General features: G+C 41.4%; 7 protein-coding genes and 2 pseudogenes across 12 annotated transcripts in view; 4 read left to right on the top strand and 5 right to left on the bottom strand.

Moving 5' to 3' along the window:
* Window positions 1-3,880, bottom strand: part of LOC113163578 (leucine-rich repeat-containing protein 30-like) — a 4,878-nt gene extending 998 nt beyond the window's left edge. Inside the window, exons 1-9 of the mRNA XM_026362331.1 lie at window positions 3,739-3,880; window positions 3,398-3,607; window positions 3,036-3,213; window positions 2,763-2,894; window positions 1,056-1,169; window positions 594-728; window positions 382-515; window positions 231-279; window positions 1-147 (exon numbers count right to left, since the gene is read on the bottom strand). The exon at window positions 1-147 is cut by the window's left edge and continues 998 nt beyond it. Of these exons, the coding sequence (XP_026218116.1) occupies window positions 1-147; window positions 231-279; window positions 382-515; window positions 594-728; window positions 1,056-1,169; window positions 2,763-2,894; window positions 3,036-3,185 (861 nt within the window). The 5' untranslated portion in view covers window positions 3,186-3,213; window positions 3,398-3,607; window positions 3,739-3,880. The remainder of the gene's footprint in view (window positions 148-230; window positions 280-381; window positions 516-593; window positions 729-1,055; window positions 1,170-2,762; window positions 2,895-3,035; window positions 3,214-3,397; window positions 3,608-3,738) is intronic.
* A 2,376-nt stretch (window positions 3,881-6,256) lies between these two features.
* Window positions 6,257-7,606, bottom strand: LOC113163572 (annotated as a pseudogene).
* A 24,235-nt stretch (window positions 7,607-31,841) lies between these two features.
* On the top strand, window positions 31,842-50,618 carry LOC113164380 (zinc finger protein 2 homolog). The gene is made up of 5 exons (XM_033326855.1): window positions 31,842-31,845; window positions 34,247-34,589; window positions 42,929-43,205; window positions 45,266-45,326; window positions 50,257-50,618. The coding sequence occupies exons 1-5, from the start codon at window positions 31,842-31,844 to the stop codon at window positions 50,616-50,618; spliced, it is 1,047 nt and encodes a 348-aa protein (XP_033182746.1).
* A 6,158-nt stretch (window positions 50,619-56,776) lies between these two features.
* LOC113163567 (tripartite motif-containing protein 16-like) lies at window positions 56,777-62,972 on the bottom strand. Of its 5 annotated transcripts, none has more exons than XM_026362317.1 (3): window positions 62,637-62,972; window positions 59,630-59,692; window positions 56,777-59,522 (listed from the first exon to the last, which is right to left on the bottom strand). In XM_026362317.1, the coding sequence occupies exon 3, from the start codon at window positions 58,594-58,596 to the stop codon at window positions 57,538-57,540; it is 1,059 nt and encodes a 352-aa protein (XP_026218102.1). In that variant the 5' UTR covers window positions 58,597-59,522; window positions 59,630-59,692; window positions 62,637-62,972; the 3' UTR covers window positions 56,777-57,537. The 5 variants fall into 5 exon arrangements, with proteins under 5 accessions (XP_026218102.1, XP_026218103.1, XP_026218101.1 ...); XM_026362318.1 differs by lacking the exon at window positions 62,637-62,972 and adding an exon at window positions 60,398-60,830 and having other exon boundaries at window positions 56,777-59,461; XM_026362316.1 differs by lacking the exon at window positions 62,637-62,972 and having other exon boundaries at window positions 56,777-58,678; window positions 59,312-60,290.
* Window positions 60,850-73,191, top strand: LOC113164375 (NACHT, LRR and PYD domains-containing protein 12-like). Its single transcript, XM_026363653.2, is given in 13 exon segments — window positions 60,850-61,000; window positions 61,932-62,059; window positions 62,338-62,442; window positions 63,010-63,194; window positions 63,288-65,148; window positions 65,536-65,709; window positions 66,026-66,199; window positions 66,373-66,546; window positions 66,922-67,095; window positions 67,200-67,370; window positions 67,445-67,575; window positions 67,578-67,617; window positions 71,318-73,191. Coding segments are annotated over 12 exon segments (5,025 nt in total). The 5' UTR covers window positions 60,850-61,000; window positions 61,932-61,946; the 3' UTR covers window positions 73,041-73,191.
* On the top strand, window positions 69,391-76,980 carry LOC113163539 (annotated as a pseudogene).
* Window positions 76,981-79,671: 2,691 nt separating this feature from the next.
* LOC113163495 (piezo-type mechanosensitive ion channel component 2-like) lies at window positions 79,672-110,512 on the top strand. Of its 2 annotated transcripts, XM_026362187.1 has the most exons (55): window positions 79,672-80,331; window positions 82,314-82,403; window positions 84,575-84,682; window positions 84,760-84,802; window positions 87,652-87,772; window positions 88,187-88,388; window positions 88,525-88,738; window positions 91,335-91,482; window positions 91,579-91,743; window positions 91,881-91,995; window positions 92,181-92,563; window positions 92,827-92,944; window positions 93,101-93,354; window positions 93,498-93,646; window positions 93,728-93,806; window positions 93,914-94,008; window positions 94,231-94,415; window positions 94,489-94,646; window positions 95,059-95,235; window positions 95,330-95,443; window positions 95,868-96,068; window positions 96,145-96,349; window positions 96,543-96,644; window positions 97,250-97,427; window positions 97,513-97,599; window positions 97,812-97,968; window positions 98,076-98,172; window positions 98,867-99,032; window positions 99,124-99,213; window positions 99,583-99,671; window positions 99,764-99,829; window positions 99,915-100,030; window positions 100,305-100,425; window positions 100,718-100,786; window positions 100,966-101,132; window positions 101,227-101,894; window positions 102,119-102,412; window positions 102,486-102,587; window positions 102,836-102,992; window positions 103,076-103,258; window positions 103,333-103,513; window positions 103,700-103,799; window positions 103,874-104,021; window positions 104,110-104,197; window positions 104,278-104,404; window positions 104,618-104,776; window positions 105,025-105,172; window positions 105,307-105,495; window positions 105,696-105,788; window positions 105,877-106,043; window positions 107,005-107,121; window positions 107,694-107,773; window positions 107,944-108,157; window positions 109,127-109,268; window positions 109,423-110,512. In XM_026362187.1, the coding sequence occupies exons 1-55, from the start codon at window positions 80,268-80,270 to the stop codon at window positions 109,522-109,524; spliced, it is 8,352 nt and encodes a 2,783-aa protein (XP_026217972.1). In that variant the 5' UTR covers window positions 79,672-80,267; the 3' UTR covers window positions 109,525-110,512. The 2 variants fall into 2 exon arrangements, with proteins under 2 accessions (XP_026217972.1, XP_026217973.1); XM_026362188.1 differs by lacking the exons at window positions 79,672-80,331; window positions 82,314-82,403 and having other exon boundaries at window positions 84,589-84,648.
* Window positions 110,513-113,195: 2,683 nt separating this feature from the next.
* On the bottom strand, window positions 113,196-117,584 carry tmem200ca (transmembrane protein 200C, genome duplicate a). Its single transcript, XM_026362283.1, has 5 exons — window positions 117,563-117,584; window positions 116,675-116,857; window positions 116,244-116,463; window positions 116,000-116,163; window positions 113,196-114,446 (listed from the first exon to the last, which is right to left on the bottom strand). Exons 2-5 carry the CDS (start codon window positions 116,779-116,781, stop codon window positions 113,468-113,470), a joined length of 1,470 nt encoding a protein of 489 aa, XP_026218068.1. The 5' UTR covers window positions 116,782-116,857; window positions 117,563-117,584; the 3' UTR covers window positions 113,196-113,467.
* A 643-nt stretch (window positions 117,585-118,227) lies between these two features.
* LOC113163530 (lethal(3)malignant brain tumor-like protein 4) lies at window positions 118,228-130,577 on the bottom strand. Its single transcript, XM_026362265.1, has 18 exons — window positions 130,427-130,577; window positions 128,284-128,338; window positions 127,272-127,357; window positions 126,756-126,860; window positions 126,543-126,678; window positions 126,374-126,465; window positions 126,068-126,210; window positions 125,734-125,810; window positions 125,570-125,655; window positions 125,335-125,445; window positions 125,144-125,258; window positions 124,853-124,952; window positions 124,432-124,560; window positions 124,260-124,340; window positions 123,394-123,467; window positions 120,677-120,846; window positions 120,468-120,530; window positions 118,228-120,380 (listed from the first exon to the last, which is right to left on the bottom strand). Exons 2-18 carry the CDS (start codon window positions 128,309-128,311, stop codon window positions 120,030-120,032), a joined length of 1,947 nt encoding a protein of 648 aa, XP_026218050.1. The 5' UTR covers window positions 128,312-128,338; window positions 130,427-130,577; the 3' UTR covers window positions 118,228-120,029.
* Between the last annotated feature and the right edge of the window lie 6,897 nt (window positions 130,578-137,474).

The following is a 137,474-nucleotide window of genomic DNA, read 5'->3' as shown; positions in this document are numbered from 1 at the left end:
CCCAGCTTTCAGGTAGTTGAAGAGGGCAGTGAGCCCCCCCTCCAGCACCTCCTTCAAGGGCTTCAGCAGAGGGTTGTGGGTAATGTGGAGTCCTTTATCCAGAGGATGGCAGGCCAGCTTCTCCAGCCGAAACAACTTGTGCATGTCCTGAACACAGCATCATCACAATCATCATCATCCTCATCATCATCATCATCATCATCCACATCATCATCATCAGTGGACCTTACCTGTGGTACGTCCTTAATGTCGTTAAAATCTAGGTTCAGCAGCTCCAACCTGAAAGATATCACATCAAATCAAACACATCAGATTTTACTGGGGAGCTGGTTTTACAGCTTTGAGTAACTCACACACATCTGTCTGGCAAAGTGCAGTCACCTTGTGAGGCAGCAGAGGGCCTTGGGCAGAGAGTGGAGGCTGTTTCCCTCCACAATGAGGATCTTCAGCTCCACCAGAGTCTGGATGTTCTCTGCCAGGTTCTCCAGGTGGTTACAGGCCAGGTGCAGGAACACCTAGAGGTGCAGAGGAGGTGAATGAGAAACATCAGTGACGCGGCTGAGACAGACCGGTGACCTGTGCAGTCTTCATACCAGGGTCTTCATGTTGTAGACGCAGCCTGGGATGTGAACGATGTGGTTGTGGCTGAGGTTGAGTTTCCTGAGTCTGGTCAGATTGGAAAGAGAAGCCGGCAGAGAGGACAGCTGGTTGTTTGCCAAACTCAGGACCTGACAGACAGAAACACTGTTAGAGGAGGACGTCAGGCTGTGTTTTATTGTACAGATGCTTCATTTAGGCTTCACATTTAAGAAATACATGTTACAGCAGCATGCTGACAAGACTCAGCTGAAACCTGGTGATAACTGACCTCTCTTGACCCCTTTTCACTGTACCTACAGTACAGCAGTATGTATTCAGCTTATTTCAAAGCTCCAGTCAACATTGTTTGGATGTTTAAATGCACTGTACATTTAAAGTTCAGTACTGCCTTAAACCCAACAATCTAGTGATATTTATAGCACTATTAGAAGGTCAACCTGCAGTATTTGCAGTACCTCCAGCTGTGTGCATGCTCCCAGCTCTTCAGGAACTTCAGTCAGTCTGTTTCTGTAAGCGAATAAAACTCTGAGTCTCCTCAGCTGCCCGATCTCTGCTGGAAGGGTGCTCAGCTGCACACAGCAAACACAAAACATCCAGCGGTCATATCAGTGCTGACGTCACAGCTCCAGTTCCAGGTCTTTATGGCAAACCAGTAACAATGCAGACTGTGAGTGCCACAATTAAAACCACATGACATGCTGTGCAAATGTAGAACGAAACAACAAGAAAACAACTTCAGTGTTGTCATAGTAATCACAGTGAAGGAGAAAGAGGACTGTGGCTGCTATGAACACAGGCTCCTATATGGGGCGCTAAATGTTAGTCCAGTTAAAGGAGGTGGAGGAAGGTGAAGAGAGGAAGGAAAACAGAAACTGGATCTCAGAGGATTAAATAAGGGTTTATAACCTTCATTTATCGAGGAAAGTGAGCAGCTGTTCCTGGAGGAGGCGGGGCCTCTGCCTTGCTCATGGGCACACGGACAGACGGACTCATATCTTAGCCTATAAAGACTGGTTTCAGTTTCAGGGTGATAATGAGACATAAAAAGGGCCATTCCACTAAATGCAGATCAGTTTACTTGCTACATTTAGTCCTTCTAAAAACAGGTGCATGGAGCCCCCTGTGGCTCTGGAGGAACTTTGTCTGAAAAAAAATAACCCTGACAGTAATTAGAGCTGCTCTGCAGGCGTGGAGGCTCTGATGAACGTTGTGAATGTGGGCTCCAAATCAACAAAAAGACAGGATTTCACAGCCTCTGCTGGAGAAGGCGGGAACAAATGACTGGTTCAGCTGCCACATTAGTCTTGGAGTTCTACTTTGAACCTCAAATGCAGATTTTTCGTAACATACAGAACCAGTCTTCTTCTCTGCACACACAGTGTCAGATTCAGCTCGCCGCAAACTCAGGTGACCTGCAGAACTGCAGATCTGCCCGACTTCTCAGCTTAAAGGCCCCAACGGAGAGAAACTGAGGTCCGACCCAAACCAGACCTTCCACTGCTTCCAACGTCCACTGTCGTCATTCCTCAGCATTTGCTTGACACAGAGTGACACAGGTTTTACTTTTAGTTTTAAAGACAATGGTGAATATAAAAAACACCAAGCACACAGATTTAGAGGTGATTAGTGGAAAATATGAAAGCCAGCCCCCAAGTATACAAATATACATATAAAGCTGTATCATCTGCATAAAATGGATGAAATTGAAGGAATAATATTATTCAATACATTTTAAAATAATTTCTAACCAATAATAGATGATGGTGGTGCCTAATTATTGATGATAATGAGGATTTGACAGTATTTAATGCAACGTTATGTAGACCTACATATTCCTGTTGGTTGTTTAGAAGTGACAGTATTAAAACGGTGTGTTGCATAAATGTGTTCCCAATATACAAGAAACAAATAAACAAGATATTAAATATTTGTATAATATTTTCAAGTTGTTTTTGTGAGAAAGTCCGATTTTGTATATTGTCACTTCTCTTCTTCATTTCTATGTGTTCTGGTGAAAACCGCAACACAACATAATGCTATCTAATAATATCTGGACTTCTGGGAGGAATTGTACAACATAGAAACTGTTACAATCTGTGTCTGAATTTGCAGATACACTGGAAAAGGAATGAGAACAAAAACGAACCCAGCACCGTGTTTACCTGGTTGCCCCACAGGTTGAGTACCACCAGGTTGGAGAGCAGAGCGAGCTGAGGAGGAAGAACCTTCAGACTGTTGAGAGATAAATTCAGCTTCTCCAACTCCAACAGCTCCCACAGTTCATCTGGGACCTCCTGGAAAACAGGAGCACCAAAAGGAAGAAGACAACAATCACCCAGACTCTGAAAGCGTTTCCAGAATCATCAGCTGTTGTAATTCTCCAGATAAATTTCTCAGCTCACTCAGTTTTGGTCAACAATCAAGCGCTGAGGTACCTTGAGTCCTCGGCGAGCCAGACTCAGCACGTTGTATCCAAACTGTTTGACAGTGAATCGTCTGATTCTGTCCGCTGACGTCAGACTGTCATCCCTCCCCATGCTCCTCTTCTCCTCCTTCACCTGTTCCTTACACACTGCTCCCCCCATTCTTGTCTCCACACCTATGTTGTTCACTCTTTGTCACCATACAGATGTTTAAACAGAGGACCGTTACATTCAGATTCTACTCTCTAGAAGAAAACTAACAATAATGAAATAAACGGTCTAGATACAATTCTATCATCCAGATGAAGAAGAAGACATTTACAGCAGAATAACTTCAAAGCAGGGGTTCCTTTACTGTCTAAATATTATTGTACCTTGTAAGTGCGTCTTTGCTGTTCAGGATGAGATTCAATTCCTCTCTCCAGATGTGAGATTCTACTGTGCAGATGCTGTTCTATCGTCGCGATGTTGTTGCACGGGAGCGTTAAGGATGTGGACTTTGTTCAATTCAGTTTTGCTCCACAAGAACATTTCCTGCAGGTGAAAAAAACTTCCTGTCGTCCATCTGATGAATTCACCTGCAGCTGTTTTATGTTTTATTTACAGCCAACACAGAGGCCAATTAAAAACGCATTTTAAAACATTTCATTTCAACTAAGGTATTATATTGTCATTTCAAATTATGAGCCGCTGCAGGACAAATGTTAAAGCCTACCTCATACTTTATAAAACATCTGCCACACGTGTTGAGTAGGAGACTGGAAGTGACAAGCAGTGAAGGTGGGCACAAGGTGAACCGCCTGATCTGACGACCTAATTATTGATCAGCTCATTGATGAATCCACTGTGTGAGCGACTGACTGAGCGACAGCGTGTCTGAAGGAGAGAGGAGTTTAGAGTGTGTTTAGAGAGAGAGAAGCACCACACACTAATTAGGACGCGTGTTGACAGACAACTTGATATCACCTCCACACACAGTTGCTGTTGTCAGTCAACTGGTCACTTTGTTGCTTTGAGTTGCCATCTGCATCAGGCACCAAACTGACCAATCAGGTTGTTTCTTTCACTGACGTAATACATGTAACTTTATAGATATTCACCACTTCGGAGATCAAAATATTATATTTGCCTTCAGGAAATGTGACTCCTGCAAATCCTGCTCCCACTTCAAAGGAAGAAAAGAAGATGAATCACTTAAAAGGCCTCTCTCAAAACAAAGTCCAACAAGATCTCCAGATAATATCCACTCAAAGCTGCACTGACAGATTGTGAATGTGTCGGTCTGAAGATCCACACAGCAGATGTGTGTTTAACATGCAATAATAAATAGAGCAGTAACTCAGTTCTTCTGTCTCCTGTAACAGAGACGTTACAGCCAGTAGTAATAAGCTGTGTGTGTGTGTGTGTGTGTGTAATGTTACACGTCCTGTAGAGGTGAATATAGCACCCTCTAATTTCTGTCTAATAATAACCATCATCACATTATTATTAGATGTCTCACAATTGATGTCTCTATTAACCTATTCATTTTAATTTGTGAGCATTTCTACGTTTATATCAATATGTTTTTGGACAAATTATTTATTTTATTCAACAAAAGAAAGTAAATTTGATATTTCCATGACTGAACTGATACCATATCAGTTGCTATTAATCAAAATGAATAATCAAGATCATCTTTTATGTGAGTGTACAATCCTAATTGTAATATGTTTTATTAATTAAGAATGAGTTTCCTAAACACTTCAGCTGTGCTGGGAAACCTTGTCAGACAACTTGTTTTGTTATTATTACTCAGTATTTTCATTTGCATCCTCTCCTGAAATAAGGTTAATAAATGACTGGAGTGCTTACATTTTTAATTTATTTTGGTTTGTGCTCAAATTGTGGGTTTGTGGCTTCATACTCTGCTGCCCACAAATTAGAACTGCTGAGCAGAAACTATGGGGTTTGGGTGTTGTTGAGCTTGATCTTGAAGTGATCCAGTGGAAGTCTGATGCAGCAGCACCACCTACTGTTTTTATTCTCTCAGGTTAGACAAACAAATCTTAATGTTAAATGTTAAATTACCAGGAGTTTAGATCTGAAAAGAACTTAAAAGAACTGTCTGAATGACAGGTCTGCTCTGACTCTCAACTACCTTAAATTAAGAGGTTTTGCTTAGACCTACAACACATCCACAACTGGGAATTTTACAGTGAAGATCAAACACTGGGTTCAATCTTTAATTTTTCTCATCAATATTTTTTAAGTGTGTAAAGATAAAATCAGCAGGTTTGTTTTCAAAACATCACATAGAGAAATTATACAATAACATATATAAACTTAATAGCAGCTGTGTTCGACACTACCTGTGTCCAACAGTGGTTCAGCCTTGATCTAGTTCACCAGAGCTTTTTATTGGCTAAAATTTGCTGCCTGCGACACAACGACAACTCAAATAGCTTCTACAGAGACTCCAAACTGCACCACCGCACGGTTCAACAGGAATTACACACACACAGAAGATTTAAAAGTACAATTTAAAGAAGAATAAAAGTTGTTTGTGATTCCATACAGTTGTTTTCCACATAATTCTGTGAGGTTTTAAACTGAACAAACAAGGATGAGCACTTAAATGTTGCTGCTTTCTACTGAAACTCAGTCAACTCAGCGCTGGATCCATAGCTAACCCAGAATCCAACATGTAAGGGCTGAGTGAATGTGGTCTGGACTCTGTGGAGGGGAGTCATAGTTTCAGAGATGCTGTAGAAGGACAGAACACCTGCACTATGATCCAGATACACTCCTACTCTGGAGGACTGAGGGACTGATAGAGACGTGGTGATATTGTTATGTCTAAACTCATATCTATCAGTGTAACATCGTAAAGTCCAAGACTTGTCATTGTCTCCGAAGTGACTTTCACTTCCTGTTCTGCTGATATTCTTGTAGGCAGCTGCTATTGAAACAAATTTGTTCCAATCTACCTCCAAGTAACAGCATCCAGACAGACTCTCTCTGCTCAGAACCTGAAGTCTTTCAGTAAATCTGTCTGGATGATCAGTATAGAGCTGATTTTGCTCCATAAATTTCACTTTTCTGTTCCCCTCAGTTAACAGCAGCCTGTTGTTCGCTGTGTTCGGATCCAGTGTGATTCGACATGAATACTTTAAAAACTCCGCTCTGCTCTTGGGCTCTGCTGGTCTCAGTAAAACCTCCACATCACTCTCTGTCAGTGAGGTCTTTGTCCAGGTCTCACTCAGAACGTCCTGTAGTTTGTCTCTGATCCCTGACACAGCTGCTGTCACATCCTCAAAGTACCTCAGAGGACAGATGTTGATGCTGGATGAGTCTGTGGGTCCACGGAGTCGTGGCACTGAGGGGTAGCTCTGTAGAAACTCATTGTGGTCCTCTGTAAGTGAGAGCTGCTCCAGCTCAGCGTCTTCCTTCCTCAGCTCAGTGATCTCCTGCTGCAGCTTTTCCTGAAGCTTCCTGACTCGACTCACTTCAGTTTCCTGCTGAGCTCTGATCTGCTGCTTCACATCAGACCTTCTTTTCTCCACCAGTTGGACCAGCTGGGTGAAGATCTTCTCACTGTTCTCAACTGTTTTATCAGCAGAGTGGTTGATGGTTTCCACCTCCTGCTGAAGACGCTTCACGTCTTTCTCTCTGCCCTGGATTCTCTGATGGAGTTTTTGTGGAGTCACTTTGAGTTCTCTCAGCTTCTCAGTCCTCTCTGCTGCAGCTGAGACTGTGTCGTGGCCTTTATGTTCCTCCACAGAGCAGAGATAACAGATACACTGCTGATCAGTGCGGCAGAACATCTCCTTCACTTTACCGTGACGAGAGCAGATGTTCTCCTGGAGCTTTGCTGAGGCTTGGACCAGCTCATGTTTTTGAAAGGTGGTGGATTCATAGTGAGGCTGCAGGTGGAGCTCACAGTAAGAGGCCAGACACTGCAGACAGGACATGGTGGCTTTCAGCTTCATCCCAGTGCAGAAATCACAGGCCACATCTTCAGGTCCAGCAAAGCACTGAGGACGAGGAACAGGATGGAGTCCAGTCTTCTTCAGATCCTCCACCAGCTCTGCTAACATGGTGTTTCTCCCTAGGTCAGGTCTTGGTGTGAAGATCTTTCTGCACTGAGGACAACTGTGGGTTTCTTCTCGATCCCAGTGTTTGTTAATACAGTTCATGCAGTAGCTGTGTCCACAGGGAATAGTCACTGGATCCTCCAGTAGATCCAGACAGATCGAACAGCAGAACTTCTCTTGATCCAGTTCAACTCCTCTTTGAGCCATGTTCAGTTTCAGATTCTGTGTTTCACTTCCTCACAACAAATTAGATCCAAACCTAAACTATGTCTCTTGTGTTCAGGCTGATCTGCAGTGAATGCAGCGCTTCAGCTCCTGTTCACAGACAAACATCAACTGACAGATCTGTGGGAGACGACAGAACTAATGAGTCAGCTAAAGGTGGAGATCTTATCAGACTTTATCACTTCCTGTAAGAGCACTGGCTTCTATTAAACTGGTTAATGTTTGACATTTGGGTTTATCAAAGAAAACCATTAGATAAGAAGGTCAGACAGTGACAATATTTCACTTTTCAGCTGATAAAATAATTTTATGTATCTTCAAAATTTATTGTTTTTGTTTGTTACTGGTCCCACCACTGTTGCTCGCTGTTCTTTTCTCTCTCCTCTTTCCACTCCCCTTAACCTGTTGAGGCAGATGGCCGCCCACCCTGAGCCTGGTTCTGCTGGAGGTTTCTTCCATTAAAGGGAGTTTTTTCTTTTCACTGTCGTCTAGTGCTACTCAAGTGGGGTTGATGGGTTTTCTATATAATTCTGTGCACAGTTATACTTTGTAAGGTCTTAAACCTTGAACACTATAAATTGCCTTGAGATGTCATGTGTTGTGATTTGGCACTATACAAATAAAACTGAATTTAATTGTTTTATTGGAGACAAAAGTTCAAAATTTCAGCATTTTACATGTTAAGTTCACCTTGAGACGTTAAACAACACAGAAGATAGAATCCTTTATTTCAGATGTTAACGATCACAACGTTGCTGAACCTAGCAGCAACCCCAGATCATAGCACTACCCCCACAAGTGCATCACTTCACCCACCTCTCTTCTTACCCTGATACTCCCATCACGCTGGAGCAGGGTAAATCTGGACTCATCAGACCACATGACCTCCTTCCATTGAACAGTTCTTAACCCAGTTTTAGTAGTTTCATCAGTCTCCTTGGATGTTTTCTAAGGACAGGAGTGAGTCCAGTCTGGATGATGATCATCAACTCCTGTTGAAAAACAGACAAAAATCAAGACAGATTTGGGAGAGACAATGGAATTAATAAGTAAGCAGATCTAAGCAGGTCAGACTTTATTTCCTACTGCTGCTACTTTGACAGTTACTGTTTAACTTTAACTGACTGAACTGAGAAATAACTGTTCTTACATAAAAACCCTTTTTGAGAATATTTTATATTTTATGAAAACATCCTTTAGTTCAAGACAACAACTAAAAATAGTTTGTAGTTTGTTAATTGAATGAAATTCTGTAATACTAAGAATTTGAAATAAAGGTATTTGATGAACAAACACATTGAACTTAAACAGTGTTTAATGAAACACTGTTTACAGTTCAGTACGATTTGTATCAAATGTTTAGATCTCAAGTGTAAAAAAGAGATGTCTGAAGATGTTTTGTTGTGTAAGAATCAGAAATTGTTTAAAAATGATCTCAGCAGCAGGATGTACTATGAAATGCTGATGAAATAAAAACCCTCATGTTTGTAGTGACAGATGAAAGCTAAACTGTGACAATGTGGCTCTGATCGTTTGCATGTAGTGACTGGAAGGGACGAGGCAGGTATGACCGGAAAACTAGATTTATTTACAGAAAACCACACAAAACAGGGAACTAAAGGGGGGTGTCAACGGACACTACTTGAGGAGGATGGCTTGGAGCAGGTTGATAACAGGCTGTGGAAGCAGGTTGACAGCAGGAAGGTAGCAGGCAGGGGAATGAAGACAATCTGACAGAGGGGAGAGGGGAACACAGGTGGAGCCAATGTGCAATTAATTACTGGGAGCAGAGGGAGAGAGGAGGAAAACCCACAGTTGGGCAGGTGCCAGGCTGAAACTGTGACATATTAGTGCAGTTTATGTCCTGCAGGTGAGAGTTGAAGCAGTAGAGGGAGACAACCTGCCCCGGATAAAAAGCAGCAGACACCAACTGGAACAAGTCTTTTACTCTTTTGATGAGAAGCTTTGATGACTTTTGTTTTATCATTAAGAGTTTACAGTTCTCATATCGCTGGAGTTGACACCTGTCTACACATTAGAGAGGAAAGATTCAGATACATCAGTCAGTGGTGTTTGTAGAAAACTATAAAATCTGATCAGTCCGTGTGTGACTGTGGCTCGATTGTTCTGTTCTGCCGTCTCATTTATGGATCCACAAGTTTGTACAAAGACAGGTTTGCATGCTTATGAAAAAGGAAGATTATGACGGTATATTCAATAACTGAATGCACAAATCTGCAAACAAAGTTTCAGGCAGAATAATAAATGTGTTTATTTACAATAAAATAATATTGCTGCCATAAAGCAACTCTAGTGTATAGAGAACTGAACCAGTCAGCTGAAAATACATGTGTGCTGATAAATTATGTAAATGATGTTGTTTTAGGGATGGTGGACATAGTCCCACCCCGGCCTGTGAGCCTCTTTCCCTGGACTCAACCTAAAGCACAGGAACTAGCTGGAGCTTCATAATTTAGTACTGTTTTCTCTGGCAGCACCAGCATAATGACTTTGAGTTTGTCCAAATGATAAATGACAAACGTGAAACAAACAGAATATGTATAGAAAGAACACAACAACTTTTTATTCCTCACAGAGGAGCAGCTTCAACTCTGACCCAGTAGAAACCAGCTTTTAAAAACTCTAATCCTCTAATCCTTAGAGGATCCTTATGTTATAAACCTTTCAACCTAAAGTATATACAACCCTGTAATTGTGTGTTTAAGGTATTGGTGCTGTGCTCACTCCTCCGCTGCCACTCCTCTTACCTCAAAGCTAATTTTACAGTTACAGTTACATCTTCATAGCAATCAGAGCCAATGGCAATTGAAATATGAATAAAAATAGATACATTTCACTTCTTGGGTCTTCAGTCATCTCTAATATGCAAAACAGTTCATTTCAACTTTAAAGCACCAGTGTTTGGAAATTTAATTTGGAGTAAAATGTAATGAAGAAACACAAGATCACCTTTAAAGAACCTATTAGTCATAGTGATGGTTTTATTTTACCCTGTGTGTAAACTACACTGACCAAACTGCAGTAGACATGTGGAATCTGTTGTATCGCAAACAACACAAAGTTCGTGAACTGGCAGGAAGCCAAAGAGTCTTTGGTAGTGAGGGGCATTTCTGATTTGCTGAGACTGAAGCTTCTATATGTACTTATGTTGGAGGTTTAACAACAGCTAAAGAGAAAAGATCATGATGGTCATGTTGAACTCTTTCCTTTCCTATATCAGTGTCCTCCAAGATGGGGGTCTAGTTCACCTACAGAGTTAGTCCCACTTCAGTATTATTATTTCCCACAGAAGGACCGTCTCAGCTGGGGTACAGTAGAGGAGGGAGCAGCACTGACTTTATGTCTATTTACATTTATTGTCCCATGACATCAAACATTCCCTCCATGTTGTTTGTTCATTTCTGCATTTTCATGCATCTGCTTCAATTCCTGAAGCTCATGCTCAAGTTTTTCTTGAGACACTGTGTGATGAATTTAGCAGAAGTGCAGCGACAAAAGGAAGAAACATGTTTACTGCATCATTTATTCAGCAGGCTTTGCAAGTCATCAACCTGCTAACTGACAAGAGTTGGGCTGTTCCTGACGTATTCCTGATGTTGGACCTTTTTAATATCAAAGGTCAAACAATACAAATATCTGACCCTTTTGCAGATTCAGTGTCCAGTTCAAGCATGAAGCTTGAAGGAGGCTGAAATTCAGAAAGAGAAATTCTTTATTTCACTAGACGTAATAAACTTGTGTTTTAACATTTTATGTGTATCTTTGTTATGTTTACTTAATAAAAATAGGTTTTAAATGATTTTTAAACCGTTGATTTGCTTTTATTCACATTTTATGCATCTTTCAAAACAAGGTTGTATCTTAAAATCAACAATTTCTCAACAATCAACTGCTCTCTTAATTTCTTCAGTCGTTTCAAAAGAATAATAATCATTTATTGACAATGTGTTACCATGTGAAAGTTGGCAGATCCCCCACCAGTTAAGGAAAGGGAAACTTAAAGGGGAATTATTAGATTTGTACTAATAAATCTTCAAAATTGTGCAAACAATGTAGTAGTTGCTATTTGGCATCTTAGTAAATTGTAAACATAGTTATTGTACTCACATGATTTGTCTCTGGGAGCTTTAATCACAATTTGTGACACCTGTAGAAACAACATAAAAACAAAGGGTTAGGGAAAATGATCATCATCAATGAAACAAACTACTGTTGACTTGAAAGTGTGAAAACAGTATTTTGTTTTTCCACAGAGGTGATTGGTTATTTCTAAAGTCTGAACTGCCTGCTGCCTAACACATAGTATGTAATCACACATATCAGGATGGGTTCCCTGTTGAGTCTTGCCACCGTCGCCCTCGGCATGCTCATTAGGGGCAATCTGATTATTCATACACAATCACTGTTCCTGTAAACTTTCATAGTTTCTTTGCTTGTGTAAAGCTGCTTTGTGACAATGTTAATTGTAAAAAACACTGTACAAATAAAATTGAATTGAATCTCCTTTTACTGCCTGTGCACTAACACTTCTCTATTATTATCAACCTATAATTATAGTTCAGTAGACAACCTTATAAATTACAGTACAGTATCGTGTGCACAGTCATTGTTCTTATAGCACCGTTCTCTTCTGCCAACTTTACTGAAGATAGCAGCCACTAAGGAGGTTGCAGGAAATACTGGATGTTTGCTTTGATATCAATTGTTTAGTTGAAAACTGCTGAACATTTTTTTTACAGGGTAGTGAAGATCCATGCAGGTGAAATGAATGAATTTGATAAAAGCTCTTACCAGGACAGAGAAATCTGTAACAACTGAAACACCAACCCTTTACTGACCTCAGAGTCTCCAGTCTACAGCAGCTTCACTCCTGAATCTTCTACTTTGTTGTTTCCACTCACGTCCAGTTCTCTCAGGTGGGAGGGGTTGGACTTCAGAGGTGAGACCAGAGAATCACAGCTGATTTCTGACAACTTGTGACTTAATCTCAGTAAAGAATAAAACAGGTAACATTAGAAAATGTTCTTGCTTAAATCTCTAAATGTTCCATCATTTGTTCATTAAGTTTATAAAATAGAACAGCGGAACCAACAAGATGCAGATTAAAACATGTCAAATACAAAAAGTAAAAAAACCTGCTCTCATTGGTGTCACTGTAACCATCACATCATATTCATCTCATCACAGAACTAAAAATGTGTGTCTGACCTCAGAGTCTCCAGTCTACATTGTGGACTCTCCAGAAAACCACACAGCTGCTTCACTCCTGAATCCTGCAGGTTGTTGTAACTCAGGCTCAGTTTTCTCAAATGGAAAGGTTTGGACTTCAGAGTTATAAAAAGGCCAGAGAATAAAAACCAGCCTCTGACAATGCAACCTCCTCTAATCTGAATAAAGAGCAAAATATGCAGCTTTAGAAGATGATATGAATGCTTCAAACGATCTGTTCTGTTGACAGAAAAACAGTGGCTCTCTGCCAGATCTGGAAGAGGAGCAGTGGAAGCTTGGCAGCAGATACGTATCAATCTTGATGTGCTAAAACCCCGCTATTAGCATATGGACTGTTAGTGCTTAAGCAGAGAAGGAGCTGGTGCTTTTGCAGGAGGTGGACAGGTGCTGATGAGGGGAAGATACTACCCTATAATAATATTCTTAATTATTAATAAAGAGTTTCTTTGGTTGTGTAAAGCTGCTTTGCGACAATGGCAATTGTTAAAAGCAATATGCAAATAAAATTAATTTGAATTGAATTAATCTCAGTTACAAAACTAAATGAAATGGTGTCTGACCTCAGAGTCTCCAGTCTACATTGTGGATTCTCCAGGTAACCACACAGCAGCTTCACTGCAGAATCATTAATGTCAGGATTTTTACTCAGGTCCAGTTCCCTCAGGTGGGAGGGGTTGGACTTCAGAGCTGACACCAGATAAGCACACCCAGTCTCTGTCAATGAACAGAGGCTCAATCTGTATAAAGAATAAAACATGTCATGATGTTTCTGCTTCCAATATGTCATAATCTTCTCATAAAGTTTAGAAAATGGAAATCCTAAACACCTGAACAAAGAGCTGCAATAGTTTAGACTATGAAATGATAGATGATGATGAAACCTTTGATTTTGACTGTGAATACAACTAACTGCAATCTCTCCTCTTCTCTCTCTGTCCCTCTCCCTCTCTCTTTTCCCTCTTCCTGTCTCTCTGTCGAGCTACACGTCATTCCACCCTTTGCCCTCTGGACCTGTCTGACTCGTCCTGATGCCCAACTTCTGGCTGGAGATCTTATCGCCTGCATCTACCGTTTGCCCTATGGGATGCGTTTGGAGACTGGATTGGTCACAAGCTACGTTGATGTCGGTCCCGGCCTCAGCGGACGTTGGAAGCTGTTTCCAGGAGGTCTCGACTCGATAGTCAAGGAATGGAACAAGTCTGCCTGCAGTAACTAACTGGACTCCACATTAACTTAAAGACATTAACTGTTATACTGGACTGCCTGCTGCCTACACAGCATGTAATCACCCATATGAGGATGGGTTCCCGGTTGAGTCTGGTTCCTCTCAAGGTTTCTTCCTGTTGCCTTCTCAGGGAGTTTTTCTTGCCACTGTCGCCCTCGGCTTGCTCATCAGGGACAATCTGATTATTATGATTCTTACACATTCACTGTTCATGTACTGTTCTTTGGTTGTGTAAAGCTGCTTTGTGACAATGTCAATTGTAAAAAGCGCTCTACAAATAAAATTGAATTGAATTGAATTTTAAAATCTTTAATACAACATGTATTTAATACTCGTTAAGTCTTATAGTAACTGACCAATGATTAAATTCATTACTCAATGAAAAACACCAAGTCAATTTATAGGATTACGTCTGAACCTTAGTGTCAGCACAACTTTCACATCATATTAATCTCAGGACAGAACTAAAAAATGGTGTCTGACCTCAGAGACGCCAGTCTACAGTCTGGACTCTCCAGAAAACAGCACAGCTGCTTCTCGTCTGAATCTTCTAACATGTAGTTGTCACTCAGGTCCAGTTGTGTCAGATGGGAGGGGTTGGACTTCAGAGCTGAGACCAGAGAATCACAGCTGATCTCTGACAAACTGCTGTTATTCAGTCTGAACCAAACATATGTTACATAAACTAAATAATTATTAATCTGTAATCAGTACCACAGACACAAGTTGCATTTAGTTTTTTTTTAGTAGTGCAGGCTCTGTAAACAACCAATTGCATTTAAATGCGTGTGAGGAAAGAGAAATTACAATAAATACATTATTATCGGAACCTTTTTGAGATATGTTGTTGATTTTGAAAATTACCATATTTTTTTCTTTAGATTTTACATTTTCACAGTTTAAACATTTATGTTTTCTTTGTTTTGTTGTGAATCAAATATGGATTTGTAATATTTGTAAATCACTGTATTCTGACAAAACAAAACGAAGATAGGTTATCAGTTTTCAATCCTGACAGAGGGGACAGAGCTTCAACTCTGTCACAGTACAGACAGAAGCCAGAAGAAACCAGCTTTAAAAACTCTTGTCTTTAAAATCCAGTTGGTCAAATCTTCTTTCAGCATGATACAAACTTTTTAACCTACAGCATGTACACACTAGATATAAAATATCAGATCAAATATCAGATCATTATTATCATTGGTAACAGTGAACTGACCTCAGACTCCCCAATCTACAGTCCGGACTCTTCAGAAAACCACTCAGCAGCTTTAGTCCTGAATGCATGCTGTTTCCACTCTGGTCCAGTTCTCTCAGGTAAGAGGGGTTAGACTTCAGGGCTGAGACCAGACACTTGATCTCTAATAAATTGCATTCGATCAATCTGAATAAAGAATAGAGCATGTTTAAAGTTATTCATTATCCTCCAGTCACGTTTGCTTTTCATAAATTCCAATTTCATCTCGTCTACAGTGAAATAATTCCTTCCTCTCTGAAACTTTCAGATAATTGGAACCGAATTTGTGTTAAAATGTGTTATCAGTATTTCAGCAGGTATTTCCTGACTCAGTTTATTTATAACTATCAGGGGTCTAGACTGGAGACTTCTGCTTTGTACCAGCAGGCCCCCAGACCCCCCCTACCACCCCGAGTGACTGGAGACAGAAGTTTGTTAATCATTTCAAATTGTTCAGTGTTGTAACTTCAGTCAGGGTTCTGGAAGCTGAGTCATGAACTTGGACTTCCTTCTTGTCAGGTTAAGACATTTTACTTTCAGTCAAGTTGCTTTTTCAGACTGAAGAAGCTACTTGAATGAGTCTTCATCCAAGTGCCTGTTAAACTGAGAGTCAGTGAACTGACCTCAAAGTCTCCAGTCTACATTGTGGATTCTTCAGAAAACCACACAGCAGCTTTAGTCCTGAATCCTCCAGGCAGTTTTCACTTAGGTCCAGTTCTCTCAGGTATGAGGGGTTAGACTTCAGAGCTGAGCCTGGAGAAGCACAGCTGTCCTCAGTAAAACTGCAGTCAGCCAACATGAATTAAAAAATGCATTACATAGATAATATAAATTGATTTCAAAGAGTAAAGTAGCTGAGAAGAATGGTGTAAGTATAAAACTGTGTGTACATGTGGTTGATAAATGAAGACTATTCTATGGACTACGCAGTAAAGTACTTCCATATCCTGTGGTAACTATTTGAATGAAAATTCTTAGAAATGCTTATACGTTAAAAGCACTTTTAATTTATTCCTGAATCTTCCTATTGCTGTTTGTAGCTCCTGTATTTTTATGTCCATATCTGACACTACAGTAGATCACAGAAGTGTCCATTACTTTTTTATTTCTTTAAGAACTACAGGTGGAACAAAAACCAAAGGTGAACAATAGAAATAATCTCAGTGTTTGGAATGACTTAGTTAACAATTCATCACAAACGCAGACGACATAAAGAAAAATTTAACTTATTTACAGTAAACTGGATCAGCTGACAGTCGAAGTTCAGCAAACTGACCTCAGAGTCTCCAGTTTGCAGTTTGGACTCTGCAGTCCAGCAGACAGCAGCTCCACTCCTGAATCCTCAAGGTCGTTGTTACTCAGGTCCAGTTGTCTCACATGACAGGGGTTTGACTTTAGAACCGAGGCCACGACTTCACAGTGAGATTCTGAGAGTTTACGTTTAGTAAATCTGTGATCACACTTTTAAAATCAGTTGCTATGAAAGCAACAATTTATTTAAATAGAAACTTAAATCAACTATGAAACAGACCAATGTCTTATTAGAAATAAAGTTTAAGGCCAAAATCCAACTTTTTCTGGGGCTGTCAACATACAACATATACAAAAATATGGAAATTTTAATTTGTTAATACATATTTTAACGCAAACTAATCATGAAGTATCAACACAGTACTGTATGACCAAGATTGAATCTAACTTCTATCCGTTATCATATCATATCCTAGATTTTAAATATCAAATTATTACATCTGAGGGTTTATATACTTTTTCCACTATAACTATAAGCTTTTGATGAATCTAGCCACAGGGGTTGCAAGCTAGTGACTTCTGTGCCGGTCCCAAGCCTGGATAAATTGAGAGGGTTGCGTCCGATGAGGTCAGACAGGAATCTCCCTGGACAATGATGTTTGCGGATGACATTGTGATTTGCAGTGAGAGTAGAGAGCAGGTAGAGGAACAGTTGGAGAGGTGGAGGTTTGCTCTGGAAAGAAGAGGCATGAAGGTCAGTCGTAGTAAGACAGAATACATGTGTCTGAACGAGAGGGATCAAGGTAGAAAGGTTAGGTTACAGGGGGCTGAGGTGAAGAAGGTGCAGGAGTAGAACCAAACCTCTTTGTTGCTACAGAACCTGAATCTAACAAAAAACCCTAGTTGGACAGAATAAGGAACGAGTACATCAGAGGGACGGCTCACATTGCCTGCATTAGCAACAAAGTCAGAGAGGCCAGACTGAGGTGGTTTGGACATGTTCAGAGGAGGGATATTTTATGACTAATTACAAAGGTATTTTGCAAAGAACCATGGAATACCTTTTTCGTGCCACTGTATTGCACATGGGACTTGCTTCACATTAATTCAAATACGTAAAGCATTTCACATTTTTGTGAATGTGTAATATTTAGGTTGTCTGTGTTAATTTACTCAATAATGATTATTTGTTTTTTGTTTTTTTTCGTGTAGGTTTATTGAGTAACGTGATCGTACTGTTATTATTTATATTATTTCTGTGCTGGTTTAGTGGACCCCTGAAAACAAATCTAATAAAGAGTAAAGAAATATTATTATTCCATCCACACATCACGTCTCTATCCCCCGTGTTCAACTCCTATAGTCAACAGTGATGTATAATGTAACCTTCTCGGTGTTCAGGTCAAACTTGTTTAAAACCACTTCTAACACCTGCAACATAAAGTCAGAGGTGAGCAGTGGATGTGGTCTGACTCATTATTATATAGAGTCCATGAGTAAAAAGAAGATCTGCACAGAAATGAGGTCATACTGGTTGTGCTCAATAATCAATATGTAGCTCAAACACTGCTCGCTGCTCAGATACTTTTCATTTAAACTTCTTGTAGCATCTTCCATATTCTTTCAGACACAGAGACAGGGACAGTCTACTATCTGCTCCCACTGCAGACCCCAGTCCCTTCTTCCTGTCCCGACCTACCTGATAGCTCACCTGTCTCTTACCTTATTGTGACCCACCTGAATACTAAACTGACTAAAGAAACAAAAACAAAACACCATATTACTGTCTCAGTGCTCAGAGTTGGCAAAAAAAATACTTCAATTAATCAATTATTGAAAATGATCTCTATTTTTGTACCTTTTTGTTTGTTTGTTTTTTTACACACTGCAATAATAATAATAATAATAATAATAATAATAATAATAATAATAATAATAATAATAATAATAATAATAATAATAATAGTTTTATACCTACTGGTATAATCACATTTACTTTAATCCGAACAAAGTTGGATTTGGTAACAAACAGTGTGATCTTTAGTGTGATGTTTTGTGGAGAACAGAACTTTTAGAGGGAAATAAATGAAATAAATAAAAATTTTGAGAGAATACACTCAAACTGAAGATACCTCACAGGTGTGACAGAGAGATGAATTGTTCCCTCATAACTGTTTTTCCTCTTGAGGATTGTTAAAGTACTGGAGCTTGTCCTGGCTGACACATGTTTTCTGAAACAACAGCTTCACCTGCTGTTCAGACCAACCAACACCAGCTAAAGTCCACGTTGAATGCTGTGTCTGATGGTTTGAAACTTTAAAAGTCTAATCCTAAATAAAGTGTCTTTTGTACTTCTTAACATCCCCACTGATCTGTTTTTAAAGTAAGAGCCTCCAACAAACAGCACAGAGAGGCATTAAGAGGAAGAGCATCTGTAGCACATAACATCCATCAGGCATTTATAAATGAGGGACGAAGACCAGGTTCAATTCAACTCAGTTCACTCCCATAGTTCCAACTCTCAAGAGAAGTCATCTCAAGGCACTTTACAGTGTTTAAGGTTGAAGACCTTACAAAATATTGTTTTTTTTTTGTAATTTTTTATATATATTTCAACTCTATTCTGAATTTTACATGGAGCCAATAGAGAGAAGCTAATGTAGGAGAAATATGATCTCTCTTGTTAATTCTAGTCTGAACTCTGACTGCAGCATTTTGGATTAACTGGAGACTTTTGGGACAAACTATTAATAATGAATTACAATAGTCCAGTCTGGAAGTCACAAATGCATGGACTAGTTTTTCAGCATCACTTTGGGACAGGATGCTTCTAATTTTAACAATGTTTCTCAGGTGAAAAAAGGCAGTTCTAGAGATTTCTTTGATGTATGAAGTGAAGGAGATATCCTGGTCAAAGATAAGTCCGAGATTTCTTACAGTGTTACTTGAGACAACGCATAAACTAATTCATACTGAAGCAAAACCGTACATCTGTGGGCAGTGTGGGAAAGCCTTCAACAAACGCGGTACTCTAAACATCCATCAGCGATTTCATACAGGAGTAAGACCGTACAGCTGCGAACAGTGTGGGAAAGCTTTCACCACATCCACTCATCTAAAAGTCCATCTTCATTTACACAGTGGAGAGAAACCGTACTTTGAACAGGGTCACACCAGCTGTTTTCTCCTGCCTTCAGCTTTTAAACTAAATCAATTTTGAATGAGATATTAATTACTGTTAGAAACTATGTAAATTAATGTGTCTTATGTATTGTGGTGTAACTTTTAAAATATAAACATAGATATTAATTAGTTTCCCATAAAAACATGACTCTCAACTCAAAGTCACACTGAGTTCCTGTCGTTGTTTCATATCGCTGGTGACACCATGAAACAAACATCTGTAAAATAAATGTGTCTACTTTAAAGTTAAATGTTTTTAAAAACCTAAGTTGTTTACAGCTTTTAAGGTTAAGTTACAGTTCTCTCTATCAAGATGATGGCGACTCATATTTAAATGTCCCAACACCACATCAGAGGACAGCAACAGCAAATGACTCATCCTCGTAGTTCCAGCACTTTCCGAGGCGACTGTAATCGGAAATATATGAAATACAAACACAAATTAATTCTGTCCTATAAAACTATAATGACTATTAATGAATATTCCCATGTCCAAGTTTTATTTTAATGGAAACATGCGTTTATATGTTTAAACTTAAAAGCTGTTGGTCCATGTGGTTTTTTCCTTAACATTGGGGCAAAAGGTATTATGTCTCAATCAAACTAATTATTTTGAATATAAGGAATTCGTCACTGTACAAAGGACCGGTCCTGTTGTTGTAATATGTATGGATGTCATGAGAACCAGTATTTTGATACCAACTTCATACCAATATTCTGAAAACGTGATGTTACTCGTTTTCTATGATACCAAAAGCACCTTAGTAGTTTTTATTGAGTGTTACTTCTCTGACCCAAAGTGTTTTGGACTACTGATCATGACGTTACCATTAACACTGTGGTTAAATTATACCTGATTACTGAGGTGTCCTTTCAGGCTCATCATAGAGCTATTTATTGTTTGAAAATTGTTTTGCCATGATATCAACATTGGTATTGAGTATTATGAATGGATTTCAGTGGAATAGGTATCAACTACCACATTTCAGTTATCGTGACATCCCTATTTATAAACAATAACTTTACTGTTATTGTGCAACAGCTCTTTGTCCTCATCATTGAAAACTAATTGGTGTGTCCCTTCAGCATTGGCCTTTACCAGTTTGATTATGCTTCATGTAGAGTTTATGTCGTCTTCTTCATTCAAATTCTTTGAAGGTGTAACTTGGAGTCGCTTTGCTTTCCATCACTTCAAGACATCAATGACAGAACTTAACTGAGGACCAGGTTAAATGAAAATGAGAACTAGGAAGTAAAACCAGCTGACACATCAATATATCAGTGCTGCCTATGTTTTATTTACTGAGTAAATTACTCGGGTCAGGTTGTGGATCAGCTTCCAGCTTCCAGCTTTTCTCACTCTGGGGAACATATGTTTGATTTGTGCTTTTTTTGTAACATCATGCCTTCTGTACTCAGTCTCAGAGAGACTGAGTACTTTAACTTACTTTATTCTGTACATGTGTGTAGTTCATGAGAAACTGAAAATAGAACCTAAGACTAAGTTGTATTTTTTATTTTTTTTATTTTTATTTTTTTAAGTCCTAATGAAAATTTAGAGTGGCCAATTGTAAGAGTCCCTAAGAGCTCATGTCCTGCCGCGGATCCCCAGCAAGGGACCCGGGGCAGGATGTGAACTCTACGTTACGCTCATCTTGAAGGAAAGAAAACAGACAAACTCTGTTTTATTTCCTTGGAGATGAGTGCAGAGAACATTTCACCTAAACATCTCTGCTCCTCTGTCTGAAGGCAGACGAGATGTCTTTGCCTACAGAAGAGAAGAACCAGTAGATGGGGCAAGGTTTTTTGCCCTTTAGAGCTCATGTCCTGCCCCAGATCGCCAGAAGGAGACCTGGAGCAGGACACGAGCTCTACGTTACACTCATCTAGAAGGAAAGAAAAACAAACACAGTTTTGTTTCCTTCAAGATGAGTGTAACGTTTCACCTAAACACCCCCTCCGCTTCTCCGTCTGAAGGCAGACGAGATGGCGTTGCCTACAGAGGAGAAGAGGGGAAAGGCTTTTTCGGCTGTGTCAGGTGATGTTTCAACTACTGGTGTTGGTGGTTCTTCAGACAGGACCTCTGAATTCTCTTGCTGCCGTAACTCCTGACATATTGGAAATAATGTCTTGATCTTGTCTCTTGCTTGGTTCACATACTGTTTGCACTTGTTTTTGGCTTTTGAGATTCCACTTACATTGTCCATCTCTTTCGGGCTCTCGACCACTTGAAAACTGCAGTGGGCAACGTCATCTTCAACAATCCTAAACTCCAGAGAAGACTCCGATTCCAGCAGTTCAGGGTCAGAGTCTGACCTGTCATGCAAAGGAGGTGTTGTAATCTTAGTCAACTCTGTGCTGGTGGTGGTGGTGGTTAACTCCTGGACTGTTTCACTAAATGCAACTACTGGTGTTGGTGGTTCTGCAGGCAGGGTGTCTGTCTCCTCTTCCTGATCAGACTCCTCGGGCTCCTTCTCCTCCCGTTTTGGATGAAACTGTTGCATCCTGGCTCCAAGTGCTTTGAGCATTTCGCAGGCATGTGCGACCATAGGGGCCAGTCTGCAGGTGGGAATGACTCGACTCATTTCAGGCTCCTCGTGGCCGTTGTGACTGGCGAGGGCAGAGTTGACGTTTTCCATGATCTCTCTCACAGTCAGGTTTATCAGTTCTTCTAAGCTGCTACATTGCACCCTAACGTTCAGAAATTCTGCAAAGGCCTGAGGGAGTGTTGTGTTCAGATTGGACATGACCTGTTCCTCAGACACTTCTTTCAGGTTCTCCAGGTACGTTAGGAAAGCTGCTGAAACGCATTTGATGAATTCCAAAAGCAGCTCTGCTATCCTAGCCTTTGTGTCTTCGTCGGGCAGTCCCAACTCTATCAATCTCCATTGTTCTAGTGTCACCTCATTTATAAACGATGTATACAGGGGATAAAAAGTTTCTGTTACCTCTTGTATCACCTCGAATATGGATGGTTGTGTTCTGTCCATGTTCATTTTTTCTTGATCCACCGATGTCTTGTGAAGTCTCGAGTTAATGTTCACGCGCTGGTCTCTCACTTGAGTGTGTTTTTGTCTCAGCTAATGTGGGTCTCTTAAGTACTCTGGAATGGCTTTGATCTGTCATGATCATAGCAGGTCAAAGCCATTCTAGAAGTGATGTCACACATCAAAGCCACAGCCCCAAACTGTAACTGTAACCTAGCAACCGTTATATTGCACAAAGAATCAGCTGTTTTCAAATCAAAACATGTTGTGGAAACTTTTCCTCTCAGCTTCAAAGGTTAATGTGCCAGAAAAAACTATGTTATTAAAATAAACTGCCACAAAACTGTTGTTACATATCTGTCAGATATAAAAGTTTATAAAGTATATAGATGAAGTATTTTCAGTAGTGATATCAACTTTAACTGGATTAAATATGCTAGGCTGCAGACATTGGTCCTGATAATAAAACCACGATTTACTGTAATTTACTGTTTTTTACCACAGAGACGAGAATTTCACTGTTTTCATGACTGAAAACAATCCTCTCCCACTGGTAGTTTATTTGGCCACTGACCAGGAGGGTAAGACGGGCACAATGCACATCCCCATGTAACTCCATATGAGACCAACTTCTGTCAAAGTTTTGTGCCCTACTGTCCAGCTTGTTAGAGAAATCTAAACATCAACAATATAAATAGGAGATTCATGAGGAGAGTTTTGTTTTTGTTTGGAACTGAATATAAAATGAACCTATTATTTACTGATACTTTGAAAAATCATGTCTGGGTCAAGATGCTTCTATGTTGGGGGCGGGAATGCGCCGCAATTCACTGTATTTGTTCTAAATGTGCATAAACACTGAAAAGCAATATTATATTTTATTAAAAATACAATAAAATCCTTTAATATTTTTAATATATTCTTATCAACATACTGTAACTGGCAAATATTAGTAGGAGCATGAAGGGAGGGTAGAAAGCTACTTAACTTGATATGGGATGTTCTGGTTTGATGGGACCATCACAGCCAGCGTAGCATGGGTATAATAATGTCTATATAAACACTGGCTGAGTTCTCCATCACAACCAGTATGATAAGTTGAGTGAGTCTCACACACTGCTATACAGTTTTAAGGTTTCAAGACCCAACCACAGTGGAATCAGGTAATCAGGTGGAGGCCAGCTAAGTTATTTTTGCAGTGCACTAACAACAAGTCTGTAGCATGTAAGTTGTTTAACTTTAGTAAGTTTACACTTTGTGCAGGTTGAGTAACAGGCAGGTTTACAGCAGACAGGGAACTGGTGAGATGGCACAGCCTCGATCTGGTGCACAGAGGAGAAGCCTTCTGCCTCATGGAGGAAACTCACAGACACAGAAAAAAAAACAGCTCCCTAAATTCAAATATCTAAATTCACCATCCTAATTCCTCTTCACACATTGCACATGTAAAAACCAAAATCCTAGAACCACAGACACAGGAAGCAGAAATAACGTCCAAATAACGGTCAGATGGTAATCTACCATGGAAAACCAAGGTTTCTGGCAGCATTCATGCCCCTCTGTGGGGTCAGTGCTTCCACAGGACTGTTCACTAGTAGATAAAGTCCTTCAGGTAAATGCAGCTAAACATGAGTGAAGATTCTCAATCATCCAGGTCATGGTTATGCACAGGTTCAACTGACACATAGACTCTGTCTAATACCACTACACATGACTGTACTGTAGTTAGATTAATGTCTACTATAAATATATATGAATATATGAATATATATTTCCTTGAACAGAATTCTAAAATAGTGGAATGAGATAAAGAAGAACCTGTGACAAAAAAAAGTCAGTCACATGTTATGTAATCTTCACTTAAGTGTTACTGTACTTAAGATACTAACATCACTGAAACTGTAAGTGATCAGTTGAATCTAGTAATAACTAATAAACTTAATCAAGTGTTTGTACCTGTATATAGTTTATAACCAATTACAGTAGAAACCAGTTTACAGCAAAGGCTTCACTGACTTCTTAATACCACCTTACTACTACTACTACTACTACTACTAATACTAATAATAATAATAATAATAATAATAATAATAATAATAATAATAATAATAATAATGAAATACTTTATACCTACTAGTATAATCAAATTTACTTTAACCTGAACAAAGTTGGATTTGAAAATGAACAGTGTGATCTTTAGTGTGATGTTTTGTAGAGAACAGAAGTTTTAGAGGGAAAATTTAAAGAGAATACACTCAAACTGAAAATACCTCACAGGTGTGACATGTTTTACCATCAGAGAGATGGACTGTTCCCTCATAACTGTTTGTCCTCTTGAGGATTGTTAAAGTGCTGGAGCCTGTCCCAGCTGACATTAGGGGAGACCCCACATCTTTTCTGAAGCAACAGCTTCACCTGCTGTTCAGACCAACAAACCACCAGCTAAAGTCAGCGTTGACAGCCGTGTCTGATGGTTTGAAACTTTAAAAGTCTAATCCTGAAAAAAGTGCTTTTGTACTTTTTTTGTTCTTCTTAACATCTCCACTGATCTGTTTTTAAAGTAAGAGCCTCCAACAAACAGCACAGAGAGGCATTAAGAGAAAGAGCATCTGTGAAATATAACATGCATCAGGCATTTATAAATGAGGGACGAAGACCAGGTTCAATTCAACTCAGTTCACTCCCATAGCTCCAACTCTCAAGAAAAGTCATCTCAAGGCACTTTACAGTGTTTAAGGTTGAAGACCTTACAAAATATAACAAAATTATTTGTTTTCAACTCTATTCTGGATTTTACATGGAGTCAATAGAGAGAAGCTAACGTAGGAGAAATATGATCTCTCTTGTTAATTCTAGTCTGAACTCTGACAGCAGCATTTTGGATTAACTGGAGACTTTTTTGACAAACTATTAATAATGAATTACAATAGTCCAGTCTGGAAGTCACAAATGCATGGACTAGTTTTTCAGCATCACTTTGGGACAGGATGCTTCTAATTTTAACAATGTTTCTCAGGTGAAAAAAGGCAGTTCTAGAGATTTCTTCTACGTATGAAGTGAAGGAGATATCCTGGTCAAAGATAAGTCCGAGATTTCTTACAGTGTTACTTGAGACAACGCATAAACTAATTCATACTGAAGCAAAACCGTACATCTGTGGGCAGTGTGGGAAAGCCTTCAACAAACGCGGTACTCTAAACATCCATCAGCGATTTCATACAGGAGTAAGACCGTACAGCTGCGAACAGTGTGGGAAAGCTTTCACCACATCCACTCATCTAAAAGTCCATCTTCATTTACACAGTGGAGAGAAACCGTACAGCTGCAACCAGTGTAAGGGAGCTTTCACCATACCAGGCGCTCTGAGTATACACAAGCATGTTCACACTGGAGAGAAGCGCTACAGGTGTGATCAGTGTCAAAAGAATTTTTCTCAAAGCGCTCACTTAAAAAAAAGCTCCAGCGTTCTTGTGGGGCAGCTTTCACCACATGAGATTCTCTGAAGCTCCACTAACACATTCACACTGTAAAGACAGTATAAATTAAATTAAATAAATGAAAACCCACCAACACTTTACACTGAATGTTTTAGAGCTCTGAACAGGCTCACACCAGCTGTTTTCTCCTGCCTTCAGCTTTTAAACTAAATCAATTTTGAATGAGATACTAATTACTGTTAGAAACTATGTAAATTAATGTGTCTTATGTATTGTGGTGTAACTTTTAAAATATAAACACAGATATTAATTAGTTTCCCATAAAAACATGACTCTCAACTCAAAGTCACACTGAGTTCCTGTCCTTGTTTCATATCGCTGGTGACACCATGAAACAAACATCTGTAAAATAAATGTGTCTACTTTAAAGTTAAATGTTTTTAAAAACCTAAGTTGTTTACAGCTTTTAAGGTTAAGTTACAGTTCTCTCTATCAAGATGATGGCGACTCATATTTAAATGTCCCAACACCACATCAGAGGACAGCAACAGCAAATGACTCATCCTCGTAGTTCCAGCACTTTCCGAGGCGACTGTAATCGGAAATATATGAAATACAAACACAAATTAATTCTGTCCTATAAAACTATAATGACTATTAATGAATATGCCCATCTCAAAGTTTTTTTTTAATGGAAACATGCGTTTATATGTTTAAACTTAAAAGCTGTTGGTCCATGTGGTTTTTTCCTTAACATTGGGGCAAAAGGTATTATGTCTCAATCAAACTAATTATTTTTCATATAAGAAACTCGTCACTGTACAAAGGACAGGTCCTGTTATGTATGGATGTCATGAGAACCAGTATTTTGACACCAACTTCATACCAATATTCTGAAAACGTGATGTTACTCGTTTTCTATGATACCAAAAGCACCTTAGTAGTTTTTATTGAGTGTTACTTCTCTGACCCAAAGTGTTTTGGACTACTGATCATGACGTTACCATTAACACTGTGGTTAAATTATACCTGATTACTGAGGTGTCCTTTCAGGCTCATCATAGAGCTATTTATTGTTTGAAAATTGTTTTGCCATGATATCAACATTGGTATTGAGTATTATGAATGGATTTCAGTGGAATTGGTATCAACTACCACATTTCAGTTATCGTGACATCCCTATTTATAAACAATAACTTCACTGTTATTGTGCAACAGCTCTTTGTCCTCATCATTGAAAACTAATTGGTGTGTCCCTTCAGCATTGGCCTTTACCAGTTTGATTATGCTTCATGTAGAGTTTATGTCGTCTTCTTCATTCAAATTCTTTGAAGGTGTAACTTGGAGTCGCTTTGCTTTCCATCACTTCAAGACATCAATGACAGAACTTAACTGAGGACCAGGTTAAATGAAAATGAGAACTAGGAAGTAAAACCAGCTGACACATCAATATATCAGTGCTGCCTATGTTTTATTTACTGAGTAAATTACTCGGGTCAGGTTGTGGATCAGCTTCCAGCTTCCAGCTTTTCTCACTCTGGGGAACATATGTTTGATTTGTGCTTTTTTTGTAACATCATGCCTTCTGTACTCAGTCTCAGAGAGGTTGACTTAAAGATGCCTTTCTCTCACACAGACATGTCAGAGACACGTGCAGAGATGCTTAGTGAGAGAGTGGAGTCATCAGGAGGAAAGAACAGGAAGAAATGTGTGTCGTCAGCATAACAATGACAGGAAAAGCCATGTGAGTGGATGATAAAGCTTAGGGATGCAGTAGAGATGGAGACGAGAAGAGGAACAAGAGCTGAGCCCTGCAGCATGCCAAGATACCTTGAAGGTTCTACCAGACAAGTAAGACTTAAGCCAGGTCTGTAATTGTGAAGGAGGTGTTATTGTGTAATGGCTCGGATTAGTGTGGGTGTAGTTGTTTGAAGGAGAGTGGTTAGTAATTAAAATAGCTCCCTCGTGATGAATGGACATTTAGCTAGTTGTTTTAAAATGATATTTAGAAAATCTAACAGAAACATCTCTTTCTGGTGTCATTGTTCATTTGGACAGCTTTGATATTCACTGTTTTCAGTAGATCTACTGTTTTCTGAAGAAATAGTCCCTGTGGAATACACAGTGTGGTCTTTATAAGGTGTAAAGAGAAATCAATGGCTGATGAAAACTGGGCAAAATAAAACTCAAATATAAAATCACAAACACAATAAATAAGTAAAAATACATAAAAACAAAGCAAAACAATCACCTAGAAAGAGAAAAGGTAATGTGATAAATATGTGATTTGGAAGACAACAACTCGGCCTCATTTTCTTGGGCAGCTCATTTCTTTTTTACTATATTTTAGACTGATTCTACTCTAGTTGTGTTGGTTTTAAATATATAAATATAGTTTATATAAAACTGTGTATACAAGGTTAAAGTGTGTTTGTACCTCAGAGTAAACCCATGTCATCACAGGGGCCAAAACTGGGACAGTAACTGTAACCTAGCAACTGTTACTACTCACATTACACCTGGTGAGAAATCAGCTGTTTTCAAATCAAAACATGTTGTGGAAACTTTTCTTCTCAGCTGCAAAGCTCAAAAAAATGAGATGTTTCAGGATTAACATGCAAGAAAGAAAATCTTCTATGTATGGTCTATGGTCTATACTGCAATTTCTTTACTCTAAGAAACACATTATTCTGTACATGTGTGTAGTTCATGAGAAACTGAAAATAGAACCTAAGACTAAGTTGTATTTTTTATTTTTTTTATTTTTATTTTTTTTAGTCCTAATGAAAATTTAGAGTGGCCAATTGTAAGAGTCCCTAAGAGCTCACGTCCTGCCCCGGATCCCCAACAAGGGACCCGGGGCAGGACGTGAACTCTACGTTACGCTCATCTTGAAGGAAAGAAAACAGACAAACTCTGTTTTATTTCCTTGAAGATGAGTGTAACATTTCACCTAAACATCTCTGCTCCTCTGTCTGAAGGCAGACGAGATGTCTTTGCCTACAGAAGAGAAGAACCAGTAGATGGGGCAAGGTTTTTTGCCCTTTAGAGTTCATGTCCTGCCCCAGATCGCCAGGAGGAGACCTGGAGCAGGACACGAGCTCTACGTTACACTCATCTAGAAGGAAAGAAAAACAGACAAACTCTGCTTTATTTCCTCGAAGATAAGTGTAACGTTTCACCTTACCTTAGCCTACCGAAGACACATCTGTGTCTGGTAACATTCCAGAGAGGAGACGATGTACTTGGCGATTTCTGGGTTTTGTAATTTCAGATTAACCCACAACAGCTCTGCACAGCCGTACTTCTTCTGCAGTTCCGTGTAAGCTGTCTCCGTGATGTTGTATAAATTGTCTTTGCCAAAGTCAAAAACGATGCCCCGAACTTTGGCCCATGTGTCTTTGAACAGATGCTTGGCGACTGCCCTAGCCTTTGCCGTCATTGGGAGTCCTGCCTTACTCAGCGTCTTGTATACGAGGCCTTCTGTGATGGTCTTGATGCATTCTTTCTGCATCTTAGTTGAATCCATTATATCTTCAACAGGTCCAACTACTGGTGTTGGTGGTTCTTCAGACAGGACCTCTGAATTCTCTTGCTGCCGTAACTCCTGACATATTGGAAATAATGTCTTGATCTTGTCTCTTGCTTGGTTCGCATACTGTTTGCACTTGTTTTTGGCTTTTAAGATTGCGCTTACATTGTCCATCTCTTCTGGGCTCTCGACCACTTGAAAACTGCAGTGGGCAACGTCATCTTCAACAATCCTAAACTCCAGAGAAGACTCAGATTCCAGCAGTTCAGGGTCAGAGTCTGACCTGTCATGCAAAGGAGGTGTTGTAATCTTAGTCAACTCTGTGCTGGTGGTGGTGGTGGTTAACTCCTGGACTGTTTCACTAAATGCAACTACTGGTGTTGGTGGTTCTGCAGGCAGGGTGTCTGTCTCCTCTTCCTGATCAGACTCCTCAGGCTCCTTCTCCTCCCGTTTTGGATCAAACTGTTGCATCCTGGCTCCAAATGCTTTGAGCATTTCGCAGCCATGTGCGACCATAGGGGCCAGTCTGCAGGTGGGAATGACTCGACTCATTTCAGGCTCCTCGTGGCCGTTGTGACTGGCGAGGGCAGAGTTGCTGTTTTCTGTCTCCTTCACAATCAGGTTTGTCAGTTCTTCTGAGCTGCTACACTGAACCCTGACGTTCATAACTTCTGCAGAGGTCTGAGGGAATGTTGCATTCAGAGCAGATACAATCTGTTCCTCAGGCACTTCTTTCGTGTTCTTCAGGAGCACTACTGTAACGCATTTGGTAAATTCGAAAAGCAGCTCTGCTAACCTAGCATCTGTGTCTTTGCCGGGCCCTGCCAAGTGTAACAATCTCGATTGTTCTGGTGTCACCTTATCTGCAAAGGATTTAACCGGGGGATGAATAGTTTCTAATGCCTCTGCCCCCTTGGATGAGGTTGGTTGTGTTCTGTCCATGTTCATTTTTTCTTGATCAACCGATGTCTTGTGAAGTCTCGAGTTAATGTTCACGCGCTGGTCTCTCACTTGAGTGTGTTTTTGTCTCAGCTAATGTGGGTCTCTTAAGTACTCTGGAATGGCTTTGATCTGTCATGATCATAGCAGGTCAAAGCCATTTTAGAAGTGATGTCACACATCAAAGCCACAGCCCCAAACTGTAACTGTAACCTAGCAACCGTTATATTGCACAAGGAATCAGCTGTTTTCAAATCAAAACATGTTGTGGAAACTTTTCCTCTCAGCTTCAAAGGCTGAAGGAGAAAAATGAGATGTTTCTGGATTAATGTGCCAGAAAAAAATATGTTATTAAAATAAATTGCCACAAAACTGTTGTTACATATCTGTCAGATATAAAAATTTATAAATATATAGATGAAGTATTTCGGGGCGGCAGTAGCTCAGGTGGTAGAGCAATCACCTACGAAACCCTGGGTTCGTGGTTCAATTCCCAGTTCCTCCTGGCTGCTTGCTGAGGTGTCACTGGACAAGACACCCAAACCCTGTAGTAGCACCGACTCAGTCTGGCAGCTGTCCGAAATGAATTTCCCCAAGGGGATCAATAAAGTATACATTATTATTATTTTCAGAAGTGATATTAACTTTAACTGGATTAAATATGCTAGGCTGCAAACATTGGTCCTAATAATAAAACCACTATTTACTGTAATTTACTGGGACGATAATAACTTTTGTCTCAGAGAGGTTGACTTAAAGATGCCTTTCTCTCAGGCAGACATGTCAGAGACACGTGCAGAGATGCTTGGAAAAGCCATGTGAGTGGATGATAAAGCTTAAGGATGCAGTAGAGATGGAAATGAGAAGAGGAACAGAGACAGGAATTTCACAGTTTCATGACTGAAAACAATCCTCTCCCACTGGTAGTTTATTTGGCCACTGACCAGCAGGGTAAGACGGGCACAATGCACATCCCCATGTAACTCCATATGAGACCAACTTCTGTCAAAGTTTTGTGCCCTACTGTCCAGCTTGTTGGCTTCTTTGCAGAGTTCTGCTTGAGCAGAACTTATTTGTCTTTGGTCATCATTCAAGATTTAACAAGTCAGAGAAATCTAAACATCAAGAATGTAAATAGGAGATTCATGAGGAGAGTTTTGTTTTTGTTTGGAACTGAATATAAAATGAACCTATTATTTACTGATACTTTGAAAAATCATGTCTGGGTCAAGATGCTTCTATGTTGGGGGCGGGAATGCGCCGCAATTCACTGTATTTGTTCTAAATGTGCATAAACACTGAAAAGCAATATTATATTTTATTGAAAATACAATAAAATGCTTTAATATTTTTAATATATTTTTATCAACATACTGTAACTGGCAAATATTAGTAGGAGCATGAAGGGAGGGTAGAAAGCTACTTAACTTGATATGGGATGTTCTGGTTTGATGGGACCATCACAGCCAGCGTAGCATGGGTATAATAATGTCTATATAAACACTGGCTGAGTTCTCCATCACAACCAGTATGATAAGTTGAGTGAGTCTCACACACTGCTATACAGTTTTAAGGTTTCAAGACCCAACCACAGTGGAATCAGGTAATCAGGTGGAGGCCAGCTAAGTTATTTTTGCAGTGCACTAACAACAAGTCTGTAGCATGTAAGTTGTTTAACTTTAGTAAGTTTACACTTTGTGCAGTTTGAGTAACAGGCAGGTTTACAGCAGACAGGGAACTGGTGAGATGGCACAGCCTCGATCTGGTGCACAGAGGAGAAGCCTTCTGCCTCATGGAGGAAACTCACAGACACAGAAAAAAACACAGCTCCCTAAATTCAAATATCTAAATCCACAATCCTAATTCCTCTTCACACATTGCACATGAAAAAACCAAAATCCTAGAACCACAGACACAGGAAGCAGAAATAACGTCCAAATAACGGTCAGATGGTAATCTACCATGGAAAACCAAGGTTTCTGGCAGCATTCATGCCCCTCTGTGGGGTCAGTGCTTCCACAGGACTGTTCACTAGTAGATAAAGTCCTTCAGGCAAATGCACACATAGACTCTGTCTAATACCACTACACATGACTGTACTGTAGTTAGATTAATGTCTACTATAAATATATATGTACGTGTTCATTGTCATCCCCCGACACCAGACACCAGGCCTCATGAATAGATCACTAATTCTGGATCATTGTGCTTTCCTGACTGAATTAAAATGATCCATTAACATTAAACAACAAACAGCAGCAGTTTAACCTGAAATACGGGACAGACCTGATGTGATGGCAGACGTGGCTTTACTGACTTCAGCAGCAGAGGAGCTCAGTGTTGACACATTCAATCCAGAAAAGGTCAGAGCCTCGAACTGCCCAGGCATCATCACAGTACTAATCAGGTACACAAGGGTCTTTGCTCAGATAAATCCTGCTGTTGCCAAATAAAACATCTAGTAAAAAGAACATTAGATAATTAGGAATGAGCTGCAAATTTAAAGCTGCATAATTTCCTTGAACAGAATTCTAAAATAGTGGAATGAGATAAAGAAGAACCCGTGACAAATAAAAGTCAGTCACATGTTATGTAATCTTCACTTAAGTGTTACTGTACTTACTAACACACAATTATAGTCTTTAATGTCTTTATTGAACACATCACTGAAACTGTAAGTGATCGCTTAAACTAGTAATAACTAATAAACTTAATCAAGTGTTTGTACCTGTATACAGTTTATAACCAATTACAGTAGAAACCAGTTTACAGCAAAGGCTTCACTGACTTCTTATTGCCACCTTACTACTACTACTACTACTACTACTACTACTACTAATAATAATAATAATAATAATAATAATAATAATAATAATAATAATAATAATAATAATAATAATAATGAAATACTTTATACCTACTAGTATAATCAAATTTACTTTAATCTGAACAAAGTTGGATTTGAAAATGAACAGTGTGATCTTTAGTGTGATGTTTTGTAGAGAACAGAACTTTTAGAGGGAAAATTTAAAGAGAATACACTCAAACTGAAAATACCTCACAGGTGTGACATGTTTTACCATCAGAGAGATGGACTGTTCCCTCATAACTGTTTGTCCTCTTGAGGATTGTTAAAGTGCTGGAGCCTGTCCCAGCTGACATGAGGGGAGACCCCACATGTTTTCTGAAACAACAGCTTCACCTGCTGTTCAGACCAACAAACCACCAGCTAAAGTCAGCGTTGACAGCCGTGTCTGATGGTTTGAAACTTTAAAAGTCTAATCCTGAATAAAGTGCTTTTGTACTTTTCTTCTTAACATCCACTGATCTGTTTTTAAAGTAAGAGCCTCCAACAAACAGCACAGAGAGGCATTAAGAGAAAGAGCATCTGTGAAATATAACATCCATCAGGCATTTATAAATGAGGGACGAAGACCAGGTTCAATTCAACTCAGTTCACTCACATAGCTCCAACACTCAACAGAAGTCATCTCAAGGCACTTTACAGTGTTTAAGGTTGAAGACCTTACAAAATATAACAAAATTATTTGTTTTCAACTCTATTCTGGATTTTACATGGAGTCAATAGAGAGAAGCTAACGTAGGAGAAATATGATCTCTCTTGTTAATTCTAGTCTGAACTCTGACTGCAGCATTTTGGATTAACTGGAGACTTTTTTGACAAACTATTAATAATGAATTACAATAGTCCAGTCTGGAAGTCACAAATGCATGGACTAGTTTTTCAGCATCACTTTGGGACAGGATGCTTCTAATTTTAACAATGTTTCTCAGGTGAAAAAAGGCAGTTCTAGAGATTTCTTTGATGTATGAAGTGAAGTAGATATCCTGGTCAAAGATAAGTCCGGGATTTCTTACAGTGTTACTTGAGACAACGCATAAACTAATTCATACTGGAGCAAAACCGTACATCTGTGGGCAGTGTGGGAAAGCCTTCAACAAACGCGGTACTCTAAACATCCATCAGCGAATTCATACAGGAGTAAGACCGTACAGCTGCGAACAGTGTGGGAAAGCTTTCACCACATCCACTCATCTAAAAGTCCATCTTCATTTACACAGTGGAGAGAAACCGTACAGCTGCAACCAGTGTAAGGGAGCTTTCACCATACCAGGCGCTCTGAGTATACACAAGCATGTTCACACTGGAGAGAAGCGCTACAGGTGTGATCAGTGTCAAAAGAATTTTTCTCAAAGCGCTCACTTAAAAAAAAGCTCCAGCGTTCTTGTGGGGCAGCTTTCACCACATGAGATTCTCTGAAGCTCCACTAACACATTCACACTGTAAAGACAGTATAAATTTAATTAAAATTAAAATGAAAACCCACCAACACTTTACACTGAATGTTTTAGAGCTCTGAACAGGCTCACACCAGCTGTTTTCTCCTGCCTTCAGCTTTTAAACTAAATCAATTTTGAATGAGATACTAATTACTGTTAGAAACTATGTAAATTAATGTGTCTTATGTATTGTGGTGTAACTTTTAAAATATAAACATAGATATTAATTAGTTTCCCATAAAAACATGACTCTCAACTCAAAGTCACACTGAGTTCCTGTCGTTGTTTCATATCGCTGGTGACACCATGAAACAAACATCTGTAAAATAAATGTGTCTACTTTAAAGTTAAATGTTTTTAAAAACCTAAGTTGTTTACAGCTTTTAAGGTTAAGTTACAGTTCTCTCTATCAAGATGATGGCGACTCATATTTAAATGTCCCAACACCACATCAGAGGACAGCAACAGCAAATGACTCATCCTCGTAGTTCCAGCACTTTCCGAGGCGACTGTAATCGGAAATATATGAAATACAAACACAAATTAATTCTGTCCTATAAAACTATAATGACTATTAATGAATATGCCCATCTCAAAGTTTTATTTTAATGGAAACATGCGTTTATATGTTTAAACTTAAAAGCTGTTGGTCCATGTGGTTTTTTCCTTAACATTGGGGCAAAAGGTATTATGTCTCAATCAAACTAATTATTTTTCATATAAGAAACTCGTCACTGTACAAAGGACAGGTCCTGTTATGTATGGATGTCATGAGAACCAGTATTTTGATACCAACTTCATACCAATATTCTGAAAACGTGATGTTACTCGTTTTCTATGATACCAAAAGCACCTTAGTAGTTTTTATTGAGTGTTACTTCTCTGACCCAAAGTGTTTTGGACTACTGATCATGACGTTACCATTAACACTGTGGTTAAATTATACCTGATTACTGAGGTGTCCTTTCAGGCTCATCATAGAGCTATTTATTGTTTGAAAATTGTTTTGCCATGATATCAACATTGGTATTGAGTATTATGAATGGATTTCAGTGGAATTGGTATCAACTACCACATTTCAGTTATCGTGACATCCCTATTTATAAACAATAACTTCACTGTTATTGTGCAACAGCTCTTTGTCCTCATCATTGAAAACTAATTGGTGTGTCCCTTCAGCATTGGCCTTTACCAGTTTGATTATGCTTCATGTAGAGTTTATGTCGTCTTCTTCATTCAAATTCTTTGAAGGTGTAACTTGGAGTCGCTTTGCTTTCCATCACTTCAAGACATCAATGACAGAACTTAACTGAGGACCAGGTTAAATGAAAATGAGAACTAGGAAGTAAAACCAGCTGACACATCAATATATCAGTGCTGCCTATGTTTTATTTACTGAGTAAATTATTCGGGTCAGGATCAGCTTCCAGCTTCCAGCTTTTCTCACTCTGGGGAACATATGTTTGATTTGTGCTTTTTTTGTAACATCATGCCTTCTGTACTCAGTCTCAGAGAGGTTGACTTAAAGATGCCTTTCTCTCACACAGACATGTCAGAGACACGTGCAGAGATGCTTAGTGAGAGAGTGGAGTCATCAGGAGGAAAGAACAGGAAGAAATGTGTGTCGTCAGCATAACAATGACAGGAAAAGCCATGTGAGTGGATGATAAAGCTTAGGGATGCAGTAGAGATGGAGACGAGAAGAGGAACAAGAGCTGAGCCCTGCAGCACGCCAAGATACCTTGAAGGTTCTACCAGACAAGTAAGACTTAAGCCAGGTCTGTAATTGTGAAGGAGGTGTTATTGTGTAATGGCTCGGATTAGTGTGGGTGTAGTTGTTTGAAGGAGAGTGGTTAGTAATTAAAATAGCTCCCTCGTGATGAATGGACATTTAGCTAGTTGTTTTAAAATGATATTTAGAAAATCTAACAGAAACATCTCTTTCTGGTGATGTCTGGTTAATTTGGACAGCTTTGATATTCACTGTTTTCAGTAGATCTACTGTTTTCTGAAGAAATAGTCCCTGTGAAATATACAGTGTGGTCTTTATAAGGTGTAAAGAGAAATCAATGGCTGATGAAAACTGGGCAAAATAAAACTCAAATATAAAATCACAAACACAATAAATAAGTAAAAATACATAAAAACAAACCAAAACAATCACCTAGAAAGAGAAAAGGTAATGTGATAAATATGTGATTTGGAAGACAATGACTCGGTCTCATTTTCTTGGGCAGCTCATTTCTTTTTTACTATATTTTAGACTGATTCTACGTCAGTTCTGTTGTTTTTAAATATATAAATATAGTTTATATATAATGTGTATACAAGGTTAAAGTGTGTTTGTACCTCAGAGTAAACCCATGTCATCACAGGGGCCAAAACTGGGACAGTAACTGTAACCTAGCAACTGTTACTACTCACATTACACCTGGTGAGAAATCAGCTGTTTTCAAATCAAAACATGTTGTGGAAACTTTTCTTCTCAGCTGCAAAGCTCAAAAAAATGAGACGTTTCAGGATTAACGTGCCAGAAGAAAATCTTCTATGTATGGTCTATGGTCTATACTGCAATTTCTTTACTCTAAGAAACACATTATTCTGTACATGTGTGTAGTTCATGAGAAACTGAAAATAGAACCTAAGACTAAGTTGTATTTTTTATTTTTTTTATTTTTATTTTTTTTAGTCCTAATGAAAATTTAAAGTGGCCAATTGTAAGAGCCCCTAAGAGCTCACGTCCTGCCCCGGATCCCCAACAAGGGACCCGGGGCAGGATGTGAACTCTACGTTACGCTCATCTTGAAGGAAAGAAAACAGACAAACTCTGCTTTATTTCCTTGGAGATGAGTGTAACATTTCACCTAAACATCTCTGCTCCTCTGTCTGAAGGCAGACGAGATGTCTTTGCCTACAGAAGAGAAGAACCAGTAGATGGGGCAAGGTTTTTTGCCCTTTAGAGTTCATGTCCTGCCCCAGATCGCCAGGAGGAGACCTGGAGCAGGACACGAGCTCTACGTTACACTTATCTAGAAGGAAAGAAAAACAGACAAACTCTGCTTTATTTCCTTGAAGATAAGTGTAACGTTTCACCTTACCTTAGCCTACCGAAGACACATCTGTGTCTGGTAACATTCCAGAGAGGAGACGATGTACTTGGCGATTTCTGGGTTTTGTAATTTCAGATTAACCCACATCAGCTCTGCACAGCCGTACTTCTTCTGCAGTTCCGTGTAAGCTGTCTCCGTGATGTTGTATAAATTGTCTTTGCCAAAGTCAAAAACGATGCCCCGAACTTTGGCCCATGTGTCGTTGAACAGATGCTTGGCGACTGCCCCAGCCTTTGCCGTCATTGGGAGTCCTGCCTTACTCAGCGTCTTGTATACGAGGCCTTCTGTGATGGTTTTGATGCATTCTTTCTGCATCTTAGTTGAATCCATTATATGTTCAACAGGTCCAACTACTGGTGTTGGTGGTTCTTCAGACAGGACCTCTGAATTCTCTTGCTGCCGTAACTCCTGACATATAGGTAATAAAGTCTTGATCTTGTCTCTTGCTTGGTTCACATACTGTTTGCACTTGTTTTTGGCTTTTGAGATTCCACTTACATTGTCCATCTCTTTCGGGCTCTCGACCACTTGAAAACTGCAGTGGGCAACGTCATCTTCAACAATCCTAAACTCCAGAGAAGACTCCGATTCCAGCAGTTCAGGGTCAGAGTCTGACCTGTCATGCAAAGGAGGTGTTGTAATCTTAGTCAACTCTGTGCTGGTGGTGGTGGTGGTTAACTCCTGGACTGTTTCACTAAATGCAACTACTGGTGTTGGTGGTTCTGCAGGCAGGGTGTCTGTCTCCTCTTCCTGATCAGACTCCTCGGGCTCCTTCTCCTCCCGTTTTGGATCAAACTGTTGCATCCTGGCTCCAAATGCTTTGAGCATTTCGCAGCCATGTGCGACCATAGGGGCCAGTCTGCAGGTGGGAATGACTCGACTCATTTCAGGCTCCTCGTGGCCGTTGTGACTGGCGAGGGCAGAGTTGACGTTTTCTGTCTCCTTCACAATCAGGTTTGTCAGTTCTTCTGAGCTGCTACACTGAACCCTAACGTTCATAACTTCTGCAGAGGTCTGAGGGAATGTTGCATTCAGAGCAGATACAATCTGTTCCTCAGGCACTTCTTTAAGGTTCTTCAGGAGCACTACTGTAACGCATTTGGTAAATTCGAAAAGCAGCTCTGCTAACCTAGCATCTGTGTCTTTGCCGGGCCCTGCCAAGTGTAACAATCTCGATTGTTCTGGTGTCACCTTATCTGCAAAGGATTTAACCGGGGGATGAATAGTTTCTAATGCCTCTGCCCCCTTGGATGAGGTTGGTTGTGTTCTGTCCATGTTCATTTTTTCTTGATCCACTGATGTCTTGTGAAGTCTCGAGTTAATGTTCACGCGCTGGTCTCTCACTTGAGTGTGTTTTTGTCTCAGCTAATGTGGGTCTCTTAAGTACTCTGGAATGGCTTTGATCTGTCATGATCATAGCAGGTCAAAGCCATTCTAGAAGTGATGTCACACATCAAAGCCACAGCCCCAAACTGTAACTGTAACCTAGCAACCGTTATATTGCACAAGGAATCAGCTGTTTTCAAATCAAAACATGTTGTGGAAACTTTTCCTCTCAGCTTCAAAGGCTGAAGGAGAAAAATGAGATGTTTCTGGATTAATGTGCCAGAAAAAAATATGTTATTAAAATAAATTGCCACAAAACTGTTGTTACATATCTGTCAAATATAAAAATTTATAAATATATAGATGAAGTATTTCGGGGCGGCAGTAGCTTAGGTGGTACAGCAATCACCTACGAAACCCTGGGTTCGTGGTTCAATTCCCAGTTCCTCCTGGCTGCTTGCTGAGGTGTCCTTGGACAAGACACCCAAACCCTGTAGTAGCACCGACTCAGTCTGGCAGCTGTCCAAAATGAATTTCCCCAAGGGGATCAATAAAGTATACATTATTATTATTTTCAGTAGTGATATTAACTTTAACTGGATTAAATATGCTAGGCTGCAAACATTGGTCCTAATAATAAAACCACTATTTACTGTAATTTACTGGGACGATAATAACTTTTGTCTCAAAGAGGTTGACTTAAAGATGCCTTTCTCTCAGGCAGACATGTCAGAGACACGTGCAGAGATGCTTGGAAAAGCCATGTGAGTGGATGATAAAGCTTAAGGATGCAGTAGAGATGGAAACGAGAAGAGGAACAGAGACAGGAATTTCACAGTTTCATGACTGAAAACAATCCTCTCCCACTGGTAGTTTATTTGGCCACTGACCAGCAGGGTAAGACGGGCACAATGCACATCCCCATGTAACTCCATATGAGACCAACTTCTGTCAAAGTTTTGTGCCCTAATGTCCAGCTTGTTGGCTTCTTTGCAGAGTTCTGCTTGAGCAGAACTTATTTGTCTTTGGTCATCATTCAAGATTTAACAAGTCAGAGAAATCTAAACATCAAAAATGTAAATAGGAGATTCATGAGGAGAGTTTTGTTTTTGTTTGGAACTGAATATAAAATGAACCTATTATTTACTGATACTTTGAAAAATCATGTCTGGGTCAAGATGCTTCTATGTTGGGGGCGGGAATGCGCCGCAATTCACTGTATTTGTTCTAAATGTGCATAAACACTGAAAAGCAATATTATATTTTATTAAAAATACAATAAAATGCTTTAATATTTTTAATATATTCTTATCAACATACTGTAACTGGCAAATATTAGTAGGAGCATGAAGGGAGGGTAGAAAGCTACTTAACTTGATATGGGATGTTCTGGTTTGATGGGACCATCACAGCCAGCGTAGCATGGGTATAATAATGTCTATATAAACACTGGCTGAGTTCTCCATCACAACCAGTATGATAAGTTGAGTGAGTCTCACACACTGCTATACAGTTTTAAGGTTTCAAGACCCAACCACAGTGGAATCAGGTAATCAGGTGGAGGCCAGCTAAGTTATTTTTGCAGTGCACTAACAACAAGTCTGTAGCATGTAAGTTGTTTAACTTTAGTAAGTTTACACTTTGTGCAGTTTGAGTAACAGGCAGGTTTACAGCAGACAGGGAACTAGTGAGATGGCACAGCCTCGATCTGGTGCACAGAGGAGAAGCCTTCTGCCTCATGGAGGAAACTCACAGACACAGAAAAACACAGCTCCCTAAATTCAAATATCTAAATCCACAATCCTAATTCCTCTTCACACATTGCACATGAAAAAACCAAAATCCTAGAACCACAGACACAGGAAGCAGAAATAACGTCCAAATAACGGTCAGATGGTAATCTACCATGGAAAACCAAGGTTTCTGGCAGCATTCATGCCCCTCTGTGGGGTCAGTGCTTCCACAGGACTGTTCACTAGTAGATAAAGTCCTTCAGGCAAATGCACACATAGACTCTGTCTAATACCACTACACATGACTGTACTGTAGTTAGATTAATGTCTACTATAAATATATATGTACGTGTTCATTGTCAGCCCCCGACACCAGACACCAGGCCTCATGAATAGATCACTAATTCTGGATCATTGTGCTTTCCTGACTGAATTAAAATGATCCATTAACATTAAACAACAAACAGCAGCAGTTTAACCTGAAATACGGGACAGACCTGATGTGATGGCAGACGTGGCTTTACTGACTTCAGCAGCAGAGGAGCTCAGTGTTGACACATTCAATCCAGAAAAGGTCAGAGCCTCGAACTGCCCAGGCATCATCACAGTACTGAGGCACAGGTACACAAGGGTCTTTGCTCAGATAAATCCTGCTGTTGCCAAATAAAACATCTAGTAAATAGAACATTAGATAATTAGGAATGAGCTGCAAATTTAAAGCTGCATAATTTCCTTGAACAGAATTCTAAAATAGTGCAATGAGATAAAGAAGAACCCGTGATAAATAAAAGTCAGTCACTCGTTATGTAATCTTCACTTAAGTGTTACTGTACTTACTAACACACAATTATAGTCTTTAATGTCTTTATTGAACACATCACTGAAACTGTAAGTGATCGCTTAAACTAATAAAGGCTTCACTGACTTCTTATTACCACCTTACTACTACTACTACTACTACTACTACTACTACTACTACTACTACTACTACTACTACTACTAATAATAATAATAATAATAATAATAATAATAATAATAATAATAATAATAATAATAATGAAATACTTTATACCTACTGGTATAATCAAATTTACTTTAATCTGAACAAAGTTGGATTTGAAAATGAACAGTGTGATCTTTAGTGTGATGTTTTGTAGAGAACAGAAGTTTTAGAGGGAAAATTTAAAGAGAATACACTCAAACTGAAAATACCTCACAGGTGTGACATGTTTTACCATCAGAGAGATGGACTGTTCCCTCATAACTGTTTGTCCTCTTGAGGATTGTTAAAGTGCTGGAGCCTGTCCCAGCTGACATTAGGGGAGACCCCACATCTTTTCTGAAACAACAGCTTCACCTGCTGTTCAGACCAACAAACCACCAGCTAAAGTCAGCATTGACAGCCGTGTCTGATTACAAACTTTAAAAGTCTAATCCTGAATAAAGTGCTTTTGTACTTTTCTTCTTAACATCTCCACTGATGTGTTTTTAAAGTAAGAGCCTCCAACAAACAGCACAGAGAGGCATTAAGAGGAAGAGCATCTGTGAAATATAACATGCATCAGGCATTTATAAATGAGGGACGAAGACCAGGTTCAATTCAACTCAGTTCACTCACATAGCTCCAACTCTCAACAGAAGTCATCTCAAGGCACTTTACAGTGTTTAAGGTTGAAGACCTTACAAAATATAACAAAATTATTTGTTTTCAACTCTATTCTGGATTTTACATGGAGTCAATAGAGAGAAGCTAACGTAGGACAAATATGATCTCTCTTGTTAATTCTAGTCTGAACTCTGACAGCAGCATTTTGGATTAACTGGAGACTTTTTTGACAAACTATTAATAATGAATTACAATAGTCCAGTCTGGAAGTCACAAATGCATGGACTAGTTTTTCAGCATCACTTTGGGACAGGATGCTCCTAATTTTAACAATGTTTCTCAGGTGAAAAACGGCAGTTCTAGAGATTTCTTCTACGTATGAAGTGAAGGAGATATCCTGGTCAAAGATAAGTCCGAGATTTCTTACAGTGTTACTTGAGACAACGCATAAACTAATTCAACAAAAGCCTTCAACAAACGCGGTACTCTAAACATCCATCAGCGATTTCATACAGGAGTAAGACCGTACAGCTGCGAACAGTGTGGGAAAGCTTTCACCACATCCACTCATCTAAAAGTCCATCTTCATTTACACAGTGGAGAGAAACCGTACAGCTGCAACCAGTGTAAGGGAGCTTTCACCATACCAGGCGCTCTGAGTATACACAAGCATGTTCACACTGGAGAGAAGCGCTACAGGTGTGATCAGTGTCAAAAGAATTTTTCTCAAAGCGCTCACTTAAAAAAAAGCTCCAGCGTTCTTGTGGGGCAGCTTTCACCACATGAGATTCTCTGAAGCTCCACTAACACATTCACACTGTAAAGACAGTATAAATTTAATTAAAATGAAAACCCACCAACACTTTACACTGAATGTTTTAGAGCTCTGAACAGGCTCACACCAGCTGTTTTCTCCTGCCTTCAGCTTTTAAACTAAATCAATTTTGAATGAGATATTAATTACTGTTAGAAACTATGTAAATTAATGTGTCTTATGTATTGTGGTGTAACTTTTAAAATATAAACACAGATATTAATTAGTTTCCCATAAAAACATGACTCTCAACTCAAAGTCACACTGAGTTCCTGTCGTTGTTTCATATCGCTGGTGACACCATGAAACAAACATCTGTAAAATAAATGTGTCTACTTTAAAGTTAAATGTTTTTAAAAACCTAAGTTGTTTACAGCTTTTAAGGTTAAGTTACAGTTCTCTCTATCAAGATGATGGCGACTCATATTTAAATGTCCCAACACCACATCAGAGGACAGCAACAGCAAATGAAAATATATGGAAATATAAGAAATACAAACACAAATTAATTCTGTCCTATAAAACTATAATGACTATTAATGAATATTCCCATCTCCAAGTTTTATTTTAATGGAAACATGCGTTTATATGTTTAAACTTAAAAGCTGTTGGTCCATGTGGTTTTTTCCTTGACATTGGGGCAAAAGGTATTATGTCTCAATCAAACTAATTATTTTTCATATAAGAAACTCATCACTGTACAAAGGACAGGTCCTGTTATGTATGGATGTCATGAGAACCAGTATTTTGATACCAACTTCATACCAATATTCTGAAAACGTGATGTTACTCGTTTTCTATGATACCAAAAGCACCTTAGTAGTTTTTATTGAGTGTTACTTCTCTGACCCAAAGTGTTTTGGACTACTGATCATGACGTTGCCATTAACACTGTGGTTAAATTATACCTGATTACTGAGGTCTCCTTTCAGGCTCATTATAGAGCTATTTATTGTTTGAAAATTGTTTTGCCATGATATCAACATTGGTATTGAGTATTATGAATGGATTTCAGTGGAATTGGTATCAACTACCACATTTCAGTTATCGTGACATCCCTATTTATAAACAATAACTTCACTGTTATTGTGCAACAGCTCTTTGTCCTCATCATTGAAAACTAATTGGTGTGTCCCTTCAGCATTGGCCTTTACCAGTTTGATTATGCTTCATGTAGAGTTTATGTCGTCTTCTTCATTAAAATTCTTTGAAGGTGTAACTTGGAGTCGCTTTGCTTTCCATCACTTCAAGACATCAATGACAGAACTTAACTGAGGACCAGGTTAAATGAAAATGAGAACTTGGAAGTAAAACCAGCTGACACATCAATATATCAGTGCTGCCTATGTTTTATTTACTGAGTAAATTATTCGGGTCAGGTTGTGGATCAGCTTCCAGCTTCCAGCTTTTCTCACTCTGGGGAACATATGTTTGATTCATGCCTTCTGTACTCAGTCTCAGAGAGACTGAGTACTTTAACTTACTTTATTCTGTACATGTGTGTAGTTCATGAGAAACTGAAAATAGAACCTAAGACTAAGTTGTATTTTTTATTTTTTTTATTTTTATTTTTTTAAGTCCTAATGAAAATTTAGAGTGGCCAATTGTAAGAGTCCCTAAGAGCTCACGTCCTGCCCCGGATCCCCAGCAAGGGACCCGGGGCAGGATGTGAACTCTACGTTACGCTCATCTTGAAGGAAAGAAAACAGACAAACTCTGTTTTATTTCCTTGGAGATGAGTGTAACATTTCACCTAAACATCTCTGCTCCTCTGTCTGAAGGCAGACGAGATGTCTTTGCCTACAGAAGAGAAGAACCAGTAGATGGGGCAAGGTTTTTTGCCCTTTAGAGCTCATGTCCTGCCCCAGATCGCCAGAAGGAGACCTGGAGCAGGACACGAGCTCTACGTTACACTCATCTAGAAGGAAAGAAAAACAAACACAGTTTTGTTTCCTTCAAGATGAGTGTAACGTTTCACCTAAACACCCCCTCCGCTTCTCCGTCTGAAGGCAGACGAGATGGCGTTGCCTACAGAGGAGAAGAGGGGAAAGGCTTTTTCGGCTGTGTCAGGTGATGTTTCAGGGAGGAGGCGATGTGCTTTGCAATTTCTGGGTCTTGCAATTGCAGATGAGCCCACAGCATCTCTGCACAGCCAAACTTTTCCTTCAGCTCCCTGTAAATGGTCTTGTCGATCTTCCTAGAGGTGTCTTCGAAGATGTCAAAATAGATGTCCTGAACCTCAGCCCATGTTCTGTCAAACAGATGCTCGGTGACGGCCCCAGCTTTCGTGTTCATCGGGTTTATTTTTATTTTCTTTAGTGTCCTGTATACGATTTTGTCTATGATGATCCCGACACAGGCTTTTTGCACTTTAGTTGGATCCATTATATGTTCAACAGCTGCTACCTCATATACTGCAGCTGACTCTGCACCACTTTCCTCAAAAGTGTCGACCTTTGGAATCAGTGCCGGTCGTCTGAGTCTGTGGGCCCATTGTACAGACTCTGCGCCACATGTTGGATTAAATGCAACTACTGGTGTTGGTGGTTCTTCAGACAGGACCTCTGAATTCTCTTGCTGCCGTAACTCCTGACATATTGGAAATAATGTCTTGATCTTGTCTCTTGCTTGGTTCACATACTGTTTGCACTTGTTTTTGGCTTTTGAGATTCCACTTACATTGTCCATCTCTTTCGGGCTCTCGACCACTTGAAAACTGCAGTGGGCAACGTCATCTTCAACAATCCTAAACTCCAGAGAAGACTCCGATTCCAGCAGTTCAGGGTCAGAGTCTGACCTGTCATGCAAAGGAGGTGTTGTAATCTTAGTCAACTCTGTGCTGGTGATGGTGGTGGTTAACTCCTGGACTGTTTCACTAAATGCAACTACTGGTGTTGGTGGTTCTGCAGGCAGGGTGTCTGTCTCCTCTTCCTGATCAGACTCCTCGGGCTCCTTCTCCTCCCGTTTTGGATGAAACTGTTGCATCCTGGCTCCAAGTGCTTTGAGCATTTCGCAGGCATGTGCGACCATAGGGGCCAGTCTGCAGGTGGGAATGACTCGACTCATTTCAGGCTCCTCGTGGCCGTTGTGACTGGCGAGGGCAGAGTTGACGTTTTCCATGATCTCTCTCACAGTCAGGTTTATCAGTTCTTCTAAGCTGCTACATTGCACCCTAACGTTCAGAAATTCTGCAAAGGCCTGAGGGAGTGTTGTGTTCAGATTGGACATGACCTGTTCCTCAGACACTTCTTTCAGGTTCTCCAGGTACGTTAGGAAAGCTACTGAAACGCATTTGATGAATTTCAAAAGCAGCTCTGCTATCCTAGCCTTTGTGTCTTCGTCGGGCAGTCCCAACTCTATCAATCTCCATTGTTCTAGTGTCACCTCATTTATAAACGATGTATACAGGGGATAAAAAGTTTCTGTTACCTCTTGTATCACCTCGAATATGGATGGTTGTGTTCTGTCCATGTTCATTTTTTCTTGATCCACCGATGTCTTGTGAAGTCTCGAGTTAATGTTCACGCGCTGGTCTCTCACTTGAGTGTGTTTTTGTCTCAGCTAATGTGGGTCTCTTATGTACTCTGGAATGGCTTTGATCTGTCATGATCATAGCAGGTCAAAGCCATTCTAGAAGTGATGTCACACATCAAAGCCACAGCCCCAAACTGTAACTGTAACCTAGCAACCGTTATATTGCACAAGGAATCAGCTGTTTTCAAATCAAAACATGTTGTGGAAACTTTTCCTCTCAGCTTCAAAGGTTAATGTGCCAGAAAAAACTATGTTATTAAAATAAACTGCCACAAAACTGTTGTTACATATCTGTCAGATATAAAAGTTTATAAAGTATATAGATGAAGTCTTTTCAGTAGTGATATTAACTTTAACTGGATTAAATATGCTAGGCTGCAGACATTGGTCCTGATAATAAAACCACGATTTACTGTAATTTACTGTTTTTTACCACAGAGACGAGAATTTCACAGTTTCATGACTGAAAACAATCCTCTCCCACTGGTAGTTTATTTGGCCACTGACCAGCAGGGTAAGACGGGCACAATGCACATCCCCATGTAACTCCATATGAGACCAACTTCTGTCAAAGTTTTGTGCCCTACTGTCCAGCTTGTTAGAGAAATCTAAACATCAACAATATAAATAGGAGATTGATGAGGAGAGTTTTGTTTTTGTTTGGAACTGAATATAAAATGAATCTATTATTTACTGATACTTCAGTCATGTCTGGGTCAAGATGCTTCTATGTGGGGGGCGGGAATGCGCCGCAATTCACTGTATTTGTTCTAAATGTGCATAAACACTGAAAAGCAATATTATATTTTATTGAAAATACAATAAAATGCTTTAATATTTTTAATATATTCTTATCAACATACTGTAACTGGCAAATATTAGTAGGAGCATGAAGGGAGGGTAGAAAGCTACTTAACTTGATATGGGATGTTCTGGTTTGATGGGACCATCACAGCCAGCGTAGCATGGGTATAATAATGTCTATATAAACACTGGCTGAGTTCTCCATCACAACCAGTATGATAAGTTGAGTGAGTCTCACACACTGCTATACAGTTTTAAGGTTTCAAGACCCAACCACAGTGGAATCAGGTAATCAGGTGGAGGCCAGCTAAGTTATTTTTGCAGTGCACTAACAACAAGTCTGTAGCATGTAAGTTGTTTAACTTTAGTAAGTTTACACTTTGTGCAGTTTGAGTAACAGGCAGGTTTACAGCAGGAGCTGACAGGGAACTGGTGAGAGGGCACAGCCTCGATCTGGTGCACAGAGGAGAAGCCTTCTGCCTCATGGAGGAAACTCACAGACACAGAAAAAAACACAGCTCCCTAAATTCAAATATCTAAATCCACAATCCTAATTCCTCTTCACACATTGCACATGAAAAAACCAAAATCCTAGAACCACAGACACAGGAAGCAGAAATAACATTCAAAATAACGGTCAGATGGTAATCTACCATGGAAAACCAAGGTTTCTGGCAGCATTCATGCCCCTCTGTGGGGTCAGTGCTTCCACAGGACTGTTCACTAGTAGATAAAGTCCTTCAGGTAAATGCAGCTAAATATGAGTGAAGATTCTCAGTCATCCAGGTCATGGTTATGCACAGGTTCAACTGACACATAGACTCTGTCTAATACCACTACACATGACTGTACTGTAGTTAGATTAATGTCTACTATAAATATATATGTACGTGTTCATTGTCAGCCCCCGACACCAGACACCAGGCCTCATGAATAGATCACTAATTCTGGATCATTGTGCTTTCCTGACTGAATTAAAATGATCCATTAACATTAAACAACAAACAGCAGCAGTTTAACCTGAAATACGGGACAGACCTGATGTGATGGCAGACGTGGCTTTACTGACTTCAGCAGCAGAGGAGCTCAGTGTTGACACATTCAATCCAGAAAAGGTCAGAGCCTCGAACTGCCCAGGCATCATCACAGTACTGAGGCACAGGTACACAAGGGTCTTTGCTCAGATAAATCCTGCTGTTGCCAAATAAAACATCTAGTAAATAGAACATTAGATAATTAGGAATGAGCTGCAAATTTAAAGCTGCATAATTTCCTTGAACAGAATTCTAAAATAGTGGAATGAGATAAAGAAGAACCCGTGACAAATAAAAGTCAGTCACATGTTATGTAATCTTCACTTAAGTGTTACTGTACTTACTAACACACAATTATAGTCTTTAATGTCTTTATTGAACACATCACTGAAACTGTAAGTGATCGCTTAAACTAGTAATAACTAATAAACTTAATCAAGTGTTTGTACCTGTATACAGTTTATAACCAATTACAGTAGAAACCAGTTTACAGCAAAGGCTTCACTGACTTCTTATTGCCACCTTACTACTACTACTACTACTACTACTACTAATAATAATAATAATAATAATAATAATAATAATAATAATAATAATAATAATAATAATGAAATACTTTATACATACTAGTATAATCAAATTTACTTTAATCTGAACAAAGTTGGATTTGAAAATGAACAGTGTGATCTTTAGTGTGATGTTTTGTAGAGAACAGAACTTTTAGAGGGAAAATTTAAAGAGAATACACTCAAACTGAAAATACCTCACAGGTGTGACATGTTTTACCATCAGAGAGATGGACTGTTCCCTCATAACTGTTTGTCCTCTTGAGGATTGTTAAAGTGCTGGAGCCTGTCCCAGCTGACATTAGGGGAGACCCCACATGTTTTCTGAAACAACAGCTTCACCTGCTGTTCAGACCAACAAACCACCAGCTAAAGTCAGCGTTGACAGCCGTGTCTGATGGTTTGAAACTTTAAAAGTCTAATCCTGAATAAAGTGCTTTTGTACTTTTCTTCTTAACATCTCCACTGATCTGTTTTTAAAGTAAGAGCCTCCAACAAACAGCACAGAGAGGCATTAAGAGAAAGAGCATCTGTGAAATATAACATGCATCAGGCATTTATAAATGAGGGACGAAGACCAGGTTCAATTCAACTCAGTTCACTCACATAGCTCCAACACTCAAGAAAAGTCATCTCAAGGCACTTTACAGTGTTTAAGGTTGAAGACCTTACAAAATATAACAAAATTATTTGTTTTCAACTCTATTCTGGATTTTACATGGAGTCAATAGAGAGAAACTAATGTAGGAGAAATATGATCTCTCTTGTTAATTCCAGTCTGAACTCTGACTGCAGCATTTTGGATTAACTGGAGACTTTTTTGACAAACTATTAATAATGAATTACAATAGTCCAGTCTGGAAGTCACAAATGCATGGACTAGTTTTTCAGCATCACTTTGGGACAGGATGCTCCTAATTTTAACAATGTTTCTCAGGTGAAAAAAGGCAGTTCTAGAGATTTCTTCTACGTATGAAGTGAAGGAGATATCCTGGTCAAAGATAAGTCCGAGATTTCTTACAGTGTTACTTGAGACAACGCATAAACTAATTCATACTGGAGCAAAACCGTACATCTGTGGGCAGTGTGGGAAAGCCTTCAACAAACGCGGTACTCTAAACATCCATCAGCGATTTCATACAGGAGTAAGACCGTACAGCTGCGAACAGTGTGGGAAAGCTTTCACCACATCCACTCATCTAAAAGTCCATCTTCATTTACACAGTGGAGAGAAACCGTACAGCTGCAACCAGTGTAAGGGAGCTTTCACCATATCAGGCGCTCTGAGTATACACAAGCATGTTCACACTGGAGAGAAGCGCTACAGGTGTGATCAGTGTCAAAAGAATTTTTCTCAAAGCGCTCACTTAAAAAAAAGCTCCAGCGTTCTTGTGGGGCAGCTTTCACCACATGAGATTCTCTGAAGCTCCACTAACACATTCACACTGTAAAGACAGTATAAATTAAATTAAAATTAAAACCCACCAACACTTTACACTGAATGTTTTAGAGCTCTGAACAGGCTCACACCAGCTGTTTTCTCCTGCCTTCAGCTTTTAAACTACATCAATTTTGAATGAGATATTAATTACTGTTAGAAACTATGTAAATTAATGAGTCTTATGTATTGTGGTGTAACTTTTAAAATATAAACATAGATATTAATTAGTTTCCCATAAAAACATGACTCTCAACTCAAAGTCACACTGAGTTCCTGTCGTTGTTTCATATCGCTGGTGACACCATGAAACAAACATCTGTAAAATAAATGTGTCTACTTTAAAGTTAAATGTTTTTAAAAACCTAAGTTGTTTACAGCTTTTAAGGTTAAGTTACAGTTCTCTCTATCAAGATGATGGCGACTCATATTTAAATGTCCCAACACCACATCAGAGGACAGCAACAGCAAATGACTCATCCTCGTAGTTCCAGCACTTTCCGAGGCGACTGTAATCGGAAATATATGAAATACAAACACAAATTAATTCTGTCCTATAAAACTATAATGACTATTCATGAATATTCCCATCTCCAAGTTTTATTTTAATGGAAACATGCGTTTATATGTTACTTAAAAGCTGTTGGTCCATGTGGTTTTTTCCTTGACATTGGGGCAAAAGGTATTATGTCTCAATCAAACTAATTATTTTTAATATAAGGAATTCGTCACTGTACAAAGGACCGGTCCTGTTGTTGTAATATGTATGGATGTCATGAGAACCAGTACTTTGATACCAACTTCATACCAATATTCTGAAAACGTGATGTTACTCGTTTTCTATGATACCAAAAGCACCTTAGTAGTTTTTATTGAGTGTTACTTCTCTGACCCAAAGTGTTTTGGACTACTGATCATGACGTTACCATTTAGGTGTAACACTGTGGTTAAATTATACCTGATTACTGAGGTGTCCTTTCAGGCTCATCATAGAGCTATTTATTGTTTGAAAATTGTTTTGCCATGATATCAACATTGGTATTGAGTATTATGAATGGATTTCAGTGGAATTGGTATCAACTACCACATTTCAGTTATCGTGACATCCCTATTTATAAACAATAACTTCACTGTTATTGTGCAACAGCTCTTTGTCCTCATCATTGAAACTAATTGGTGTGTCCCTTCAGCATTGGCCTTTACCAGTTTGATTATGCTTCATGTAGAGTTTATGTCGTCTTCTTCATTCAAATTCTTTGAAGGTGTAACTCGGAGTCGCTTTGCTTTCCGTCACTTCAAGACATCAATGACAGAACTTAACTGAGGACCAGGTTAAATGAAAATGAGAACTTGGAAGTAAAACCAGCTGACACATCAATATATCAGTGCTGCCTATGTTTTATTTACTGAGTAAATTATTCGGGTCAGGTTGTGGATCAGCTTCCAGCTTCCAGCTTTTCTCACTCTGGGGAACATATGTTTGATTCATGCCTTCTGTACTCAGTCTCAGAGAGACTGAGTACTTTAACTTACTTTATTCTGTACATGTGTGTAGTTCATGAGAAACTGAAAATAGAACCTAAGACTAAGTTGTATTTTTTATTTATTTTTATTTTTATTTTTTTAAGTCCTAATGAAAATTTAGAGTGGCCAATTGTAAGAGTCCCTAAGAGCTCATGTCCTGCCGTGGATCCCCAGCAAGGGACCCGGGGCAGGATGTGAACTCTACGTTACGCTCATCTTGAAGGAAAGAAAACAGACAAACTCTGCTTTATTTCCTTGGAGATGAGTGTAACATTTCACCTAAACATCTCTGCTCCTCTGTCTGAAGGCAGACGAGATGTCTTTGCCTACAGAAGAGAAGAACCAGTAGATGGGGCAAGGTTTTTTGCCCTTTAGAGCTCATGCCCTGCCCCAGATCGCCAGAAGGAGACCTGGAGCAGGACACGAGCTCTACGTTACACTCATCTAGAAGGAAAGAAAAACAAACACAGTTTTGTTTCCTTCAAGATGAGTGTAACGTTTCACCTAAACACCCCCTCCGCTTCTCCGTCTGAAGGCAGACGAGATGGCGTTGCCTACAGAGGAGAAGAGGGGAAAGGCTTTTTCGGCTGTGTCAGGTGATGTTTCAGGGAGGAGGCGATGTGCTTTGCAATTTCTGGGTCTTGCAATTGCAGATGAGCCCACAGCATCTCTGCACAGCCAAACTTTTCCTTCAGCTCCCTGTAAATGGTCTTGTCGATCTTCCTAGAGGTGTCTTCGAAGATGTCAAAATAGATGTCCTGAACCTCAGCCCATGTTCTGTCAAACAGATGCTCGGTGACGGCCCCAGCTTTCGTGTTCATCGGGTTTATTTTTATTTTCTTTAGTGTCCTGTATACGATTTTGTCTATGATGATCCCGACACAGGCTTTTTGCACTTTAGTTGGATCCATTATATGTTCAACAGCTGCTACCTCATATACTGCAGCTGACTCTGCACCACTTTCCTCAAAAGTGTCGACCTTTGGAATCAGTGCCGGTCGTCTGAGTCTGTGGGCCCATTGTACAGACTCTGCGCCACATGTTGGATTAAATGCAACTACTGGTGTTGGTGGTTCTTCAGACAGGACCTCTGAATTCTCTTGCTGCCGTAACTCCTGACATATTGGAAATAATGTCTTGATCTTGTCTCTTGCTTGGTTCACATACTGTTTGCACTTGTTTTTGGCTTTTGAGATTCCACTTACATTGTCCATCTCTTTCGGGCTCTCGACCACTTGAAAACTGCAGTGGGCAACGTCATCTTCAACAATCCTAAACTCCAGAGAAGACTCAGATTCCAGCAGTTCAGGGTCAGAGTCTGACCTGTCATGCAAAGGAGGTGTTGTAATCTTAGTCAACTCTGTGCTGGTGGTGGTGGTGGTTAACTCCTGGACTGTTTCACTAAATGCAACTACTGGTGTTGGTGGTTCTGCAGGCAGGGTGTCTGTCTCCTCTTCCTGATCAGACTCCTCGGGCTCCTTCTCCTCCCGTTTTGGATGAAACTGTTGCATCCTGGCTCCAAGTGCTTTGAGCATTTCGCAGGCATGTGCGACCATAGGGGCCAGTCTGCAGGTGGGAATGACTCGACTCATTTCAGGCTCCTCGTGGCCGTTGTGACTGGCGAGGGCAGAGTTGACGTTTTCCATGATCTCTCTCACAGTCAGGTTTATCAGTTCTTCTAAGCTGCTACATTGCACCCTAACGTTCAGAAATTCTGCAAAGGCCTGAGGGAGTGTTGTGTTCAGATTGGACATGACCTGTTCCTCAGACACTTCTTTCAGGTTCTCCAGGTACGTTAGGAAAGCTGCTGAAACGCATTTGATGAATTCCAAAAGCAGCCCTGCTATCTTAGCCTTTGTGTCTTCGTCGGGCAGTCCCAACTCTATCAATCTCCATTGTTCTAGTGTCACCTCATTTATAAACGATGTATACAGGGGATAAAAAGTTTCTGTTACCTCTTGTATCACCTCGAATATGGATGGTTGTGTTCTGTCCATGTTCATTTTTTCTTGATCCACCGATGTCTTGTGAAGTCTCGAGTTAATGTTCACGCGCTGGTCTCTCACTTGAGTGTGTTTTTGTCTCAGCTAATGTGGGTCTCTTAAGTACTCTGGAATGGCTTTGATCTGTCATGATCATAGCAGGTCAAAGCCATTCTAGAAGTGATGTCACACATCAAAGCCACAGCCCCAAACTGTAACTGTAACCTAACAACCGTTATATTGCACAAGGAATCAGCTGTTTTCAAATCAAAACATGTTGTGGAAACTTTTCCTCTCAGCTTCAAAGGTTAATGTGCCAGAAAAAACTATGTTATTAAAATAAACTGCCACAAAACTGTTGTTACATATCTGTCAGATATAAAAGTTTATAAAGTATATAGATGAAGTCTTTTCAGTAGTGATATTAACTTTAACTGGATTAAATATGCTAGGCTGCAGACATTGGTCCTAATAATAAAACCACTATTTACTGTAATTTACTGTTTTTTACCACAGAGACGAGAATTTCACTGTTTCATGACTGAAAACAATCCTCTCCCACTGGTAGTTTATTTGGCCACTGACCAGGAGGGTAAGACGGGCACAATGCACATCCCCATGTAACATATGAGACCAACTTCTGTCAAAGTTTTGTGCCCTACTGTCCAGCTTGTTAGAGAAATCTAAACATCAACAATATAAATAGGAGATTCATGAGGAGAGTTTTGTTTTTGTTTGGAACTGAATATAAAATGAACCTATTATTTACTGATACTTTGAAAAATCATGTCTGGGTCAAGATGCTTCTATGTGGGGGGTGGGAATGCGCCGCAATTCACTGTATTTGTTCTAAATGTGCATAAACACTGAAAAGCAATATTATACTTTATTGAAAATACAATAAAATGCTTTAATATTTTTAATATATTCTTATCAACATACTGTAACTGGCAAATATTAGTAGGAGCATGAAGGGAGGGTAGAAAGCTATTTAACTTGATATGGGATGTTCTGGTTTGATGGGACCATCACAGCCAGCGTAGCATGGGTATAATAATGTCTATATAAACACTGGCTGAGTTCTCCATCACAACCAGTATGATAAGTTGAGTGAGTCTCACACACTGCTATACAGTTTTAAGGTTTCAAGACCCAACCACAGTGGAATCAGGTAATCAGGTGGAGGCCAGCTAAGTTATTTTTGCAGTGCACTAACAACAAGTCTGTAGCATGTAAGTTGTTTAACTTTAGTAAGTTTACACTTTGTGCAGGTTGAGTAACAGGCAGGTTTACAGCAGGAGCTGACAGGGAACTGGTGAGAGGGCACAGCCTCGATCTGGTGCACAGAGGAGAAGCCTTCTGCCTCATGGAGGAAACTCACAGACACAGAAAAAAACACAGCTCCCTAAATTCAAATATCTAAATCCACCATCCTAATTCCTCTTCACACATTGCACATGTAAAATCCAAAATCCTAGAACCACAGACACAGGAAGCAGAAATAACATTCAAAATAACGGTCAGATGGTAATCTACCATGGAAAACCAAGGTTTCTGGCAGCATTCATGCCCCTCTGTGGGGTCAGTGCTTCCACAGGACTGTTCACTAGTAGATAAAGTCCTTCAGGTAAATGCAGCTAAATATGAGTGAAGATTCTCAGTCATCCAGGTCATGGTTATGCACAGGTTCAACTGACACATAGACTCTGTCTAATACCACTACACATGACTGTACTGTAGCTAGATTAATGTCTACTATAAATATATATGTACGTGTTCATTGTCATCCCCCGACACCAGACACCAGGCCTCATGAATAGATCACTAATTCTGGATCATTGTGCTTTCCTGACTGAATTAAAATGATCCATTAACATTAAACAACAAACAGCAGCAGTTTAACCTGAAATACGGGACAGACCTGATGTGATGGCAGACGTGGCTTTACTGACTTCAGCAGCAGAGGAGCTCAGTGTTGACACATTCAATCCAGAAAAGGTCAGAGCCTCGAACTGCCCAGGCATCATCACAGTACTGAGGCACAGGTACACAAGGGTCTTTGCTCAGATAAATCCTGCTGTTGCCAAATAAAACATCTAGTAAATAGAACATTAGATAATTAGGAATGAGCTGCAAATTTAAAGCTGCATAATTTCCTTGAACAGAATTCTAAAATAGTGGAATGAGATAAAGAAGAACCTGTGACAAATAAAAGTCAGTCACATGTTATGTAATCTTCACTTAAGTGTTACTGTACTTACTAACACACAATTATAGTCTTTAATGTCTTTATTGAACACATCACTGAAACTGTAAGTGATCGCTTAAACTAGTAAAGGCTTCACTGACTTCTTATTACCACCTTATTACCACCTTACTACTACTACTACTACTACTACTACTACTACTACTACTACTACTAATAATAATAATAATAATAATAATAATAATAATAATAATAATAATAATAATAATAATAATAATAATTAAATACTTTATACCTACTGGTATAATCACATTTACTTTAATCTGAACAAAGTTGGATTTGAAAATGAACAGTGTGATATTTAGTGTGATTTCCTCCTTTTGTGGCGAACAGAACTTTTAAAGGGAAATAAATAAAAATATAGAGGGAATACACTCAAACTGAAAATACCTCACAGGTATGTTTTACCATCAAACAGATGAACTGTTCCCTCATAACTGTTTGTCCTCTTGAGGATTGTTAAAGTGCTGGAGCCTGTCCCAGCTGACATTAGGGGAGACCCCACATGTTTTCTGAAACAACAGCTCCACCTGCTGTTCAGACCAACAAACCACCAGCTAAAGTCAGCGTTGACAGCCGTGTCTGATGGTTTGAAACTTTAAAAGTCTAATCCTGAATAAAGTGTTTCACCTTGAGAGATCTGTTTTTAAGTAGTACATGCATTTCTCTTTTTTTAGACTAGATATAGTTATGGAGCTAAATAATATCTGATAATAAAACACTAACATATTAACATAAATCTAATCAGCAAAACTGCACTTGGGTGTTTATAGACATCATTTCGGACTGATTATCTGTGTCTTCTACATACACACTTTGTGTGAACTGACCACAAAATAAAGAAAAACATAATACAAGGAAAACTTAAAATCAAATGATCAAAATGAGACTCAAGAGAGCAAAAGATGCAAAGATGCAAATCCACGAGATAGAGACTCAAAATGTGACCCCAAAAAGAGTTTACACACAACCTGTTTAGAGACCCAAAAAAAAGAAGAAGAAGAGAAAAGACACAGAACGACACAATCAGAAAAACACAAAGAGGTATAAAAGAACCACAAACTGTAACAACACAATTATTATTAGAATGAGGACCTGACTGAGCTGAATCCACCCCCTGACTTCTCACATCATTACTGCAAATCACACAACTCAGCAAATCCATTATAAACAAAAAATCCAGCATAAAGGGGCCAAGTGAAAGTGGTCTGGACTCTGTGGAGGAGACTCATGACCTCAGAGACGCTGTAGAAAGACAGATTACCTGCGCCGTGATCCAGGTATACTCCTAATCTGTGAGATTTAGGGACTGAGAGGGAAGTGATGACATTATTGTGCCTGAATTCATTACCATCACAAAACAAGGCCCAAGAGTTGTCATCAAATCCAAATAGAGTTCCCGTTCTGCCGATATTCTCGTAAGCAACTGACACAGAAACCATCCCGCTCCACTCCACCTCCCAGTAACAACGTCCAGTCAGACTCTCTCTGCTCACAACCTGAAAGGTATCAGTGAATCTGTCTGGATGATGAGAATATGACTGTTTATAACTGGTATATCTCACTTTTCTGTTCCCCTCACTTAACAGCAGCCTGTTGTTTGCTGTGTTTGGATCCAGTGTGATTCGACATGAATACTTTAAAAACTCAGCTCTGCTCTTGGGCTCTGCTGGTCTCAGTAAAACCTCCACATCACTCTCTGTCAGTGAGGTCTTTGTCCAGGTCTCTCTCAGAACGTCCTGTAGTTTGTCTCTGATCCCTGACACAGCTGCTGTCACATCCTCAAAGTACCTCAGAGGACAGATGTTGATGCTGGATGAGTCTGTGGGTCCACGGAGTCGTGACACTGAGGGGTAGCTCTGTAGAAACTCATTGTGGTCCTCTGTAAGTGAGAGCTGCTCCAGCTCAGCGTCTTCCTTCCTCAGCTCAGTGATTTCCTGCTGCAGCTTTTCCTGAAGCTCTCTGACTCGACTCACTTCAGTTTCCTGCTGAGCTCTGATCTGCTGCTTCACATCAGACCTTCTTTTCTCCACCAGTTGGACCAGCTGGGTGAAGATCTTCTCACTGTCCTCAACTGTTTTATCAGCAGAGTGGTTGATGGTTTCCACCTCCTGCTGAAGACGCTTCACGTCTTTCTCTCTGCCCTGGATTCTCTGATGGAGTTTTTGTCGGCTCATCTCTAACAGCCACATGAAAAAGCCGTGCTGATTCAAAGTGGACCTGCAGGGGGCTCATCAGCTGCTGCCGTTTCCAAACAAACATCAACTGATAGATCTGCAAAATAGACAGAAACTATGTAGACAGAGATGAGGTCACTGTATTTTCTATGACCTCTGTCCTTTATTTTCCATTTCTTTGTCGTCTATCTTCTCGACTTTCCCATGTTAATAAAACACAGATAATTAAACATTTTATATCTCCCATATTTTTTTGGCTGTAATTTTATCGCACTCCCACACAGATACTGTTTATCATTTAAAATTGCACATAACACTAAAAGCCAAGTGTGTTATTTCCACCGGGCATAAGACTCTAGGCTTTTATTCCACAGTCCAAATCAGAGAAGCTCTGAGATCATTAAAATGCTGTCTTTAAGTGGAAAAACACTTTAACCATGGAAAATAAGTCCAGCTCTCTTTACTGTTACTCTGTGCACGATTCTACCTGAATTAGTCAGTTTGAACACATTAAACTGAAATACAGTGAGACACAAGGGCATGACTTTGGTGACTTTCCTCTGCTGTTATGAGAAAACAACACACGACACAACATAGCACCAATAAGGTTTGCGAGCATATTAGCAGAGAGCACAGGTACAATATAAAGGACATTAAAGCTGAAGCAGAAATGAATTCGTCACAAGAGAATGAGCAGTGGGAATCCAGAAATGACTAAATAAAAACCTACCTGCTTTTGAAAATGATGGAACTATTTTAACACAGCGATGTTTCATATTTACTGGTGGAGATGATGTCTCCTGTTGATGAGTTACTGGTCCTCTTTGCCCTTTTCTCTTCTCTCCTTGCTTCACAGCTGTAGACCCACCCCTGCGGCACCCTGGGGAACGGTGGTGCAATAATTTCTGCTGTTGATCTATTTCACAATTACCCCTAAACTACTGAGCAACACAGGGACACAGAGACCAACAACAAAAAGAAAGAATGGACATGTACATACAGTTGATCCTCTATAAAGTTTAGTACTGATGGACTGTACACATCATACCTTCTTTTGTCTCCATCCTGGATTCTCATCCTGGAGTTTTGTTGAGTCACTTTAATGAATCTGCTAAGAAACATATGTGATCACGTGGCAAAATGAAAACCTGAGTTTCCTTTAAAATCTTTTGAGGTCTCTCAAAGGGGCAATGACAAAAAAAGCAAAGCTGAAAGCGAGACAACAAACTACATGCGAGAGTATAAATCCTCCAGAAGAGCAAGAGCAGTATGAATCAGCCACATGATCACTAGGAAAGATGGAGGCCCCAGCGAGGTCCAAACACTGTAGGATCTGAAGGGGGAAATATGCAAAAACAAGAAGGCAACAGGGGTTAAATGCAGGAGGAGTGGTGAGTTGTTGCAGATGTTAATGTCAGTGGCACCAAAACAGACAAAGCAGGCGGGCAATCAGTGACGAGGGGGCAGTAACAAATTACAACACAGCAGAGAGAATAAAATGGTAGACAGGAAGTGGTAACAAAAAATAAAAGCAACAGCATTAAAGACGCCGTTTGTGGTGAGAACAGAAAATACTGAGATGATGACAGAAACAGAATGAGTAAAATTTTCCAGTAACTTCTGTTTGTTGTTAAAACACTTTACAAGAGATGGTGTGTTTATGGTTATAACTTAAATATTTCACATGACATAGTTTAAAATTATAACACTAATTCTAACTACATTATAGTTTATATTTAAACTATAAATGTAAGACATGAATTAGTCAATAAAAACCCAACATATACATTTAATTAGTGCTGTGTCAGATATTTACCGGGTCAAGGTTGAAACATGAGCTGATTTAAGTCATATTAAGAAATGTGTCACTTAATCGTCCAGTTTGAGACTAAAATCAGCTTCTCTGATTATTCTGTAAAAGAATCAATGATCACAGTTTCAGTTCTGTGAGATCAAAACAGTTCAAAGTAAATCAAAGAGGAAACGTGTCTATAAAGCGTCCTGTTGTTGATCACAACACCTATCAACCAATCAGATCTTAGATCAGGTGAGCGCCAGGCGGTTCCCATCATGCCCCGGGGCTCTGCGGTCGGTGAGAGCAGCTGCAGCACCTGGCTCCAAAATCATTATGACGTATGTATCACGTCAGAGCAGGTCGCGATCAAGTCGCAAATAAAACTAACCGGCATGCACTGCGCGACGATCACCGGTGATCGAGCCTGCGCGAAACTGACTGAACACATGGTTAAGATGAGATCGACTGAACACACACACACACACACACACACGATTCATGTGCTCCGATTCACCTCTCCTCTCTGTGATCTACACTCGTTTAATTTCACTTTCCTGGTTCCGGTTCTTCCAGAGAAACTACACAACAAGATTTCCAGGAAATAGAAAGTAGGAGCAGCAGCAGGTCAGTGTTCATTCAGTGTTTCTAAAAGAGGTGATGCTTCAGTCTTCAGACATGTTTCCTGTTTTCATCTTATCATCGTGCTGCAGCAGCTCTGCCTCCATGATGTGTTCAAGGAAATACAGCAGTACAAGTATGCTGTTCAGCGGGAACTCCTCTAATCTGAAACTTCATGTGGGTCAGTCCCTGACTCCAAAAGCTGCACGTACAAGACAGATCTGGACGGATAAAGTTAATATGAAGCAGAGATGTGTGGCTCAAAGGATCCAGCCTCCAGTAAACGCAGTGTATCATGAAGATAACATGTTTTTTATCTTACATGCAATTAATTCATTCATTTGTCCTAAAATGTGATCTGATCTTCATCAAGTTAAGAGTATTAACAAATGTACTGTGACTAAAATAATAAGACAAAAAAAAGTCTGCTCTTTTGTTTTTATTGACAAGAACCATATAAACCTCATATTGCAAGTGGAAAAGGTATGTGACATAGCACAGAGAGAAAGCCAAAGACATGAAAGACCAGATTTGTTTTGTATTATTATTATTATTATTTTTTTAGGTGCATTATATTTGTTAATACTCTTGACTTAGATGAAGATCAGATCACATTTTATGACAAATTAATGCAGAAAACCATGAAATTCCAAAAGGTTCATATGCTCTTTGCCACTCTATATTAAACTTGCTGACCTATATGCTTAATAAGTTGCTTGGATTGTAAGTGCTACCCTTTTCTGTCTCCTAACGCTGCTCAAAAAGGGATTTAAATATATTATATATTTTTCATATGAGTTCTTAACCTGACTATGTGAAGTCTGAGGAGATGTGACATTTGTCTCACTTGTTAACAAGGAGTTTCTCATTAATATTTATATCTGAAAAGTTTACAATAAGGTTTTTAAAGATAAATGTTTCTTTCTCACTTTCTCAGACTGAATTCCTGAAGATGAGTGACCGTGTTGAAGAACACGAGAACAGACCTGCAGTGCCCTGGTCTGTCAAAAGTGACATGTCCAAACATGAACCTCTCGCCTTCAGTAACGGACCCTCAAAATTACAGTAAGATGCTGTTTGTTGAGTAAACTGATAGAATATGACTAAGTTAATTTAAATGGGTATCCCCACAGAAAGCACATGGATCATACAATACAACAAGGGTGCATAGCTCTCAAATAAACTAACTGTAAATTCTGTAGTACACAGTTCAACTAAGTATCAGTAGCAGTTCTTTAATCTGGACTCTACAGCAGTTTTCCCACAGTTACAGTTCAACTGACGTGTGTTGACTGGTCACAGATGTTGTTCATGAGAAAAAAACTGTTTTGACATTTGTCCAGGGACGAGATCCAGAAGACCAGCTCAGACTTCAGCTGCAGGTCTGTGAAGAGTGACTGGTCCAAAAATAGTCCTCCGTTCTTCAGTGATGGACCCTCAGACACAAAGTAGGCTTTAATGACTGGGTGACGTATTGAGTTTTACTGCTTGTTACGCTTGTGATGGAACTGCTCCTTGACAGGAACCAAATGATCTGAATATCATTTGAGAGCCTTTCCTCTTTAACACTTTTACTTCACTCTTACCCGCTCCAAATTCACTCGTCTCCTCTTTACTTTAAAAGTGAGATTTAGCCACTCACCAGAGAAGGAAGTTGCAGGGTGCTCCCACCATTGACCACATCTCCCTGGTTCAACAAGAGCAAACTGAACAGTGAATGAAAAGAGGGAGTGATGTTAGCAGGAACAAAGGATTAAATCAGAAATTAAGAAATCAGCTTTCAACAGATCCAGTTTGACTAAAGCTGCCAGCTTATAATTATAAATTGTCACATTTCCTTCACCTATGTTCTAAACGTTTAAGCAGTGACATAATTTTACAGATATACAACTTTTACCTTCTTAACATCAGGTTGTTGAAGTATAATTCTAAATTCAAAACGTTGCCATTACGATTATAAATTTACTTCCAATCTTTTACTTTGTTATGTCCATTGACGTCTGCAACATGCTAAGCAATGTGGAGGAGCAGCTGTCCTGTTGTACATTGTGTGAGGACATCCTGAAGGATCCAGTCTCTACCGGCTGTGGACACTGGTTCTGCAGACAGTGCAACACCTCATTCTGGGACCAGTCTGGTTCATCAGGAGACTCCTCCTGTCCCCAGTGTGGAAAAAGATCCAGAACCAGCACTGTACAAAGTAAGACTGGGAATACATCTATTTATTTTTTGACAGTTTATAAAACTATAATAATGTATTTGCTGGTATTATTGAGAATCTCTTGTCTTTCAGCAGATGTTGGTCTACAGAATGTTTTAGCTCAACATAAGTTCAGTCTGAGGAGGAGATGTGAATGTGTGACTGAAGGAAGTGATGAAACAGGAAGTGGAACCCTCCTCAACAGGATCTACACTGAGCTCTACATCACAGAGGGACAGAGTGAAGAGGTTAATACCCAACATGAGGTGAGACAGCTGGAGACAGTTTCCAAGATGAAGACCCTCCATGACACTGCAATCAAGGTCCACGACATCTTTAAAGCCTTACCTGACCAACAGACACACATCAGAGTGGTTCTGACGAACGGTGTCGCTGGTGTTGGAAAAACCTTCTCAGTGCAGAAGTTCACTCTGGACTGGGCAGAGGACTTGGAAAACCAAGATGTCAGTCTGCTGGTTCTGCTTTCATTCAGGGAGCTGAACCTGATCAAAGATGAGCAGTACAGTCTTCTCACCCTGCTCCATGTTTTCCATCCAACATTACAGAAGGTCACAGCAGAGCAGCTGGCTGTCTGTAAACCTTTGTTCATCTTTGACGGCCTGGATGAAAGCAGACTTTCACTGGATTTCAACAACAGGGAGGTTGTGTCTGATGTCACACAGGAGTCATCAGTCAACGTGCTGCTGACAAACCTCATCAAGGGGAATCTGCTTCCCTCAGCTCTGGTCTGGATAACTTCCCGACCTGCAGCAGCCAATCAGATCCCTCCTACATGTGTTGATAGGGTAACAGAAGTACGAGGCTTCACTGACGTCCAGAAGGAGGAGTACTTCAGGAGGAGATTCAGTGATGAAGAGCTGTCCAGCAGAATCATCTCACATATCAAGACATCCAGGAGCCTCCACATCATGTGTCACATCCCAGTCTTCTGCTGGATCACTGCTACAGTTGTGGAGCACATGTTGACTACAGAGCAGAGAGGAGAGCTGCCCAAGACCCTGACTGACCTGTACTCACACTTCCTGCTGGTTCAGACAAAGAGGAAGAAGAACAAGTACGATGAGGGACATGAGACGAGTCTACAGGAGCTGACAGAGGCTGACAGAGAAGTTCTTGTGAAGCTGGGGAGGCTGGCGTTTGAACATCTGGAGAAAGGAAACATCATGTTCTACCAAGAAGACCTGGAGCAGTGTGGTCTTGATGTCACAGAGGCCTTGGTGTACTCAGGAGTTTGTACAGAGATCTTCAAAAGAGAGAGTGTGATCTTCCAGAAAACAGTCTACTGCTTTGTTCATCTGAGCATTCAGGAGTTTCTGGCTGCAGTCTACATGTTCCACTGTTACACTAACAGGAAGACAGAGGTACTGGGGGACTTCCTGGATGATGATAATGATGATGATGGTGGTGATGATGATGATGATGGTGATGATGATGATGATGACAGTTACATGGACTATAACCACTACCCATTGCTAACAGGATTCCTTTACAGAGCCATGAAGAAATCCTTGGACAGTAAAACTGGTCACCTGGACCTGTTTATTCGCTTCCTTTATGGCCTCACCTTGAATTCAAACCAGAGACTCTTAGGAAACCTGCTGGGTCAGACAGAGAACAGTCCAGAAATCATCCAGAGAGCCACTGACAACCTAAAGGAGATGGAGGCAAAGTTTATCTCTCCTGACAGAAGCATCAACATCTTCCTCTGTCTGATGGAGATGAACAACCACTCAGTTCATCAGGAGATCCAAGAGTTCCTGAAGTCAGAGAACAGATCAGAGAAGGAACTCTCTGAGATCCACTGTTCAGCCCTGGCCTACATGCTGCAGATGTCAGAGGAGGTTCTAGATGAGTTTGACCTGGACAAGTACAACACATCATGGATGGGTCGATTGAGACTGATCCCAGCTGTGAGGAACTGCAGAAAAGCTCAGTAAGTCCAGATTGTTACATCATTATACAGCACTGTAGAACTAATGTCACTCAGCTGCGGTCTCTGGTAGTAGCTGTCAAGAACAGCAATGCAAAAACTGTCACAGAGACATGACTGTAACAGTTATAATGTAGACACTGTTGTTTCTATTACATAGATATTCGCCTAAATTAAGGTGTCTTTGATCGCAAACTTAGGTTTTTCAACATCTCTTAGACAGTTTGTGTAGGGGGCGAGGCCTTTGACAATCTAATTCACAGTTTAAAAAACTATTCTCGATATTTGTGGCTTATGTATTATGCATTTAGGATCTTTTCCATTTCAGTTTATTATTTGTGTTGTCACTGTTCTTACTAGTGTAAGGGTGCATCAATTTTGTCCTTTCAGACTTCGTGAGTGTTGGCTCTCAGAGACTCACTATGAAGTTGTCGCCTCAGCTTTGAAGTCCAACCCCTCCCATCTGAGAGAGCTGGACCTGAGAGAAAGCAGGCTGCGGGATTCGGGAGTAAAGCTGCTGTCTGAAGGGCTGGAAAGTCCAAACTGCAGACTTGAGTCACTTTCGTTAGTCTACTTACTTCTCTAGACATGTAGATTTTGAACAAGACGAAGATCAGTTTTGGTGTAGAAATGGACATCTATTACTAAACTAATGATTTACTGCTAAAATCTGTAATGCAGATGCCAAATATTTTATGTTTTTCTTTATTTTGTAAAATTATCAATCAATCAATCATCGTCAATCAATCACATGACATGTTAGTATGACTCTAAACTATGTTTTGTACAGAATTTGAAAGATGTTTGTAAAAGGTGTGTTGCCGTGGTATGAATGAAAAACTAAAAATGTCTAATTTAGATATCATCTCTTTAACTACAGACTTGCTAACTGTGGGCTGACTGAGATCAGCTGTAGTTATTTGGTTGCAACTCTGAGAGCCAACCCTTCCCATCTAAGAGAACTTGACCTGAGCACAAACGACCTGCAGGATCCAGGAGTCAACATGCTGTCTGCTGAACTGGACAATCCACAGTGGAGACTGGAAATTCTGAGGTTAGACATTATGTTTGTAGCTCTTCAGTGATCTGCAGAGTGTAATTTTATTTAGGTTTGAGTCAATATAAAGTTGTTTTACTTCAAAGCAGCACAGCAATGTTGATTTAATTCATTTCAAACCTTTACACATTTTACTATGAATTCAGCTTTGTTAAATGTTGTTTATTCAGACTCCAGAACTGTGGGTTGTCAGAGATCAGCTGTGCTTACCTGGCCTCAGCTCTTAAGTCCAACTCCTGTAATCTAAAAGAAATGGAACTGAGTAGAAACTCCCTTCAGGATTCAGGAGTGAAGCTGTTGTCTGCGGGGCTGGAGAGTCCATGCTGTAGACTAGAAACACTAAGGTCAGTTCCATTACTGTCATTATGATGAAGATGATTTTATTTGTACTGTTATGCAGAATTAAACAAAACATGTCTTCACAACAGTATGTGTTAGATATCAAAGTGAAATTAAAGTGGAATTAAGTAAAATTAAAAGTGAACTGTAATCGTGTATATTTTAAAAGAGAGACAACCAGTCTGTGAAGAAAATCAGTATAAAAAATATTAAAATATTTGTGCACATACAAAAAATTAACTCACTTTAATGAGTCTGACCTCATTTAGCGGATATGTATTTGCAAATCCTAAGTCAAGCAGAAGAAAACATTAGGAAGAAGTGAAAATACACAATTGACATATAACATAGAATTCCCACTGTTTACACTGTAATTCCAGACTCTGCTATTGCGAACTACAAGAAAGCAGCTGTTCATCTCTTGCCTCTGTGCTGAGCTCTAACCCCTCCCATTTAAGATGCCTGGACCTTAGCTACAACAACTTGCACGATTCTGGAGTTAAGCTGCTGTCTGATGGACTAAAAAGTCAACACTGTAGAGTGGAGACTCTGGGGTAAATGATGTATTTTGATTGAGTCTGACAAAACAAAAACAAACAAACAAAAAAAACAAAACAACGAAATTAAAGAATGTTTTCAATTTCTCTCCTCTTGGCAGGTTGAAGTGTTGTATGCTCACAGATGGAAGTTGTGGTTTTCTGACCTCAGCTCTAAAGGCAAACTCCTATCTCAGAGAATTGGACCTGAGCATCAACAAGTTGCAGGATTCAGGACTAAAACTTTTGTCTGCTGGATTTGAAAGTTCTTTTTGTACACTAGAGACTCTGAGGTACAGAACAACATTTTCCTTCATGCAGAGTCTGAAAGTTAGTAGTGGTCTCATTAAAACCTTTGTCTCTGCAGGTTGAAGGACTGTCATGTCACAGATGACGGCTGTGCTGCTCTGGTCTCAGTTCTGAGGACAAACCGCTCCCATCTGAAGGAGCTAGACCTGAGCCTCAACAAATTGCAGGATTCAGGAGTGAAACTGTTGTCTGATCTGTGCAAAGCCCAGAATGTAGACTGGAGACAATGAGGTCAGTAGACACTGTCATGATATAGGCTTTGTCATTCCACAGTAAGACTGAACGTTATACGTCACCCTGTGAGATCAGTAATCATCTGAACATGTCTTTTACTACAGATTTTCCTGAACTCGGAAGACAGAAGACAATATGGGCATTTAATCAACAACTGATAATGTCTTTGTTTCTTTTGGGTCCCCTCAGCAACAAGTTCAAATCACACGTTTCTCATCTGAACCAAACACAGAGGTCTTCATGATGAAAAAAGCAGACAGGGGCTCCTTTTCATTAATCTGAAGGCATCTGAACTTTCAACAGGGCACAAATCTGAACTAGATGCAGTCACATTAATAGGCTGGCAAAAGGGTTATTACCTAAAAGGAAACTAACTTATCAACTGAAGCTGTGAGGTCAAGAATATTCTGCAGAAAACATGGAAGCTGTGTTTTCAGTCTGTATTAATGTGGAGACACATGTGAATGTGGCATTTACAGACAACCAAAAAAGCTTTTCAGCTTTAGTTCAGGGAAGGAAGGGAGCGTTTCCCAGATGATGACTGGCTTACATGAACAGACTTACAATAAACAGAATATGACAGAATAGTCAAAATATGTTAATCCAGCATAATTATTCATAATCATAACATAACCATATTCACAGAGGAAAAACACTAGCTAGTAAAGATCATGCTAACATGAGGAGGAAGTTAGAGGTTTGCTGACTGGTAAATTACCTGACCATGGAAACGCTGAGCAGCCAGCTGTCTAAATGATACTATGAATAAAACTGTCGTTTCTGTATAGTTCATCCAATATTTGACCAAACTCACTTAAATTAAATCTGACAGTCTGCAATTTAAACACATCTTGATCATTTTATTTTAAATCCATTCTGAGCCAAAATGATCATAAATGTGACTCTGTTGTGGAACACAGTTTGTACTTAAACTGGGGAAAAATTGCAGAAGAACACATAATTGGTATGTCAGCAAACTTTCTGGGAAAACAGAAACCATGCAAACAAATGAGCAGTGATGAATGAACCTTTGCTGCTCTTTGACTCTGGCATCAGTTTCATGTCTCTTTTTCTGCTTCGGTTTTAAACACACCCACATCCCTCTGCTTAGTCTGTGTCGTCACTGTAGTGTACGCTTGTTTCAGAAATATGAGCTGATACTAGTCAGTTCAGGCTTTTCTGCGACTCCGGGCTGCAGAGGGCAGCAAGACACTGGTAAACTGTAGATTGTTGTCAGCTGTGGGTTTAGTGTTGTTGTTGATTTGTTTGTTTGTTTTTTGTCGCAGAGTTGAAACAGTTTGACATTGATTTGATTTATCAGAAGATCTGATGAATCAAATCAATGTGATTCACTCGTCTCAGTCTCCTTCACTAATAAATGTGAGCACACAGCTAAAAACTTATTTTTCCCTATCTTTTACCTGTCAGGTTTCCCTTGTGTTCTCTGTGGCATAAGACTGTTGTGTTGACTGTATATTCTCAGTAAACTGATAGTTTTGATACTTCAAATGTATGTGTAGGTTTTATTTACTGTAGGTGAACCCAGCATCATACTTGTAGTTACATCATTTCAAATATACCTTTGACTTGAAGTTTACTAATGTTAACATCCAGTCTAATTAAAGTACCAGTGGAGTTTAACATTAAAATTAATGAGACTCAGAATAAAGTGTTTTGTTAAATCAAAGATTTCAAACATTTTTCACATTACAGAATAAAACAAACACAAAGTGGGAGGACAGTCTGTGAGAACTTTAACTTTATTATTAAGACACAAATTCTTCATTAACCCGTATTATACTTCACTGTAAGTGTACTGTAGGCTAAATGCTTGTTTCTACTGTTTTTACATGCTGCCGGCCCTGAGTAGTGTCTACAGGGACGTCAGCCTGAAGTCCCTGCAGACACTGCTCAGGGCTGAACAGCTTGTCGTGCCAACACTGTTTCATTACTGTAGTGAAGAGGTTTAGAGGGAGGTTCTTCTGCTCGGCTATTTCCTGACAACAGCAACAGAATTCAGCAGAGCCGTGTCACCCTGACTCATCTGACCTTTTTCACGATTAATCAAACTACTACTGCTGTTTGTTTGCTTCTGACGAATCGTCTGAGTTCAGGTAGGAGAGCAGAATGAATCAGGTCACAGTTAGTTTCACTGTGGACTGTAACTGTAATGGCAGCAGAAACTGGTTCAGTCTGTTAGTGGTGAAATCAGCTCAGGCCAGTCACACATTTCTAATATTTGCCTTCAGTTAAATCCTGAAACTACACTTTCTTTTTCATCTTTAAAGATTTCTAAAGGTTTTCAAGTAACATGCAAAGTAAATTATTATAATTTCTAGATATTTATAGAAATGTATGTCATTGTGTAAAAAGAATTTAGTAGTGTTACAGTAAAACAAATTAAGTAGAATAAATTCAGTATTCACTTTTACATTTTTTTTACTGTTACCACCACCTACATCTTCGATAATAAAAAAAAAAAGTTGGAGGTCTCATTTCAGCTTCTTCACAAGTTGCATGAGCCCCGACCGCCTGCACCAGGAAGACGAGGCTCAGTGTACGTGTCTTTTAAGAACCAAATATGTGGATCGCGATTGTTACTTATGTGACTTCTAACCCTGAAAAAGTACTCTGATGATGTCTAGTGATCAGACTACTTACTTTTGAGCTTTTTTAGTGAAGGAATCAAGGTGATGAAAATCTCAGCGTGTGTGGGTCAAAGTGATGATGAACGACACAGAAAACTAAACTTTGTCATTTATATTAACTATCACCAGCTGTGACTAATTCTCTGTATTGTTTTACAAACATGGCAGATAATGTTTTCATAGAAATGTGATAGACTGGAATAAGAAGAACAGTGTGTGCAGCGACTGTGAACAAATACAATCTGCTGTGTCATCATTTCTTTCCTGAATTTCAGGAAGCAGATTGCAGTCTCTGGCTGCTGTTTCCTCATTTCTGTTGACATCCTCCTGGCGACACAACCGCAGCTTTCTCTCTTGTTTGATGTGTTTGATCAGTTCAGCTCTCTCTCTCTGTGCCTGTCATCTCCCCTTCAGCCAACAGAGTTCAGGATTCAGGCTTAACCAGTCTCCAATCCACTCCTAGCCAGTCTGCACTTGTAACTAGCATTGAATCGAAGTACTGTTGCTACGTTTGAGTACTTAAATGAGTTGAGTACTGTCTGATACATCCCAGAAGTTGCAGGAAACTCTGCTGGTATCTGGTGCTTCCGTACACATGCAGTCAGAATCAGACCAGTAAAAACATTACATGCTCTTAATCCCCCTCTGAGAACTTCATGGATTATCTGAAGCCACTTACTAGTGTTAATGTTTTCTCTCTGTTAGAAACAAACACTGTTTCACACCAGACTCACACCTTTTTGTTAATGAACCCAGTTGTCTTGCCTCTTCATTTAGGTCTAGACCCTTTCAACTCAATCGTAGATTCAAGACTTTATTAATCTTTATTAATCCCAATGAAATAGTTTTAGAGGTTTTTCAGAACATGTTGATGTACTACCTGACACTCCCATAGACTGAATAGTTTTATTGTGATTGAAGAGATATGCTGTAACACATTCATGATGTTATTGTAACTGATAACCGCCCTTTAGTCACCTGCTTTTAAACACAGTGATCTAATTTGTTCACATCCTGTTTCTGTCTCTTTCACAGATCATCAGCACCTAAACCGAAGAAACAAAGTTTAGGTTTGGATCACAGCTCAGCTTTTATCTGTTGCAAGAAAGTGAAACACAGAATCTGAAACTGAACATGGCTCAAAGAGGAGTTGAACTGGATCAAGAGAAGTTCTGCTGTTCGATCTGTCTGGATCTACTGGAGGATCCAGTGACTATTCCCTGTGGACACAGCTACTGCATGAACTGTATTAACAAACACTGGGATCAAGAAGAAACCCACAGTTGTCCTCAGTGCAGAAAGATCTTCACACCAAGACCTGACCTAGGGAGAAACACCATGTTAGCAGAGCTGGTGGAGGATCTGAAGAAGACTGGACTCCATCCTGTTCCTCGTCCTCAGTGTTTTGCTGGACCTGAAGATGTGGCCTGTGATTTCTGCACTGGGATGAAGCTGAAAGCCACCATGTCCTGTCTGCAGTGTCTGGCCTCTTACTGTGAGCTCCACCTGCAGCCTCACTATGAATCCACCACCTTTCAAAAACACAAGCTGGTCCAAGCCTCAGCAAAGCTCCAGGAGAACATCTGCTCTTGTCACGGTAAAGTGAAGGAGATGTTCTGCCGCTCTGATCAGCAGTGTATCTGTTATCTCTGCTCTGTGGAGGAACATAAAGGCCACGACACAGTCTCAGCTGCAGCAGAGAGGACTGAGAAGCTGAGAGAGCTCAAAGTGACTCAACAAAAACTCCATCAGAGAATCCAGGACAGAGAGAAAGACGTGAAGCGTCTTCAGCAGGAGGTGGAAACCATCAACCACTCTGCTGATAGAACAGTTGAGAACAGTGAGAAGATCTTCACCCAGCTGGTCCAACTGGTGGAGAAAAGAAGGTCTGATGTGAAGCAGCAGATCAGAGCTCAGCAGGAAACTGAAGTGAGTCGAGTCAGAGAGCTTCAGGAAAAGCTGGAGCAGGAGATCACTGAGCTGAGGAAGGAAGACGCTGAGCTGGAGCAGCTCTCACTTACAGAGGACCACAATGAGTTTCTACAGAGCTACCCCTCAGTGTCACGACTCCGTGGACCCACAGACTCATCCAGCATCAACATCTGTCCTCTGAGGTACTTTGAGGATGTGACAGCAGCTGTGTCAGAGATCAGAGACAAACTACAGGACGTTCTGAGTGAGACCTGGACAAAGACCTCACTGACAGAGACTGAAGTGTGTGTTGGACTGTCAGAACCAGAGCCCAAGACCAGACCTGAGTTCTTAAAACATTCGTGTCAAATCACACTGGATCCAAACACAGCACACAGAGACCTGTTTTTATCTGAGGGGAACAGAAAAGTAACATGTGGGGATGAACACCACATATATTCTCACCATCCAGACAGATTCATTGAGTACTCGCAGGTTCTGAGCAGAGAGAGTCTGACCGGACGCCATTACTGGGAGGTGAAGTGGAGTGGAAGTGTTTTGGTAGCAGTCGCTTACAAGGATATCAGCAGAGTAGGGAGGAGAAGTCTGTTTGGGCACAATAACAAGTCGTGGACATTTTGCTGTCGTGGTTATGTATTCACAAATAACGGCAACAGAATTCGCCTCTCAGGCCCTCGATCCTCCCGACTAGGAGTGTACCTGGATCACAGGGCAGGTGTTCTGTCCTTCTACTGTGTCACTAAAACAATGAATCTCCTCCACAGATTCCAGACCACTTTCACTCAGGGGTTACATGTTGGACTTTGGGTTGGTGAAGACTCCACTGCTAGGTTATTTTAGCCTCAGTAGACCGGGATTGTTCAAGCACCAACATGTACCTTTGTGAAGTTATTTCTAAGTGTACTTTTAGTTTTGTTTGACCTATATCTGTTACTCAGGTTAAATAGTTTATAATGAACAAATACTTTCTGAAATAAAGACACTCTCAACATTTATGGTTTACTACTTTAGAACAGGTAACAGTGTTCCCATTAGTACATTTTGACATTAATTACATTTTTATGTTGTAAAATAATGTTAAAATTCTGCAAGTAATGTAAAAGCCTTCACAGTTCTAATATTGCGGAATGGCAATTTAATTATATATGAATGTGTGAACATGACAGTCTGTTCTTTATCGGCGTGCACTCTTTTCATTATCTAGACTCATAATATAGACAATAAAAAAGCAAGGATCAGCCAGTCTTGGTTTAGGCAGTGAAGTGTGTGTCATGTATGGTCACATGAGAGTAAATATCAGGTGGAGATGGATTCCAAAGACCTGACTGACACTGAACTCTTGTGTTGTACCCAAAACAAAAAGCAACCTCTTATATGATGATATTTAGGACTCCAGCTTAGCAACATAGATGATTCTTCAAGAAATTTAGCAGCACCGGACAATGTTTTAAATACAGTACTGAGAGGCCCCTCACTACCCAGTGACTATGACTCTGAAACGTTTCTGAACAATACTGAGCAGGTAATGCCTGAAATTATCCAAAAGATGATGTAGCAGCATGTGTCATTTTAGAATAACCAGAATAGATGTTTGTCACACCACAGTTCATATCTCTGCACTACCTTCTGATATTAATTTAAGATCCTCCAGTGTGGTGAGGGAGATCCAGGGACAGGAACAGGAGGGATGAATCTGGGCAAGATGTTTCAGGGTGTAATTGTGTTGGTGAGGATCGTTTCTGGTTACGGTTCCTTTCTTTCTGTCTGTGTTGGAAACAAATGTGAAAGGGCAAAACAATTCTCCTCTGGGATTAATAAAGTTTTTTGAATCATATATAATGTCTTTGGGAATTAGTGGCAGAAAAGTCAAGAAAAATTGGGCAGTCAGAGGTCAGGCAAGGGATGCTGGGAGATGGAGTCCAGATTGCAGAGGAGAGCGGGATACTGGGGCTTCTGGGCCAAAGCTGTAATACAGTGATGAGGTTTTGGTGCAAGGTACATAGAAGTAGAAGTAGGTGTCCAGAGCAGGTGAGTAGTGAGCCCAAGATCCGGTGCAGGTGATTGTAATGGGGAAAGTCCTTAGTGGAGAATGGGTATCTGAGAGAGCAGGAGAAAGCAGGCAGAGACTGGAGAAAACACTGGAGTGATCTGAAAACAGGTAACAGAACAAGTTATTGTTTGAACAGTCAATCTCACAGGACACACACAAGTCATTTACATGTTCCAATACATTTTCATACCTAAAATTAATATCGTCTGAGATTAAAGGTTTTATCTTCTGTGTTGTTTAACGTCTCAAGGTGAACTTTTGTCTCCAATAAAACAATTAAATTCAGTTTTATTTGTATAGTGCCAAATCACAACACATGACATCTCAAGGCATTTTATAGTGTTCAAGGTTTAAGACCTTACAAAGTATAACTGTGCACAGAATTATATAGAAAACCCTACAACCCCACTTGAGTAGCACTAGGCGACAGTGAAAAGGAAAAACTCCCTTTAATGGAAGAAACCAGGCTCAGGGTGGGCGGCCATCTGCCTCAACAGGTTGAGGTGAGTGGAAAGAGGAGAGAGAAAAGAACAGCGGGCAACAGTGGTGGGACCAGTAACAAACAAAAACAATACATTTTGAAGATACAAAAATTATTTTATCAGCTGAAAAGTGAAATATTGTCACTGTCTGACCTTCTTATCTAATGGTTTTCTTTGATAAACCCAAATGTCAAACATTAACCAGTTTAATAGAAGCCAGTGCTCTTACAGGAAGTGATAAAGTCTGATAAGATCTCCACCTTTAGCTGACTCATTAGTTCTGTCGTCTCCCACAGATCTGTCAGTTGATGTTTGTCTGTGAACAGGAGCTGAAGCGCTGCATTCACTGCAGATCAGCCTGAACACAAGAGACATAGTTTAGGTTTGGATCTAATTTGTTGTGAGGAAGTGAAACACAGAATCTGAAACTGAACATGGCTCAAAGAGGAGTTGAACTGGATCAAGAGAAGTTCTGCTGTTCGATCTGTCTGGATCTACTGGAGGATCCAGTGACTATTCCCTGTGGACACAGCTACTGCATGAACTGTATTAACAAACACTGGGATCAAGAAGAAACCCACAGTTGTCCTCAGTGCAGAAAGATCTTCACACCAAGACCTGACCTAGGGAGAAACACCATGTTAGCAGAGCTGGTGGAGGATCTGAAGAAGACCGGACTCCATCCTGTTCCTCGTCCTCAGTGCTTTGCTGGACCTGAAGATGTGGCCTGTGATTTCTGCACTGGGATGAAGCTGAAAGCCACCATGTCCTGTCTGCAGTGTCTGGCCTCTTACTGTGAGCTCCACCTGCAGCCTCACTATGAATCCACCACATTTCAAAAACACAAGCTGGTCCAAGCCTCAGCAAAGCTCCAGGAGAACATCTGCTCTCGTCACGGTAAAGTGAGGGAGATGTTCTGCTGCACTGATCAGCAGGGTATCTGTTATCTCTGCTCTGTGGAGGAACATAAAGGCCACGACACAGTCTCAGCTGCAGCAGAGAGGACTGAGAAGGTGAGAGAGCTCAAAGTGACTCAACAAAAACTCCATCAGAGAATCCAGGACAGAGAGAAAGACGTGAAGCGTCTTCAGCAGGAGGTGGAAACCATCAACCACTCTGCTGATAAAACAGTTGAGGAGAGTGAGAAGATCTTCACCCAGCTGGTCCAACTGGTGGAGAAAAGAAGGTCTGATTTGAAGCAGCAGATCAGAGCTCAGCAGGAAACTGAAGTGAGTCGAGTCAGAGAGCTTCAGGAAAAGCTGGAGCAGGAGATCACTGAGCTGAGGAAGGAAGACGCTGAGCTGGAGCAGCTCTCACTTACAGAGGACCACAATGAGTTTCTACAGAGCTACCCCTCAGTGTCACGACTCCGTGGACCCACAGACTCATCCAGCATCAACATCTGTCCTCTGAGGTACTTTGAGGATGTGACAGCAGCTGTGTCAGGGATCAGAGGCAAACTACAGGACGTTCTGAGTGAGACCTGGACAAAGACCTCACTGACAGAGACTGAAGTGTGTGTTCGACTGTCAGAACCACAGCCCAAGACCAGACGTGAGTTCCTGAAATATTCACGACAGGTTACACTTGATCCCAACACAGTTAATACACAGCTGGTATTATCTGAGGAGAAGACAAGAGTAAAATCTGTGGAAAAACAATGTTCATATCCCCATCATCCAGAAAGATTCACTACGTTTCCTCAGGTTCTGAGCAGAGAGAGTCTCACTGGACGTTGTTACTTGGAGGTGAAGTGGAGTGGAAGTGTTTCAGTAGGAGTCGCTTACAAGAATATCAGCAGAGTAGGAAATAGAAGTCAATTTGGAAACAATAACAGGTCTTGGGCATTAGATTGCAGACGTTGTCAATTCATTCACAATAAAATGATCAGTAACCTCTTTGTCCACGAGTCCTCCCGAGTAGGAGTGTACCTGGATCACACTGCAGGTGTTCTGTCCTTCTACAGTGTCACAAAAAAATGAATCTCTTCCACAGAGTCCGGACCACTTTCACTCAGCCTCTCTATGTAGGACTTGAGATTAATTATGGCAATGCCAGATTGTGTGTAGAGCAGTAAATATGAAAGACACAACCTGTGATTTTCTGATTTAATCAAGTGCTGTGACCTCTAGCGGTGAATGTGAGTGGTTATCTGTCATTGTGAGGTCATGTGATAGACCTGTCAACTATTCAGGTGAAACAGAAAAATCTGTCTTGTTTATTGTGCTGGTGTTTTATTGCAATGTTCACATATAACACTGTGAAACTGAAAAATTCACATTTATTCATCAAATAAAAATATTACATGCACAAACTAAATTATGGCAGTACATTTATTTATTTATTCTTCATTCAAAAGACTTTTTGAATAGAGGAACTAGTCTCTTTTATTTCAGCTACAGTTTTGTACAGTATTCCATTGATTCCAGTGTTAGTTTACCTGTAGCAGTATTTGACGCTCAGATCAGTTGCTCCACCAAAGTCAAGATGCAGGAAATCTGAACACTTTAATCTTTGACAATATTTGACAGACAAGGTCTGACTCTGATTTTCTGCATCAATAATATATTTACTGGGAGGACCCACCCTCAACTCCACTTTTAAGGTTTTCTTCACTCACCAATATTCCTCTAAAAGAATAAGATGTGTCTCTTCAAGAATTTATCTTGGCAGTGGGTTTATAGATTGGCCATCAGTTTTAATAATGACATCATTATTTCTGAGACTTTGAAGTATAACAAATAAACAATAGGTGCAGGAGAGTAGAGAACAGGTCAGTCCACAGCACCATCTTATTTTCTGAACTACCTAATTTAGCATTTTGGGGGTTAGTATTTCTCATTTCTTGATGGATTTTTGTTTGTCTCTCTTCTGCAGCGATCTTGGAAGAATGCGAATAAATATTATTCATGGTAGAGATCTAATCCAACAACAATTTGATTTGATAAACGAGCAACATATCTATAAAAAATATATCTCTAAATTGCATTGTTTTGGCATAAGAAACGTTTGGAAAGTAATTTCACCTTTTTCGTTAGGCCTCACTCATCCATGAGGTTATTCACCTGCGAAATCTATCCAGGGCAGCATGATCAATGTAGTTTGTAGGTGCTGTAAGCTGTTACCTCACAGCTAGAAGGACCAGGGTTAAACTCTACAAGCTGACTTGGTGCCATTCTGTGCACAAGTTCTCTCTGGGTACTCTGGCTTCCTCCCACTGTTCAAAGACATGCAGCTGCATTTTAAGCACCAAGGGGTCAGGGTTCACTATCTTGTCCAAGGACACATTCCTAGGTGAATGCATTACCAACTGAGCCACTGTTGCCCTATTGATATGAGATGAAATTTCAGCTTTTACTTGCTTTCAGGTGCTATGTTCACCCACAGAATCACAGAGACTCATCTAAAATCTGTTCGGTGGACTGAATTTTGCTTGAATGATGACAGACCACAACAAGTGGAAATCTGGACCATGAGGGGGAGGAGGAGATAGGAATAAGTGTTATTTATTCATTAGCAGCACTGTATGTAGCTCTTGTAGCTCTGGTCTCCTACTGGATCCATAGCAGCACAAACAGCTACATCTACTGACTGATGTGCTGCATCACCAGACACTGGATTTGCAAAGCTGTAGCTTCATCATCATCCAGTGACAACGATCCCAAATGGATTTGCAAAGCTGTAGCTTCATCATCATCCAGTGACAACAATCCCAAATAAAGTCAAAACCACCACGGGGAGTGATTCAGGGTTTAGAGGTGAACAGTCCTTGACTAGCTGAGTCCACTTTTCCGTCTGAGCTGCTGAAGACAATGAGGCTTCAACCACTCACCACTCACTGGTTATTGTCTGCTAACAGCGTTTCTCAGTCAGCTTCAGAAAATACACACTGAAACAAAGACTGGGAAGTTATAATAGCAGCTGAAGAATCTGTTGATTCTTCTGAAGGGTTCATATAAGGAGGCAGCCGGTCCTGAGTGGCTAAAAGGTATGAAAGCATCATAACCAGTAGTTTCAACGAATGCCACCTGGGAGCTTGAACCTCTGTTGTCATGAAGAGTCTACGTCGGGTTTCTTTCTTTGTGGAGTTTGCATGTTCTTCAACAGTTTGAAGACATGCATGTTAGGTCAACTGGTGACTCTGAATCATCCATTAGTGTGAATGCTTGTCTGTCTTTCTGTGTCAGCCCTGTGAGAGACTGGACTCTGAACAGGAAAAGTAGTTAGGGTGATGGATGTTGCACAGTGACTGGGAGCAAACCAGCAGAGGGAGCTACACAAGCCATCTCCCAAATTGACAACACAGGTTTAAAACAGGAAGTGACAAACAATAAAGTTCCATAATTGTGACTTTCTGTGACTGAGTTTCTCTGCTGAATCTGAATAAAACTTTTACTTTACTTTACACTGAGATGTCATGTTTTGATTAAATCAACTTTTACACTAAAACCCTCTTCAGATCATTCAGATGATAAATGAGCTTATTGCTGTATTTTGTAATGTAAATGAAATGTAAGGAACTCTAACGTGATAAGATAAGATAAGATAAGATAAGATAAGATAAGATAAGATAAGATAAGATAAGACTTTATTGATCTCCCTGAGTGGGAAATCCACATGTTACAGCAGCAGAATATGTGTGTTTGTGCGTGGAAGTATGTGTTTAAATCATAGTTTGAATCACTGTTAATGCTTTAATTCACCTGATCATTGTAACACATGGTAATCCTCTAATCTCCATTCAAAGTAAGTGTCTTTGCTGATCGACTTATTTCACATCAGCTATTGTTCAGTATAAATAACCTCCAGCAGTAACTAAAGTAAAGTAAATTAAGTAAGTAAGTAAAATAATCTCCAAGGCCCCATTTAAAATGAGTGGTTCCTCGTTCTGCCAGCTGATTGGCTCAGATACATGTCACTCTGGCGGTGGCCGGGACTAAGAGCAGCTTGGATCGATCCTATTGGTCAGTTCCCGACTGATCCGGAGTCAGTGTCGCTGGTTCGGTGAGTGTTTTTCAGGAGACTGAAGAAAAGAAAAAGGAGTTTCGTCCGGTGGGTTTGATTTTCAGCTGGAAAAGAAAAGAAAAAAGAAGAGGAGCAAGGAAAGTTTGTGCAAAGCAAACAAAGAAGAAGAGCAGAAAAGATCTGTCAAGTTTTCTGGGACATTTGAGGTTTTTTCCTGTAAAAAATTAAACTTCAGCTGGAGACACAGACAGAGAGAAAGATACTTGTTTAAGTCACTATTTATCCTAAACTGACAGCGAGACACCCTGTCTGTCTTTCTGTCTGTCTGTCTGTCTACCTGTCTGTCTGTTTGTCTTCTGCTCCCTGAATCCTGGAGGACGGAGGATGTCACCGGCATGTGTCGCCTCCCTCAGCCGGACCCGCGGCTTCTCCGGCGGGCACACAGAGCTCTGACAGCCGAGGGTGTATCCAGAACCAGAGCCGGGGACTGGATTTAGATCTGGATCTGTAAAGCCGGGTTTTTGTTTTTTTTTTAAAGCGGGGACTGAAGTGGACTGAGCTGGTTTCAGGATGTCCTCGGAGCTGGCTGCAGGTCTGGTCTTCAGGGTTGTGCTACCCCTCAGTCTGACTGCAGGTAAGATTGATTTCTAGGTTTCATCCTGTGTGTTGATTCATTCTGAGAGTAATCTGATTATTATTATTTATATTATTATTATTATTATTATTATTATTATTATTTTATTTTAGCTGATACACTACTGATGATACCTCAGTAAGTATTGTCACTAGAGTATAAAAATACTTTACTGCAGTAACAGAACTGATGATATTTCTGCAAATACTTTCACCAGAGACCAGAAAATAACCATTAGACTCTAAATAAAGTAGAAATATCTCAGTATTACCTACTGGAAGTACCAGAGTACATCTGCTATACATGTACTACTGTGGGCCCTGACCTGATGATTTTGTCCGACACAGCAAACATTTAGTTTTCATTCCACCCTCAGGTAAACTCAGGTAAACTCAGGTAAACTCACAGTGGAACCTGAACCAGTCAGAGCGACACAGGTGAACATCAGCTTTTCAACATTAGTGACACAGCAGCTGGTGTTTTCCTCACGTTTGTTCTTTAAACAGACGTCTGGTCAGAAACGAGAACAGTTCTTCACCTGGTGCCGCCCAGGTACACTACCAGGTGATCTCTGTACCTGTCGTCCATCAAAACACCTTCATCTGTCAGTCTGGGTAAAGAATGCAGAGTGGAGTACTTTTTTTAAACATGCGGACATGTCACCAACATAATGAATAATCAGGAAAACAAGCAGTAGGTAGACTAGTCCTCTAATGTGCTCAGGCAGATTAATGACGTACGTTATTGATCCACTTTGGTAAATTGTGGTTGGACAGACGGTAAATATCAGCGATACTACAGGGGTTTGGTGTCTTGTCCAAGTGCATCTCGACAAGTAGGCAGAATCAAACCACTAGCCGTGGGGTTCGTAGACGACTGCCCCAGTAGCTGTTGAGTTTGGTCCAGGACAGTCGCACTAGGTCACAAACCGACGTTCGTGCCGCTCTACAACATTAGCTGCTGAAAATGTCCTCACAAACATAGTGGTACACGCAGGCACAGCCAGATGTTAGTACCTGAGTAGTGGAACCAGTGTGTGTGTTTGGGGGGAGGGGAGGTTAACCAGGGGGCCACCTCTTCCTGCCCCCCCCTCCTCACACACACACACACACACACACACTGCGCTGTAAACTGTGTTTGTGCAGAGGAAGGCGTTTGTCTTCAGACTGTTTATGAATCTGTCACAACAAGTTTCCCTGTCTCTTACTTTAGCAACAGTTTCATCTAAACCTGGATCACATGCGTATTAAAACTGTTTACCAGCTCTCAGTCTTCAGTCTCCAGCTGAACATCCGTCATATGAAACCTGTGGAAGGAATGTGGATCACAGCTCAGCTCGGGCACCCACATACTGAAAGACCAGAAGGTGTTCCAGGCCAAAACCAGAACAGGGACTTTCTGATCAGTCACTGGTTCCTGTATATCACACAGTCCACCAGTTAGACTGTGTGTGTGTGTGTATTTTTGTCTGCAGGGTTTACACAGTCCAGTTTAATCCACACAGCAAACACACACTGACAGTAAAACATTAAATTACTGGAGTGAATAAACTGTACCTGTCATTTAGATCGAGTTAGGAAGAAAAAGATGTTCAGGTGTAGAAAGACGACAGAGGTGGGTAAGGACTGTCCCTTATGGTACCCAACAAAGGACGAGTAAGAGTCCCTGTCCTCAGGAAAGTATTTCACTGCAGGGATTATTTTGCAAGTTAGATTATTGACTGACTGTCCTGTGTAAAGCTGCAGCGTGTGTTAATGTGTGAGACCTGTATGATTTGGTGACGGTTATTAAACAGATTGACACGTTGAGAACAGTTGACATTAACGAGTCGCTGCGTCATTAACAGTTTATAACCAGTTAATGAGGCTAATGAACTGGCTTAACTTTGTCATTATGAAGGACTGTGATGAGGATATTAATTGTTTTCCAGGTTTTATCTCTTATTGATTGATTAATTGATTGATTGTTCTGTGTGTCCACAGCTTGTGTGCTGCGGTTTAATGGATTCTCTCTGGTCTATGTCGTCCTGCTGCTGCTGCTGCCCCTGGTACCAGACCCCTGCTCCTCCACAGGTACAAAAGTCCTGGTTTAAAGTGCCTGTACCATATTTCATTGAGACCTGTTCACTACCCTGTGTTTAACTATCCTGTCAGCAAGAAAGAGAAAGATGAGAAGAAAGACAACATGAAAAGTCAGTGATAATGACAATAGCGATGTGCGAACCAATCATGCGGCTGTGAGAGCTACAGCCACTTCTGTTTAGGTTGATCTACACACCACAAAGCGTAGTATCCAAGTATCAGTCAGCAAGCACAGGTGATAATGTTTGGGCACGACGTCAGGAGCAGGAGAGAGATAAGAGAATATGACAACAGAAAAATGTTTACAGAAAGTTAACACAAGGACACAGCCCAAAGCTCAAAAGATGATAATATAATGTTGAAAAGAAGAGTGGGAGAGATTTGGTAGTGTATATTATAAATATATATTCTGGCTAATTAAGGTCCGACCGACTCCTGACGATATCTGTACATTTCACTTAGGAGTAAATAAATAGTCATTTGACTTATAAGGCGACAGTGAAATTAGTGGAACCTACGACCTACATGATGAAACACAGTTCACAGTGACCACTCTGCAAACAATTTTTCCTGCATTATTCTGAAAACTGTCTTATCTGTATAAAAGTGACTGGGAGTGTCACAAACCAGCAAATCGGAATTTGATCCAGTCAGTGCAGTGTCATGTGGACATTACTTAATGTCGGGAGCTGACTGGAGAAAGACTGGAGCGCACTCGGACTACTACTGGCTGCAGCGTTCTTTGTGAATAACATCATGTTATAATCCGGTATCCAGTTCTTCATAAGAGAACATGTGTGATTGGGAGAATCCCTAAGAACTGCTGTGACGTCAGTCGGGTCAGGTTCATGTTCATCACATCTCTGGTTGAGCTATGTCACCATAAACTCTCAACCTGTTTGTATGTTGCTGAGGTCTGTACAGAATCTCCCCGTTTCCGTCCCACTGATGACCTCTGTACGTCCTGTTACAACGTCACATGTGAATGTGAGACTGTGATCATCAGCATGTTGAATACAACAGGCTCCACATCGTGTATCACGATGTACACGTGTAAATGAAACAACTCATTAACACATGTTCACACGTGTGTGAAACGTCATGTCAAACATCATCACGCCTCCGCTGCTGGGATCCAGCGGCCATGTAAAAAAATGGGACGGCGTCAAAGTTGTTTTAACAGGAACACACTAGGATGTTCCCCTCATGACATCATGAGGGCAACTTTGTACTGAGTGATGGTGACACTGACACAGGAATGCACTGTGAGGCCATTAACACCAGGAAATAGACCAAACCAAACCTGTCTGTTTCTGAGTATCTGGCCGGGTAATACTGCCCTGAGGGACTCCCAGAGAGAAACACACACCTCGACACACACAATAGCACACACAGTGACTGTGTGTCTGACTATTTCCTGGAGGATGGTCCAGAGGAAGCAGAGAGAATAGAGAGGTCATTTCTGAGGGGCGTCGGGAGGTGAGATGGGGGGGGTTGTTTATACAAAACCAGTGGTGACTCAGTGAGTGACATGACTTCCTGTGGGGGGGGGTTGCGGTTTATAGCAGGTTATATCCTGATACGGTGCCGGTGGGACCAGACTATGGCCTGCTGTGCAAACTGTAATAAAGCTGTGAATAAAGAGAAGAAGAAACAGAATCGGCTTCATTCGTGTTGTTTTATCACAGTAATGTTTCCGGCTGACTGAGCAGCCGTACTGATCCTGAACAGTGATCAGAAACCTGTCAGGTCTGACTCTGAGGGTTCAGACTCGGTGCAGTTTGTGTTTGTACGATTTCTAAATGTTGACGACAAACATCATCACTGTACTGTTTACACCTGTTTATGCAGGTTTTATTAGCTTGTTTATGTGGGAGTCAGTGAGTGGCTGCTGTCGTCTGGAAGCTGTCTCTCTCCCCCACTGTCTCTCCGTCTGTCTGTCAAACACGTTTTCCTACATTCGCTATATTTGAGATCAAGCTGAAAACCACTGTTGGACCACATGCTGATTTTACAGATGTTGCTGCAGGGATGAAGTACTTTACTGTGAGGTATAGTGAAGTATAACAGGGTGAATATCAGTAAGGTACACTGAAATGTGTCAATGTCACTTCCTGTAACTTTCCAGCTTTTCATAATAAAGTAAAGTTTCTGTCTTGTAGGAAATGCGAGTCGCTGTGTGACGGCCGTGTGTGTCTCCAGTTTCCTCTTCCTGTTACTGCAGTCCTTCTTCCAGGTGACGACTGCCACACTGCAGCCAGACTACAACTGTAAGATACGTCTGTCTCTCGGTTTAACTGTCTATGTTTATATCCCTTCTGCATATTTACCACCCGTCTCTCTGCAGGTACATCGTGGCAGAAAGTTCTGAGTCAGCTCGGTCTGGTGAGGTAAGACACTTATCACGTGATGGACAGACAGGTGACAGGCAGACAGGTTAAGAGCCATTTCATACTAATAATGAATATGGATATGTAGACGCAGGTGGATATGCACGTATCCACAGACAACCCTCATCATGTCCTGTCTTAGCAGATGAAAAGAGTCATGTCCGGACTTTACCTGGTGAGGTGCATGTGAGAACGCAACTGTCTGTATTATTCAGCTCGGAAATTACCTGGACTTTATCCTGTGAGCCCCCTAGTACAAAGTCAGCGTAATGTCCAAGTGAGCACCCTCACAGCAGCGTTTTTTTTTTACCTCGATCCAGTCAGCACAACATCAGAAAGTTTAAGAGAAAATCTTCTGTTTTTGCATCTTCTTTCCTTCCTAAACGTAAAGCGTCAGTTCTAATAATGTGAGTTGCTCAAAAGATGAGCTGTAAGCCCGAAATCAAACGGACTATGAACGTATGTTACCTGGACTTTCTCCTGCTGTGTGCTGCATATGTGAATGCACAAGCTCAATGTCCAGACCTGGTTCTCAAGAGATCTGGATAGTCACTGTTTGAAAAAGACGAGCAAAAGATGAGCACAAACTAATTTTTACGTTGTGTTCTCACTGCCTCATGTTTCGCAGTTTGTTCACACCAGAAACAGTTCTTCTATAGACTGTACCTTCAGAGTAGAGTCGCTTGCATATGAGCGAGCACTTACTCTACCTGTCCATTGTCTCAGACATGTCCAGGATGTTCCCTCTCTGTGGTTTTGGTGTAAGTGGTCTTGCTCCAGCTGCAGACCTCCTGGTTTTGGTAAAAAAAATCCAGCTTTTTCTAGCTAACAGTTTTGCTAGACTCCTTTTCTCTTACAGACTCTGAATGTTTGCAGAGCCTTAAACAGCTGCTACACACCACTGTGGTCACGTTCCACATCTCCCTCTATACTCCATACTAGAGTCACTGTAGGACGTTCACTCTGGTAGTTTTGAGCTCCAGACCGAAGCTCACGTCCCGCTGTCTTTGTGGGAACAGCCAATCAACCGTCTCAGCTTGTAAAACTGTTGCATATTCTTCCTCTTCCCTCTGCCTGAGATCTTTCTGTATCTCTACTGTTTGTGCCTCATTTTCCTTTTTTAAACCCTGAGGCTGAACTGACTCACAGCTGATCAGCTACCTCCTTTCCAGCTGTTCCCACTGAACACATCAAAGAGAAACTGTTGCTAAGTTGGCTCCTCTAAAAGTCAGTGAATCAGTTAATTTCATACATTTAGGACAAAGGAGAAATGTTTCTGAAAGAAAGAAGTTACTGAGTCACTGCTCAGTAGTGTTTGGATAGTTCCCCAACCTATCCAACTTTTCCAAACCTCAGTCTTCATTCTTGAATGTTTTGGCCTCCTTAAGTTATTTTGAGGTTTTTATTGTTTAATGTGGCTTCATCGTCTTCCTCTAAGGTTTCTGTTTTTCAAATCCACTCTTTGTCGCTCATTTTAGTTCTGTTCAGAGTCAACTTTCTCTATAAACATCAGCCACTAATTATCTGTCTGCATTGTAGTTACAGGAAGTAAAGACAACACTACCAAAATAAGAGCCATGCTCTGTCAGTCTGTCCCATAAGAGCAGGCAAATGACAAAACACAACAATCTCCCTGACATCTGATCCTATGTTAGCGTGTAAGTGTGTGTGTGTGTGTGTGTGTGTGTGTGTGTGTGTGTGTGTGTGTGTGTGTGTGTGTGTGTGTGTGTGTGTGTGTGTGTGTTTGTGCTCATGTGTGTTTCAGCAGTGGGAGGTTCAGACAGTAGTCTCTCTGTCTGCACCACACGGATCTGCAAACACCTACACACACCAATAAACACACAGTAACACACAGAAACACACACAGAAACAGACATGCTGCGTTGTGTTGAGTGACTCAAACATCTGAAGCTCCAGAGTCTGTGAATCTGACCTGAGATCAGATTTCACATTGCTACATACATACTCATTGAAAAGCCAGATGTGGCCAAACACACCCTCTGAAGATGTGTGTAGAGTTGTTGTGGATTCAACAAATGAGAAAAGTAAATAAGATAAACATCCAAGACCATAAACGACAGCACAAACAAGGTCATGTAGTATCATCCAAGCAGCTATGTGGGAAGTTTCAAGTTATGTGGACTGAAACTTCATCAACCAAAGCCCAAGTACAGTTCTAATTTAAAGTAAACGTCTAAGGACCGAAAGTGTTGCTCTGCCCATTTTATCAAGGATGCTACCAGAGCAGACCTGTGGGTTGATTTTTTGAATATGTTATCTAGTGATGAAAATAGTGCCTGCATTACAATTCATGCTTGTAAGGAGCCACTAATAGAGGACTGTCCAAGCATCATCATCTAGCTTGATGACCAGACTGATATCATTGTCATGACAACAAGAATGACAACAAACTGATAGTTTAAATATAAGATATGTATAAATATATTTTGCCATATTATAAATATACACTGCAGCAAAGACAAGATACCCACTTTAAACAGCTGCATTTGTGGTGTCAGCGAGGACGCTGCTGCCTCCATTGTCATCAAGAGTCAGGACTTGTTAGAACTTGCCCAGTCTGACCTTTCAAGAACGGGGAAATGTACCTCAGATACTCTGACTTGCCAATTGTTATTATCTAGATCTCGGGAGTCTGAAAATGTTCAGAAAACTAACTCCAGTGCACTAATAGTTGAAAATGTCACACATTTTTATTTCTATGTCAAGACAGTATTTTTTTACACCTGTGTATACTGTTCAGTAATGCTGGATACAGTCTGCTAGAGCCACTGAACTCACACTTTGTTGGGCACATGTTGGACTAAACAAATGCAAACTGTCTCTTTCAGTCTGACAGGAAGTGATGCAGGGTCTGCAGTGAGACAGGTGTGTCCAGATATTGGTGTGCTGGTCGTTGGTCTGCTGACCTGGAGGCTACTTGTCACACTGAACGCCGACACACATACACAGGTAACGCACACACAAACTAAAGAAGCAGGTGTAACCTTGTTAGGTCGTCTCCTCTTGTTTCTTAACGAGATTTTCTGTCTATTAGTGTGTAACTCAGTAAGCTATTTATTAACGCTAACCTCATTATCTGACAAGAGACACAAACAGTAACACACACTCACACACACACTGAGGGTATAGTGATTAGGTTTCAGGTTCCATCAGTTTATTGTTGATTTTGTCAGAGTCTGTTTGTTAACTTGAAACCAGACCAGCAGACAGCAGACACACCACCCCTCCTCCTCCTCCTCCTCACTCTTCATCACTGTCACTCTAACAGACCAGTGGGTCCAGCTGGAGGACAGACTGGCGTCTAAACATCGCCAGTAGAATTTGGGTAGAGTAAAATAAAACTGTTACTTGTCCTGTGTCCAGCGTCAGCAGCAGCAGGAGGACGAAGGGATAGTGTTTGATGAGGGCTCTGTGCTCGGACATGAGGATGCAGAAGAAGAAGAAGTCCGCAGAAATAGGGCTCTGGTTGAACTGGAGTCACTGGTTTATAAAACCAGGCAGATGCTGGGAAACATGACGACGACTGGAGGAAAAGTCCTACTGACGGCTCTGCTGGGACTCACAGGTAACGGGTGCAGTCCAGTGGCTAAAGACTAAAAGGCAACTGGTAAAAGATTGCTAAGTTATTGGTAGTAGACTGACGGAGGAGATGCTACTTGTTTAACAAATGGTTATCTTTCTCTCCTGCTCCTCTCCTTCAGGTATCATGTCCCCCTCCCTCCCCTCTCTCCTCTACCTGCTCTGTTTCCAAGTGTTATGTACCTGGTGGGCGTGGTCAGGTCAGGTGCCACCTCTGGTCTTCAGGTGTATGTCTGTGATGTCACTGGTTTACTCCTCCTCCCACTTTCTGCTCTTCTACTGTTACCAGCTGCCCTCGCTGCAGGAGGCGTGGCCTGCCAACTGCACCTCCTCCAGGTAAGACACTTTTAACAAAACCAAGTGCACTCGCCATGGCATTGTTTCGATAAGCTTCTGCAATGTCACCATTAAATTTATTATGAAAAACTGGCAGTGACAGGAAGTGACATTGACACCACATTTATTCCCAGTTGCATTAATTTTTCACCAACATCTTGTATTGATAATGGGAGAGTTGGACCGCTACACAAAGTCTTCTCCAGCACATCCCAAAGATTCTCAGTGGGGTTAAGGTCTGGACTCTGTGGTGACCAATCCATGTGTGAAAATGATGTGTCATCCTACCCGAACCACTCTTTCACAATTTGATGAGTTATTAACCCAGTTTTAGTAGTTTCATCAATCTCCTTAGATGTTTTCTTTGCTTGTTTCATGCCAATAATTTGATCCTTCTGAAACAGATTAACATATTTTCCCCGATCAAAGGATGTGTCTTCTGACATGGTTGTTTAAGAAATAAATAACTTTTGCCAGTTGCCAGTTGACAAAACTTTCCACCATTCACTTGAACTTTAATGTCTCCACTCTGAATATGTCCTATAACAGCAGAGCCATGAAAGAAAGAAAAACTGTACCTAAAGAGGTACACAGGGTGAAGAGAGAGGAAGACAGAACTGTGGAGCACCTGTGCTGCAGACCACAGTGTCAGACAAGCAGTTCATGAGGCTCTTGCTGCCAATCACTTGGCAATCTTCTCTCTCTGGGGACAGTCAGTCCACAAATCAAGAACTCATGGGACCTGCATGGTTTTTAAATTCTCTCCCAGTAGAACAGGCTGATAGTGTTAAATACAGTGGAGGAATCAAAAACACTAAACTGGTAACACATATCCAGCAGTTAGGAGATAAGAAAGGAAAAGAAAAGGAGAGAGGTGAAGAAGGATGTAGACTGAGGAGTGAACAGAGGAGGTGTAGCAGTGAATCAGATGGTTTGTGTTCCTTATAATCACGGCTGATTTAAACTGACCGCAGAGCCACATGTGGCTGTAAACTAATGGTCAGTTCTGGGATCAGATATCAGGTTAATTACTACTATTAAATTATGTCTAAATTAATCTGATGGGTATTGTTTCTGTAAGGACACAAAGCTCAAACCAGGCAAAGAAAAATATTATTTTCAGTCTTGATCAGTTAAAGGAACTTTTTAACTGGAACTTTTAGTTCACTTTGAACTGACATGTTTTACATTTACATTTAGTTATTTGGCAGACGCTTCTTCTATCCAAAGCATTATACAAGTGAGGCACAAAGCACCTGTGCGATCTGTGTGTCATCAGCATAGCAATGATAGGAAAAAATATCTAAGCCAAGGAGACAAAGAAAGATTTAAGTACAAAGAAAGGTTTGAAAGAGTGCTTAAAAATTAAGAGTGAGGCAGATGAGAGTGCAGAGGCGGATAGGTAGGTAGGTACGTAGGTAGGTAGGTAGGTAGGTAGGTAGGTAGGTAGGTAGGCAGGCGAGAGAGATTGTAAACCAGGATGAGGGAGTCCAGGTAAGCTGGTTCTGTTAAGTTGACCATGCTTTGAACCTGATGTGGGGAGCTACAGGAAGCCAGTGGTGAAAAGTGGTGTAACATGTCGCTTTTGGCTGATCAAAAATGGATTAGATCATGTGGAGGGGTTTAATGGTGCATGCTGGTAACCCTGTCAGTAATTAACTTGCACTAGTCAAGTTTATATATGACCAGAACCTGCACAATGAGATGTGTTGTATAGTCCAAAAGGTAGAGTCTGATCTTTCTGATGTTGAAAAGGGCAAATCTTCATGCCCTAGAGACAGAGGAGATTTGGTCGGTAAAGCTCACTTTCAGTGATCACCCCCAGGTTTCTGGCAAACTAAGTGGGAACAATCACAGTGGACACTATGTTGATGCTGATGTTGTATTATTTTCAAGGTCTGGCTGGGAAGACAGACAGGTTGAGCTGAAGATGCCTCTCTCATTTAAGCACCGATGTCACCAAGGCATGCAGAGATGTGTAGTGAGACAGTTGAGTCATCCAGTGGAAATGACAGGACGAGCTGTGTGTCGTCAGCATAGCAATGATAGGAAAAACCATGCAGCTGGATGATGAAAGCTAGGGATATAGTATAGATGGAAACAGAGTAGAGGAACAACAACAGAGCCCTGTGGCACACCAGTGAAAGTTAGCGAGAGTTAGCAACCTGCCCCTGCCAAGATATCCTGAAGGTATGTCCAGACAAGTAGGACTTAAGCCAGGTCAGAGCTGTTCCAGTGATGTCCAAATCAGAAAGTGTAGAAACAAGGATCTGGCAATTAACTGGTGTCAAAGGCTGCAGACAGATCAAGTAGAATTAAGACAGAATATTGAGCTGCAGCTTTTGCTGTCAGCATGTATTCACAGTCTCAATGTATTTATTAGTTTTATTATAAACAGGGCCTTCAACCTCTTTACAGATCCTTTCATATTCTCAAAGCTGATGTTTCCTGTTTAAGGTGTTTGTACAGGTCACATTCAGCTCTGCACAGACCACATGTTCCAGTAAAAGCTTCTGAATAACTGTCTCAATAGAACTGTTACATACATACCTAGACGGATGATGGCTCTGTTCTGTGGTGTCTGATTGGTTTGTAGTGTGTTTGGCCTGGTACCGGTGGTCTCTGTGGACTGTGCTGCCCCCTGGAGGCTGCAGGTGAACCCTGATCTCAGCTGGTTTCACTTCTGCAGTCCTTTAATGCTGCTGCTGCTCTACCACACTGTGGCCAGCCTGTGGAGGAACCGGGTGAGACAATGATGTCACCATTTACCTGTTAGGACGTCACAATGAGTTGTTGTTCCTTAGCTCTGATTGGTTGACAGATATTAAATTTTTTTTCAGCTGATTGACTCTGATGTTGTAGTGAGGGTGGAGTCACCTGTCAGCGGGAGCTGTGGCATCATCACTGCCACTAGCAATCTGAGTGATGATGTCAGTGGCAATCTCACAGCGGAGAGGCGGCGAGAGCTTTGGAAGAGAGCCCACGATCGACCCGAGTGCAGAGAAGTACAGATTGTTTACACCAACACATTTTATTTATTCATCTTCAAATTTATGTCAAGAAATCCTTTCACTTCCTGATTTCACATTCATACTTCAACCACTGAGTGATCAGTAAAACTTTACCTTACTTTATTTGGCAGGTGCTTGGGTCATCAACCAATGACAGCCCCTCTGACTCCTTTGCCCCACCCACTCAGAGCACTGCACTGGCATTGGATGTTTACTCCACGCCTCATTACTCTCTCAGCCAATCGGGTGAGTCTGTGGTTCAGCATCTCAGCAGATCAATCAGTCAATCAGGAGCCAACCCTGTTATAGATAGTTACCCCAACATATCACTGCATAAAAATGATACAGACAAAATACAGTATTAAATGACACATTTTTTCAGGATGTGTGACTTGTGTTAAACTCCTCTTCTCCTATGTTTGATGCTGCAGACACATTGGAGACATGTGTTTGGGAGGAAGAGGAGGGCGACGAAGAGGAAGTGAGGACGAGATGTGAGGAGGACGTGGGGGTTAATGCTGCCTCTATGGCCTTCGGCTTCCTCCTCAAACAGAGCTACATCTGTGCTCTGATCTCCATGATGGCCTGGTCCATCACATATGTGTCCTGGCTCACATGCGTGCTGCTACTGTGGTCATGTGTCCTGTGGATGATGCGAGAGCGTCGCCGCTACACGTTGATGTCATCGCCCTGGCTGGTTGTCTATGGCAACCTGCTGCTCATCCTACAGTATGTGTACAGCTTCCCACCCGTACAGGAAGTTCCTGGATTGTTCCCAAAAAAGGATGATCCTTGCCGGGAGCTCGCCTCAAAGGTACCACTACTATTACTTTTACTGGTTCTACTACTAATGATACTACCACTGTTACTACATGTACACTACACCTGAAAGCATCTCTAGACAGAAAACCACCATGCCGGGAATGTGCAGCAAAGTTTCATTATTACCATTATAACTACTGTTCTGGTTATCGTTATGGTTAATCAGACTGATAGATTAATCTGGTTATTAGTCAGATAAATGTGATTACCATTGTATTTAACCAGTTGAATCTGATTAATTGGTTGTTGTTGCAGTTGCTGTGTCTGTTGACTTTCTGGCTGCTGCTGCGTCAGGCTCTGACTGAGAAGAGAGACAGACAGAAAGAGAGACAGACAGGCACACCCCTGTCCACCATCAGTATCCATACACAAGGTACTCCTATCAGCCCATCTGATGGTAACCTGTCTGTCTGATGATCACCTGTCTGTCTAATGGTCAACTGTCTGTCTGATGGTCAACTGTCTATCTAATGGTCAACTGTCTGTCTGATGGTCACCTGTCTGTCTGGTTCTGTTTTATGTCCTCCAGAAGAACAGAGGGGGGATCAGGAGCCACAGAAGAAGAAGGTGGATGAGGTATCATATGAGGAGGTGCTGCTTCTGGGTGGTGCAGGAGGAGGGGTACAAATGGAGGCTCTGGTTGCCGTGGTAACACGGATGTTTGTTAAATACTGGATCTACGTCTGTGGAACAATGTTTTTCTTTGTCAGCTTCGAGGGGAAAATTGTCCTGTACAAAGTCATCTACATGGTCCTGTTCTTGTGCTGTGTGGCGTTGTACCAGGTAATACTTCTACTACTGCATGTACTAGTCTCTAGTTTGCTGTCACTGGATACTTTTCAATCTCATTAGTACATGTAGTACTGTAGCACATAGCAGGACACTGATGAGCTACCTGTCTCTCTGTCTACTGTCTGTCTCTGTAGTTGAATTATGAACGTTGGCGTGCCTGGCTCAGGGGCTTCTGGGTCGCTGTGGTGGTTTACTCGATGCTGGTTCTGATCCTGGTGTACACCTTTCAGTTCCCCTCATCCCCTCAAACCTGGAGCTCCAAAACTGGAATCAGCACACACAGGTATGAACAGGTACTCAGACCTACTCACATAGATATTTTGCTGATGTTTCTGAAGTCTTTAATTTGTCTTTGTTTTCCCAGGTTGGAGGATGTTGGTTTGGAGAAATTCTCAGTTCCAGTTCTCTTCACCAGGATCTTCATCCCTGCTGCATTCCTACTGGTGCTCTCTCCGACATGTTTCATTAGTACAGCCACAGTAACAGGGTTTTGGGGTAGGGGAGACCAGGTTTTCTCATCATCATGTCATGTTTTTCATATTGTTCACAGATGTGTATTGTCCACCTGCATTACTTCCACGAGCCGTTTCTGCAGCTAACCGACCTTAAGACTGTGGTGGACACACACAACAGCACCATCACCAGGTAGGGCTTATACAGCTACCCACAGGTCATCTGACGTCAGCCGTTCCAAACAGTGTCCACATATGCCTCTGTCCTTCAGATCAGTTCTCAGATAACAGAAATGCTATTTCTCATACTTCTCAAACTAGTTCCCAGACCTCTGCTAATAGTCTCCAGACATGTGCAACTAGACTAGTGCTGGGTCCTTACCTGGACCCATCTCACTGTCCCACCTATCTGCAGGTTGGTCCACTCGGATGGCAGTCTGGTTGATCTGTCAGCAGGCGGGGCTCCTCAGCTCCCTCCAGAGGAGGAGAAGGGGTTACAGAAGGAAAGAGAGGAGGAGACTGAGGAAAAGTGCTTAAAGGAGGAAGATGATGAGTACCCCTGTATGTTTGACCGGGAAACCCTGTCTGACCACATAGCAGGTAAACACTCTTGCTGGCACACCTGAAGCAGAGAGTCTGAACAAGAATGACACTTGTGTTTTCTTGTCTTCAGTGCTGGTCTCCTGGAGGTTAGTAGTGGATCGTCTGTCTGTCCTTTTCCTGCGCCTCCTCCTGTCCCTGCAGCGCCTGCAGTGCCTCCTCTGGTGGCTCCTGGAACTACACATTGTAAAGATTGTGTCCTTTTACATCATCTGGGTCTCAGTCAAGGAGGTCAGTATCTGTACCTGTCTGTTTCTCTCCATTTGTGTTTCTTGCTGATATTAAGCAAATAAAACCATCTGTTGTCTATTTATATGCTTTTATTATGTTTTTCTAAACTGCGTAGAACAAAAGACGATTGTGTGGCTTTAAGAAGAACACATATTTACCAAAATCACACAACACATTCCTGTAGTTTTGCCGCATTCATTTTGTTCTATGTTTTCATATCTATTATAAACTGAGAATAAAGTCTACAGCGTATTAGATGAATGAGACTCACCTACACACCCCACCTGTATGGGCTTAGATAGAAAATAATAGGTGCGGGTGTTTAGATTCATTCTTGGCCACCACCAGTGTATGTTGGCCTTTACCTGCCTAGCTGCAGTTATGTGTATCTCACCTGTCTGTCTCTTTCCAGGTGTGTCTCTTTAACCTGGTCTTCGTCCTGTGTGTGGGCGTGGCTCTGCCCTGCAGATCGTGGCGCCCCCTGCTGTCAAGTGTCTGCACAGTGTGGACCTGTGTAGTGACCGTCTGTAAGATGTTGTACCAGCTCAACGTTGTCCAGCCAATCAAATATTCCTCCAACTGCACCATGGTAACCATCGCGACAGCATCACACCTGTTGGTCTGCAGACCTCTGCCTATCGCTCACTTCTCACTTCGTCTCTCATCTGTCTGTCTCTCCTCAGCCAAGTAACTCCAGCTCTTACCTGTCTAGCTCTGTGTTATATGCTGGTCCAATTGACCCTGCCCAGTGGGTGGGTCTCCACAAGACAGATGGGAAACTGCTCGACTACCTGAGGGTAAATTAATTCAACAGAATGTTAGCTTAGCATCATGCTAACCTGTCTCCACAGTATAAATTACTACCCTATCCGTACAACCTATCTCATTTGTTCTACGCATGTGCAAAGAATCAGTTTCTTTGTGACATGTAACATACCTAAATGTGTATTCATATATTTTTATTTCAGGAAACAATAATGTATGAATATAAGCAATGCAGAGCAAAGTACATCATGATAGCAAACACAGATTGGTTCAATGTACAAGATAACAAAGTTATGTTGTTGACATGTAATGATCTGTGGCAGACAGCAACCGTTAAGGTGGAGGCTAACCAGCTAATGTGGCGACATTGCTATAAACTGCATGGAACAAATCAGGTAGGCTGCACAGGTCATGACAGTACTGTTAGCTTATCATCATGCTAACCTGTCTCCACAGTATAACCTGATGATGTTAGCACTGTTAGCCTTTGAGGTGACCATTTACCGGCACCAGGAGCTCTATCGTCTGCGCCGAAATGAAGTCCCTCCCCCAACCAGGACGCTGTTTCATGACATCACCAGGCACCACCTTGACAACGGAGTGTTAAGCTGTGTTAAATACTTTCTCAATTACTACTTCTACAAGTTTGGAATGGAGGTGAGGCTTTTTTCACATTAGCTCAGCATCATGCTAACCACCTCTTGTTTACAAACATGCTCCTCTTGCTCCTCAGACCTGCTTCCTGTTGGCGGTGAATGTGATTGGTCAGCGGATGGATCTATTTGCTGTGGGCCATGCCTTTGGCCTCATCACCATTTTGTCACGTCGCAGCAGGAAGCGCATCGCCTGCGTGTGGCCGCGGTACTGCTACTTCCTGTCGGGAATGGTGTGTTTCCAGTATGTGCTGTGTATTGGGCTCCCTCCGGCTGCCTGCAAAGGTAAAGACTCAAATAACAACAAGCACAGTGAGATTATTTACCCCACATCATCAATGCTTATATTGACACTGCTAAGCTAAGATAGGCTTACAATTTCCCCTTGCTTCTAGTCTCACATTTACATTACGTTTAGCAGACGCTTATATCAGACAGCAGAAGCTGATCCTTTTATTTCTTTTCTGCATTTTCTCAGATTATCCATGGAGAGCTCCATCTTCCAACATAGATTCGAACGTGGTGAAGTGGCTCTTCCTCCCAGATCACCTGACTCCTCCCAACTCACTATTCCTCCTCTGTAAGACCATTATCACTATCCTATAGAGAGCGGAAGTCCTTACGCCATGTGTTATACTGCCGTCCATAAGCATCAGCATCTTAATCCAGTTCCTCCATTGAGCATTTTTTCAGCATTCATACCACCAACCCCAACAGCTGTTATCTAAAAATGTCTACAGTGTTCAGTTCCCAGCACGCTGCTGTTATTACAGGCATGTTGGAACTCGCTGCAACCCACTGACTCACTCATAGACTCATCAGTACAGCAGCACTTTTGAGCCATGAAATTAAGCCTGGGAATGCCTAGACCAATACAAACAGAGTAGATAAACAACAATATTAGATTCTTTTGTAAATACCTACTGTACTTATCTTAGCAAACCAGGAAAGATTAAAAAAGCTGCATTCCAATGCTGAAGTTTTAGTCATTAGCAGCAGTAGATCTCACACATATGATAGTTTTCTTACTTCTTTAAAACAATCCAGAAGTTGACGTTTCACTTCAGGTCTCTCTCTAATATAGTATACTAAACAGCAAGAAATTCCACAGAGTTTGGTTAGTGATACCCCTCTGTGTGTATTTTAGATTTAGTTTTTACAGTAAGATGTATCCTGGCCTTTCAGATGATTTCTTCCTCCTCCTCGGGGCGTCACTGCAGCTGCAGGTGTTTGAAGAAGAGCTTCGGTCATCGGTTCAGACTCTTGCAGGTGACAACAGTGAGCTGGATGAAGATGAAGAACCGATCTGTGATCCTATTACACAACTCCGTCTCAACATAGTCCCTGATTTCATGTTGTGCAGGTAAACCACACAACTATACACTTATGCTCCTACCTGTCTGTCCTTTTACCTGTCTCACCTGTTTGACTATGCTATGTGTGCTCAGGTCTTACCTGGACATGATGAAAGTTATCATCTTCTGCTACATGTTCTGGTTTGTCCTCACCATCATCTTTATCACCGGAACCACCAGGCGAGTACCTGCAGAACAAGTTTTCTCTTTACAGTCATGTACTAAACCTACTTCGGAAGATTAGGGATTAAACTCAAAGTTTTGTGTGAACTTTTACAGAGTCAAGGATAGATTTATTTTGTCCTAGTCCTAAAGTCAGGAATCATATTCCAGATTTTTATGTTACATCCTACAAAACTGTAACACTGTTCCATGATTGGTACCTGTTCCAGGATCAGTATCTTCTGTATGGGTTATCTTGTGGCCTGTTTCTACTTCTTGTTGGTGGGTGGAGACCTGCTGCTGAAACCAGTCAGGTCCATCCTGCTGTACTGGGACTGTCTGATTGGTTACAACGTGTTTGTCATAACCATGAAGAATATTCTGTCGGTGAGGCTCGTCGTCATCATCATCATTATTCATATGTATAAACGTATTCATGATAATAGGTTGAAATGTCTCTTTACTTACCTGTCTGTTTCTGACCTGACTGTCAGATCCTGGCCTGCGGTTTCATTAAGTCGCTGGTGTCGAATCACTGTTGGCTGATTCAGCTCTTCAGTCTGGCCTGCACCATCAAAGGATACACTAAACGTATGTGCTCTGCATTCTCCTCTAAACCCTTACAAGTCTTTGTTAGCGCATTCAGCCATATGATCCAGCAGCTGATTCAACTGAAAGAGACAGGTCTGTCACCAGCAGATCAGTGGAGAGGAACCTGCTTCAATCTGAATATCTGGTCTGCACCATTAAACAACCTGCTAGTTGTTTAAGTTTCCCATATTTACCTCACTATTCCATTCCAAATTCTGGGTTGAATGGACAATGAATGAACATTTACCATATCAAATGTTGAAACTGATAAATTAGCTGGTGTTTTTACTTGCTCACTTTGAATTTGATGCCAGCAGCATGTTTCAAAAAGTTAGGAGAGAGACAACAAAAGACTGAAAAGTTGCGTAACCCCTAAAAATAAAGGCTACTAATTTTACACAGGGAACTTTTTTGGAAAAGCCCGCTGGTTGCAGTTGCAGCTGTTTCAAAATAATGCACATGATCCTAGATGGCAACCACCAAAGGCAAATGTAAGAAGATATTCTACTAAAGCAGTCGAAGTGTGAGTTTCACTGAGCTTTAAATTGAGATAGTTCTGTACCAGATCAGACCGGGGGTCAAGATGAGCCAGAGCTCAAAGTGTCAGCAAGACCTTGACGTGCGGAACTCCGTTCCAGAAGAGCAGTAAACAAGTTGTCTCTCACCTGTCTGTGTTTTCATGTGTGGTTTCCAGCGGAGCAGCAGAGCAGTAAACAGTGTGAGTTGCCGAGCGATGAGGCGGGAATCATCTGGGACGGCGTCTGTTTTTGTTTCCTCTTGCTGCAGAGGAGAGTCTTCAGGAGTCACTACTTCCTGTATGTGGTGCTGGACTTGCAGAATACACTACTGCTGGCCTCCAGGTATAAAGACATTAGCACACACATGCAAACACACATTTGTAGAGTGTGTTTGCATAGTCGTTAAGTGTAAGTGTGTGTGTGTGTGTTGCAGGGGAGCAGAGCTCTTTGAGGCGTCCACAGTGAAAGCTGTAAGAGCGAGACTCGAGGTGGAAAAGACATCCATGGACCTGCTGAAGAGACAGTAAGACCACTCACTGATAGAGGCAGTGATTGAGTCACAACCAGCCTACAAGATCAGAGCATGCCCACTACACTTCTAAGACACCCAAAATAAGACAGATTCCTCATAATCTAAATTAACCATATTTCCAACAATACAATGATTTGCTTCTACTCACAGTTTGTGTCAGTCTGCGACCTGAATTACCTAAATTCGTTGTTCATAAACCAGACCTTCCACTCCATGTTTCCTCATTCCACTTTGTAAATGTTGCCCTAAATGCTCCAAACCACTGTGACAGCAAATAATGTTTTCATGTGACATTCTGGACGACGGTCCAGGGCTGAATCAAAGACGTAAAACCACTTCCTGTCTGTGTGTTTCCCTCAGGATGGAGAGAATTAAATCTCGGCAGCAGAAGTTTCGCAGAGGAAAAGAGAAACTGTTGAGTCTGACCCAAGACAGCTTCCATACTGACGGTCAGTAAACAAATGGTAACGGACTCGAATTAATAGCTGTCAGTCACAGAATCAACTGAGTTTCTGTTTGTTTCTGATGCTTTGATGCGAAGGGCAGGAAAACAAGAAGGGCCGGCAGCAGAAGGAGTGGTGGAGACCCTGGGTAAACCACGCCTCCAGTGAGTCACATGACTTCTGACATAGTCAGCTCAGTGTTAGACCGTGTGCGTCTGTCTCACCTTTCTCTGTCATCTCTGTCTGTAGTGGTGAGGAGTGGGGACTATTACCTGTTTGAGACAGACAGTGAGGAAGAGGAAGAGGAGAAGAATGAGGAAGAGGAGAAGAAGGAGGAGGAACGTCCTGAGAAATCAGCCTTTCAGGTGAGAGTCTTGGACCAACCAGGCACCCAGGGGTCTGTTTTGTTATGATCTGTCCATAAGGACGACTGTTGCTCTCGACTGAGCTGTCCAGAGATAAAAATCTCTCCACTGTTCCAAAGTCTTTTGAGGAAAGAACATTTAATTAGTGAGAGTAGTCAAAGATGAGGTTGTATTTAATATTTATAATATTAAATATATCATTTTACAAGGTTTGGAGAAACAGTTTTCTCTTGATGATTTGATGGTATCTTTGCTGTCGGTCTGTTATTGTTAGTTTGTCTACCACGCCTGGATAACAGATTCTAGAACTGCAATGAGAGCTCGCAGCACCCAGAAGAAACTGTGGAAAAGCAACTCGTCTGAACGCAGAAGCAGGAAGGAGGAAAAGAGAGCAGGTGATAAATTATCCATCACTTTCCCATAGCTTGTTTTTTAATTTCAAATTTTTAGATGTGACCAGATAATGCAGCATCTTCTGATAGAGAGATTTCTCAAATTCTCTGGACAACATACGAAGTATGACAAAACACAAGCACACCTCTGTGCAAATATAAGTGAAACCAAAAAGTTGGACTACAAAGCACAAGCTTAGTGGGATGTTTCGGTTTAAAGTCTTTTTTCAAAATAAAAATACTAAAATATAAAGTTGTGTGTTATATGATCCAACCTAGGACTTTCATTCTTAAGCAGGTGAAGTCATCGAGGTGATGGAGGAAGAGGAGGATGGAGAGGAGGAAGAAATAGAGGAGGGACCAGGTAGGAGGCTTAACCCTGTGGAACATCATCATGACCTATGTCTGTACTTACAGAAAAATCTTTTGTATTTAGTTTTTGGTAATATTATTTACAAACAAAAAGTTAGTCAGTTTATGAAAATGTCTGGTCCATGCTAAACGATGAGCATGACGCCCTTCAGCTGCTCTTTTGTGTTTCAGACACAGGATTGCGTCGGTTCTCCAACACACTGCGGTTCTGCTGGGTTCTGCTGTCAGCTCTGCTGGACTCTCTAACTGCCTGGCTCAGCAGCTTGTGTCAGGAACACATCGACATCTCCACCGTGCTCCGCATCGAGCGATGCATGCTAACACAGCAGGCCAAACAGGTACATACTCAGGCCTACAGTTCCTTACAGAAGGTGTTGCACAACAAACATGGAGTATCTGCTTCAGGCATGTTTTTGTTTTGATTGTTTTTAGGGTAATGTTCCCACCAGGGAGGCAATAAACATTTACTACCAAGAGCAAATGATGAAAGCTTCCAGAGAGTCAGGTCTAGACTACTGTACGCACGGGGATGAAGGGACAGCCTCAACAGACAGAGGAAGAGAAGAAGAAGACGAGAGAGAAGAAGCAGGTAACACAGAAGAGCAAACAGAACCCGTTCTGGAAAGGGAGGATCCAAAAGGTCTGTATACTGAACCCGAGCCAGGACCAGGACAAGATGCTCCCGATAGGCCAGAACCAGAAAGAGTATCAGGAGATGATTCAGGTGAACTACTTACCAAAGCTGGATCTGAAACAGTAGAAGAAAGAGACTGTGTAGATAAAACACAACAAAAAATTGTGTCAGATGATCTACCTGAAACAGAACCCGTATCAGGGACAGGTGGCTCTGATGAATCAGAACCAGTATCAGGAGCATGCGCACCTGAAACACATCTGGCATCAAGAGCGGATGGTCCTGATGAGGCTCCAGCTTCAGGAGTCAAACCTGGAACAGAAGGAGGCCCAGCAGTGGAAGAAAACCCAGAACACATAGTGGCCACAACCAGCCAACGGCAACGACCCAAACTGTCAAGGATGGAGAGAGTCCCGTCTTCACTGTCTTCATCCTCAGAGGGAGAAATAACCAGTCGGAGGCACAGGTTAGTCCAGCATTTGTAAATTATTTTTGCCAGTCTGACAAGAGTCTGAGTCTTTGTCTTATTTTTAATATAATCAAGATGGCTCCCAAGAGAATCATAATCAGATGGTTTGATTCAAAGTGTTTTCTTTATTAGTAGAAAGGCATGATTTATACAAAATAATACTGATATAAATACTACAATGAAAGAAATGTAAAATACTTTTTTTTATTGTTCATGTGCAGTGGGGGAGAACCAGACCAACTACTTCGTCTTGACACACAGCCGACTCATACCTTGACCAGCGCCTCCTCCCCTGCCTCACGCTGCTCGCTGCTCCTCCCCCCCTCCTACAGTCTCGCTCTGGGCCTGGACCTTCAGGACACAGAGGATGAACAGCTGGAGCCAGGATTCAGGAAGAGGATGCTGGACCACGCTCATGGGGAGAGGAGCGACTTCCTGTTTGACTCTGCCTCCACTTCCTGTCCACTGGCATCTCGTACCCAGGAGCTGACAGCGAGCGATCTGCTGAGGAACAGGTGAGGAAAAGGTGAGTCCCAGAGGTTGTTCACCTGTAACCTGCCAAAGCTTCACACACACTCTGTGTTTCAGGACTTTCTATGACGAGGACTTGGAGGCATCAGACCATTTCTATGGAAACCAGCCACAGCTGCTCCAGCTGTGCTATGCCCTTTACAACATCTTAGCAGCCAGGTAAAGTCCACATGATGGATAACTGCACAAGAAGTGCTGTACTGAGCCACAATATGTTGTTATGCAGATGAAACTTACTGAATTGTCCTGATTAATTAAACACTGTTATCCCCAAATCTAGTTGAACACACAGAAGACGTATTTATAAGAAGTATAAAAGTATTTATAATGTGTTTTTCCAGAAACTCTTATCGACATATCAGCATATCAACATCATTTTAGTTTATCCATTACCCTCTAACCTCCAGGTCTGAGACTGTGTGCTACCTGGTCATCGTCCTGAACCACATGGTGTCCGCCAGCTGCCTGACACTGGTTCTTCCTGTTCTGGTGTTTCTCTGGGCCATGCTGTCCGTCCCTCGGCCCAGTAAGACCTTCTGGATGACAGCCATCATCTACACTGAGGTTCACAACAATCTGCTCCTTTTACCTAAAACTACACCTTTATCCTTCAGTCAGGTGTTTATTTTACCTGTCTGTGTCCTCAGGTCACCATCGTCATCAAGTACTTCTTCCAGTTTGGTTTCTTTCCTTTCAACCAGAAGCTGGAGCTGGACCGATCCAAACCATTCCACCCACCAAATATCCTGGGGGTTGAGAAGAAAGAAGGCTACGTCCTGTACGACCTGCTACAGCTGCTCGCTTTGTTCTACCACAGAGCCACACTTAAGGTATATAGCACTAAACTATACTTCTACCACAGAGTAGTACTCAAAGTAAAAACTCTTCTACCACGACCCTGCAGTGTCATGGACTGTGGGATCAGACAGTTACCACGGAGGCCGATGTCCTCCATCACCATGACAACCAGGCTGAGTGTGGCCACCGGGCCACCTCCATGGATGCAGCAGAACCCGCTACCATGCTGCGACGACGAGGCAGAGGACGAACGCGGTCCAGCTCCACCCAACTGCGCTCTCCTGCAGGTAGAATAAAAAAAGAGAGACCTAGCAAAAACTAAGAGGACAAAAATGATCCAATGACTTTCAGAAGATGAAGAACGCTATCAAAATAACCAAAAAACTCTGAGAAAGTTTCAAGAAGTGAAGTGTGAACTTCCTCTTCAGGAAGCAAGCACCTGAGAGACCTTGATGTTTCCCTGTTGTTTTCAGGCAGTGTGAGCTCCAGACCTCAGCAGCTGACCAGGTTTGATCTGCTGCTGGAGAAACTCAGAGAACTGTCCATCAGAGCCAAGATATACTCCGTTAGCAGGTACGCTAGCAATGACGCTACTTATACAGTGAGACCTCTTTGTGTTTATTGACCCACCTGTCTCTGTCTCTTAGGTGCATGTCTGTCTACCGTCCAGTCTGTCAGTTCTTCAGAGCTCTGGTCCAGCCGGAGTACAGCGCTGTCACTGATGTCTACGTCCTCATGTTCCTTGCAGACACCGTCGACTTCATCATAATCGTCTTCGGCTTCTGGGCCTTCGGAGTAAACATTTTTGTTATTTGTTGTTTTCAATTTTAACTGTTTTCAACTCTGTGGACTTTATTTTACCTTATTTTACTTTATTTTACAGAAACACTCAGCAGCTGCTGATATCACTTCCTCGCTCTCAGAAGATCAAGTTCCTGAAGCATTTCTGGTGATGGTCCTGATCCAGTTTGGTATGTCCACTGGTCTGCCTTCGACCTGTCTGTCTGTCCACCTGTCTGTCTGTTCACCATCTCCTTCCACCTGTCTGCAGGGACTATGGTGATCGACCGGGCACTGTATTTGAGGAAGACTGTTTTGGGGAAGCTGGTTTTCCAGGTGATTCTGGTTTTTGGAATCCACTTCTGGATGTTCTTCATCCTGCCAACTGTCACTGAGAGGTAACTCACCTTTACCTGTCACCTCGTTAATGTCTGTTTACAAACTGTTACCAGCATGTTACAGTAGCTGAATTAACAAGTTAAACTAGACTAAACTAAAATAAAAATAAGTTCATATAAATTAATTTGAATTAATGCGTGGGGTTAGGGTGTTGAGTTGCAAATAATATATAAATGTATATGTCCTCTCTCTATACTCATCTGTCTGTCCAGGCGTTTCAACCAGAACCTTGTGGCTCAGCTCTGGTACTTTGTGAAGTGTATTTACTTCGGCCTGTCGGCCTATCAGATTCGATCCGGTTACCCGACGCGGGTTCTGGGAAACTTTCTCACGAAAAGTTACAACTACCTCAACCTGTTCCTGTTCCAGGGGTAAGTCGAATGTCCAGGCTGTTAGCCTAGCTTAGCACAAAAACTGGAAGCAGAGTGAAAGTGTTAGCCTAGCCTAGGTAAGCACCAAGTGTGTAAGGAAAACCGTTATGGCTACCTCCATGAATTTTTGTGCCAGACTCTACTCAAATGGTTAATCACTTACTCACTCACTACATTAGATTTCTATTGTGTGGGTTATTGTTAATTGATTTAACTTTTCTGTCTCTACTCCGTCTCTCTACCTGTAGTTTCCGTCTGGTTCCATTCCTGACGGAGCTGAGAGCAGTGATGGACTGGGTGTGGACAGACACCACTTTGTCTCTGTCCTCATGGATCTGTGTGGAGGACGTCTATGCCCACTGTTTTGTTTTAAAGTGCTGGAGGGAGTCTGAGAAGGTATCAGTACTTTTGTTTATGTAGGTTTCTATTTATCTGTATTTGTGGGTATATTTGTTTGCAGTGGTATTCTCATCTCATCAGAACAGCCAGTTTGTATTTACATGTGTACTTGTGTATGTATTTGTACTCAGAGGTACCCTCAGCCTCGCGGTCAGAAGAAGAAGCGGGTGGTGAAGTACGGGATGGGCGGTCTGATCGTTCTCCTGTTGATCTGTATCGTCTGGTTCCCTCTTCTCTTCATGTCACTCATCAAATCCGTGGCTGGAGTTGTCAACCGACCTCTCGACGTCTCTCTGACCATCACACTAGGAGGCTTTCAGGTAAACACACCTGAGTTGTTGTTAAAAGGTGTAAATGTCCTCTCCAAAACTCCAATCTTCCCTCCTTTCATAGTGGAACTGTGTCAGTCAGCAGTCTGTGGAAATATTCACTCACTGCCTTGCTTTTTAGTATAGGTATTAGTAATAGTAGTAGTAGAGGTATTAGCATTACTGTGTTACTGACCTGTGGTTTTTATCAGCCGATCTTCACGATGAGCGCGCAGCAAAATCAGCTGAAAGATCTCACAGAGGAAGACTTCAGCTCCTTCATCAGCTCCTACAGCTACACACCTGTAAGTTGTTTACAGTACTAGTACACACATTACTGTAATATTACTTCTTGATTTATTTTCTAGTAACTCTATGGCCTGTGTTTTCCAGAGTGCCTTGCAGTTCCTGGAGGCATACAGTCGTGAGGATGTAACGTTGGCAGAGCTGCAGGGCAGCAGCAACTCTCTGTGGACCATCAGTCCTCCCAGCAGGCAGTACCTGAGCCAGGTGCTCAACCTGGACCACTTTCCTCTGACTATGTCCTGGACTATTCAGAGGTAGGCTATGACAAATTGATCATTAATCAATCATCAGTACTTACAGTACTTCAGACAGTGGTAGTGGACTTAGTATTTGTAGTATTTGTACTAGCACTACTACTAATCGAACTGTGCATAATCACAGTTGAGCATAATCAAAGTCAATCTTGAAGGATCACTTTGTATACATTTCACTTGTTTTTAGAACAGGATATTGTCTCTTATAGTAGCACCAGTATAGTGGTAGTAGTAGCAGTAGAAGCACTGTCCCAATTAAATATTTAGAAACATCCACATAAAGAAGGAGTGGGAGTCACTGATGAAATGTTGGGGCAATATCTGACCATCTGCACTCATCATAAAGAGCTGGACTGAGTGGAAGAGACTTGCGCTATGAGCATGAATGCAGGAAACATAAATGATATGTATAAAGGTCCGAGAGACCTTTGATTTAAAAAATCCAGTCTGATCACCATTAATCCAGAATGGCAGCTGTCGACACGCCTAGTATGTTCATGTTTGACACATCAAGTCTGGATTAAGCAAAATAAGAGGTTGAACACTGACATGATCTGTTGGATCCTTTTCTTTTCTGAGAACTAATTAAAACAGCGTTAATGTTCCCATTAAAGCTACATTTCTCTACTAATAATAGGAAGACATTGTAAAGTACAAGGACAAACTTCTCTCAAAAGGCTGTGTAAAGTTCAAGCTGGATGCTGTCATACCAGGTGATTTGGCAAGGTGTCTCTAGGTCCAGTGTAATTTCCGATTTATAGAGAATAAAAATTGAAGGTTGTTCAGTTGTAAAAGTTCTGTTGAAAGTTTTAATGCAGGAACTCAAACTAAAATTAAAAATAAGTTTATTTATAAGCTTCAATGTTGTTGATCATTAGTGGAGGTGATATTTATAGTATTAGTAGCTGTATTATAGTAACAGTAATACAATAGTACTACTTCTCTATCTTTTTTTAAACAGGAATCTGAGTCTGGGCGCGAAGGCTGAGCTCGCATCAGGCAAATACGTGACTTACCTGGACAATCAGACTCGGCTGCAGCTCATCGAGCTGCTTAATGGAACAAGGTCACTTCCTGTGTGAGTAACAGGGGCGGAGCTAGAAGCAAGAGGGTGGAGTTAGACTGAGGGAGGGTGGGACTAAGGCTGATTGGAAAAAAAAATGTATGGAAGTAAAACTTGATGTAAAACAAAAGATCAAAAAATCTTTGCATAACTAGAATAAAATACAGCAAATACAAGTAGGAAGAAAGACAAGAAATTTGCAAATAAATAGGTAATAAGAAAAGATTTTGAACTCAAACACTTTGCCTGTGCTTTTTGCTGGGCTAGTTAATTAAGCACAATTTCAGTTCAGTTTAGTTATATTGCACCAATTTACAGCAAAAAGGGCTGCAGATAAGTAAAACAACACATAACTCAAGATAAAATGATCATATGATAAATCTTTTATATATTCCATATAATATGGTTTGAGAAATTATTGGCATCGCACAAAACTACAAAATTACTTCAATAAAAGAAATTACAAACATGACTTTAATAAAACCATAATAACCATAACACATAAAGTGAGCTGTTAAAGTATTTGTGCAGAATTTTTCCGTGTATATTTTTACTTGTCCATTTATGTGTACTTGGTGTGTTTTCAGCGTGATACAGGAAGTGTTTCCATGTTTCATTCGAGCTCCGAGCGACTCCAACGCCAAACCCATTGAGCAGCTTTACACAGGTTTTAATTTTGTTTTATAATCAGTCCTTAAGAAAAACATTAATTAAACATCCAACTAACATTTGTTTGTATTTTAAGAACACATAAAGGCTCCTGTTATTTCATGTCACAATATTTAAATTAGTCTAGTACACCTGAGGCATGACTCCTCTCCTCTTCTGTCCAATCAGATGGCCGTTACAAGGACATCTTGCTTACCCTTAAGCGGTCAACCAACCACAGCAGAGAGATCCAGGAGTGGTGGGTCGTCGACCAATCACCTGCCAGTTTAGTGCCTCTTGGGGGAGGGGCAGTTCTGAGCGACAAGAGGGAGGCGGGACTTCAGCTGTTTGTTTTCAGTGATAAAGTCAGTCCCCCAAGTCTGGGCTTCCTCGCAGGATACGGGTACTACAAATAACTTCAACTACCGCAGTAACAAGAGTAGTAGCAGCAGTAACAGCAAAAAAAAAACAAAAAAAAAAACAAAAAAACAAAAGAACAGGTAGTACTGTTACATCAGACTACTAGTTCTGTAGAAGTTGCAGTAGAGGTTGTTGTAGTAGATTTAGTAATAGAACTGGACTTGCTTTAAGTTGTTGAAGAATTTTCGTCTTTGCTCCTAAAGGTTTCATCAGCTCTGACTGGCTGGAAAAGTAGGATTATAAACCCTGTGGAGTTGTTAACACTCCTAACTTGTCTTCCTTGTGCAGAATATTTGTTGTTGCTGTGTCGTTGTGTTTCTTGAAGATCCTCCTTATCTTTTTAGGCAGTTGTTGCTGTTTTGTTTGCTGTCAGTTAGAGCCTGATTCAAGGAGTAAATACTGATCTGTGTGTTTGGGTTTCCTCTAAACATCCATGTTGACACGTTGGTCTTGATCAGTGTGCACCACACAATCCAAGAAGGCCAAGCAATTCTCTGGGACATCTTCTCGAGGGAAGTAGAATGACCCTGTCTCAACAGAGGAGGTGGCCTAAGGTAGAATCTTAGGTGGTTCCAGAGCCATTCACACCTGGCCTCAGGTAGTCCCAACAGCAAACATGAAAGTCAGGTAGATGAAGCCAGAGGTGAGAGTGGAGAAGTCTGCTACTCCAGCCAGCCAGTCAGAACTGAAGCCTAAAGGTGGAAGGTGAAATATCTGCAAGAACTGAACAGCAGCTTTGGGAGAACCATGGACTGGATTCACAGATACCTTCCTTACTCCACTATTTCACAGTGTTTGTCCAAACAAATAGGTCTTAGTGTTGCATGTTGTGCAATATAATATAATATTATAATGCTGTAAAAAAACAAAGCCATCACAGGAAAGCAACCTGAACAGAAGCAGTCACACTTACTACACACTTACCATTCGCTCCTCCTCCTGTCCTCTGCAGAATCATGGGGCTGTACGCGTCGGTGGTGTTGGTGATTGGGAAGTTTGTCAGAGAGTTCTTCAGTGGGATCAGTCACTCCATCATGTTCGAGGAGCTGCCCTGTGTCGACCGCATCCTCAAACTCTGCACCGACATCTTCCTGGTAATCAAACAAGTTGCCTTTGGTTAAACGGAGGAGAATTCATTTGTTTGAATGAGAAGTTTTAGCTTGCTATTCTGACTAGTTTGGGTGTTTGATCTGTTTCTTCCTGATTGACCGTCACACTGATCTATGAACTGGTGTTTTGTCCTGTCAGGTGAGAGAGACAGGTGAGCTGGAGCTGGAAGAGGAGCTTTATGCCAAACTGATCTTCCTGTATCGATCACCAGAGACTCTGATCAAATGGACCCGACGCTGACACCCATGACTGATGCAGTATTCAGGACATAAAGCAACTGTCACACAGGGAACCTCCAGAGAACGTTTACTTGCAAGGTTTCAGGAAACTTGAATATTGAAACATATCTGAGACACTTGAGGGAATTTACCTGTTTCCTTCTGAGGAAAGCCAAAGTGATTTGAGTAGAGCGCCGTAGAGATATTATACAAGTACTGATTATTGATCGGTAACTGCAGGGACATGTCACATCCTGGACAAACTGGAATATTTAACCTAGCCTTTCAGTCCTGGAAAAGTCCTGGAACGAGCTATAATGGACCAAACTGTCCAGGAAACAAAGGGCGACAGAAACAAGACAAAAACCAAAAGTCAGTCAGATCTTGTTTTCCAGGACCTTTTCAATGACTTCCTGTCTTCTGAGGTATGAAGTCCCTGCATTGTCACAGCTGTTTTCACTTATTTTTATTGATTTGTCTAAATGTTTACAAGATGAACCATCAGTATTCATGTTAGCACTACATTAGGTTGTTACTTTAGCTCTGTGTTCGCTGTCAGTATATCAATAACTTGAATTAGGTTAAAGTAAAGTAGCTGTTAGCGCTACATCATGCTACGTTATTTCATTAGAGACAGACCAGTGCCATTATAGCTCCTCATAAGAGTGGCCATAGCTTGTCGTTAGGGTAAGGGTTACATCAGATCTGCTTTAACATCAACATCCGTTCTGTGTTGTGTGAGCGCATATCAGTCAGAGGAAATAAGTGAAAACAGCTGATCAGTCACATGGTAACACTGGAACCAGAAGATATTAACAGCGATGACAGAAAGGTGGAGCTAAATCTTACTGATGTTAAATAAACAAAGAAGGACTGTGTTAAATCATGTTGTGAGAAGATTTTACCAGGAAGTTCTTCCTATTCGTGTCACTTTATCTTATATGAACTGTCGTAAACTCAGTGTTTCCTCTGCATATATGGAACAAACAGTGAATATGTGAAAATAAATTGTTTTCAATCAACCAGACTGACACCGAGCTGTCTCCTCATTGGTCAAACAGCTTCTCGCAGCCACAGGTCAGTTCTGAAGACATACAAAATACTGACGCTAAAACACCAGACAGTACTGGACTTAACACTGACCAGATTCACTGGACCAAACAAGTTCTATTTATGTCACTTTATCTGTTTTTTAATTGATCCAGTTAGTGAAAGATGAAAAATCAGAGGAAAACCAGTAAGTAAACACAAAGATTTGAGAACAAAGCTGAACTTGTGCTTTATTGTGATTTGCTGTCAAACATGTTTGAGTTCAGACCATCACCCAGAGTTACATCTGCTGCTGTCTGAGCCCTCAGGGGTTCAAAGTGTCCGTCTGATCAGTTCTCGTGCTGTCTAACTGAAGCGGGTTCAGAGTTCAGTGGAAGACGTTGTGTAGCTCCAGACAGACTTTAAACCCAGCAAACCAGTCCGTTATTTTGTGAGTCGGCAGATCTCGCGTCTATTTAGCTTTGACTTTTACATTCTGACGGCCGTAACAATTCTGTGAAAGCATGTCGGTGTTGTCACAGTTTACAAATGTTCTGCATGTTAAAACAAACTTTTTGACGAATGTGGAGTTTTCTTGTGTGGGCAGAGACACCAGGTGTGTTTCATCTGCTTCATGTTGTTTTAGCAAACTCTGCATATCACATGTTCAGTGTGTGAAGCACGGTGGTGCTGAAAGTTTGGGTTCGTTCTCACTAACCCTTGAGTGGGACTTTCAGTCCTCGCCAGGTTTGGTCATTATACAACTGAAACTGTTCTGATGCAGTAAATGAAGCGTGGAGCTGAAGATGAACTGGCGGCACCACAGTGTGTGTAGGTTTTACTTTGTGTGGATGGAAAAAGGTTGAAAAGGTTAAAGGACCCAAAAAATCCTGTGTTTACACCTCACAGCTGTTTCCCAAGTCATGTAGGTGGAGTCTTACCTTCCAGCGTTCTGAAACTTTCACTTTAGTTTTAATGACACACGTGTTTCCTGGTTTTCAGAGAAACAGCAGGACGAGCTGTGACTGCATCCCGGTGAAGAACTCGTGTTGACCAGTCTGTCTAATCACAACCACCTGCAGGCAGGACGCTTGTTGTGAAGGAAGGTAAACTTCCACCATGGGAACTAGTCCCAGAGTGAAGGACTGAAATCATTAATGTACTGTGCTTTGGCTGACGGTCAGGTTCAACATGCCACCAGGACTTGGGAAATGACTGACAAACATGTGCAACACACCAAACTGTTCCAGAGGTTTTCTGTTGACTCACCTTCAGCAGGGTGGTGGCTGTTAGTGCAGGTAATCTGTCTCTGTCTGTCGTCATAAAGAGATCAGTAATAGTTAATCACTCATAGAGTTAATAGAGTCCGAGCTGCAGCACGTAAAGTTGATCTTAAAGGTCAGGAAGAGGTGATCCAGGGAACATTTCCACATTCAGACGTTCGGAACAAAAAAAACCCTGAGCTGAAAACCAACACACACGGAGATAAAGTGGGGAGGGTACACGTGGTGTCAATGCTGTTCTGTAACCCCCCCACCTGATGAAGGTGAGCCAGCTGGTGTGTTGGACATGTTTTCATTTGAGACCTGCACCGGTCTGAACCTCGATGTGTCCCAAAAGAAACAAGTTATAGCTGGGCTGACCCCCAGGCCCCCACTCCTCATAAACACAACTCACTGTAGGACAACAAACACTAAAGTAATCATAAAGGTCTTGAATCAGTGTGTGACACATGCAGCAGCCCTCCACAGTCCAGGACTATAATGCTGTTTGTGATCTAATAACAATTTACATAATAAGCAGAACAAGTGAGTTGACAAGTGTGGAACTCAACAAACTATCCAATCCAGTGCAGATGGATGGGCCTGGGGGTTTGGGGGCCCCTCTGGGTGAGCTGTTGCCCATTTCACCCTGTGTGTAAAGCAGCATGACTGAAGCTGTGAGCAGATGGGGATAATTTAGCTAAAACATGCAGAGTCAGCGGTGAAACTGAAATATCTGCTCCTGCCCTGTTTGTTCACACCAAGTGTCACGTTGTTCCTGAGAACTGAACGCGATACTGTAAACACCTGTTATTATCACACAAAGAATTTCTTTAGTTTAGTCAGAATCAAGTGAAGCAACGCGCATTAGTCAGACACTAAATAAAGCCGAGCTGCTGAGGTTGCTGACGCACATTTCTATGGGTCTTAATGGATGTGCAAATGCATGTTTTCATTTACTGACCTTGAATATACAGGATCTGCTGATCCAGAGTCAGGTCTGATACAGCGACTGTAGTTTAAGTCAGTTAAAAACCAACTGATTCCTACTGGATCAGAGACACTTTAACCAACAGAGTTAATGTTCATCAGTGAGGCTGAAACAACTTATGACATGTGAAGCAGTAAATGCAGTGTCAGCATGAGAAAGAGCTGATGTATAAAATGTGTCTCTCTGTAGAGTCCCGCAGCGAAGGAGAGCAGCTGCAGGTGGAGTTCAGCAGCGACAGGATCAGATTCTGATCAGATTGATTTGAACTCAAACTAAATTGTTCTTTGTGTGATTAAACAAATGTTCTTTCAAATATTATTTGTGTGCTCAGAACATCTCGTCATGTTCTCAGGAACGTGGCACAAACACAACACCCTTCTTCTTGTTCCGGGCACGGCCTCAGCTTCCTGCAGGGGGCCCCGTCGCTCCACATTACAGAATACATACGAAGGAGGAGTTCTGCAGTAAAAAAAAAAAGACCCCAGAAAGACGTGTGTAAGAAGCAGAAAAATGAAGTTCATCAGTTCAGTTGTGTTGTGCTGGAAGACTCCTTATTGCTACATGTTCTCCTCTGAACATCCTCATCCTCATCATGAAGAACCTGTTTCAGATCCAGAACCACTACGTCCTCCACCTTTAACGCTGATGTCACACTGTCAGTCACAGAGTCGGCTTCTGATTGGTCATCCTGTCTCCACTTGAGAGATCATCTTCAGTTTTTCCCTGTTGGAGTACCTCCTCTGTGACCTCACGCCCCCGTCCTGTGATGTCACAAGATTAGATGACACCATCTCAATCGACTCAAACGATTCGTCCTCCCCGCTCATCAGTTTGCTGTAACCTGTGACGACGCCTCCGGTCGGCAGGCTGCGCCTCCTGCAGTTGGGGGCCGGCGTGGGTGAGGATGAGGAGAGGAGGTGAGACAGGGAGGAGAGAGACAGGTGGGATGGGGTGAGGGAGGAGCAGGACAGGAGGAGCAGGGCCTGGGAGAGGCTGGGGGAGCTGCAAGAGGCTGCTGACGGGACCTCCTGGAGAGGTCTGGTTGGGGGGGAGGAGAGGGAACACAGCAGTGGAGGTGGACAGGTTTCATTGTGTCTGTCTTCTACCTTCTCCTCCCCTCCTGCAGAACCCCCCTCAGCCCAAGCAGAGTGCTTCCTTCGGGGGGCAGGGGGTCGTGAGCGGCACAGGGGTAAGGTGAAGGAGCCTAGTGCCTCCTGCTGCAGGGACAGGGGAGGGGAGCTGATTCTGGGTGGGAGGGAGAGTCTGTGTGAGGCGAGGTCCTGACAGATACTGAACACCGTCTCTCCTTCTCCATCCCCTCCTCCTCTGCTGCTGCCAATTGACGGCTGCCTTGACAACAGCCCCTCTCCCCCTCCCTCTCTCCTGCGCATCAGCGAGGCGGGGTACGCCCTGGGTTTGGTCTCCAGACTCTTTGATTGGACGTAGTTAACGAGCCCATTGAGTGGATTGGCTGAGCAGGGGGTGTGGGGTCTGCGGAGGCTGTGCAGGTCTATGACGGTGGAGTAGATGTCCCGCAGGTTGATGACCTTGGTCTTCTTGTCCCGATTCTCATGAAGGACAGCATTCGCACAGATGAAGAGGAAAATACCGATCCCCATGATGAGAGGGCCGAAGACCTTCAGCCTATCAGAGTACAGATACCTGCAGAGATATTTAACACAGCCAATCAGAGACACAAAGGATGAGCAGGAGCCAGAACAACAACCTGAAGAACAACAGCAACTTTTGAAACTTTAATATCTTAATGGACTATCACCACTTCCTTGGAACAGGAACTATAAAACATCACTAGAGCCACCTAAGAGAGCACTGTGAGCTCCTAAAGATTGACCAGAACCACACGTATATATATATATATATATATATATAAACTCACATTGCTCAAAAAAACATAAAGGGAACACTTAAACAACACATCCTAGATCTCGATGAGTGAAATCTTCCAGTTGAAAATCTTTATTCATTACATAGAGGAATGTGTTGATGATTAAATATGATAAGGATGATTAATGGAAATCACAATCATCCCATGGAGGTCTGGATTCAGAATCACACTTTAAAATAAAGTGGAAAAGTCAGATCACAGGCTGATTCAACTTCTGTGGAAATTCCTTAAAAGAATTCTAAATGAAGCTCAGTATCCTCCACGTGTCTGTATTCACTCCCTACAACATCTGATGACAGATGTTCTCCTGAGGGATCTTCTCCCAGACCTGGATCAGGGCATCAGTCAACTCCTGGACAGTCTGTGGTGTGAAGTAGAGTCAGTAGATGGACAAGACATGATGTCCCAGAGGTGCTTGATTGGATTCAGGTCCGGGCAGTCCGTAGCATAAATGCATTTATCATGCAGGAACTGCTGACTGGACATTGGGCCCTCATACCACTCTCAAGGAGTCTGTTTCTGACAGTTTGAGCAGGAACATGCACAGTAGTGGTCTGTTGTAGGTCATTTTTTGGGGCTCTGGCAGTGCTCCTCCTGCTCTTCCTTGCACAAAGAAGCAGATAGCGGTCCTGCTGCTGGGTTGTTGTCCTCCTGCGGCCTCCTCTATGTCTCCTGGTGTGCAGGCCTGTCTCCTGGTATCTCCTCCATGCTCTTGACACTGTGCTGGGAGACACAGTAAACCTTCTTGCTAGCATTGATGTGCCATCCTGGATGAGTTGCACTACCTGAGCAACTTCTCTGTGTTGCAGTCACCGCCTCATGCGACCTCTAGTGGTGACCAGACATCAGCCAGAAAGGATGAGGACAGAAAAATGTTCTGTGGCCACCAGCTGTAGAACTTTCATTTACAGGGGTTTTCTTGCTAATTGCCTCTAATTTCCACCTATTGTCTGTTTCATTTGCACAACAGCAGGTGAAACAGTAACAATCAGTGTTGCTTCCTAACTGGACAGGCTGATGTCCTAGAAGTGAGATGGACTTGGACGTACATTAGAATGATTATGTGTTTCCTTTATTTTTTTTTTTGAGCAGTGTATGTACAAAGTCTACATACATATACTTATATATACTGTACATAGCATACATTATATGAATGGTACTCCCTAGTGGGCATGGCAGTCTCCTCCAGGACACTTAGGACTAGCTAAATTAAAACAGGAACCTGAAGAACCACTAGAGGGCAGGGTGGGGTTGAACCTTTCTGTTGGAAAAGAGCGTAAGCACTTGCAGGCTGAAACAGTTTCTTTACCTGTCGAGAAAGTCCTGCAGGAAGCCTTTTTGAGGCTGCTCAGTCGTCCCATTGACAGTTTCCATCCAGTTAAACGTCTCATCACCTTGTCCTCCTCTGCCTCTTCCATCTCCTTCGTTTCTGTTGTCTTCTTCATGTCTATGTTCCTCCCCCATGTCACCTTCCTGTAAGCAGGATCACAGACATTCAGCTTCAGGACTCTGTCTGGTCCCTGATCTTTATGACGCCTGTCCTCTGTCCTTACCTGAGCATCACCAGGTGCAACTGTAGAGCCGATGGAGGAAACCGAGGCCATTGCGGCGCCCTCCTGTGGCTGAGCGCTGAAGAACAGTCCATCTCGGGGCCAGTAACCCAGAGCTGCCATGACCACTCCCACAAGCAGGACCAGGATCCCAACAGCTGCCACAAGACCGGAAACTGAGCATAGCTTTAACTTCCCCTTGACCACCACCACCTCGCTCCTCCTGTCGGGGAGTAATGAGAACATTAGGGTATGTTCTTGTGAAGAGCAGTGGGAGGACTGTGACAAAACACACTATTCCACATGGATCGGACAGTAAGAAGCACTATGTGCTCTCTGGTACTGTGAGTGTCTCCCATGGTTTAATTTATTTCAATACACGGGTCTGAACATGTGGGAAAAGGCAAACGTAGGTGTATGTGTGTGGTTGTTACCTCTTCTTCTTGTTCTTCCTCTTGTGTGTGTGTGGTTTGTGGGGTTTGGACCTCAGTGAGTCCTGACGCCGGGCGTTGATCCTCAGGAGGCCGCCTGTCGCAATCATCACTATCTTCCAATCACACAGTGGCTCCGTGGGCTAAACCACACCCACCTCCGGCTCACCTGGATCCAGTCACTTCCTGTAAGAGACGGAAAGAGCAGCGTTAGGTCCTGCAGAGCAACAAAAACACAGCATGAGTCAGTAAAGTACAAATCTGAGTCCAGCAGCAGCAGCAAATGGTTCCACCTGAGTTTCCACTTCACGTCTGATGACAGTGTCAGAGTGGTGAGACTGCAGACAGCAGTGAGTTGGTGTGCTGAATGAACAATGAGCCTGTCATATCAAGTGACTGCACTACATCTCCCAGCATGCTCTGCGGCTCCTTCACACATTCTATGGACTCTCAATTCTGTCTGTCCTGACTAACATATGTGCTTCTTTCATCCAATGTTGACAGATATGGATCAATACTGACACATATGGATCAATACTGACAGATAGTGATCAATACTTTCAAATACTGCTCAGTGCTGACAGCTACTGCTCAGTACTGACAGATAATGATCAGTACTGACAGATAAAGATCAATACTGACTAATGTGTCCGTCCAGTGTGTGATCTCTACTCTCCACTCAGTCAGTACTGATTAGTATTGATTAGTCTCAGTGACCAGTGCTCATCAATACTGATCAAAAGCACGCAAACACGCAGAGCACGAACAGTAGAACAAACAATAGAACAGACAGAATCAAGCAGAACACAGTAGGAGACAGAAGAACAGAAACAACAGACAGAATCAAACAGTAGAAAACAGTAGAATATAGTAGAAGACGTTTGTTCTCACAGCTGCTGTTGCTCCATCTTCCTCCTGCTCCTGCTCCTGCTGCTGCTGCTGCGATGGTTAAATCTCTCCTCTTCTTTATCGCCGTCTCCTCCGCTCGTCCCCCCCCCCCTCCCTGCTCCCCCTCTGCTCTCCTCTCTCTGCGCCTCTCTCCTCTGCCCCCACCACTCCACCCCCACCCCCTCTCCCTCAGTGTTTCTGCAGCCATGTTCACAGTAAATCCATCTGCGCCTCAGACAGACAGGGAGAGAGAGAGAGACAGGCAGACAGACTGGTGACCTGTCTGGGGTTGGCTCTAACCTCCCTCGTCCCCTAAACAGGATTAGTGGTTCAGATAATGGATGATTTGTTGTGGCTGGTCTCTGTTGTTAAATGTGTGATGAAGTTCACAGATCATCAGGCAGAAAAAACAAAACACATCAAACAGAAGAGAAATGTTAGGTGGAACCAAATCAGCCATTTTGGTTCATTGTTAAGAAGAAAGAACAAAGTGATAGAACGTGCAGAACACAGTAAACCGCTGGGGAAGTGTGAATAAAAACATCTGTAAGTCCACTTCACCCAGAGTTTTCAACAAACCTTTCAACTAAAGCCCACAGCGTCTCATATGTTTCATAGGTATGTGACAATGGAAGCTAATGAACCAATCAGTGATCAGCATTTGGATCGAAACCTTTATTAATCTCATCAAACACTGACAGAAACAGCAAAGACAAACTGAATATAAATATAACAGTTAAAACAATAATTCATCAGCTGTTACTGTGGAAACCTGAGGGGAACACAAGTCGCACCCCACTCTGATGTCAGAGGGGAGGAGTCAGAGTGAACTTCCTGTTAGGTTGGACTGAAGTACAAATATATATTTGTATATAATGTTTAAAATAGAATTCTACAGTAGATAACAATAGATAACAATAGATCCGCCTTATAATACTATTGAGAATAAAAGTATAAATATAAACTATACTCTGTCCACTTGGGGGGGGGTGATAATTCAATTTATCTCAAGATTGTTTCTGAGAGCACCGACCACACCTTCACAAACTGACCAATCACAGCAGACGAGGGGGGACTTTTGGATGATGTCACAGTTTATCTGACAGATGTGACATACCTCCATAAAACAAAAGAACATGTGGAAACAAGTCCTGAGAGGGTCCAAAGACAGCAGGTCAGCAGGAAATGATGTCACCCTTACTTACATCAGGCATTTTAGTGTGACATCATCAGGCGCTTCCTGTTAGAAGTTCATTTAAATAAAAACAAGATGAAACTTTGACAGAAAAGAAAAACTTGTGAAGCGTCAACCTTATTTAGAGATTTCTCTGTCTCAGAGACGCCTGGTGATTTAATTATAAAAGACTTTTCATCACAAATCTTCTTAGAAATATGTCGTCATTACTGTAATTAGAAGTCATCAGGTAAACATTAGAATTTTCATTTAGTGAGACGTGAAGTAATTATGAGACTTTTCCTGATAATCATATAATCACACGGCTCTGTTGGAAAAATTTGACTAATGACATTTGTTTTTTCTTGTTGTAACTTTGCCGGTAATAAACAGAATTATGTGATATTTACCTTTTCATAACTATGAAACATCCTATTAGACTTTCATAATTACACGTTTTCATGTAATCATGATTCAGATTTTATGAGTTCTTCTCATAAAATCTGAACCTTTTATTGCAATGTTTGTAACATTTATGACAAATATGAGACTATTTTCAGAACCAGTACTTAGTACAGTAAATGTTCTCATAATTCTAAAACCTTTTAATTGCATTTTATTTTTTTAATTTATACATTTTTCACCAAATTATTTTTACTGACAGGAATTCAAACATCTATTTGGAGCAAATGCTGAAACACCATGTCTCTGAATTATTAGCAACAATTTATTACTGAGGAGCTTGGACTGAATTAGAAATTTAGAAAATGAACAGAGGAACTTGCAGATATGTGTTATGGTTTTATAACGTCTCAGCCAATCAGCTGTTAGCAGCCACGTTTCAATGCAAAAACCAATAAACTCCAAAGTTTAATTAAGTTTTTCAGACTTCTTGTTTTCAGCTTCATCTTGTTGTAGTAACATTACTGAGGGAACATTGTGATGTATAGGCTCCACCCCCTTACACCTGGCCCACCTGTCCAGTCTGAATACATCCTCACATCCTAGAATCCTGTGCATACTGTACTTGTTCTGGTTGAGTCCTGTGTCAGTCTTATAAAGGACTCACCAGTGTGAAGCACCGCTTCTGTTTTTAGGTGATGTGACAGAACAAGCTTGTCTTATTTCCTGAACATGATGTCACAACTTCTACCTGCTGACAAAAAAACTCACCTGAGATTATTGTTGTGACATCACAAAGTCAAATCAGATTTGTGATTGGATGGAAAATGGAGCCCCTTCCACAGATTGAAGAAGAGGCGGAGTCTATTATCACTTGTTTTTAAGCTGCAGGTGTCAGGTATCAGTGTCCTCAGGGTGTGATTGGCTCCTGTCTTCGGCATGTGATTGGCTCTTTTCCCCGGCATGTGCATGGCTCTTGTCCTCAGCGTGTGGTTGACTCCTGTCTTCAGTGTGTGGTTGGCTCATGTCCTCGGCGTGTGGTTGACTCCTGTCCTCTGCGTGTGGTTGGCTCTTGTCCTCAGCGTGTGATTGGCTCCTGTCCTCAGCGTGTGGTTGGCTCCAGTCTTTGGCATGTTTGAACATCAAGATGGAGTTGTAGATCTTGAGGGCAGGACCAAGTTTGATTGACATGATCCTGACAATGTCCCGTTGGGTAAGCAGGAGGAAGGCCCGCCCATCAATTTGCTAGACAGACAGAGGTGAAAACCAATCAGATCACAGCAGGACCAACGTGACGCCAATGAGCCTAGACCAGCTTAGTGGCTGCCTCACCTCATCTCTGAACTGTTTCCCCTGCTCCTCACAGCCGGGGAGAGACTCAATGAAATCTGACACCTGAAGAGACAGACAGACAGAGATAGAGACACGCAGTGTGAGACAGACATATTAGAGAGAGACAGAAAAAAAAAAGATTGTAGTGGGTGATCAGACTCCCTTATTGTTGATATCACAGCCTCACTACTGTAGGACGTTGCACTGACCTCTTGGACGCTCCAGTGCTGGACGGTCTCGGCGTGGACTCCAGTGACTCCTGGCAGCAGTTTGCGGTGCTGCTCCCAGCAGAGGGACAGGTCACGGCCGGGCTGCGCTGACATGGCCGACAGAAAGACAGACTGGTGGAGGGCAGCCTTCAGACTGGACTCTGGTGGTGCTGGAGAGACAGAAGGACCAGAGGCAGAAGTCACCACAGAGCAACTTAAAGACCACCTAACAAGTTAGAAAACAACTAACTACATCTTAGAAAAGATATAATAATAATAATAATAATCATAATAATAAATAATAATGATGAAATACTTTATTGATCCCTTGGGGAAATTGTGGTAGAACAGCTGCCAGAGAGTACATATTGGCACTACTACAGGGGGTTTCAGTGTCTTGTCCAAGGACACCTCGGCAAGTAGCCAGGAGGAACCGTGAAGCGAACCACTCACCCTGGGGTTCGTAGAGGACTGCTCTACAACCTGAGCTACTGCCAAAATATATAACAACACTTTAGCAACCCACTTTATCAACGAACACCTTAACAACAACATGATGATCTCAATCCAAAAAACCAACTGTCACTGAGGGCATGTGCTGCTTGTTTGGTCCTGGACTGAAGATTCATTTCACTCATTTGTGAAACAAAGCAGTTAAATTAAATACAGTACTGCTGCAGTATTTGTAGTTGGGTATTGTATTAGTGCCTAATCATTTGAGTCCAAGCTTTTGTGGGTACACTCTCTCTAATATGTCAGAGTTCACTTAGGTAGACATTTTCCTTTATCTTCTTAAAATTTATACATCAAGATCAACTCCATTGATCAACTGGCAAACATTAAAAGTGATCCTTCCCTGCTGCCATACACATATTTACTATTGAAAACAAAGCTTGGGTCAGAAACACATCCACATGAAAACATTTAGAGGTCACACTTTCTATATTTCAGACTTAACTGCAGTGTGAAAATGTCTTAAGATGACTAACAGAGATCCTGCAGGACCAACAGGGATCCCACAGGACAAGAGCTCATTAACTAAAACAAAGAATCAGCAGAAGAGGAAAGGAAACCTGTCTTACTATGCTGAGCAGTGAGACAGGCATCAGAGGTTGCAGTCCACACACAGCACAACCAACACGGCTGTTACCATGGTGAACTGTTTCCATGGAAACAGCCACTTTATCTGCCTGCTGTTTCCATGGAAACACACTGAGGAGGCAGAGAAAGGATGCTGAGTGTTTCACTCCGACAGAATCCTGGTCGATTCAGGAGGCATGCAGATGGTTATTTTATGTATGGGACAATTTAAATCATATGGACAATAATATGACCGTCTTTCAGACTCTTCAGACTTGTCTGTGTCGCTTTAACCTGTTGTTAAGTGTTCATAATCGTGGATTGGTTCTGGCTACATGTTGTGTATCTATGTCTATATAAATTCTCAGTCATCCAGGTGAAGTTACCTGGAAGCTGAGTCTAGTTTCTATAACTCAGTTTGTTGTGTAAAACATTGAAATTTCAGTTATTGTAACATTCAGTTCAGTCTATGGTTCAGTATATGAAAAAGGGAAAGTTAAGTCTAGTCTTAAATGTAGAGAGGGTCCCTGCCTCCTGAACTTGAACTGGGAGCTGGTTCCACAAGATAAAGGCTTAATAGCTAAGACCTCTGCCTTCGATTCTACATTTGGAAACTCTATGGAGCTTGATCATTAGGTGTGGTAATTTTAAATTCTATTCTAAATTGTACTGGGAGCCAATGGAGAGAAGCCAATGTAGCAGAAATGTGATCTTTCTTGTTAATTCTAGTCAGAACTCTGGCTGCAGCATTTTGGACTAACTGGAGGCTTTTAAGCCAGTTATTAACTTTTATGAGTGAATTGCAATGTATAGACTAGTTTTTTCTGGATCAGTTTGACACAGGATTCTCCAAATGTTCCTCGGGTGGAAAAAGGAAAGGATGATATATCTTGGCCAAAGATAACGCTGAGATTCTTCACAGTATTAGTCTGGGCCAATTCTACTTATATATATATATATATATATATATATATATATGTACACATAACATTATATATGTCTCACTTAGTCACAGTGAAAAGAAATGGTCCAAGCACAGAACCCTGTGGAACTCCATAAGTAACTTTTGTGTGCATTGAAGACTCATCATTAACATGTACAAACTGGAATCTATCTGATGATTTAAACAAGCCTGGTGTTGTTCCTTCTGTGTAATAAAATGTTGTGATAAAAGCAGCTGCCAAATGATTAATTGTGAACAATAACAGTAGCCGATCTTGATCAAGTTTTACTCTCATGACTGTGTTGATGTGTGTTTTTGTGCAGTGACTGTTTCTGTTCCAGTCATGAGCAGATGTGCAGCTGCTTTGATTCAATAAAAAACTCAACCTGGAGTTTAGTACTCTGATCCAACTCTGTTGTCTTAGAGCAGCAGCAGTGAAGCATATTAGACCTCTGCTCCCCCCCCCCCCTCCTCCACTTCCTCCCCCTCACACTGCAGCACCACAGGCTGACCAGGTTTCTGCAGCTGCTTTAGTAAAACCTGACGTCAGCAGTTTTTTTTTTGTTCGTGGACTCCTCCGACCTGACACACACACACACACACACACACACACACACACACACACACACACACACACACACACACACACACACACACACACACACACACACACACACACACACACTGTGAGTACCTGGTCTGACGGGTGTGAGGTGAAGCTCCTCCTCTTCCTGTTTCACACGCAGAAATTTAGTTGGCTGGGTCAGTCTGTTGAGGGGTGGGAGAGGGGTTAAACAAACTTATTTAAATCTATTTTAAGGTTTTATTTTTAGGTTTTAACAGGGGTGACAATTTTGCACACTGAATGATTCTGAGATAATGATCATTTTGAAACATATTAACTAGACTAGGGGACGATGTGATGTGGGGGGGCAGCAGGTGACTGTAGCTCTATGTGACCAGTACGATGTCCTCTGTCCTCATGGACCTGTGAAGTCTAAGCTCTTTGTGGACTGTATGGTTTTCGTTCCAGTTGTTCAGTTTGGTTGTGGTTTGTCTCAGGTTTGTGGATGTAACAGTTTAAACATCCCTCCTACCTGTCTCCCCAGTAGTTACCTGGATACGCAATGTTACCTTTAACTGCACATTAGGTTTTTGTGATTTGTATTTGGTTATCATTTAAATCTGGATTTCGTTTTCACACAGACGACATAGAGCCCCCTCCACTGAAGCAGTGAGGTGATTTCAGTTATTTATGAAGCTCACTTAAGACATAAGATAGAGATGAGACCAAAGTTCAGAGTGTGAGCGTTTTATTCTCTGCTCACTTGGACCCGTTAAACACAGAAGACAAAACCTTTTGCATGAGTTCCACTGGCATTGTCTCTGTTACATCATCCAGTTTTATAACGTCCTCAACAAACTCCCACTCACACTCTGTCCAGCTCCCTGTTAGGAGGAAGACCGTGCTGGGCAGATGAGACTTTTAACCTGATGATGGCTGAAGATCAATGAGCCAATCACAGTGGCTCTGCCTGCCTGTCTCTCTCTTTGTCTCACCTGTCTGTTTGTCGTCTTCTCTTGCCTAGAGGAAGCAGCAGTGTCTCCTCTCCGGTCTCCGTCTTCACCTGAACGGCTTCTCTGTTCATCAGAAAGGTAGAGAGACACATGGTTATTGGGAGACGGACAGGTACAGAGAGAGAGAGACAGGTAAACATCTGTCCATGGTTACCTGTCTGACTGGTTGTCATGGTGATCCAAGGTGACCGGTACGAGGGTGACAACTTTCTCTCCTCCCAGCCTATCAGGTAGCAGCACCCCCTTTCGCATGTTGATGTCCGAGTACGGACAGCCAAAGGCACTGGGCGAGAGACATGGACAGACAGAGAGAGAGAAAGTGAAAGTGGAAAATATGACTTAGTATGACTCAGCAAATACAGTTACACACAACATTATTCAACCACCCTTTACAAATGAGGTATTCTGACAAAATGTACAAAGGAATAAATCAAACATGAATAATTTAAACATCTCAACATAAATATATTTTATAACAAGTTGTTGTTATAAAATATACAAGTCCCCGAATTCACCACACAGTTATTAAAAACTTTTAATATCTACTGCAGTCTCATCATTGTTCACCAAGTTACCTGTGGTGTCCTGTGTATTTGGCTCCCTTAATGTGTCCGACTCCTCTGCAGCCTGGAGTGGGACACACGCCCTGAGTGGGGGAGGACACGGGGGAGGTACCTATCTCAAACACACACACACACACACACACACACACAGAAAATAGCATTTAATGACACATTACCCGCATCTCTCTTTTTAACCCGTGTCTCTGTCTCCCTGACTTGTCTCTCTATTTCTTTTTCTGAACTGTCTCTCTCTCTCTATCTGACCATTTCCCTGTCTCATTGAAATGCCTCTCTCTCTCTGACCTGATGGGGGCTCCAGGGGGTGTCCTGTGCGTTGACACCAGCCGACAGGATGAAGGTCACTGTGGTCGTTGTCAAACCACACGTCAAACTGTTGCGACCAACCGTCGTAGTGCACCTGCAGGAAAACACACTTGGTTACATCACACAGGTGGACAGCTAGACAGACAGATGAATGGAGAGGTGAGATGTACCTTTATCTTGTAGTCATCTGTGTCTGTTACTGTGGCGACACGGATCAACATGGGGTTCCTCCTGTCGACCGCCTCCAGCCTGTGGTTCACCTGGAAACCATGAGGCGCTCTCTGATTGGACAGAGACACACAGACACCTGTCAATCATCACAAACTGCTTTCTGAGTCTCTTCCCTACCTCCTCCACCCTCTCCTCTGTCTAATCTTCATTTCCTCCACCTCCTCTCCCACTCACCAGTGTGAAGGCTGAACTGGGAGCAGCAGCGGAACCAGTTTCCTGCAGGTACTCCTCCCACACAAAGTTCTCTGGGTTGGGGTGACCTGAAAATTAAAGGCATGATTAACCGAAATACAGACAGTACTACAGAGTAAATACTGCAGTATGAATATTACATGTACCCCGAGGAGCTGTCAGAGGACGTCCCTGTTCTTCACACCAGCCAATAGGATGGATGTAGGGACTGCTGCTGTTGCACCTGACCCATCAATACAAAAACACAACATCAGTCAACACTGAAAAAGGAACTAAACATGGTGATCAATAGATATGAAATCAATCAGTCCACCGCTATTAGTGCCACTACTACTACTGTTACTGCTGCTACTACTGCTAAGATTACATTCCGCCTTCCGGTTGTTAGAGGTCCTCACCTTAAGACTTCTGCTACAACCAGCACTTAGTTATTCTGTCTATCTGCCCTGTGTCTGTCTATCTGCCAACTGTCTGTCTCACCAGTAGTCGTATGTGTCATCCCAATTGTCAAAGTGAACCAAGAATCGGTCGTTAGCAACACCGGCGACGGAGGCGACACAGACAAGTCCAGGATTCTTCTTGTCGACTGCCTCCAGCTTCATCCCCACACTGAACCCACAGTCCTGAGAGACAGAAAGAGAGACAGACAGGTGTACAATACACTGCAGTGTGATGCATGAACAGACAGACAGGTTTACAATCACTGCAGTGAGACAGGTGAACAGACAGACAGGTTTACAATCACTGCAGTGAGACAGGTGAACAGACAGACAGGTTTACACTCACTGCAGTGCGACACGTGAACAAGGTTGCAGGAGCAGCATGAGAGCCTGTCGACTGAAGGTAGTTCTCCCAGTCAAACTCTGTCTCACTATAACCTGTGGAGAGAGACAGGTAGGGTGATGTCAACTGTCTCAAGTGGTCACATGTCAGGGGTGGGGTTTCCTGTGCTCACCTTTAGGTGGGTGGAGTTTGTGGTTGTAGTCTTTGCACCAGCCTGCTGGTCTAATGTCTGCCGAGTCTGCATTCACCCAAAAGTCATAGCACTCCGAGTACCCGTCGATGTGGAGACGCAGCCGATAGCCAATAACCTGGCAGAGAGTGAGAGAGACAGGTGAGCCACCTGTCTGAGGTTGCACAGGTGTGTGTAAGTGTGTGTGAGCGTTACCTCTGCGACTGTCAGCACACAGAACATGGATGGGTGCAGTGGGTCGATGCCCTCCAGCTTCATCCCAACTTTAAAACCATTTCTTCTACTGGGAAACAACTGGGACTGAGAGGCAGACAGGTCAGAGAGAGAGACAGAGAGGTAAGACAGAGTCAGACAGAAGAAGCTAAAGTCAGGGTGAGTGTCTGGACTGAACTAAAACTATGAAGAAGTGTTAAAGTGCCAGATGTAGTTGAAAGGTTTGTTTGACAACACTGGATGAACAGTGAAGGAATTACAAACATGTTTATTCCTACTTCCTGGTGAAGTAGGAAGACTCTCAGTCATCCAGGTGAGGTCACCTGGAAGCTGAATCATGGCAACTGGACTCTGGTTCTTGTTAGACTGAAACTCCTTCACAGCTCATCCAGTCCCTTAATTTGAAGCTGAGAGTCGACACTTAAACGCATCCTGTTTCACTTCAAATCATGTGTGTGGCTATACAGAACCTACACGCGTGTGTTCTACGTGTGTTACCTGTGTGAACAGTGCCAGAGGAGCAGCTTCAGCTTTCTGTTCGTTCAGGTACTGCTGCCAGGACCAGGACCGTCTCTTTACACTCACTGAAAACACAAACACACATATTGTCGCTACCATGATTACAGCTGTGGGCAAATCAAGTGTGCAAACAGGTGATTATTAAATACTCTCAGCCAATCACGGTGCAGTAAAACCAGTTGTTCAAAACAACGTGTTCATTTTAATTAATTAATCAGAGAAAAAGAATGTGTTTATTCTTCTTTCTGCTGCTCCCTTTAGAAACCCTCCCTTCAGAAAAAACAAGACACGTACCGCCCCAATTGAGTTACCGTGTCCCCTCACCCACAGGCTGAGCCCTTGGCCCCAAACTTTGTGTTCTATTAATTAATTAAAATTAGAATTGGAGATAATACTACACAGCACGTCCTCCTAAAAGACCACACACACATCTGATAGGAATACAATTCAATTTGATTCCTTTCTTTCTCTGTTAACATTAACACTTCAGTTCACTTTTGCTGCCAATCACTAATAAACCATTTATTTCAACCTAATAAACTCATTAGAATAGAAACATAAGGATGTATGTACTCTGTATGAAACTATCCCACAGTAAACAGTATTAAAGTGAGCAGGTGTTTCTTTCTGAGGTTAAAGACACCTGGTTCTTTCATTCTTGTTCTTTTAACATAGATGTAAACAACAAGTACATGAAAACTTTCAAATACTTTCAATAAATGAAGAACAGGAGCTTTTTTCACTGTAACATCTGATCTCTCTCTGAATCTCAGTGATGCAACACAGTCCCCAGGTCTCTGTAAGTCTGACCAAATGCAGCATCGGGAGGTTTGGTGCCTGTTTATAATTTATTAGTTTTTGATCCATTTAAATTTTAAGATGAACCAGTCCACAAATTCCCATATTAGGACCACAAAATGAGCCGACTGTCAATCAGACATCAGGACTTTCCCCACGTGGACTAGCAGGTGTGTGTGTGTGTGTGTGTTACCTTGAGAGCTGCTGACTTTGTTCTTCATCTTCTCTTCTTTTTCTTTGGTTCTTTTCTGTTCAGAGAAGAAATAGAAAATGTTACAGCAGCCTGGAAGAGTCAAACCACACAACGTCTCGTCTTCAGCGGGATCAGTGTTGAGTTAGTGTGGTCTGTCCTGGTCCATCACATGTTTGAAACACAGAACACAGGACAAGACCAGGAAGACAGCAGTGACTACAGAACACAGGACAAGAGGGGATGTAGGTGTGTTCCACTCTGTTCAATTTGTACAGAAAAGAAAGGCGTAAAGAAATAACAACGACGAGGACACTGGCAGTAAAGTGACAACAACACCACATCGGACAAGTTCACCAGGACGAGGTCTGCTAGCAGACCCTGAAGGACAGAGACCCAGAGGACGGTACCTGTTTATTAGGGGAGAACAGATGATATAGTGTAGGGGAGGAGGTTTTTGAGTGCTGACAGGGGACACATAGTGGCCTGGCTACCGCCCCATGACACCTCATTCAGAGGAAAACCCCCAGAGTACCTCTAAATTCCTTTTATACAAGAGAACGGTTCTGGGTTCCAAGTTATCTGTGTTATATCTGGGACTACAGCTAATGATTATCTGGAGTTAGAGCGCCGTTGTTTTTGACACACACACAAAAAAAAATCATTGATTTTACAGCATTTTTTAAGTTCCATCTTTTTACACTGTAAAAAGTTTGAACATGGTGATTTTTTTCTGCACTTCCTTTACTATAGTGTCATTTGAGTCTGGTTTTGTCTTGTTGACAGATTCTGTGTTCATGGACTGGTTTTCCTCTTTGGGTGTCTTCTCCTCTACTATTCCTTGTAACTTGATCTCTGCTCACTGGCTTCTGTCTTTTCCACCCTGTTTGTAGAAAATCACTTTGTTGCTTTAAGACCAGATGTTTTTTTGCTTCTGTGATGATTCAGTCTGTTTCTGATCACAACAACATGAAGCCGATCAGTAGGAAAACTGAGTCACACTGACTGTTACACACTCTTCATCATCTTCATCATGGCAGGAAACGGCTCTGATGAAACACACTCACACTAACAGGAAATACAAAGCTCTCTGCCTTCAAAATAAAAGAATTAAGCTGATCTCATAACAAATATTTATTGTTCAACTGATTTTAAACAGAAGTAGCTGAAGCAGTAGATTATGTCCTAATATACTGCCATACATATCATTATTAGTGTTTTGTAATATCATTAAATAATCTCCATGGGTAAATGTGACTATTATTGAAACCTTTAACAATCAGTTCCCTAAATGGTTTAAAATCTATTAAAATAACTCAAAGAAAAAACTAAATAATCAACAGTCACAGGGTAACTTACTGTCTAAATGAAGTTTCATTTATTATAACATTTTATGAACTGATTTATCAGTAAAATATTATCTTTACAGTTCTGCCAGTACAAGTAGAAACTAGAAGTATAGTAGCTGGGTAAACATACTTTCCACCAGTGAACTAATAAATTGATATTATAAAATATTTGCAGCGGTTCTTATGTCTCTGATGTCGCCTGGACTCAGCTGCACATCTGTCTGCACATCTTTCAGTACTGTACTGCAGTAACCCAGCAGCACATCTTACCAGTACTTCTACCCAAGTAGCCTGAATGACTATAACTGAATGATAATTATCTGACCTTTAAATTATAATTTAACTATAATTAATTAACTTTTTATTTAATTAATTATAATTTGATCATAAATCTGATTTTGAACATCACATTAGTTGATTCAACTTGTTGATCCTTCATCCCACTTTGAGTCACTCTGGAACATTTTATACTGTTAAACTGAGGAACATTTTCTGACTACAGGCAGAAACAGAAACACTTCAACTCATCGCGATCATTAACCAGGTGATCGAGACTCTTATTGTTGGGAGCCGAGCGGAAAACCAGTGCCCCCCTCCCCCGAAGACTTGACTCCGCTTCAAGCAGGAAACAACAAACGGCTCAAACCCGCCGGTGATCCGCGACTGTCTCCGCCGACCTCCGAGCTCCGGAGAGCGGCTGTAGCAGCAGCAGGGAGCCGCCGAGAGGAGCGGGAGGAGCGGGCGGAGAGAACCGAGAGGAGCAGGTGCTCGTACCGGGGTTCCAGACAGAAACTTACCGTGAGAGGCGATCACCGCGTCGGTCTGCTGACAGCTCCACAACACGGAAATAGGGAGACAGCGGGGTCACTGCGCATGCTCCTAACATGGAGAGTGGGGGGCGTTGCCTAAACAAAATAAAAAAATGTGCCATAAATAAAGTAATGGTATTTAAATTAATTTAATTATAGTTCACATCAAAGGACAGCGGGAGAAATGAGCAGCGGTGGAAGAAGAAGGCCAATATTTCTCATTTTGTTATGAAGACAAACTCAAACTGATACTAACCATGTTTTCATGTTGGTAGGTGGTTTCCAGTCCAACCTTAGTTCAGTTTAACATTAATACAGTATTAATGTTAGTATAAGGTAATAAGCATAAGGTGAAGCCTGTACGTATCAGCCAAGTCCATCCCCCCAAAGGGTTGACAGGGAAAAAGCTGCATTATGTTAGAGGTGGTAAAGACAACAAAAACATAGGTGCTTTAAATGTTCTAGAGCTGGGATGATGACTGGAGCAAAGGAATCCAGTGACAGTAGAATAATCTAAGTGATAATACAATGATCTGACTGACTCAGGGTGTTCCTACTTAAATCTGAACTCATTTTTATCAGCCCACAGAACATTTTCTCGGTAGTTCGTGCTGCTGGATACTGTCCATGTTTGTTCTGGCACAACATGTTTCTCAGATTCTGACTCCTCTTCTGCACTTTTGGCCCATTTCAGCCCACTAATATTCTGCCTCCGCGTTCTTTAAATCCTGCCAAATAGTTTAAGATCTGATGGAAACATGAGAACCACTTAACCCCTAATTGGACACGGAACCATATTTGGCAACTTCTGTGTCATCAAATGGGGACGACATCATCCTGCTGTTTGAATAGTAAGGCCGTACTGTAATGTAACTGATAATTCTGGACATAATTTAATAAAACAACGTCAAAATTGTTCTGGATAGCTGTTACGTCTATTAATGAGTTATTCGACAAGTGTTTCAGGGTTCAAGTTGCCAAAGTGACAGTTCAGTCAGTCAGTCAGGATCTGGGTCAAAGCCCAGACTTCAACCCAATAGGGAATTTGTGGCTGGACTTGAAAAGGGCTGTTTATCCCCACACATACTAACAGAGCTTGAGTTGAGTTTCGCAAACAAGAATGGCATGAGCTTGCAGTGTCCAGATGTGCAACCCTGATTGAGGCTTACTCACACAGAGTCTGTGCTGTGATTACAGAGTCCGAGTGCATCTACTAAACCCAGAGTTGAAGGGGATGAATATTTATTTCACTTTTTTCAGCCTACATATTTTAATTAACTGATATTACTTTGTAAAAAGCTGTTTTCACTTTGACATTAAAGAGGTATTTTTCAGAATTTCCTTTAGTCAAAGTCATCAACTTGTATTGACAATGATTGAGTTACAATATCAATAAAAGGGTGAAACATCCGAGGGAGTGAATTCTTTTTATAGTCACTGTAGCTAAAATGTAAAACTGTTTATTGGAACTGGATTGAAGGCCCTCATTTCTCTTGAAACAAGAACAAGAGTAAGTCTAAAACAACAAAGTGTGTCTCTGCACAGTCTGTTTGCTATAGTCAATGAAAACAATTTCACAGGGAATCTGATAAAAAAAATCAACAGCATCTACAAACTGCACCTAGTTTTGGAAGATGAGCTCTGACAGAAAGCACCAAACATTCAGTTCTATCTAATTAATATGTTAATATAATACAACATGTTAGATCAGCCTCTACCTTTTAGACTATACAACACAACTCATTGTGCAGACTCAGGTCCTATCTTAACTTGACTACTGCAGTGTCTTACTGACCAGGTTACCAGCATGCACTATCAAACCCCTCCAGATGATCCAAAATGCAGCAGTACATCTCATTAGTAATCAGCCAAAAAGGACACGTTACACCACTTTTCAGATCTCTGCACTGGCTTCCTGTAGCTGCCGCATCAGGTTCACTCTTCTTCACTCTTAACTTTAAAAAACCTGCTTTCAAAAACAAACCATGATCTTACTTACCTCACTTGTAAGTCCTTTTGGATAAAAACATCTGCCAATTAACAAAATGTGAATGTTACTGATATGCTGTGAATGGTGGGAGTGAACTTTGATATGATAAGAACTTCGAGATTACTAAAGGATAAACTAGAAGTTGTAAATGCGGCTGACACAGTAATGACAACAACAATCAGCGGCCAGCACCTCTCGGCCATTTTTAGTTCTTTAGTTCTTTCTACATGTTATTTTGTACCTGTGACCAGCAGGGGGCATGTTAGACGGACATTTAGTAAAGTGTTTAGGGCAACCTGGTTTGATGGGCATCAAGCGATGCTGGTCATGGGGGGCAAATAGTTATTGACCATGTCTGAGTGGTGAAAGCATTCTGTGATTAGAAATGTGGCACCCAGAGAAAATAATGCCACCTGAAAACAGATAATTTCAGACAGAAAAAAAAATGAAAAATTTGTATTGACCTTAAAGCTCCAGCATCAGAACAGGTCCAGACTCACAGTGGACAAAATGTGTCCGAATAGACAGCCACTTCCTTTCTGTTATGACTCTGCGAGTCACTGTTGATACACTTGGTCTTCCTTCCATACTGGGACACTCTGAGTCAGTGCTGGGACAGTTTTGTGTGTGTGTATATATATATATATATATATATATACATATATACAAAGACCAAATATTATTTTCACTATCATAAAATCACTAGATCTTCGATTCAGATCTGTTAAATGCAATAGGATGCACACCATACTGCAATGACTAACTTCACGTTGGTGATTTAGAGTACACGTGCCAATATCCTTCCCTTTTACTGTCATAACTTAGCATCTTTCTTTTAAAATGACACCGGCCAGTAGCAGGTTGAAATGAGGCTAAACTGACTTAAAGTAACAGTGACCAACCCTCATCATCATTATTGTGTAACAGTCTCACACAATCCCTGTGAGCTCCTGTTCAACTACTCTGTTTTCCTCATCTCTTCTTCTCTCTGTCCCTCGACCTTTTTCCCTCTCATACTACTGGTTGTTTAGATGCTGCTGAGGAGGAAGGACCTGCAGCATCTTAACTAAACTTAGCTGTAATTTTTGCACATTTTGCAGAATCCACCTGGACCTGGATGTGATTGGAGCATCACAGAAAAAATAACAAATGAGCTGTTCTCTGTGCTTTAAGGCAGATGTGATCAAATAAATAAATAAATACAAAAAAAGTAAAAAAAAGTAATCTGTAAGATCTTCCACAGTATTTCTAAAGCGTGGTGTTAGTGCGTCTGATATTACCCTTGTTTACTTCAAGTCAAGTCAAATCAAGCTGCACATAAACCCAGTGATTAAGCAGTGTCCCCTTCCCTCATGGCTCCAACACACCGGTGATCCGTGACTCTCTGCCGGCCTTAGAGCGGCTGTAGCAGCAGCAGAGAGGACAGAGAAGAGCTGGTGTTGGTAACAGGAGTTGAGGCACCAGTCTGCTGACAGCCCCACAACACGGAAATGCAGAGACAGTGGGGTCACTGCGGCTGCTCTGAGCATGAAGAGCGAGGGTGAAGTTAATAAATAAAAAAAACATAAAATATAGATACATTTTAAATGATGTGTCTGTTAGTCTGACGTCTGTTAAGACACCACATGAATAAGAAGAGCTGGATCTGATGGAAATAAACAAACTCAGCATGCGCTGTTTGTGTGGCATGGGGGTGGGAGTTAGACTCAAACCTTTTTTATTTAATAACACTTATATCATATAGTATCAGACCAAGATTGTAAAGATCAGGTCAAATAAATCGGACCCATTTCTCAAAGTATGTGCGGGTGTTTGCGTCCAGATAAATCTGCTTTCTGTTTTCATTATTTAACACAAAACACGAAACCAGCAGCAGGTGTATAGACTGATGAGGAGACAGCAGCTCACATCAGTTCAGTACAGACACGTGATCCTGAAGACGTCTCTGGGAGAGGGACAGTTAGCGAGCTGCCATGCCCCACAGCAGGGGGGCAGAGACCAAGTTTAAGAATCCATGGCTGTTTGAAACAAGATCACCATATAATAAAGAATATTATGGGAGCTGCTAAAATCTGAAAACCTTTAAAAACAATCCAGTGATGAAATTCAGAGAAGCTTCTAGAAGGAAAAGTTGTCACATAGCTACAAAGCTTCATTCACACTGTCTACCGTCCTGGACTGATGGCTGTAGGGCTGAGCTAGAGGTTTCTGGTTGTTACTGTGACACAGCAGAATGTTGTTATTCTGATGATGAAGGGGGCTGTCATGGTGGGGGTGGTGGGGGTGTAGGGATAATCCAGAAACAGTAGCTAAACCACCAGTAGGGACCTGTCTATGTTGTACTGGGAGCTTAGAGTCCATGTCCAGAATCAGAAGAGACTGCAGGTCTAGTCCAGAGGAGGAGTCCAGACCAGCACATTGTGTGTTTTACTGTTTACTGTGGTGCCTGAGTCCAACAGCTGAACCCCCCCACCTCCCCGAGCTGGTGTCCAGCTGCTGCTCTAAACTGGGAGACCACCCCCTCCCCTCCCTGTGTGGATCCTCCCTCCTCCTCCCTGCCCCGTCTCTCCTCACAGGGAGGATCGGCAGCCGGACCGCGAGGAGGTGAGTTTGTTTCTGCTCCTTATGTCTTAAATGATGATGGAACAGGGAGAGATCACTGATTGGTAACTTATCGATAACTGATTAATGTGGACCGCACTGATGCTACTGACACACAGACCAGTCGGACCAGGATCGGTCGAGTCTAGATGGATTGCAGTTTTGATGACCTGCGTGTGTTCTGTGGATCTGGATCAGATTTGGACATGAAATCAGATCTAGACTGAATCTAAGCGGATGCAAACCAGATCACTGATTATGAGCAACAGATCCAGACCAGGTCTAGATCCAAAGAAACCGCTCTGAAGTTGACCTAAAATAGAGAGAGAAATTTAGAGAAAGACCACATTTAATTTATAATAAATCCAGTTCAGATCCAGAACACTTACACCACCCTGACAGTACAGTGCAGTAAACCACTGTGAATTCGGTCTTTATCAAGGATTTAAACCAGTCACTTTAAGTCACCATCACTTTAAGTAAGTGGATCCAGACCAGATTAGGATTAATCTGTTTTTAGTTGTTGTCAGAAACTAAATAACTGGAACCAGAACTTTTTTGTGTCTTTGCTTAGAAAGTGACTGTTGAATCAGTTCAATCACTGACTGTTGCAACTTTAGATCAGGACCCGGCTGATTTTAGTGAGTTTTAGTGTTTTAGAACCAGAACTTAAATCCAGATTTGGTACTGACGACAATGTCAATGTTTCAATGGATCTGATATAGATCCAGAACAAGTTTCTGTTCTGGTTCAGTGGACTTAAGTCTGGACTGATCCACAATTGAAATTAGTATGTAGAACAGTAGAAATTAGAGTTTGGTTTCCAGGACAGTGGATCAGCTGTTAAAGTCTAGACTAGACTACATCAACTACATCAGATGTTTCAGGTTAGTTAGTGAACAAGTGATAAAGTTACTAAAACAGATTTAGAAGAAGTTTGAAGTAGACTCAGACTAACTAGAGTTAGTTAAGTGCAGGTGAAGAGTTCAGTCTAATTAAGTTTTTAACAGAACTGTTTTTATTTTTTGGTCTAAAACAGAAAAAGATCCAAACTGCAGTTAAACATTGTGTTCAGTGCAACCTGTCTTGTCAAGGATCAGGTCTGTGGTCTCAGTGGTTTAGCACCAGACGTCTAACAAGTGCTCACACGCTTCAGCAAAAGTATCAGGAAAAGAAAAAGTATTGATTAGGCAGATTTTAGTTCAGTTCAAGTATTCATTATTGATTAAGAGTCAAGGAGCATTTGAACGGTGTGTTATTTGTAAAGTGAGTGTTTAACAAAACATTGAAGGATCTTTGACTAATTTATTACAATTTAAAATAGTAATCTAAAAAAGTAACTACTAGCTCTCAGATAAAAGTAGTGAAGTGTGAAGAACAGTATTAATCTCTGACATGTAGTGGAGTAAATAAGGAAATAAGAAGCAGCATAAAATAGTACATGTTCTTAAATAAACACTTTCAAATATAATATATGTTACATTCTGAAAGACACCTGGTCTGTAAAGGACTGGCCTAAACCACTTTAGGATGAGGGCTAGACTGGGCTCTGATTCAGGCCCAGGTCCAGTCTGGATCCATTATTGTAAATTTATTCTAGAGCCACAACTAATTCACAAACAAGGTACTCAGATCAGGAGCCTAGAACAGCTGTAAACTGGAGCCTTTGAGAAAGAGATCCAGCTCAGATCTGCTTTACTCTGAATAATAATATTAACAATAATAATATCATGTAGATATAATATATTATTATTATTATTTATAATAGTAATAGTAATATAATTAATTTATAATAATTAACAGAAGAAGAAGAAGAAGACGTCCATGTGTTTATCTGAGGCTTTAACATGCAGGAGCAGTAACCAGGTCAGATTTCAATCTGAGGACCTGAGTGAAAACACTTATCTCCCACCCTCTTATTGGCCAACAGCTTCCATTTCCTCCTAATGGACCTGGAGCAGCAGCTAACGTTAGCCTGAACGCCACACTCTGCCCTCCCCTGGGAACCAAAACCATTAGACCAAGGTTCCCCCACCTACGCCACCACATATCGATCAATACAGTGGGAGAAGCTGACTTCCTCTCACACACATTATCAATATCCAGCTTCGTCTCCAACAACCACAAAATCTGAATACACTGATGGGAAATAACAGATTTAAACATTTCACACCTTAAGCAAATGTTTAAAACACAGGATTAATTCTGTTTCATATCTGAGGTGACACAGTTTAAAGATGGTCTGAGCTTTTCAGTCTCTCTTACTGCCTATTTTGGATTTTCCTGGTGAACCTAGTGGAGAAGTTAAGCAGTTAAATAGACATATTTCATTTAGGAGGTGATGGGGACCAAAGTCTGCCACCTCACATGAATCCTCATGTTAATCTGGAACTTCTGGATGTGGGCACCAGCAACTGTTGATGATGTTTCACGTGACACACTTTC

This window comes from Anabas testudineus, chromosome 2, assembly GCF_900324465.2.
Source record: "Anabas testudineus chromosome 2, fAnaTes1.2, whole genome shotgun sequence".
Classification (NCBI taxonomy): domain Eukaryota; kingdom Metazoa; phylum Chordata; class Actinopteri; order Anabantiformes; family Anabantidae; genus Anabas; species Anabas testudineus.
This window is presented reverse-complemented; position numbering and strand designations above follow the sequence as displayed.

Coding starts and splice junctions, on each gene's coding strand:
- LOC113164380 (XM_033326855.1), top strand. Junction 34,590..42,928: donor AATTTTTCTCAAAGCGCTCA/CTTAAAAAAAAG, acceptor CAAACGCGGTAC/TCTAAACATCCATCAGCGAT. Junction 45,327..50,256: donor GGCTTTTTCGGCTGTGTCAG/GTGATGTTTCAG, acceptor TTCATACTGGAG/CAAAACCGTACATCTGTGGG.
- LOC113163567 (XM_026362317.1), bottom strand. CDS start 58,596: ATGTGGCTGTTAGAGATGAGCCGACAAAAACTCCATCAGAGAATCCAG.
- LOC113163495 (XM_026362187.1), top strand. CDS start 80,268: ATGTCCTCGGAGCTGGCTGCAGGTCTGGTCTTCAGGGTTGTGCTACCC. Junction 91,996..92,180: donor TTACTCTCTCAGCCAATCGG/GTGAGTCTGTGG, acceptor TTGATGCTGCAG/ACACATTGGAGACATGTGTT. Junction 95,444..95,867: donor AACTGCTCGACTACCTGAGG/GTAAATTAATTC, acceptor CTGTCTCCACAG/TATAACCTGATGATGTTAGC.
- tmem200ca (XM_026362283.1), bottom strand. CDS start 116,781: ATGATTGCGACAGGCGGCCTCCTGAGGATCAACGCCCGGCGTCAGGAC. Junction 116,464..116,674: donor AGGAAGAACAAGAAGAAGAG/GTAACAACCACA, acceptor ACTCCCCGACAG/GAGGAGCGAGGTGGTGGTGG. Junction 116,164..116,243: donor TTGCACCTGGTGATGCTCAG/GTAAGGACAGAG, acceptor TCCTGCTTACAG/GAAGGTGACATGGGGGAGGA.
- LOC113163530 (XM_026362265.1), bottom strand. CDS start 128,311: ATGAAGAACAAAGTCAGCAGCTCTCAAG. Junction 125,656..125,733: donor TCCTCTGACAGCTCCTCGGG/GTACATGTAATA, acceptor TTTAATTTTCAG/GTCACCCCAACCCAGAGAAC. Junction 124,341..124,431: donor CATGACAACCAGTCAGACAG/GTAACCATGGAC, acceptor TCTGATGAACAG/AGAAGCCGTTCAGGTGAAGA.